The 133,973-nt window shown below is 44.0% G+C and overlaps 2 protein-coding genes across 10 annotated transcripts; one reads left to right on the forward strand and one right to left on the reverse strand.

The window, feature by feature from the left end:
• Nucleotides 1–15,321: 15,321 nt before the first annotated feature.
• On the reverse strand, nt 15,322–64,524 carry ACAD10 (acyl-CoA dehydrogenase family member 10). 6 transcript variants are annotated; one of them, XM_032603599.1, is made up of 21 exons: nt 64,424–64,524; nt 59,737–59,936; nt 55,688–55,779; nt 54,092–54,286; nt 49,670–49,828; nt 48,799–48,958; nt 47,149–47,290; nt 41,886–41,954; nt 40,215–40,396; nt 36,088–36,238; nt 34,856–35,001; nt 33,922–34,095; nt 25,639–26,039; nt 21,912–22,052; nt 21,279–21,416; nt 21,065–21,155; nt 19,999–20,157; nt 19,124–19,296; nt 17,225–17,368; nt 16,144–16,221; nt 15,322–15,541 (listed from the first exon to the last, which is right to left on the reverse strand). In XM_032603599.1, exons 2-21 carry the CDS (start codon nt 59,921–59,923, stop codon nt 15,401–15,403), a joined length of 3,123 nt encoding a protein of 1,040 aa, XP_032459490.1. In that variant the 5' UTR covers nt 59,924–59,936; nt 64,424–64,524; the 3' UTR covers nt 15,322–15,400. The 6 variants fall into 6 exon arrangements, with proteins under 6 accessions (XP_032459490.1, XP_032459487.1, XP_032459488.1 ...); XM_032603596.1 differs by having other exon boundaries at nt 55,688–55,836; XM_032603597.1 differs by lacking the exon at nt 64,424–64,524 and adding an exon at nt 60,526–60,782 and having other exon boundaries at nt 55,688–55,836.
• A 35-nt stretch (nt 64,525–64,559) lies between these two features.
• Nucleotides 64,560–102,112, forward strand: BRAP (BRCA1 associated protein). 4 transcript variants are annotated; one of them, XM_032602826.1, is made up of 13 exons: nt 64,560–64,880; nt 66,675–66,762; nt 66,906–67,067; nt 67,736–67,934; nt 69,096–69,285; nt 75,408–75,521; nt 77,177–77,325; nt 81,460–81,535; nt 81,996–82,134; nt 82,500–82,609; nt 91,506–91,595; nt 97,300–97,403; nt 99,686–102,110. In XM_032602826.1, the coding sequence occupies exons 3-13, from the start codon at nt 66,914–66,916 to the stop codon at nt 100,047–100,049; spliced, it is 1,689 nt and encodes a 562-aa protein (XP_032458717.1). In that variant the 5' UTR covers nt 64,560–64,880; nt 66,675–66,762; nt 66,906–66,913; the 3' UTR covers nt 100,050–102,110. The 4 variants fall into 4 exon arrangements, with proteins under 4 accessions (XP_032458717.1, XP_032458715.1, XP_032458714.1 ...); XM_032602823.1 differs by lacking the exon at nt 66,675–66,762 and adding an exon at nt 80,769–80,828 and having other exon boundaries at nt 64,622–64,880; nt 99,686–102,112; XM_032602824.1 differs by lacking the exon at nt 66,675–66,762 and having other exon boundaries at nt 64,609–64,880.
• The last annotated feature ends 31,861 nt before the right edge of the window (nt 102,113–133,973 follow it).

Consider the following 133,973-nt stretch of genomic DNA (forward strand, 5'->3'; position numbering starts at 1 on the left):
CAGAGGTAGGTAGGAGGAGTCTTTTCCCGTGGGTGTGGTTGTAGAGTGGCATTTTCATTGGATTTGGATCAGATCTGCCTTTGAATACTAGCTGTATCGTTTACTAATTAAGTGACCTCAACCATGTGATTTAATCTCATTTAGCTTCACTTCCTTCATCTATAAAACGGGTTAACAGGACACATCCCATAGCATTGTTAAGATAAAATGAAATAACGTATGTTACCTACAGCAGTGCTTAATAAATATTCATTATCTTCCTTTTCCTCAGATTTGGTTTGCTGCATTCGACCCGTACTAACAAAACATGAGCTTCTCTTCCAGGATAAAATAAATCTGAATTTAAAGCCTACTCCCACATGTACTTGCGGGGGTGCCTACTTAATGACAAGCTCCAGAAAGGATTTCATTCAAATCTATTTCCTGTCAAACAGTAATGACCTTATAAAAGAAGGGACTTTTGTGAGGTTTATAGAAGGCACAGGGGAAGAAGTTGTGGGTTCTGAGTATTAAAATATTCCACACGCCAAAGCAGAGTGAAAGTATAGGTAGAAGCACCAAGCAGCAAATCCGAAGGTCAGTCATGGGTAATTTACATGAAAGCATAAGTAAATCCACCTGAGTCATGGTGATGACCTCTAGGAGAAAACAGTGCCCTTTCCTAGTGATGGGCTGTTTAAATCAAAGGGAATTTTATCTTATTAATTACCTGATGATCCTGCTGGAAATTTGCTAAAGGGACACTCCTGGGGTTAAACTTAATCCCACTTCTATTTTCTACAGTCTTAGCTTGAGAATCAGTACTCACTTAAGGTGCTCAGATTTTAGCTCATACAAATGTTTACATTTATGCACCTACTAGGTGCTGTGTACATTTTTAGGCAAATGATTCCTGTCCTTAGGTCCTTCACAGTGTACAAGAGAAAACAGACATGTAAACAAACAAACAGAACAGACTATGTGGTAAACAAACAAAATAGAGTATATGATACTCAAAATAGAGTATTACTACAGGACTGCAAATGATGTAGTCATTTTACCCTAGGAGATTATAAAAACAGTATAGTGGTCACCTCTGAACTGGGCTGTTAAGGTTAAGAATTTATCAGGTAAAAATTTTCAGGGAAAGATATTCTAAAAAAGGAGCATACCATAAGCAAAATCATAGAGTCATGTTCAGGGAAAAAAGAAAAAGACACAATAGTTTGTTTTTAAGGTGGTGGGAAGAACAAAGTGACCACCAGTTTGGAAAGCAATATTTCCTTAACCCTTCTTCAGCTCCAAACAGGAACATTTGAACTTTCTAACCTTCTTTTAAGGTCTAGATGAGTCCCCTGGTGAACTATATGACCAAGAGAAATTAAAAGCATTAAAAATACTAGAATTTTCTTTCTTTATTAGGATTAGACATGACAATTATTTTCTGAGGGAATCCTGAGTGTGTCCCTAGGACACCATTTGTCTTCCTGGGAAGGACTCCTAAGTGTTTACTTACCCCAGCCCATTCCCATCACTGACCTAAATTAAAATTTGTTAAGTAGAATGTCATTTCCCCCTTAGCCTTCCTGTTTGTTATGAAAAGGTTCTCAGTTTTCTTTTCCCAGTATCTCCGTGTAATCTTTTGAAAGCATAAACATTTTCTGGGAAGTCTGCAGTGTTCATGATATTTTCAACCCTGAGGGAACAGGGAGGCCTGTTCCAAGACAGACACGTTCTTGCAGACAATGCAGTTCCTCAGCTTAGCTGGATAGTAATTCTTTTAGCTTGGCGCTAATTCCATGTCCACTCCCCTTTTTACCCCTTAGACCTTCCAAGGTTTCTCTATGATCACCACACCACATCCATGGATAAAAGAGAGTGCCTAGGTTCTCTGCAGCTCGGCCTCAGTGAGGGCTGTCATTCTCTCCAATCAATCTCTATGCCAAATTTTCTTAGGCTCTTTAAGATCTGCCCTCTTTTACATTTAATCTTTAGACTTTCTGTGCCAATGACTCGAACATCAGATCTTCAATCCAGTTAATCTTTGAGGTTATTAGAGCATTAATAGTGGCAGAGACAACAATAGCAACAGACAGCTCACACATACAGTACTTACCAGACGCTCTTCTCAGCACTTTACATAGATTAATTTATTTCATCCTCACAACGGCCTTTTGGGGTAGCTACCACTTTATCCTCATTTTACAAGTGAGGAAACTAAGGCACACAGAGTCTCGCAGTTTTGCCTGAGGTTACACAATGCTGTAACTGGTAGAGAAGAAAGACTGTTCTTTTCAGAGCTTGAGTTTGGAAGACAGTTTTCCCACAAGAGTTTTATTTACCTCTGTATCCTCAATTAAAAGCATACAAAGCAAGTGTTCCATCCATGTTGGAGTTAGTGCAGAGTGCCAGGCCATCAAGTGTACACAGAGGATTGTGTCATTTTGGTTTAAAAAAAAAAAGGAAAAAAAAAAAGACCAAGTGAATCAACAGCTCTGACTGTGAATACAGTATATTGGCAATATCTGGGGCCTATTTTATTATATGAGTCTTCATAGGACATTTAAAAATAAAAGTTTAAAAAATCTATTCTCTCTGACTTCTTCGGAAATATTTTTTTATTTAACTATTAGTAGGGATCTGACACTGAATAATGGCCCTCCTCCAGAAACAAAAACGGATTAACATTTGTCCTTTTTTCTTTTTCAATTAAAAGCCTGTGCTGCCAGAGTTGCTGGTCTTTGATGCTGAGGTATTACGATTGGGACAATAATTTCAAAGATGATAATAAAACTGTTATTGTGCTCTGATTTTAAAGTTAGTTCAAATGAAACAAAATTAGACATGGCCCCTAAGAGCAGCTTTTCACATATCCCATATAAACAGGCATTCCCAGGGGCTTCCCTGGTGGCGCAGTGGTTAAGAATCCCCCTGCCAATGCAGTGGACATGGGTTCGAGCCCTGGTCTGGGAAGATCCCACATGCCACGGAGCAACTAAGCCCGTGCACCACAACTACTGAGCCTGCGCTCTAGAGCCGGCATGCCACAACTACTGAGCCCGCGTGCAACAACTAATGAAGCCCACATGCCTAGAGCCCGTGCTCCGCAACAACAGAAGCCACCACAGTGAGAAGCCCGTACACCGCAATGAAGAGTAGCCCCCACTCGCAGCAACCAGAGAAAGCCCGCGCACAGCAATGAAGACCCAACACAGCCAAAAATAAATAAATAAATTTATTTTTTTTAAAAAAAAAGCAGGCATTCCCTTCCATGAGTAATAAACATTGTTGGTGGCATAAGACTTTCCTCATTCCGGGGTATGAGTTTTTAGCATCCCTGAAAATCATCTAATATGTGGCTATTTGATTTTGTCTAAAAGAAGAAAAATAGTATTAAAATGGAAAGAAACTGAAAATGGGAATCAAGTGCTAACCAGCCGTGTGATCTTAGGCAGGACCCTTACTTTCACTCACTCAAGTCACACAGGCTTGTGTGGCAACGTGCTTGGGTCCCCACTTGTGTGCACAGTTGTGTGTATCCGTTTAGCACACGTGTTGGTTCACAGGTTCATTTATTCTGGTTTGTTCATCTGTGGTGCTCACCATACCTCACCAGCAGCTTTCTCACCCCTGGTCCCCTAGTTTTGGGGGCCCCTCTTCCCCATGCCCATCCTACTGACTCTGCTTAAAGAAATCTTACCTACCAAGATTCAGCCCAAATTCCATCTTCTGGGGAAGTCTTCTGTAACCACACTAGCTTCCTTTAGCTGCTTTCACACACTTTTCAGTTCAAGGTCAACCAAACACTGCAGCCCAAGATTAAGTGCATGTGCTGAAATCCTAATATATTTGTGGCTCCACGTGGCTCAGTCTGCCCAAGGCATTAAGCACAATTTAACTCTCAACCTAGATTTCTCCCTGACAATCTGTGTTGGCTCTTTCTTCCACGTTTCTTTCAATCTGTTTTCTTGTTCTTATGTAAATCTTTGTTCTGATTTTTTGTTGTTGTTTAATCTCTTTTTCTCTAGGTCCAACTTTTTCTCCTATTCTCTCCATTGCCCCTTGTCTGTGGACTCAGTGCCAGGAATGGAACTGACAAAAGCAAAGTATCCTTAGATGGAAGAAGAATGAAGCTGGGAGAGGAACTAAGCAAGCAAAATGTAACGTCTTTTCAGGATGCTGCAGAGGGAAGAGATGTGAACACTTCGACATGAATAAACATTGTCCTCCCACTGTGCTGAGATCATTGGGAGAAGCACCGAATTGGGTAAGAAACAGCCATTCACTTCCTCTAAGAAGTTATACAAAGTCTTAGCCCTGAAATATTCCAAAGCATTTCATTGTTAGGGCACAACAGTGTGTTTTCAGGTCGAAAAAAATCTAGTTCCACCTGCTCTCTAAAAACAGTGGTAACTGAGGTGTCCTTTAGGGTCCCCGAACCGTGAGATTTTAAATATTTGGTTGTTTAGTCCCAGTGCTGGGACACTGACACTATCAAATGAAAGGTGTTTTTTGGTTTGTTTTTGCAAACAGTGTGTGGGGGTGGGGGGGTGTAATTCAAAGCAACATTTAAACGGAAAGACATTCTCTCTCAGAAGCAGGAGGAAAAAATGCGGTCCAGCAAGAGCTGCCCTCCTTATTTGCACATGCAAAGAAACTCGTGACAGGCTCACCACGCCCCACCTGCAGCCTGGCCCCCTAAGGCAGTGAGTAGGTACCCCGGAGATTCCCCGGCTTTGGAAACACACTCACATACTTTCTTCATGGCAGGACATGCCTCTCCTTGGCTAGCCGGGGCTTCTTTTTCTTCTTCCTCCTTTTCCAGGTGAGGCAGCCAGCACCTCGCAGGAAGCCCCTCAGAGATGGTAAAAATTCATGCTTCCGAGTGGAAAGAGCTCTTACAGTCTCGTAGTTTAGGTTTGAATTCACTGACTAGCTGTGTGATCTTAGGCAAGTCATGAAACCTCTTTGAACCTCCTTCTCCTCACCTCTAAAATGGCTAGAAAAAGTATCTGCCAGTTGTTTTAAGGGTTCAAAATAATACATGTGCAGTTCTTGGCACCTGGTAGGTACTAAATATCTAGGAGCTATTACTCCATCCAGGTGACAAAGTGAGGGGAGTCTAGCCATTCTCCTCACCCTCACTTCTCCAGATGGGGTCCCCAAACCAGCAGCATTAACTGTGAGCGCGTTAGGAAGGCAGACCTGCTGAGTCACGCTTGGCAGTGTAACCAGATCCCTGGGTTCATTCCTCTGCACGTCAGCCTGTGAGAGGCTGCAGCCTCAGCTGTGCCAGGCAGGCCCTGGTGGGGCCCCCGCAGGACTGTATCCCAACTGGAACACAGCCTCCTCTTTAGCCCCCTCCGGACTCCAGCCACGTGAAACACTGGCATGTACCGCAGGCTTCGTATTTAATCTTCGTGGGTCAGCTCATTTAATCTTCAAACGATCCTCGGAGGGAATGCTGTTTTCTCCATTTTCCAAATGAGAAAACCAACCCTACATGATGAAAAATCGCTTCCCTGTCGTCACCCAGCTCATCTGTCACAGAGGCAGGTTGAAACTCAGGGTCATTTGAATCCAGAAGTGTAGCTGACAAAGCCTCTCCTTGACTAGACTCTTGCTGGGCTCCTCTAAGCTCTCTTCCTGACTGGGCCTCAACCTCAGCCTATAAAAACAGCAGACTCTCAGCACGAATGATTTAGGGTCTCTGTGAGAGGCTAGGAGCCTAACTTCCTTAAGCGCCTTAAGTTAGATAACCCAGATAAGTTTCATGTGGAGCCCTCCACCTTCCCGCTTTTTGTACATTTAGCAGGAATTTCCACGTGTAAACCCCACCATTGCCCCTCCCTGCTCTCTCATTCTCCCTTTAAAATGCCCTCTGTACAAATGGAAGTTGAGGTCAGTTCATGCTGGGCCCTCTTTCCTACTGCAATAGCATATTACTGATTAATATTTGTCCTTAACACTTTAGTGTCTGTCTGTGTTTATCTGTGACACCTCTTTACCACTAGGTTATCTATCTAATGCTGATAAGATGGAGAATTCCCTTGTAGGGCGAGGCCGGATAGCCATTACGCATGCACTAAGTATGCCGCTAGGGCGTATGCACCTAATATGCTAATCAGGTTTTGAAGCAGTGGCCTATCCAAAGTCCGGCTTGCGAAATGCGATAACCATACGGACGAATCAGGGACTTACACGAGTCCTTAAGCCCTTATATAAGCAGACAGGCTCGAGCGTACGGGGTCTTCCTTCCATCCGCCCGAAACCAAGCTGTACTCCAATAAAGTGTGATGCGAGAAGAATCTAGCGTGTGGTGATTCGTCATTCTGCTGGTCAGAAGCAGCTCGCCGCAAGTGGTGCCGAAACCCGGGAACCTGCGCGCCCCGCATGGAGGACCGATTCAGAACTCGACACACGGAGTGAACCGCCGTTAAGTAGTCCAGTTTAGGTATGTTTTTGCTGCAATAGAGCCCGAGATTTTTATTTTCGCTTTCGTTCTCTTCGTAGCTGTCGCACTTTTTGTCTGCGTGTGGCTACGGTGCCATCAGCCCGACCGAGTGTGTCTCCCCTGGCCATTAGATAGGTCAGAGATCTTCCCGCTTTAGCAAGTTGTTCATATATAAGAGTGAACTATGGGGAATAGTTCATCCGCGGAACCAACCGTTGGATTCCATGAGCCCATCCAAGCGCTTCTGAACGATCGAGGACTTAAGATTTCACATAAAACTATTAGTAAACTGTTGCAGGATATTGATGGTGCCGCCCCATGGTTTGCGGTGTCTGGAAGCCTGACTGTTCCATCTTGGGAAAAACTGGGGAAGGACTTGGCTGATCGTCACAAAATGGGGGAGCTCTCTCGAGGCACGTTTCCGTTATGGAGAATGATACATTTGTGCTTAAGAGAAGGGAAATGCGAAGATATTGTACAGATGGGCCGTAAAGCTCTTAGCATACATCAAGATAGTGCGTCAGAAAGTGAAAATATAGGGACTACGGTAGATAGGCCTAAGAATCCTAGGAAAAAGAGAGAAAAACAAATAGAAAAATAGGATGCAACGCCAGGATTGTATCCACTTTTAGATGAATTTAAAGCGCTTTATTTGTCTCAAGATGAGTTGAATCCCAAGGAGGAGGCGGATCTGGAAGAAGCAGCTGCCGAATATGAAAGAGGACGATATGGCAGTTCCCCATGTGCTCGTCGGCCATTTTGTGCCTCTGCGGGTGCTCGTCCGCCATTTTGTGCTTCTGCTAAATCAAAAGCTTTAACATGTACTCAGACTTCCGCTTTTATTGCTAGCGCCCCTCCTGGCGCTGCGGTTCAGGAACCGCCAAAGTGTACATTCATACCCAGAGAAGTCTGGTCTCAGGTACCCACAGCTTTTCCGGTGTTTGAAGACCCAGCCACGCGTCAAAGATATTATGAGATGGTGGATCATAAAATACTTAAGGATCTTGCAGAGGCTGCCAGGGGATATGGGGTTACTGCTAATTATACCTTGATGCTATTGCAGCGCCTTACGCGAAATGCATTGACGCCCACAGATTGGCATGATATTGCTCGTGCTTGCCTGTCCATGGGGCAATATTTAGATTGGAAATCAATTGTGGCTGACTTGGCGTACAGCCAGGCGAGAGAGAATGCCGCCAATGGGCAACCTGCCTGGAATGCCGAGATGCTGCTAGGACAGGGCCAGTGGTTAAATAATCAGACGGTGTTTCCGGTAGAGGTTTATGGCCAAATAAACCAGATTGGCATGCAAGCGTGGCGTGCCCTCCCAAATAAAGGAGAAGTTACAGATACTGGAGCTGATCGCAGTATTATTACTGCCACCTACTGGCCAAAATCCTGGCCTTTACAGACCTCCTCTCAGACCTTACAGGGTTTAGGATACGCCAAAGCACCCCAAATTAGCTCTAAAACACTGACCTGGATTTTTGAAGATCAGAAAGGGAAGTTTCAACCCTTTGTGGTTGAAGGATTGCCACTTAATCTGTGGGGAAGGGATGTGCAAAGCCAGATGAAATTAAAACTTACTAATGATTATTCCGAGGCTGCACAGCAAATGATGCTCAGGTCTGGTTTTATACCAGGCAGAGGGATAGGAAAAAATTTACAAGGTACTGCTGCTCCTATAGAAGCTCAGGGAAACCCCTGTCGCAGGGGGCTGGGTTTTTCTCAGGGGTCACTGAGTTAATGATTCCTATTACATGGAAGACCACAATGCCCGTGTGGATCCCTCAGTGGCCGTTGTCTAAAGAAAAGTTGGAGGCAGCATCGCAATTAGTAGAGGAACAATTACAATTGGGACACCTAGAACCCTCTCAGTCACCCTGGAATACTTCTATTTTTGTTATTAAGAAAAAAATCAGGGAAATGGCGCTTGCTCCATGATCTAAGAGCAATAAATCAACAAATGCAGGTCATGGGACCCATACAACGCGGCCTACCGGCTTTGACAGCCATCCCACAGGGGTGGCCCATTATTGCCGTTGATATAAAAGATTGCTTTTTTTCCATTCCATTGAATAGCAAAGACAAAGAGAGGTTTGCCTTTACATTACCCTCAATTAATCCTGAAAGGCCTGATAAGAGGTATCAATGGGTCGTGCTTCCTCAGGGTATGGCCAATAGCCCCACCATGTGTCAACTTTATGTTGACACTGCCTTACAGCCAGTACGGGATAAGTTCCCGGATGTTAAAATTATTCATTACATGGATGATGTTTTGCTGTCAGCCCCTAGCATGACACTGCTTGAGCAGGTCTTGGGAGATTTATCTGTGAGTTTAGAGAATAGAGGTTTATATTTGGCCCCTGAAAAAATTCAAAAGGGAGATGCCATTAACTTTTTAGGAGCTGTTATAAACAAAACCAAAATAGTGCCTCAAAAAATTGAAATTAGAACCAGCCGTTTGGTAACTTTGAATGATTTTCAGAAATTGCTTGGGGATATTAATTGGCTTCGACCGTATTTGAGTCTGACTCGCTTTGAATTACAACCTTTGTTTGCTGTATTGGAAGGTAATCCTGATCTTAATTCCCCGCGTCAGATGACCCCCGAGGCCCAAACAGCTCTTCAGAAGGTGGAACAGGCTCTTATGAAAGCACAATTACAGCGTTATGACAGTACCTTGCCTATTTGGATGTGTGTTCTTCCAACCTTAGGATTTCCAACAGGTGTTCTTTGGCAAGATGGGCCCTTGCTTTGGATCCATACTAAGTCCCTGGGGATGAAGACGCTGTCTCACTATCCATCTATGGTTGCTGAGGTTGCCTTCTTGGGTATTAAACAATGTGTTTCCGCCTTTGCAATGTTGCCGGAAAAACTTGTAGTTCCCTATACTAAGGATCAAATAGAAATATTAACTGCTACCACCTCTGAGTGGTCTATACTTATTTATACCTTTTCTGGAACTATTGATAACCATTTGCCCAAGAGTGAAATTTTGAAATTCATTATCCAGCAACCTGTCATTTTTCCAAGGGTCACTGTAGAGCGACCACTAAGTGATGCCCTGACCATTTATACGGACGGATCAAAATCCGGAAAAGGGGCTTATATGGTTCAGGGTCAGCATCCTGTCGTTATAGACTATCGACCTGATGCTCCTCAAGTCGTGGAATGTCATGTGGTTTTGGAAGTTTTTCAACGATTTCAAGAACCCTTTAATTTGATCTCTGATTCATTGTATGTGGTTAATGCAGTGAAACATCTTGAAGTGACCCCCCATATTCGATCATCCAGCACAGTGGCATCCTTGTTGGCCGGGATAAGGTTTCAGATATTGCGCCGCCAACACCCCTTTTATGTTACCCATATACGGGCTCATTCCCTGTTGCCTGGTCCAATGGCAAAAGCCAATGAACAAGTTGATATGGCAACACGTGTTTTCTTATCCTTGGATCAAAAGCAGCAAGCACAAGAATTTCATGAGCTATATCATGTATCATCTGCAGTGTTGAGAAAGAAGTTTTTCATTACTAGAGCCGAGGCCAGACATATTGTTAAGTCTTGTTCCACTTGTGCCCAATTTTTGCCGGCCCAAAAGACTGGTGTAAATCCCAGAGGTTTGTCCCCAAACGAGCTGTGGCAGATGGATGTCACTCATGTTCCCTCCTTTGGGAAGCTCCAGTATGTTCATGTGTCTGTGGATACCTATTCCGGGGTGGTACATGCTACCCCTCTCTCTGGAGAACGGGTTCAACATGTTATTACTCATTGCCTTGAAGCCTGGGCAGCCTGGGGCAAGCCTGCTAAACTAAAGACAGATAACGGCCCAGCTTATAGTTCCAAGAGCTTTGTTCTCTTTTGTCAAAAAATGCAAATAGAACATGTTACGGGCCTGCCTTACAATCCACAAGGCCAAGGTATAATAGAGCGAACTAATCGCACACTTAAAGAATTGCTTTTAAAACAAAAAGGGGGAATAGCGGAGAATTGCACCCCGAAGCAGAAATTGTCGCTTGCCTTATTTACTATTAATTTTTTGAATTTACATGATGAGAAAGAAACTTCTGCTGAACGCCATATGATACGTGAACAAAAGGATTACGGCAGAGTGATGTGGAAAGATGTGTTGTCCAATCAATGGAAGGGCCCGGATCGCGTTGTCACGCGATCCAGGGGATCTCTTTGTGTTTTTCCACAGGATCAAGATCCGATTTGGGTCCCGACAAGGTTAACAAGAGTCGTGGAAGATAATCCCAAGAACGATGTGGAGCGCTCAAGGAGTGACACTGGGCTGGATACTGTTGATGAGCTTCCCCCTGCTCAAGGCGGAGATCAAGACGTTTTGGGGAATTAGCCGAACCTGGCCAGTCCCCATCCCCGTTCATTCTCAAAGTACCATTCTCCCAGTATTGTATTCCACTAGCTGTGAGATGAATACGGCTTGTGCTAGGCCACTAAGCACAGATTGGATGCTCTGAATAAGAGCAAGCAGATTGGAGAATTCCTAAAGGGAAATTGGTCCCGCGAGGCGGAGAAGATGATATTTAAGCAGAAGTTGAATATCCTGCAGCTGAATGCAACCAGAGTGGATCCAGTGACTCTTGGAGAATTTACCGCATGGCTAGCTAGAGCATTTTCCTTTTTTAAGGAATGGGTGGATGTGGGACTGTTCGCAGCCTGCTGTTTGTTTGGGATAGTGTTGTGTCTCTGGTTGGTCTGTCGTATTCGCATTCAAACCCGGCGAGATAGGATAATGCTCACTCAGGCGCTTGTGGCCATCAGTGAAGGCGAGTCCCCCGCAGCCTGGCTCTCCACCCTAAAAAACATATGCTCGCCCTTGCACAGAGGGGCCTTGCCGCCATTGCACCTCTATAGGGGATCGGCCCTAGGGGCTGCCTCTGCACGGAGAGGTCTCGTTACCATTGCACCTCCATGAGGAGCCCATGCCACGTGAAGACAGCCCTTGCACCCTGCAGTTCGATTGCGAGCATTGCACGCAGGAGGGTGTCTGCGAATGCAAGCGGAAACTACCGGTACACCGTGTACATACCCCGGTATGAGCACTGGTACAGGTCAATGTCCGCTGCAATGGTCGAAAAGAAAAAAGGGGGAGATGTAGGGCGCGGCCGGATAGCCATTACGCATGCACTAAGTATGCCGCTAGGGCGTATGCACCTAATATGCTAATCAGGTTTTGAAGCAGTGGCCTATCCAAAGTCCGGCTTGCGAAATGCGATAACCATACGGACGAATCAGGGACTTACACGAGTCCTTAAGCCCTTATATAAGCAGACAGGCTCGAGCGTACGGGGTCTTCCTTCCATCCGCCCGAAACCAAGCTGTACTCCAATAAAGTGTGATGCGAGAAGAATCTAGCGTGTGGTGATTCGTCATTCTGCTGGTCAGAAGCGGCTCGCCGCATTCCCTGAAATCATTTCTCCATTCAGCCAACTTGATTAAAAGAACTCTGCTCCCAGAGTACTTGTCCAATAGGTGATCACAGGTTTGGACCCCGGGTCCAAACCTCTGTCTTTCCTCCGTCTTTCTGCTCTGACGCTTACACACATTAGTGAGGTCGATGGAGGGGAGAAGGCTGTAGCCGCAGAACACCATGGAGGGCAGTATAAATACTGATCCAGATGTCCCAGAGATGCTCAACCAGTGCTTCGGCCCTGGACTTGCACCCAGTTTCCCTGTGACTGCAAAGAGGTGAGCTGCAGCACAGCCCTGGCATCCCCAACGCATCCCTGGGGAACTCTAAGTCCCGGGCGGTGACAGACAGGAGCCGTCTCTTAGATGACCACTGGGGACTCTAGGAGGGGAATGCTGGTGGAGAACACTGGAGCCTGTTCTTTCAACATCACCCCCAGTGATGTCCTGAAGGCACCCCACCCAGGCGAATTACCTGGAATCCAGTCTCTTTCTTACAGCCTCTCTGGGATTATTCTGGAATGATCTGACAATGTCTGAAATCAGGGCTTGGAGGAGCACAGGCAGCTGTGGATGGCAAGACCACAAGTCGCTACAGGGAGCATGAGGTGCGGGAGAATGGGGAGGGCTGGAGCCCTGAGGCCCGGGGACTGTCACGGGACCGCTGGGGAGGGCTCAGCCCTAAGGGAATCTAGCCCCTGATGTCAAGAGATGAGCAGAGGAATGTGTGTTCAATTGCTTTGGGATAGCAAATTACTGTGAGAAAAAACAATCACTAGTATGTTATGAGGACGTTTTGTTCCCATTCCCAAGGCAGGCTGATAGGAAGGCAGGCCCAGCCACATAGGGCTGGTGGCAAGATGTTAAGTGTGCCACAGATAAAACTGGTCAGGCATGCTCATCACCATGCCAGGCCTGTCTACGCCCAGCGTGCACCTATAACCACACGCTGACCCCACTCCAGAGGAGCACAGTGCTGGGCGTCACCACACTAGTTACTGCCTCGGCCCACCAGAAATGCCAACTGTCTGCTGAAGGTGGGGGAAAAGCCGGATAAGGACCAGGTTAGACTTCCTTTATCCTTTGGATTTTTTGCTCATATCTTGTTAAGGTCCTGCCCCTCATCTCCCTGCCTTTCCTTCTCTTTTTTTTTCTTTAATTTTAATTTTGCGGGTGGTTCTTTTGGAGCCCTCTGCAGCTTTAGGGAACTTTGAACCCGCTCTAGTCTTCCTTTATTCCTTCTTCATCCTGGTGAACTCTGGAGAGCGGAAGGAGCTTTTAGAAACTCAAATCAAAGCATATTGCGCTGCCACCTAAACTCACCGTTTTGTCACATTTAGAACCAACACCAAACTCCTCACCAAGGCCCCTGAGGCCTAATATGATCCACCACCTCCTACTCTCTCTGCTCTGTACCCAGACATACTGGGCTGCCCCACAGGGCCTCTGCATCTGCTGCTCCTTCTTCTGAAGCACCCTTGCCCATTCTCGTCGTGCAGGTCTGGCTCAAATGCCTCTTCTGGAACAAGTCCTCCCTCCTGAGCCCCCAGCTCCGCACCCCCAGCAGTGCCTATCACATCACCCACCACAGCACTCACCACAGCACCCACATCACTCATCAGTCACCCAGCACAGCACCCAGGTCACTCATCAGTCACCCAACACAGCACCCTCATCACTCATCAGTCACCCAGCACAGCACCCTCGTCACTCATCAGTCACCCAGCATAGCACCCACGTCACTCATCAGTCACCCACCACAGCACCCTCGTCACTCATCAGTCACCCAGCACAGCACCCAAGTCACTCACCACGGTCTCAGACACTCACCACCATCCCCCACTTGAGATGTGGGCCCCTTTATAATGGCAACTTGACCTGTATTTTTGCACATTCCCCAAGGCCGAGACCAGTGCCTGGCCCAGAATTCGGGTGCAGTTGACAGTGGGGAGTGGAATTATTTCACTGAATGGGAGACCCTGGATGAGGGGCTGCTGGAGGCCACATCTCTATGACTCGCATCCTTCAGGCAGTGTCCACTCTGCCGCCCCAGGGCCTCCCCACTTTGCAGCACAGTATCTGAGGGAGACGTGGGGTTGCTCCACTGCACGGCTTCTATTTTCATCCCTGCCGCTGCACTACTTAACAAGCAAGGTTGACAAAGCTGAGGGCCACGTGATACAGCAGGCCACCAGCCAAGCACATCCTTTTTCAAACCTCCTCCTTCCTAAGGCTTGAAACAAGAAGTCAGGATGCTAGAACCCTGCCTGAGTTTGCAAAAGGTTGTTTGCCAGTGTAGTTGGTGTGACAGCAATTCACTGGGGGGTCTGAATTTAATGGGCACTCTCTCCATTAAAGCAGTTCCCTCAAGGGGGTCAAGTCTGCAATGCAGCAGACGCTGGGACAACGGTCCCTGCCCATCTGGTCTGACCTGAAATGGGCAGCTGACGGCCACATCATCCCAAATCATGAGATTAGCAGTCCAGGTCCTAACAGCCAGTGGCTTATCTCTGACTGCCACCTGGGCTCATGGGACACCCATTCCTTGAAGAGCTCAGACCTCAAGTGAGTGAGTATGTCCACCTTTCTCTGCAGGGAGAGTACTGCCCTCTGAATTGTAATTGCATGTTGCCCACCACCTCCCCTCCCCGCAAACATTCTGACTATAGAGCAGAGGGAGGAGTGGGCCTCACACACCAGAAAGCCGTGGTCCTTTGCTGACCTTTACGTGTGTAGCTGTGAGGTGGCTGATTCGGGACCGACCGGGGTCACCGTGTCTGTGTCCCCCATGCATTTGGGTGGGCCGATGCACTGGGCAGGATCTTGTGTAAACTCAAGTATGAGGAGGCACCTGACGTACTGAGACAGGGGAGCTAAGGTGTGAGCCTTCATTCTCCATTCTCTTTGTATGATATAGAACATTTGTGATGTCTCTGAGGTATATTTTCTTGTTCTTTCATGTTTCCAAAGTCCCTTTCCAAAATAACACCTCAGTGTTCTGGACATTCAAAGGAAGAAAATCAGATGGCAGTGGCTTCATGACTGGGGTTTCATTCCTTTTTCCCAGGAGCACTCCCGCCCTGGGTCTGTCGGCTGCAGCCATCAGCTGGGAGCGGGGGTACGGAAGCACAGAGCAGTGAGCGAGCACAGGCACCGCCCCCCCCCCCCCCAAGCAGGACTCTTAACGTTCGCGCAGAGTCCCACAGCCCTTATGTGCCACAGCCAGAGAGAAGGGGGCCTGGCTGCCCAGCCGGGCGCCTGGACTGAAGACCAGCTCTCCACCCTCTGTCCTGAAACCCACTCAGCCCTCAGCTAATCCCCTCCCTCCTTGTCTGAAACAGGCAACTCCAGGCTTCTTACAGAAGTGACTTCTGTGGGCACCCACCGAGGCTGAGTTCACAATAAGGATGGAAGGACAGAGCTGCCGGGCAGGGTGCAAGAATCACACATACCAGGTCTTTCAAAGCACATCATTTAAAGTTTTGGGCACCACAGGCCTGACAGGGATGATCTGGCTCCTGCAGTCCCACAGGTCTAACTGCAGCGCTTCAGCTCCATCTTGGCCACTGCCGCCCTGTGCACCTCATCAGGGCCGTCAGCAGAGCGCAGGGCTCGAGCCCTGGTGAAGAACTGAGCCAGCGGGTAGTCGCTGCTCGGCCCTGCTGCTCCGAAGGCCTGGCAGACACAGAGCGGGAGGGGAGGAAGCCCTGGGTGAGCCCTCGTCTCTGAGAGCCCCAGGAACAAGTGCCTGCTCCTAAGATCTCAGAACGGCTCATAACAGCCTCTTTCCCAAGCTTGTCCCCTGACACCTGTGTGATAACAATGTTCTGGAAGACTTCAGGTGGGGCCGCACTTGCCATCCCAGGGATGCCAGACTCCCAGGTCTGCTCTGCTAGGTGACTTCTGCCATCGGGAAATCCCTCTGTTGGGGCCAGGGATTGAGATTTCGGAAGGAGGCATCCCTGCGTGGTTAGGAGGCTGGGCCTGCTGAAAGAAGGACCTAGGTTCCCCAAATCTGAGCTCAGCTCCTTTCAAGCTGAGTGACCCTGGACAAGTCACTTCACTTTCCTCTGCTTCTGTTTCCACATATTCAAAATGAAGGTAGGAATAGAACCCCTCATAGAGTTGTTCTGAGGAGGAAAAGGAAAGTCATATGTGGTGAGTGTGCGACAAAGGGCGGCCATTAGTTTACAGGAGGTTGGGCAGCTGAAGGAGAGGGAGTTTTGCATCTGTTGTAAATGATTCAGACGAATCAGTGATCCATCATCTGTGCTCACCTGAATAGCATGATCAGTCACTCGGTAGGCCATGGACGGGGCCACCATTTTAATCATGGCAATACCCAAAGCTGCAGCCTGCAAGGAAGACGAGGTGTGGTTAGGAGGGCAGACCCGAGGGCTGAACACTTGGAAGAACGGTCAGTTTCACAGGGAGGAGTAGAAACAATAGCTCAGAACAGAGAGCTGAGGTCCCGCTGGACCACAGGCCTTGCCTGGTGTGTGGTCCCTGCCCAGCACTGACGGGGGTGGAGGGGGCAGCGGGGTGACTAGGAAGGGCCTCGGGATGTTGTGCGGTGTGAGTGGCTGTCTGGTCAAGGAAAGACTCAGGGCGTCTTCCCAGGTGACGGGCAGCGTCGCCAGCACACACACACAGGGCAGGGTAGTGAGTGGCTTGTGCCTCATTCAGGGTTACGGCCAGCTCTGTTTCCAAAGGGTAAGTGGAACAAGGCCAGCCAGGACTCTGGGGAATTGAGCGGCAATGATCTGCCTTCAGTCTGGGATTTTAATCAAAGCCCCCGAGAGCCCTCATACCCGGCACTAGAGTGCCAAGAAATAGGGAACTTGAGCCTGGGTCAACCCACTGCTACCGAGGCCTCTCGGCTAAGGGGTGGAGGCCCCATGGAGAGGTAGAGAAGGCAGGGGTCAGCATGGCATTGTACCTGGCTGTTAGAGGCCCTCAAAAAGAGCCATTTAAAGAATAATGTCACACTTGAAAATAAAGCTTCTCCTCTGGCTAACTCCATGGCTTACTCTTAGTTTGCTGGATGCCCGGAAGTCCGGGTGGGGCCGTAGCTCAGGCTGGGGCCCTGGGGCCCTGTCAGGTCCACTGTCTTGAACCAGAAGGTCACTGGGTCAGTAAGACAGAAAGTTCAGTCCTCTTTTATTGTAACTTTTCCATTTTTGAAAAGCTGCCCAAGTAGTCCCAAGGAGAGTTGAAGCAAACTTATTTATGTCAAGGAGCCAAGTGCTTTCTCCATGGTTTGCTGAGTGGGGAGGGAAGAGTCAGCATCTAGAGATTCCCGGGCCCGCGTCCCTCACTGCGACCTCAGGACCTCTGTGAGGCCCCTCGGCCCCCTACCTTATTTCCCGCCACGTCCATGACATGGGCAGCTTTCAGCACCAGCAGCCGGGCCTGCTCGATCTCCACTCGGGACTGGGCAATGTCTGCCTGGACCATGCCCTGCTCTACCAGGGGCTTCCCGAAGGCCATGCGGGACTTCACCTGTGGACACAGGAGACAGGACGGGAGGCACGGGGCTGTGCCCTGCAGAGGAGGTGGGTGGAAGCACACAGGAGAGGGCTGGAGGGGAAGGGGGGCAGAAGCGGGACCGTGCAGTTCGGGTGCCACTTTGCCAGCTCTCCAGCCACTGGAAACTCCCAGGGAGAAGAGCCAGAAGTAGACAGCGTTCGTGGGCACCGTGGAGCTAGTCAACGTGGTGGCTGCACAAATTACCTCCAGGAACCCCTTTACTCCAGCCATTCCGCTCCTTCTGGGCAGGCTCGGCTGCCAGGCAGGGACAGTGCCTGATCTGAGCTGCCTCTGGCCCAGGGCTACTCTGGGAACTAGGCAGTGACTGTGGGCACCTCACACAGGCAGGGGAGGGCGCCCTCTGCTGACAGCAGGGCCTGCTTCATGTCCTGGGGTGCCCTCAGGAGCAAAGTCTGGGTGCCAGACCCCCCTCTAGGGCAACTGTTATTGCAGTGGGGATTCTACAGTCTTTGAAAGTTACAAGCAATCAGAAAAACTTATAAGGGACCTATCCCCCACCCCCCCTTTTTTTTTAACTAAAAACAGTTAATGACACAAATAATATTACTCATGGCAGAAAATGTATCCATTTTCAGACAAAAAAAAAAAGAAAAAACATAAACACCTGGTATTCCATTATCTAGTCACACTTAATATTTGGTGGATACCTTTTTGTATGCATAAACATACATATGCAGTTTTTACAAAAATATGGAGTCATACTCTATAATGCTTTGTAGCCTGCCTTTTTTTTTTTTTCATTAAGAGCATCTCTCTATATATCAAGAAATAGATTTCTACAGCATCATTTTGGAATTTCACTGCATGCCCATAACCAGGATTATCTGACCAGGCCCCAGTTGTTAGCCTTATAGGTTGTTTCCAATGTATTATAGTCATGGCTGTGGTGAACCTCCTAGTATTAAATCTAATTACTCTCTTGAGACCAAGTCCTATGAGTGGAATGGCCACGTCAATACTATGGTACCTTCTAAGACTTCTGACACGTACAGTCAAACTGCTCTGCAGGATGGGACTGGAGACTATACCTGAGCTCTTAAGAAAGGAGCATTTTCTTTAAAAAAAAAAAAAAAACCCAAAAAACCCAAAAAACTAGTCAGTCTCAACTAAAAAGGTTGAATCTCAGGTTTGCTCAGTAAGCTATGTGCACCGGACCATCTCTGTTCTTTGGACAGTGTTTTATGAGATACTTTGGAGGCTCAGGGGTTTGCTTCGTCTTTGTGAAATTGATATCACCAATCTGAATTACCACTGCCAGCAACAGCTTTCTTTTGTGTGGGCTTGCAACCTTTGAGGGGGTCAAAGAAGAATAAAGTTTTGTATGTGCTTGGGGAGGAGGATGGCGCAGGGCTGAACGCTGGAACACTAGGTTCTCCCTGGTATCTGATTTTTAAAGATGACCTGGTAGCAGGAATGGTCATCAGTAGACCATGACCCTGTGGACCTTGGAACCTTGCCCACTGCTGCTACAGAGCCTGGCCTTTTCCTTCTGGTCACCTCGACAGAGTGAGGCCCATTCTGCTCTGAATTTGAAACTTTAGCAAAGTAGCAGATGCAAAGCAAAGACAGGGACATAGCTTCTTGTAAAGAATATCACCTTGCTTCACCTGCTAAGTCTGCTCTCAGAAAACAGTTAGGATTTGAAGTTTGATAGGAAAACAGATGGGTCGTTCTGGTACAGAGACAGTCGCAAAGGGAAGTACTCACTCGGGCCTTCATGAGCGCCAGCGCTCTCTCGGAGAACCCGATCAGCCGCATGCAGTGATGGATCCTGCCAGGACCCAGTCGGCCCTGGGCGATCTCGAAGCCCCTGCCAGGGCCCAGGACCATGTTCTCCTTGGGCACGCACACCTGCTCAAACAGGACTTCGCCGTGGCCACCTGAAAGACCCAAAGGGTACCCCTGAGCCATCTGCCTAACTTGTTTTCCTCAGATGTGTTTATCTCATCTGCTGGCAATGAGTTTATCTCATCTCCTGCCCTTTTGTAGCCTTCTAACTGGAACATGGTTGAACATGTTGAACAGGGAGGGAAGGAAGGAGTCTATTAAAGATGGGAAATAAATCACTGATTTATAATATCAAATGAATAGTCTGGCATTCCTTTTATAAAACATGACTCTAACTTCAGCTGAATCTCCTTAGCGGTATGTGACTCTAATAATGTAGTGATCCTACAGAAACACCCAAGGCAGAACGTGAACATCATCAGCAGAGGGAAAGAGCCCCTGTGAGAGGACTTCCAGGCCTGGAGGTCAGCTGTCCACCCTGGGGTCTAGAAGAGAAGGTCTGGAGGGCACTTCCTGCCTCCTGCTCTGTCCTCTGTGGCCTCCTTACCTCACAGAATCCGGCTTATCTTCTAAGCATGGAAGAGAAAAAAAATAAAGGGATAAATGCCTGTCTGAAATTTGCCTGCATGGTTGATACTCATGGATGGAATTGAAATGCAGGAGCACATGGCCTTCCAAATGTCATCATACCCTTACAGGTGTTACTTCCTGCAGTGGAAGTGCTGCCCAAAGCCCTTTCCCCAGGCCCAGACCCAGACCCACACAGAGAGGCGAGCTGCTCCTGGGGGGCCAACCTGGTGCGTCCTCCAGCCCATATACTGTCAGAGGCCGGATGATTTTTATCCCCGGGGTATCCATGGGAACCAAGAGCATGGACTGCTGCTGGTGGTGTGGGGCATGTGGGTCTGTTTTTCCCATAAACACGCAGAGTTGGCAGCGAGGATCCAGGGTGCCTGCCAGAAAAAGAGAGAGACCCCATCATCTGACGTGAGGGCCATCAGATCTCCTTACACACGCAGTCCTGGCCCAGGGAAGCTGAAGCCAGTGAAGAGAGAGGGCCCTTTAAGACTTCACATGATCAGATGAGGACGTGCAGGCCCTTGACCAGCAGTAGGAGCAATTGGTTTCTGTCCCAGTGAGGAAGGAATCCAACATCCTAAAAGCAGTTTTTTTTTTTAAAGCACCAAGTCAAGTTGAAAATATAGTTTGGAGACAAGAAGCTGAAAACTGCTACTTTATTACTGGCAGCCTGTTCTGCTTTGTTCCCACAGGCAGTGGAAACATGATGGCTTTGGACACAGGCTTCAGAATCAGGCCAGCCTTGAACTCTGGGCTCCCTACTTGCTAGTGGGGGGCAAGTACTTTAGGCAAGTGACTCAAGTCACTTCTCCGTCCTAGTTTCCTTCTCTGTAACGTGGGGATAATAACACGGACCTTCCGGGGAGGGGTGCGGACTCAGCACGTATGGAGAGCCCTGCAGAGTTAACGCCTGGTGAACAACAGGATTATGACCAGCCCTTCTGCTGAGGCACACCTGACCTCACAGCACGGAGAAGCCACCAAGGAAGTGACCTCCTGCCTTTCCAAAGGGAGATGCCCACAGCAGAACCAAGAGAGAGGGGAGTGAAGCAGAGGTTCCTGGAACTGTCACGTGGGGTCAACTGGTAACCCACGTAGAACCTCTGGTTCTCCCAGGGTTTGCTGCCTTTTCTGAGAACAGACACAGAATCTCCTTTGCATCAAATGGAAATGAAGCTAGTCCCTCCCACAGTTTCTCAGACAACAGCCGGGCAGAGAAGACATGCTTATCAATGCAGACCCACATAAGTGTAATTGAAAAATGAATTTCAGGCCAAATACCTGAGATCCACCACTTGTGACCATTTATGACATAGAAGCCATCCTCCTCTTGGATGGAAGATTCAATGTTGGTGGCATCTGAGGAGGCAACCTGAGCGACAGCACATTCTGATTAGAGCTGGTCCTGCAGTCCCTGATGGCAGAGCGCAGATGGGCTCGGGCGAGGGTCTGGGCTGATGAGAAGGGGTACCTGTGGGTGACCCAAGCAAGGTACCTGGGGCTCAGTCATAGCAAAACAGGAGCGGGCCTTTCCCTCCAGCAACGGAATCAGCCAGCGGGCCTTCTGCTCCTCGGTGCCATGTCGCACCAGAAGCTCCATGTTCCCTGTGTCTGGAGCAGAACAGTTAAAGATCTGGAAAGGAGAAAAAGCAGAAGGGTGACTTCCACATCCATATTCAAAACTTCAAACACCCCAGAAGCATGGACCTGGGCTCCTTCCAAGTCACAGGCCCTCTGACACCCTCGTGAAAGTCCTTCCTCTCCCCAAGGAAATGCAAAGACCCACGACATTCTGAATATAGCAGCTCAGAGCCCCTGAAGCTCAACCACGGAGCTCCTTGGGGGAGAGAAAGGAGACTGGAGCTGGTGGGCTGGGGCCCATGGAAGCCAGCCAGGCCGTGCTCACCTGGGCCCTAACTTCCCGAGTAGATGCCCACCCCAAGCTGCTTTCTTGCTGTGGCTCCAGCCACCTGCCCACAGTGTCCTCCCCCATAAGAAGTCTGAGTTTGCATCAGTGCTCCTGGGTCCAGTACAGCTGCAGGGAACCCCATCGGCCCAGGAGGGTGGCTGAACTCGTGTGGAAGACGAGGATTTCCTCCCACACTGAGAAGGACATTAAAGAAGGTACCTCGGGAGCGTACAGAGATGTGCCCATGACCTCACACAAATGTGCGTACTCTTCATTGGTCAGCCCTGCTCCGTATTTTTTCTCGGGATCAGTCTCCACGGGTAGAAAAAGGTTCCAAAGTCCTTCAGCCTTGGCTTTCTCCTATCACAGGAAAAAGAAGTCAGGGATCCACAGATGGTGATTTCATTTTATTTTGTCCCGCGGAAAATAACGAGGCCAGTCCAAACCATCGGGCTGGATACAAACCCTGCAGATCTGTGGGAGGAGAATATGAGGGCGCCTGGAGACAGCCCAGTCCTAACAGTGACCGTGGCAATCAGTTCACCTCCCCGGTACCCGCATCCCAGGCGCCCTACATACACCACCTCCATCACTGTTAGCATCACTACTGTCGCCACGACTCAGCTTAGAACTCACTCCCTGAGCACAAGAGAGTGAAGGGTCCTTTAGTGAGCCTGCGGGGAGCCAGCCTAGGACAGTTGGCGGCAGCCTCAGCTGCTTTGATGAGGTGCCTAAGGACATCCCCTGATCCAGCTTCCTTTATGAGGCACAGCTTTGTTCCTGGGAAAGTAACTCTGGGTTTCTGAACGTAGCTCCCAACATGGAAACTAGGAAGTCTAGCTTGGGGGTCGGGAGCCCAGGCCCTGAGTCACACTGCTTGTTTCAGACCCTGCCCCACCACAGCTGCTGGGAGACCTTGGGCAAGATACTGGAGAGCTCCACGTGGCAGTTTCCTCATCCGTGAAACGGGATGTCACCACCCTCACTATCAGTCACGGCTACTGAGTGAGCAGTAGGAGTGGACGGTGACTAACTGATGGGAAAGAGGAACCGCATGGGAAGGTTATCAGGAGCTCAGATTAGAGGAGGCTCAGAAATGGACAGTAGCCCAGGCAGCACAGCTTAGGACAGACACTCTGCACTCCTGCTGTGCAATGAGTGAGGCCAGCCGTTTTCTCTCTTGAAAACACCGTTTACTCTTTCAGTTGCAGGAAGGGCCAGCCCGGCTGGCCTAGCTGGCTCAACATGCCCACTTCCTGGCCGGGGGGGTTGGGTTGGCACCTGGACTGACAGCTCTGCCAGACTGTGTCCAAAGGTGGGGAGGGAGGCCCCCAAATGAAACTGGGGTGCTGCTACGCAAAGAAAGGGGAAGAGTCTCTAGGCAGCCAACCAGTGCCCACAACACCCACCTCACTGGGTAGCTGGGGAGATGAAATGAGGTAACACACAGAATATAAAGTGCCGGACTCAGAAGCTGGGGGCTGTACTAACTATTAGTGATGATGGATAGTCTTCGCACTGGGAGGTGACCAGCTGGCTGACTTTTCCATTACATTGGGCCTGGGCTCTAGGACATGTACTTCTAGAATCAGCACATACACTCATTGCTGTGTTAAGCCAATTAGCTCAGAGTGCAGCAACCAAGGAGAAAAGAAGGACAGATTAACTGGAACAAATGAATCAGGAAGGGAAGGGCAAAGTAGGAAGGGAAGCAAGGGAGTTCTGAGAGGAGGAAGAATAAGGGAATAAATATAATCATCTCCTTGTGGGAGGGGAAAAACCCACAGATTTGAGCCCAGAAGATCTGGATTGAGTCCAGGTGCTATTATTTCTAGCTGTGTCCCTGGACAAATTCAATTCCTTATCTTTAAATTGAGGTTCTTAATGCTTACCTCACAGGATTTGTGAGGTGCCGTGTAAAAGTCAAATACTTCTCATTTATGGGTAGTAATGACACTTTGGATAAAAGCCACGAGACATAATTTCACCACACTCCCCAAAAATGTTAGCTGTCCTTATGATTCCCATTTAGGTATGACCACAAGTAGAATGTACCCTAATCTAGGTTTTTCCTATGCATTCATTTTAGAGACTAGAGATGTTTGCGACACGAGTGTCTGCTTTTCCGATGCTTCTGTGCACTCCATAGGTACATCATACAGGCGAGGATTAAGTGTGCAGGCCAGTAGGTGGGGGATAGGGCATTTCACGCAGTAACAATGGGAGCACAGATCTGTAAGCACCTTTCTAATGAAAAGTTGGCAATATTTATTGAAACTCAAAATGGCCTCATTCTTAGACCAGTATTTTTACTTCAAATAAATGATGCTGTAGAAACAGTAAATGGACACAGAAGCATGTAAGAGCATTCAATGTACCTTCCCTGCACAGGATCCAAACCGCTTCTTTTTTTTTTTTTAACACTTTTTTGATGTGGACCATTCTTAAAGTCTTTATTGAATTTGTTACAATATTGCTTCTGGTGTTTTCTTTATGTTTTGGTTTTTGGTCAGGAGGCATGTTGGATCCTAGCTCCCTGACCAGGGATTGAACTCACACCCCCTGCATTGGAAGGCAAAGTCTTAACCATTGGACCACCAGGGAATCCCCCAACACCTTCTTATTCTGGGGTGCTCTCTCACTGTATAAATTTCGGTGGCATCAAGGCACGAGCATGGGACCTACACCTGACTGGCTGAAAATTCCCACCTCAATCCTGGAGTCCTGAGGAAGCATCCAGCAGAGACCTCCCGGTTGCTGCCCTAGTGACAGCCTTGGCCACGCTCCCTGCAGCCAGCCTTCCCTTGGCTTCTACTGTCTCCTTCAGGTGGCTCTTCAGCCTCCCTGTCCATGCTAGCAGCTAGCTGCTAACTCTGCTGCTTAAGTGACCCAGAGTGACCTAGACTGAGATCCCCACAGTGTCCTTCAGCCAGGGGCGGGGTAGACAAATTATGGTGCACCTGCAATGTGGTCCTCTCGGGGGTCCATCTCCAGGAGCTGATGTGGGAAGGTGATACATCATCAAATAACATAAGCAAGTCGGAGATTCAAATGTATAAAACAATTTCATTACAATAGGAATAATAATAATATATATTAATATGTTATAGGAGAACAGAGCTGGGAGGCTAATAAACCAAATTGTTGACATTGATTAGCTCAGAGGGCAGAGAATTTTAGAGAAACCAAATTGTTGACATTGATTAGCTCAGAGGGCAGAGAATTTTAGAGAAACCAAATTGTTGACATTGATTAGCTCAGAGGGCAGGGAATTTTAGAGAACTCTTTCTATGTCATGAACTCTTTCTATGTCATGAACTCTTTCTACTCTTGCCATGTTTGAGCTCTGGTTACTTTGCGATAGGTTTGTAACTAGGAAAAAAGAGATAATGCTATTTCTTTTTAAAGTAGGTGATGGTTGCATCACAGGCAGAATATGTGCTCCTGAAGACCTCAAATAACTTAAGAACTAACGCAAGCCAAGACTAATCCTGAAAAAGAACAGCAGGTATTTCCGTTATCAGCAAAAGTGGTGTCACTGTGTGTCAAGAGCATAAACACAGTTTATACTGGCCCTTTAACTTTGATGTTAGGGACTCTTTAAAGAGAGCCTTATTTAATTGATGCAATTTATATCATTTGTTTCAAATTCACGAGATTCAGATATGCATAAAATGAACCCACCTGCCTCAGAGTTATAAACCACAGACACGGCATTCCTCTGCCTGGCTGAGTATGAGGCCGAGACGCGGTCACAGAGAAAGAGCAATGAAGTGAAACGGAGTGATCTAGAGCTGGCTCTTTCTAATGATGGTGGAAAGCAGAGATCATTCAACTCGGCCCCCCCATCTCTTCACTGACTGCGAGGGAACAGATGTGGCCGGCGTACGAGCTGAGGTTGGGCCTTGCTAACGAGGTCTCCCCACATCTCGAAACACGGCTTTACCTTGAGATCTTCGACCAGTGGGGAAGGGGTCCACTTCTCGGCTGAGGTCTGGTGATGCTGCAGCTCTGGCTCAGCGGGGTACACATGCCGCTCCATAAACTGCTTCAGCCGTTGATACAGCTCCCTGACTGGTGGGGAAAGGCCTTCTGGAGAGAAGACCAGAACTCCCTTTGAGACATGAGCTGGGGAAGAGTCTGTCGAGGTGACATAACTCCTCATGCCTGGGGTCCTCGGCAGGGACTGTGGCCTGGCCCGTGTGTGGTGGGACCTTGTTAACGGTTTGGTGGCTGGCATCTCCTTGAAAACCCGGAACCCTTCTTTGACTGCAAAATCCCACGCCAGGTTAGACGTAAATTCAGTCAGCTTTCCAGTTTGTTCCCCAGTAGCCGAGCTTGCATGCCCTAAGCAGAGGCAAAGAAAACCAGTGAGTACCCCCCAAATAACCCTTAATAGTGATGCTAACATGTGACAGTATTGTTCCATCAGCCGCTACTACCACTTGCTGAGCACTTGACCTGCACCAGACTCAGCGCTAAGTGCTTGACATGCATTATTATAGCTAATTGAATTCCTGGAGCTACACAACTGTTTTAATCCCCACTTTACAGACAAGGATTCAGGTTTTAAGGAGGAGACATGCCCAAGCTTACATCAGTGGGCTGGGAGCAGAAGTTGGACTCAGTTGGCCTGCTCCCTGCTCTTTATCTCTTCTTTTCCTAAAGAAGCGAAATTAAATTGGGAATTCCCCAAATCACTTCTGCTGTCACCTTGGGCTATAGGAAGCCATGAAATTCATAATAATAGTCACAGGGGACTGGATTCATGGCTAGTTCCTGGGCACCATTTTGTCTAGATCAACACTGTCATCAGCGTCACAGAAGTCACTCTACTCATGCTCTGTTTTTTTCTTTGCTTAATACACATATCAAGACTTTTTTAAGAAAAGATTTTTGAAAAAATTTAAATTAAGATGTAGCGTACATACATCCTCTTTAGAAAGTGTACAGTTCCGTGAGCTTAGCCAGGCAACCACTGCCACCATCAAGGTCAGTACACATATTCCCATCATCCCCAAACTTCCATGGGGTCTCTCTGTAGTCAGACCTTTCCCCTTGCCCCTGGGGAACAACACTGATCTATGTTCCTGTAGTTTGTCTTTTCCAGAACGTCACATAAATACATATGTCATATTCTTTTCAGTGTGGCTTCTTTCACTCAGTATATCTGGGATCCATCTATGTGTCTCCTTATACTGTGAACATTGCCTTTTCATAGTGGGATTTTTCAGTCAGCTCACCTGGATTGTTTTTAGCATTTCCATGTTCTAAAGAGACTGTTTTCCTCATTTGCTTTGTATCAATAAATGGATCTTTGCCGAGGCCTATTTTACTTCTGGCTCCTGCCAATGGTCAAGGGCTAGTCCTCAAAAGAACCATTCTCATGCAGCTTTGGTTTTAAAGATATTACGCTATTCCTTACAAATTGGGAACCAGATCCATCTGCTACACAGCAGAGAATGCAGCCCACTGGACTTCAGCAAGTCTTTGCTTGGCACCTTCTGGGTACTGGGTATGGACCCAGGCCCTGGGGGGCCAGTTGGGAATCAGGTAACCCCCTTCCCTGAGTCACAGACTTACAGCGAGGGCCACTGAGCATGAGTGGGCTAGGCTACATTTTCCCCTCCTAACTCAGACTCAGGTCTCATCGAAGGGAAAGATATCCCCTCCTTAACATTCATTGTTATTCATAATGATTTTTTTCTATTGTTTTGTTTCCATTTCATTTATTTCTGCTCTCATCTTTATGATTTCTTTCCTTCTACTAACTTTGGGTTTTGTTTGTTCTTCTTTCTCTAGTTCCTTTAGGTGTAAGGTTAGATTATTTGACATTTTTCTTGTTTCTTGAGGTAGGATTTTATTGCTATAAAATTCCCTCTTAGAACTGCTTTTGCTGCATCCCACAGGATTTGGATTGTCATCTTTTCATTGTCATTTGTCTCTAGGTATTTTTTTATTTCCCCTTTGATTTCTTCAGTGATCTCTTGGTTATTTAGTAACATACTGTTCAGCCTCCATGTGTTTGTGTTTTCTATGTTTTTCCCCCTGTAATTGATTTTTAATCTCATAGCATTGTAGTCAGAAAAGGTGCTTGATATGATTTCAATTTTCTTAAATTTACCGAGGCTTGATTTGTGACCCAAGATGTGATCTATCCTGGAGAATGTTCCGTGTGCACTTGAGAAGAAAGTGTATTCTGCCACTTTTAGGTGGAATGTTCTATAAATATCAATTAAATCTATCTGGTCTTTGTGTCATTTAAAGCTTGTGTTTCCTTATTAATTTTCTGTCTGGATGATCTGTCCACTGGTGTAAGTGAGGTGTTAAAGTCCCCCACTATTATTGTGTTACTGTCGATTTCCTCTTTTATAGCTGTTAGCATTTGCCTTATGTATTAAGGTGCTCCTATGTTGGGTGCATATGTATTTATAATTGTTATATCTCCTTGGATTGATCCCTTGATCATTATGTAGTGTCCTTCCTTGTCTCTTGTAACATTCTTTATTTTAAAGTCTATTTTGTCTGATATGAGTATTGCTACTCCAGCTTTCTTTTCATTTCCATTTGCATGGAATATCTTTTTCCATTCCCTCACTTTCAGTCTGTATGTGTCCCTAGGTCTGAAGTGGGTCTCTTATAGACAGCATATATATTCGTCTTATTTTTGTATTCATTCAGTGAGCCTGTGTCTTTTAGTTGGAGCATTTAATCCATTCACATTTAAGGTAATTATCGATATGTATGTACCTATTACCATTCTCTTAATTGTTTTGGGTTTGTTTTTGTAGGTCCTTTTCTTCTCTTATGTTTCCCACTTAGAGAAGTTCCTTTAGCATTTGTTGTAGAGCTGGTTTGGTGGTGCTGAATTCTCTTAGCTTTTGTTTGTCTGTAAAGCTTTTGATTTCTCCATCGAATCTGAATGAGATCCTTGCCAGCTAGAGTAACCTTGGTTGTAGGTTCTTCCCTTTCATCACTTTAAATATATTGTGTCACTCCCTTCTGGCTTGTAGTTTCTGCTGAGAAATCAATGGTTAACCTAATGGGAGTTCCCTTGTATGTTATTTGTCATTTTTCTCTTGTTGCTTTTAATAATTTTTCTTTGTCTTTAATTTTTGTCAATTTGATTACTATGTGTCTTGGCGTGTTTCTCCTTGGGTTTATCCTGCCTGGGACTCTCTGTGCTTCCTGGACTTGGTGGCTATTTCCTTTCCCATGTTAGAAAGGTTTTGACTATAATCTCCTCAAATATTTTCTAGGGTCCTTTCTCTCTCTCTTCTCCTTCTGGGACCCCTATAATGTGAATGTTGGTGTTTAATGTTGTTCCAGAGGTCTCTTAGGCTGCCTTCATTTCTTTGCATTCTTTTTTCTTTATTCTGTTCCATGACAGTGAATTCCACCATTCCATCTTCCAGGTCACTTATCTGTTCTTCTGCCTCAGTTATTCTGCTATTGATCCCTTCTAGCGTATTGTTCATTTCAGTTATTATATTGTTCATCTCTGTTTGTTTGTTCTTTAATTCTTCTGGGTCTTTGTTGAACATTTCTCACATCTTCTTGCTCTTTGCCTCCATTCTTTTTCCAAGGTCCTGTATCATCTTCACTATCATTATTCTGAATTCTTTTTCTGGAAGGTTGCCTATCTCCACTTCATTTAGTTGTTTTTCTGGGGTTTTGTCTTATTCCTTCACCTGGTACATAGTCCTCTGCCTTTTCACTTTGTCTATTTTTCTGTGAATGTGGTTTTCGTTCCACAGGCTGCAGAATTATAGTTCTTCTTGCTTCTGCTGTCTGCCCTCTGGTGGATGAGGCTATCTAAGAGGCTTGTGCCAGCTTCCTGATAGGAGAGAGTGGTGGTGGGTAGAGCTGGGTGTTGCTCTAGTGGGCAGAGCTCAGTAAAACTTTAATCCTGTTGTCTGCTGATGGGTGGGGCTGAGTTCCTTCCCTGTTGGTTGTTTGGCCTGAGGTGACCCAGCACTGGCGCCTACAGGCACCTTGGTGGGGCTAAGGGCAGACTCGGGGAGGGCTCAGCCAAGGAGTATTTCCCAGAACTTCTGCTGCCAGTGTCCTTGTCCCCATGGTGAGCCACAGCCGCCCCCTGCCTCTGCAGGAGACCCTCCAACCCTAGCAGGTAGGTCTGGTTCAGTCTCCTGTGGGGTCACTGCTCCTTCCCCCTGGGTCCTGATGTGCACACTACTTTGTGTGTGCCCTCCAAGAGTGGAGTCTCTGTTTCCCTCAGTCCTGTCGAAGTCCTGCAATCAAATCCCGCTAGCCTTCAAAGTCTGACTCTCTAGGAATTCCTCCTTCCGTTGCCAGACCCCCAGGTTGGGAAGCCTGACGTGGGGCTCAGAAGCTTCACTCCAGTGGGTGGACTTCTGTGGTATAAGTGTTCTCCAGTTTGTGAGTCACCCACACAGCAGTTATGGGATTTGAATTTTTTGTGATTGCGCCCCTCCTACCATCTCACTTCAGCTTCTCCTTTGTCTTTGGATGTGGGGTATCTTTTTTGGTGAGTTCCAATGTCTTCCTATCGATGATTGTTCAGCAGTTAGTTGTGATTCCAGTGCTCTCACAAGAGGGAGTGAGCGCGTGTCCTTCTTCTCCACCACCTTGAACCAATCCTCGATTTTTTTTTCTAACAGAGGGTACAAAGTGTTTTCTTAATTTTCATTTCCTTAGTAGGATCTTGCTCTCAGAGTACTGCTTTGTCTCTTTGAAGGTCACTTGTATGAGCTTGGGTTGATTTAAAACTATCACTTCCGATATATTTTCCCAAATGTAATCCCAGCAGAAAAGACCATATCCATGACTGACGTCTTCCTAAACTGCAGCCACCAGCACTTTTTCCTTTCTAGAATTTCAGCAGCCATCTACAAGAAACCTAAACTTCAGTAACCACTTCTTAATGAAGCAAAGTGATACTTGGGGTCAGCTGGTACAGACAGTAAATCAGCCCCCAGGCTCTGGTCACTGTTGTCCCTCTGCCAACCTAAGGATGAGCCCAAATCTCCTGTGATGACATCACAGAGAGAATGCCTTTGAAACACATTGTTCTTCTCCAAAACCCCCTTTCCCAGGGTGATACCAAGTATCTCAACTGTTTAAAAAAAAAGACTTTAACAGCTAATTAAGAAGACAAATGCACAGGAATAATACTTGTGTTCAGAGAGTTGAGTTTTTTGTTTCCCTAATCAAATGATTTTATCCTATTCTTTAAAAAAACTGACTTCACTGTTTTTATGTAAGAAAACTAAGGCACTTCCTCAGAATGTCTGCTGGCTTTCCAGGTAGGAGGGAAGGGAGAGCACAATCAAGATCAGAGGAACAGAGGCCTGAAAGGACAGCACATCTGTTTTTCCATGTGGTGGCAAACACTGGCGTGTTTTGCCTCTGAGGCCAAGACAAGCTTGAGGCCAAGCCAGCGGCTCACAGGATCTTGGAAACTGTCAAAGGGCTTCCTGACAGGCAACTTGAGGACAACCTGGCGAAGTTTATTGATGTAGAGATTCTAGAATGAATAATTCTGTTTTAAAAACTGAGATATAATTGACATAATGGGCAAAATCTAACCAGCTATCCCCAGTCACTGGAGCAGAACCCAGTGAGAACTTGGCTGCCCACTAGAAAATGCCCACAGGCAATCAGGCCTACACATCACTGTTTGGACTTAGCAGCCATTCTGTTTAATTAAATGTTTCTGGTTACCTTTCACTGTAAAACCATAATAAAAATTGGGAAATACTGGCTTAGAGCTGAGACTCTCCAAAAGAAGAGAAAATACCATTTCCAGGGATTACTGCTTGAGATCACGGAGGGTTAAACTAGAAATTCTCTGGATGCTGATTCTTCTCTGGAAAAATCACAACCTTCTATTGCCACTAACACCTGGCACAGTACCTGGCCTAGGAGAGGCTCTTGTGAGTGAATGGATGATCAATTCCCCTATTGCAACTGCCTTTCTCAGAAGATTCTGGCACCCTGGCTGAGAGCGACATGCTGCCAGAAAGCCTCGGGTATTGATGACCACAAGCTAAGATGTCCCCATAGTACTAGCAAACCCACTGCTGGGCTTCTTTCTACGTGCCTTTTAAGTTTTCATCTTGGAAAATTTCAAAGACAAACAAAACTAGACAGAAGAATATAATGAACCTACAGGTTTCTACCACTCAGCTTCAACAATCGTCAAAGCACGGCCAATCCTATTTCACCCTCTGCCCTCCCCACCCCCACTGCCCTGGATTTTGCTAAAGTAAATCCCAAACACCACATCATTTTATTTATAAACATTTCATTTATGTCTAAAGACGAAGACTTAAAAACACCCACAACAATACCATTATCACACTTAAACAACAGTTAACTATGATGCCTTAATATCATCAACTCTCCAGTCAGAATTCATTTTTCACTGACTGTCTCAAATATTTTTTTTCAGAAAATTTCTTTTTTCAAACAGGGATCTGAATAAGGTCCAAATTACTATTTTTGGCTAATGTATCTTTTAAGTTCCGTTCAATCTATAGGTTCCCTTTTCAACATCTGTTCCCCTTTTTTATCTGCTGAAGAAACTAAATTGTTTGCTCTGTGAAGTTTCCCAGAATCTGGATTTTTGTGAATGGCTCTGCCTCAACGGTGCTGTTGAATGTGCTCCGCTGAACCCTCTGTTCTCTGTAAGTTGGTGGTTGGCACTCGAGGCTTGGTCAGATCCAGGTTTGACTTTTGAGGGCAGCATCAGGAGGTATGTAATGTCTGGCTGCCTCTCTCGATTTCAGCACCATTAATGCTTATTTTCCAGATGCATTCATGTAGTCGGGGTGGCAAATTGGTGACATGCTAATTCTATCATTGGGTCCAGGATGCTTCTCTAAAGAGAAACTTTCTCTCATCAATCATTTGGTTAGCCTGATACGTAATTTGTATAGGAAAGGCAGGATAAATGTTTGACTCTCTTCCCTTTATTTACCAATTTTCAGAGTAATGGGTTGCTTTCCTGCCAACCTCCAAAGTCACCAGTGAGACACTGTGTCTTTGTTTTAGTATCATTCTTTACTCATGGATTTAAATATATTTGATGTGTTTCATCCATTTCAGCTATCATCATACTGGTGCTCAAAGTTTCCTGTCATTAGCAAGTGGGAGCCTATTCAGGTTGACTCCTGAGACCTTTAGATATGACCCTCTTAATCTTCAACAACCTCCTTGCTCTCTGGTACGGCAAGATGTTCCAGGTTCATCTTGTGGATATTCTGCCCTAGACCTGAAATCAGCCACTTTCTCCAAGGAGTCTTGGTTCCTTTTGGTGAGAATGGAATTTATAGATTATAATGTGGGTAATTAGGGGTACTTAATGCTATTGGCTTAGTCACTACTTCTAGGTCTTTTGGGTAGATTCTAACTGCTTGCTTTCTACTTGCCTTCCTTCTACATAGGAAACAAACTTTAATCTGTCTTTCTACTTTCTTAAATAACTTAGGGTATAGATTATTTCCATTTCTACCCTGTAGAATTTAGAATTAAAACTAGTAACATTGTGCCATCCTCGCATATATATATGAACACTCCATAGGTAACATATGTATATATCAAACCATCAGTTCTAAGTAGCCATACTTAACTTTTCTTCTCAAAAGTTCAAACTTAAAAGATGCAGTCTAGAAAACACTGGTTAAATAAAGTATTTTACCATATGTATATATATATATATATATATATATATATATATATATATATATATATATATTTTTTTTTTTTTTTTTTTTTTTTTTTTTTTTTTTTTGCGGTACACGGGCCTCTCACCGCTGTGGCCTCTCCCGTTGCGGAGCACAGGCTCCGGACGCACAGGCTCAGCGGCCATGGCTCACGGGCCCAGCCGCTCCGTGGCACGTGGGATCTTCCCAGACCGGGGCACGAACCCGCGTCCCCCACATCGGCAGGCAGACTCCCAACCACTGCGCCACCAGGGAAGCCCGGAAAATAATTTTATATTCTTCTATATGGTTGAATTCTTATCATGTATGTTTTTACTCTAAAAATTTTTGTGCCTTATTTTAATAACTTAAAAAATTTTAAATATTGATATTTAAAAAAATATATATATATATGATATACACTTAATGACAAATGGTTGAATTAACTGAATCTTGTAGTTCAGTTACGAGAGGGTTTCAGGGATAGAAGCCCCTTGGCTGTGACTCACAGCCCGAGGCCAGCTCTCCCAGGCCCCCATTACCTGTGAGTGAGCGCTTGTAGACTCCCTGCAGGATTGTAGCAATGCGGAAAAAGGAGAAAGCCATGTAGAAGTTCCAGTTCTCAGTGGGCTGGATCCCCATGTGAAGACAGTACATCCTGAAATACTCCTCTGCAGTAGGGATTCCCAGCTCAGACAGATCACTGTCACTCAAACCTGAAGCGACAGACAGACCCAGGACTAGGCAAAAACCCCATGCTCTCCTGTGGCTCCAAGTATTTGAATTCTGAAAATCACTTCGTCCCTTGGAAATCAGTTTCACAACTAGTTCAAAGGGTTATAGCTCATCATTTCAAGATGCCTGGAATCCAGGCATGAAGCTGTTATTCACAATTTGGCTCTTAAAAGTTTCAGACTAAATTGGCAGTAAAGGAAGGAATGAGGGGCCTCTAATTCCATCTGGGCCACAGTTCAGGGTGGATGCATATTATTTTCTACCAGTCATTTGTTTAAAAAAATGGTATTCAAAGAAGATCTCGCCAAATTATGAAAAAGATAACTGCAACAAATAAAAAATCTTACCTATTTCCTTCATTTGTAACATTTTGATGGTTTAGAAGCATGTAATATGTTCTGTTCCAAGAATTTATCCTAGGAGTATAACTTATATACAGGCAAAGATATTACTATACAGATATTCACTGCCTTTTTTTGTGGAAGCACAGGGAAGGTAATACTTTAAAAAAAACAAACACTGGAAACAAATATCCAAATAGGAATCAAACCAAATGCCTTATTAAGTTAATTCTATAACAATGAAATCCTATACTGTCATTAAAAATGATGCTGTAGAAGAAATACTCAATACCTGAATTTCATGAAGCAGCCCAATCACCAACTGTTTCAGCAGAGTTTGCCCCAAAGCTTTGAGAAGAGCGCTGGCTCCATCCCTCACTCCCCCAGCGGCAGTTCCTACCTGGTTGAACAGGAAAGCTGGATGGCAGGTAGTGAGCCAGGCAGCTGTGGGCCACATCGGCAAGGGGGTCGCCTAAGGTAGAGAGTTCCCAGTCAAGGACGGCAAGCACCTCGGCCGTTTCCGGATGGAACAGCACGTTATCCAGCCTGCAGGAGCCACAGAAGGGATGGAGACAGCGCTAAGAACACTGACCGCTAGGGTGTATTCTGTGCTGGGCGTCTTCTGCTGACCCCTTCAGAAGCACTCCCCACCCCTCCCATGTGCCCGGGAGCCTGCATGGGCTGCATCCACCAGCTCCCTTGCCCTTTGGCTCAGCTGGGAGCAGCCAACGGGACACCAGCACACAATGGGAAGGGGGCCTGCACATTAATTCCCCACCCCCCTCTCAGCAGATAGCTGAGGGACAGCTGTATTCCTCTCCTGAGGGCCACAGCTTTGGTCAGGTGGCCCTCGCCACATAGAGACCATGTCTGGGTTCTGGTAATTACTCCTTCCCGAGATGGTTTCAAAACAGGTCTGCAATTTTTTGACACTCCTACCACAAAAGAAAGAGTCTAATCCTTCACCCCTGGAAGCAGCTCACTTCTAACAATTATAATACAGGTGGAAGTGGTGCTGAGTGACTCCTGAGACAGGGACAGAAAAGGTGATCAGCTCCCCCCTGGCCCTCTCCCCTCAGAACACACACCGTGAGCCACTAGGTAGGAAGTCCAGCTGGAAGCTGCCATACTGGAAAGACCAGGTGGGAAACCACAGAGACACAGGCAGAGGCTCAGGGAGCCCAGCTCTCCTCTGCCCTGGTGCAGGTGTGAGCGAGCCTTCAGGTGATTCCAGTCCCCCGCCTGAGACCCACGTCAGTGGCTCAAGCAAGCCATCCTGTCCCAGACTGCAGACTCATGAGTAAGATCATTGCTGTCGCTGTTGACAGCCACGCAGCTTTGGAGTTGTCGTTACAGCTGAAGCCCGTGCTTGTACCTTCAGACCCGGCGGGTGGTACTAACTTCTGCTGTTGCACGGGCCAGGCACCCCATCACAGAGAATAATCTGGCCCCAAACGTCAATAGTGCCAAAGCTGAGAAACCCTGCCTTAAAGGCCTTGCAGAGGGAGAGCCCATGTAGTGGATAATTGTCAACTGTAAACTGGGGCAAGACCAGCTGCTTAATTTCCCCTTCAAATACCCTTCCCATCACTTTCCACAGCTAAGTATCAGCCCTCCTCACGCCCAGTCGACCTGAAGTCCCCATGCACCACTGTGGTCTGCTGCTGCCTGGGAAGGTGGAGGGGCAGCCACTCGATGAGCCTCTCCATTGGCGGGATGGTGCTGGTTTCCGAGGCTCGATACTGCTTGATCCATGTTTGTACCTGGCGTGCAACATAGTCCCCTGAGGGAAAGAGGATTAGAACATGGTGTGCCATCTCAGCAACCTCCAGAGGATTCGAAAATCAACCAGTGCGATGAAACCCTTTGTAACGTCTGAGGCGTCTACTTCCCATGACTAGAGAATTTCCCACGTGATGTTCCTGCCCCCTCAACCTGGAAGCCACTGCTGTTTTATCTTGGCTGGATCTGTGTGATCTGGGCATTGTTCCCAGCCACATAGCCTCCAAGCCTGATCCCTGGCCCTCTCAGATCCTATGAGCTTCCTAACAGCCTTTAATAAATCCCTTCTTGGCTAAAGGACAGTAATTGGCTAAGAGCATAGGCTCTGGGGTGGACGGCTGGTCTGGGTTTGGTTTCCAGCTCTGTCATTCTCTGTGTGATCTCAGGCAGGTTACTTTACCTTTCTATGCCTTTGTTTCCTCATTGATGAGATGGCCCTCATAGAGTTGCTGGGAGGACAAAATATGTAAAGCCCTTGCAAATGTTCCTGGCACATAGTAAGTACTACATGAGTATTTGCTATTATTCAGCTGTTTGCTACCAGAGTTACCACAGTTGAGGAACTTGCAAGTTATATCTGGGACCACAAACTGGAGGGAGTTCTGGAGTTGCTGGCTCACAGTTAAGCTTTTCAACGAATTTAACCTCTCTAAGCCTCCATTGCTTCATCAGCACAATGAGTGTACTGCCACCTATATTCCCTAGGACCACTGTGAAGGCCAAATGCAGTCCATATATAATATGCCAAACACAGAAGGCTGCTCGATGAATAATGACCGTTATTACTGTCACTGTTATTAGTTGTCAATTATTGTCACTATTAAAACAATTTATAATTAATAACACATCACACCACTAGCTCTAAGTCAAGCCCTCACCCCTCATCTGAGAGAAAAATGTTCCCCAGAAGCTTGAAGACAAGGATAGAGAGATTGGGCTCCTTCTGTGGAGTCCAATGCACACTCAGAGCACCCAGACACCTGTCCTTCGGAGGATCCAGCAGGGCTGGATGAGAGGTGAGATCAAAATCCACAGGAATTTAACCCCAACCAAATCAAGCCTTTAGAACTAACTTCCAGTTTTCAGAATTATAGGAAGTAGAAGACAGCAGTAAATGAAATCATCAGGTAACAATCAAAACAAATCTATAATATACTTGCCTGGTCCCTTAAAAAATTCATTAAAAAAAAAACAACAACAGTGAGAGGACTGTTCTAGATTCTTTGATCGGATCCCGATTTGGAAAACCAACCAAAAAAACTCACTTATAAAAGATGTAAGGGGGGTAATGAGGAAATCTGAATATGGACTGGGTTTTATATATTCTGGGAAAATGGTAAATTTCCTTGGATGTGTTAATGGTGCTGGGAGATGTCCTTACTATTAGGAAACGTAGGAAATGCGTACTGAAGCTGTTAGGAGTCAAGCGCCAGGATCTCTACAACCTTGTTAGTTGTGCAGATAGAAACAGAAAGAGCTATATAGAGGAATATGGCAAAAGTTAACCATTGTTAAAATCAGTCGTGGGCATATAGTTATTCACTGTACTATTTCACATTTCTAGAGTTTGAAAATTATCATAATAAAATGAATACAAAGGCCACCAGGAACTGAGCCTTTGCGGAAGGAGCCCCTATATGGATTTAGGATGTGCCCCTGCCCCCTACGCATACACACCACCCCAGTGCTGTACCCACTCCCTTCTCGTGGGAAGCAGATGCAGCTGTCCCTGCGGCTCTGGCTCTGTTGGCCACTGGTCCCGAGCAGGCCTGCCAAGGCATTAACGCCCTTCCTCCCCAAAGCAGCCTGCCCTCTGGGATGAGAAAAGAGAATTATGGTTCCCTGCAGGTCCTTGATGGAAAGGTTCTTTGTGATAACTAGACTGGACCTAAAGGATCTGGTCAAAAGTCCCTTTTGATCAGAAATCATGTTGGTGTGCTGTTTCTTTTCCTTACAAATTTAAATGTGTTCTCTTCAATAAATCATATATTCACATGGCTCGAAATTAAAGTGACAAAAAGGAGTGCAATAAAGATTTTCTCCCATCCCCCTGCTCAGCCACTCAGCCGTTATTCCCCAAAGGCAACCCATGTGACCAATTTCTTAGGCATCCTTTTGGAGATATCTTCACGTGTGCAAATAAACATTTAAATTTATTCAAATATACCAATTTTACACAAATGGTGTACTATCTATATATAGCCAATGCCCCACGCAGCAGCTGGGTTCCTGACATAACTTGAGAAGAAAAGGAAGATCTGATGCCCGGGTAAACTGGATCAGTGAATGTGAAATTTGAGGAAGCTGCTTTATGCGATAAAGCTCCAAATACAGCCTGTGGCCCAGGAGGCTGACCCTGAATCATATAAAATCACACCAGATTTCTGCTTTGTCTCTTTGTCAAACTAATAGGCCAGTGGAAAGTGCATCAAAACAGTCTACTTTAAAAATAAAAGGCAAAGGATCCACTCAGCACATGGGAGAGGCCTCCTTAGGCTGCTCTCTCTCCACCGCAGGATGGGATGTCACATTGCCTGTTGCTTCATGTGACAGAGGCTTTATCTCCATAAAGACTAGGACAGGTGCCATCTCCTTTGCTTTTCACATCAGCACTGTGAGGGGGGCAGGGCAGGGGTTTTTTTTGATTTTCTATTTTTTACTGAACCTTTACTGTTGAGAAAACTATAACAAAGTAATGGGACTTGCCAAAGGTCACCCCACAAATCAGCACCTGACTTCTGGTCTAGGGCTCTTTCCACTTTGAAACAATGGCTCAATATAGGCAACATCTATGGTCTTTGCCTGCTGACCCTTTTACTGGTAACTAGGGCTCCCAGATAAAATAGAGGATGCTCAGTTAAACTGGAATTTTGGATAAACAACAAACAAATTTTTACTGTAAATGTTTTCCAATGAGACCACCAAGATGGAAGGGAACCCCTCTAAGCTGGTAACTCTGGTCAACAGGTTAGTGTATGATATGGCTCAGGCTGCGTATGGAAGGGGTGAAGAACTCCCTCAATTGGGGCTGCGAAGTCAGCAAGCCTGCTCTGTGGTAGCAAAGTTTCTCAAATGGTTAGTTTTGAGACCTCAGATCATGTGCCTATGGAATGACAGAATTTTAGGTAACTTGGTAGAAATGTGTCAGGAAGTTGATGTACTTTGGACACATACTGCAGCCTTTGATATGGTCCTAGACAAAACAGGCACATTTTGGTTAAAAGCAGAGAAAGAAAAAAATACAGCTTATTTGAGAGATTCTTTTTGACCATGGTCAACAATGCACACTGGTTGAGAGTCAGATAGTGTTGAATGCTGCAGGGCAGAAAAAGTGAAACTCTTTGGCTCATGCTAAAGTTTCTGCATGCAAAAGCATGAAGACAATGGTGATGGTGGTTATAAAAGTGTGTGCATTTGTCAACATTCGTAAAATGCTACATTTCAATACAACTGACTTCCAGTAAAAAAGAAAAGGGAAAACCTGACAATACCAAGTGCTTCCAAGGATGAGGACCAACTGGAACTCTCAGACATTTTTTTAAAAAAAGAAAGAAGAAAACAGAAACAAATTATACAAACAAATACCTTGGCATAATGGCATTTTAAAAATATATCCCTAAATCTTTCCTCTAAATATTGAAAAGAATATTTAGAGGAAATGGTGAAAAATGGAGAAGAAAATACGTATCTTAAGTACTTTTGGCCAGTATCGAAAAAAAACAAGATTTAAATGATACAGTGAGATAAAAGTTTCAGGGAAGAGAGATTCTGTAGTCCATGAAGGGATTTATCTCAGGACAAAGCATCTAGGTAAGTGACACTTATACTAAAATGAAAGTGGATTTCCAAGTAGGAAGCTAACAAGCCCACCTCACATTTACCAGTGGTGCCTTAAAACCTTCGTACCATGGAAATCATGAAAGCAGAGGCACCAGTGAGGAAACAGCAGCACAGAAGACAAGCGGCCCCGTGCTCACCGTGTTTCCCATAGTCTTCTAGGCCTGCGGCCTTGAGGTCCACACTGTGAATCTTGCACAAGACTCTGTTCATGGCAGTGTAGATGGCCCGCCTCTGGCTGGGCTCCAAGCCTGGCAGAGAGGGGTCTTTGTAGATGAGGCCTGGGCAGTACTCCATCAGATAGAAGGGAGTGCCGATGACCCTAGCAGGGGCACAGACAGGGTGTTTCAGTGGCCCATGATGTGGCAGGCACTGCTCTGTCCTGTGTGTAAGCTTTGAGTGCTGGGTGGGAGTTTGGATCCAGAGTACTGGAAACTTCCTTTTTCCTTTGCACACAAGCACAGGGGTTAGAAGTACTCCCTCCAATCCACACACACACACATCCCTGTCTACACTTCTTGCCAGCATGCCTCTCTTCTCTTTGGTCCACTTGTAGAAGCCATCGGAATGGGATTAAGTGTGATAATACAGGAAAGCAGCATGTGGAGAGGGGGATTTGGAGTCAGAGAACCAGGCTTAAGTGCCACCTCTGCCCTTCCTAGCAGTGTGATCCTGAGAAACATATTAAAGCTCTCTGAGCTTTGTTTTTTTTCAGTCTATAATGCTTCAAAGGATAGTTATAAGAATTAAGGGAGCAAATACATAGGGAATGCCTGGCATATGTTTCTGGCTTCACTGAGGGTTGGATAAGTATCCCTTCTTGTTATTGATGTTATTTTCATCATTATCCAGTGGTATGAATGGCATATACAACACCCCAAAGTATTAAGGTGACACACCAAAATGTCATTAATCCATCTTTTGTCACTACTAGAAATCAGTTTAGTACTCTGAAAAGTTGTTTTGAAAATTCTATTGTAACTATTCATCCTGACTTGAACATGGCCTAGATATTAAATTATATTATTAAATTATTTTTAATTATCTTAAATGTAATATTGCTGTGGTTATGAAAGAAAATGTCTTTATTCTTAGAAGATGTATGCTGCCTGAAACTTACTTCAAAAGTTTCAGTGAATAATAATTTATATACATACATATAAGATATACTTATTAACTTACAAAATAATTATATAATTATTTAATAAAACTTATTAAACTATGTTATAAAACATTTTTAGAAAAATGTTATATATAATTAACTATTTCTATAAAATTATTTTATCTATATAGTACACCTATTCACATATATACACATACACATATATACATATACATAGAAAGCAAATGTGGCAAAATGTTAACAAATGTTTTCATCTAGATGAAGTGTAAATGGGTGCTCATCGTACTATTTTTTCTTCTTTCAACTTCTGTGTATGTTTCGAAATTTTCATAATTAAAAAATCGGGAAAAAAGAGACAGACTCAGAAAGCAATATTATAAAGCAATTCAAAAACAGTTTAGAAAGCCCACAATAAAAAAATTAATTAAAACAAGCAACATGAAACTAGATGGACATATATTTTTTTAATGTTAGAAAAGATGTTTCCTACCAATTCTCACGAAAGCAGGCATTTATCTTTCAGGATAACTTAAAGATCTGTGAACTTCTAGGGGAGGTAACTATAAAATCTCTTTTCTCTTCTACCCAAATTTTACTTGTCTTTACTCTAGCAAACTGGAATGTGAGTTAGTATAAGGACTTTTCTGTAGCTTGAATACACAATAGTAAAAATAAATCTGAACATTACCTTGAGTCCTCACAGAGGTCAAGAACTTTGGGGACAGGGACTCCAGCATTCGCAAGGGCTTTCATTATCCTGCCAGAACAAAGAAAAATGAGAGACACTGCTGAATGAGATGACTGGATTTTCTTGAAATTATTATTATTTTTTGTTTTTGTTTTTGTTTTTTTTTTGTGATACGCGGGCCTCTCACTGTTGTGGCCTCTCCCGTTGCGGAGCACAGGCTCCGGATGCGCAGGCTCAGCGGCCATGGCTCACGGGCCCAGCCGCTCCGCGGTATGTGGGATCTTCCCGGACCGGGGCACGAACCCGTGTCCCCTGCATCGGCAGGTGGACTCTCAACCACTGCGCCACCAGGGAAGCCCTGAAATTATTTTTTGATTTAAAAATTTTACATGCAGAAATTAAAATGGAACGCTAAAACTTAAAAATTTCAATTGACCCAAGAAGGCAAAAAGGCAAGGAGAACAAAAGACAAATGGGACAAAGATCAAACAGCAATTATAGACCTGACTCAAACATACTGATAATTACACTAAATTTAATAGAGTAAACATTCCAATTAAAAGACAGAAGTTGTCCTACTGGGTTCAAAAGCAAGACTTAATATACTGTCTATAAGGGACATGATTTAAATATAAAAACATAGATAAAAATAAATAAATAAAATAAAGTATGAAAGGATGGAAAGGGAAGTTCCATACAATTGGTAAGCATAAGAAAGCTGGTATAGCTATATCAATATTAGAAAAAGAGACCTTAAGGCAAAGAGGACTACCAGAGATAAAAAGGGACATTTCAAAATAATACAAGAGTTAATTCACCAGGAAGATATTACAATCATAAATGTGTATGTGCCTTAAACAACAAGGTCCTACTATATAGCACAGGGAACTGTATTCAATATCCTGTGATAAACCATTATGGAAAAGAATATGAAAAAGAATATATATATAAAAAAATACAGCATAAAAAAGAATATATATATTTATAACTGAGTCACTTTGCTGTATAGCAGAAATTAAAACACAACATTAAATCAACTATACTTCAAATTACAAAAGTAAATAAAAGATGTGTACGTGCCTAATAAAAGAGCTTCAAAAATACCTAAAGTAAAAATTATCAGAATGAAAGATAGAAACGGACAAACTCACAATCATAGCTGAGACTGTAAAATGCCTTTATCAGTAACTGACTTGATCAAAACTACACTAACTAGAAAAAGTCAGTAAGACACAGATCTGAACAACACTACCAGCCAGCTTGACCTGATGGACATTTCTATAACACTCACACAGACACTGCAGGATACACATTCTTTTAGAGTGCACACAGTATATTCACCAAGATATATCACGTACTCGTCCATAAAATAAGTCCTAATAAATTTCCAAGTATCAAAATCTTTTTTAAAAAATAAATTTATTTATTTATTATTTTTGGCTGCATTGGGTCTTCATTGCTGCGTGCGGTTTCTCTAGTTGCGGCGAGTGGGGGCTACTCTTCGTCACGGTGTGCGGGCTTCTCATTGCGGTGGCTTCTCTTGTTGCAGAGCTCGGGCTCTGGGTGCACGGGCTCAGTAGTGTGGCTCACGGGCTCTAGGAGTGCAGGCTCAGTTGTTGTGGTGCATGGGCTTAGCTGCTCCGTGGCATGTGGGATCGTCCCAGACCAGGGCTTAAACCCGTGTCTCCTGCATTAGGCAGGTGGATTCTTAACCACTGCACCACCAGGGAAGCCCCAAGTATCAAAATCTTACAGAGTATTTCTAAGACCTCAATAGAATTAAACAAGAACTTGTTACTATATGATAGCTAGAAAAAGCCCAAATATTTGGAAGTTAAATAACACACTTCCATGTAAGCCATGGGTCAAAGAAGAAATCACAAGGGACATTAGAAAATATTTCAAACCGTAATAATAATAATAAAAACACATGTCAAAATTTGTGGGATGCATATGCGCTTACAAAGTAACATAACTTTGAAAGCTCATATTAGAAAAGGAAGATGTTAAATCAATGGCATAAGGTTACACCTAAGAAGGTAAAAATACACCCACAGTAAGAAGATGGAAAGAAATAAAGCTCAGAGCAGAACTAAATGAAATAGAAAATAAACAACAGAAAAATTAACAAAACTAAACATTTGTTCTTTTAAATTATCAACACAATGATAAATCCCTAGGTAGACTGATGAAAGAAAGAGAGAGAAAATACTATCAATCCACAGCAGGAATGGTAAAGATGGGAAATCACTACAGATCCTACATACATTAAAAGGACAGTAAGGGAGGACTTCCCTGGTGGTGCAGTGGTTAAGAATCCGCCTGTCAATGCAGGGGGCATGGGTTCAAGCCCTGGTCCGGGAAGATCCCACATGCCGCAGAGCAACTAAGCCCGTGCACCACAACTACTGAGCCTCTGCTCTAGAGCCCGAGAGCCACAACTATTGAGCCTGTGTGCCACAACTACTGAAGCCTGCACACCCAGAGCCCATGCTCTGCAACAAGAGAAGCCACTGCAATAAGAAGCATGCGCACCGCAACAAAGAGTATCCCCCGCTCACCGCAACTAGAGAAAGCCCACGTACAACGAAGACCCAACACAGCCAGAAATAAATTAAAAAAAAACAGACAGTAAGGGAATATTTTGAACAATAAATTCAACTGTTAACATGAAATGGACATATATAACTTTATATATTTTATAATATAATTTTATATATTTTAATAAATGTACAAATTCCTTGCAAATTACAATTTACCAAAACTAAGGCAAGACGAAATAAAATACCTGAATAACCCAATATCTATTACATCAAACCCATAATCCAAAAACTTTTCCTAAAAAACCTCCAGGCCCGATGTGTTTACTGATAAATTCTATGAAACATTAAGGAAGGAATCTTTTTAAATAGAAAAATAATGAGTCAGTCTTATCACCAATAACTGGCTCCTGCTTTGGGCTGCCTTTTGTCCTTTCCCCTTTTCATGTTCTGATAGTAATAGCTAGACATTCCTTTGGGAAACAGCTCTCCTCCACTGTAGATTCACATGGTTTGGGTGAGAGTGACTCAATCCTGATTCCAGGGTTGAGCACAAGACCCAGATTTGGCCAATCTGAATAATGCATCCTCCTGACCACAGAGATTGGTTCAGGAAAAAAGCTGTGACCCACACCAGGCCAACAAGTCAATCTCAGGAGATATGCTGGAACGTTCACTGTAGTTATCAAGGAGAGAAGTGTTGAGAGATGGACAGAGAGAATGAATGGGTCCTGGTGACATTATTTGGGCCCCTGGATCCAGCCACACCTGAAAGGTTTAGATAATGAAGCCAATACATTTTACCACTTCTCCTCCTTTCTTTTTTTTGAATGCTTAAGTCAGGCTAGGTGGGTTTCTGTCACTTACAACTTGTACTAACAAACTACCCAAACATGACCAGGGTAAACATTTTGGTGTGTTCCTTTCCAATATTTTTGTTTCAATGTACAAGTCTTTACAAAAAACATAGTTAAGACATATATAGTTTGTATCTGTTTTTGCTACATTAAAATTTTATTTTCTGCAGAGTCCCCTGGTGGTCCAGTGGTTAAGACTCGGCACTTTCACTGCCATGGCCTGGGTTCAGTCCCTGGTTGGAGAACTAAGATCCCCCAAGGCACAGTGGGCGGCCAAAAAGGAAAAAAGTTTTATTCTACACATTTTAATTTTATTATAGGCATCCTTTTATTGGCTGCAATAATAGCATAATCATTAAGACTGGGGTATGGGATCCTACCAGCCCTGGGTGTGAAGCCAGACTCCATCACTCACATACTAGACGTGTGTCACCAGGCATGCTGCTTAACTTCTTTAAGCTTCACTGTCCTCATCTATAAAATGGAGATCGTAATAGGACCAGATCAGGGAGTCATGAGAACGATTTGAATTAACAATATATTCAAAGCACTTATTTAGTGCCCGACACATACTAAACACTCAGTAAATGTTAGCTGTTACTATTATTGTTATTGTTCCAACAAGCAGAAATACCAAGGTTTGCACAATCATTACTCAGTTATTGTACCTGTAGGTTTCCAATTTTTTTTATTATAAACTACACTGCAGTGAGCATATTAATGCATAAAGCTTTTCTCCCTATTTAGAATTATTTTTTTAAAGAGAGATCCCCTATTGGAATTATTAGGTATAAAAGTATGACTACCCTGAGGTTTTTATAAATTATGTTATACTGTTTTCCCAGTTTTCCAAATTTGATTTGGCATTTTATAAGCAGATACCGTACACATTTCATCTTCAAATGCACATTTTATTCCTTTACTAAAACAGAAATTCTGTGCATTCTTGGATTTTTCGATGTCCTTCTAACACTCCAGAATTCCTCAGTACGCTAGGAAGTTGGTGAGAGTTCACAAGCAGGAGGCACAGAGACAGTGGGAGTTTTGCACTTCAGGGTTTCTCTTCTACAAGCACACACTCACTATCACACGGGCACATTTATGAATGCTCACAAATAGCTACAGGTTTCTTCCTGTAGGCTTCATAAACGAACCCTGAAGGCTTCATAAATGTCAGTCATCAGTCCCTGTAACACTTAGAGAAGTCAGATTCAAGGAACCAAAAAGTCAGAGGGGAGACAGTAAATGGTGAGAAAGAAGAGGCCAGGAGCCGCAATCACATTTTCCTTCTACTCTCTGCAACTTTCCTTCTGCAGAACATGATAGGCTGGAAGGAAGGCAGAAGAGGAAGAGAAAGCCGTTCAGGAGAGGAAGCCCCACTCTGGAGTCCAGTCATCGCATTGCCACTCACTGTCCAAGAGTCTGGAGCTAGTGTTTTTCAACCTACTATGTTTAAATTTTCCTATTCACAAAGCAAAAGATTTTATTTTGGATGGGTTGTAATACATTTATCATTTTAAACATTTTATTATGAAAAATATCAAACATACATAAAAGTAGAGGGATTCATATAAGGAACCCCAGGTTTCAATAACTATCAACTCACAACCATGCCTCCTTGGGCTATGACCGCACTTAACAGAGGCTCAAAAAAAGTCTAGCCTCCTAGAGGTTTAGGAAGAGAAAAGAGAAAACAAGCTCCTGAATAAAATTAGGTGACATGTTCTTCTCAGAAATAATTTTGGAGAGTCACACTTGTAATTTTAAATGTCTCAAGGCACTTTAATGGAGTGCTGATTGGCCAGCTCAGGGGCTGGGCTGCGGAGGCTGGGGATGGCAAGCACGCCCCCAGCTCTGAGAATTTACCTGAACTCCCTCTCTACTGCATGCGCCGACGGGAGCAGTGTCCCTGGCGGTTTCTTCCTCAGAACCAGCTGATGTTTAGCCAGCCTGATGTAGTAGATGGGATTTGACTGCCCGTGATCAAACTGAAGGAGTTCCAATGGGCCTGCAAGTTTGAAAGCAAGGAAAACTCAAACCAGCTCTGGAGGACAAATGTGGACAGACATTCTTTCTTTCTAATGAGTACTGCATATGGATGCGGAGCGCCCTGATTTGGAATGATCTGTAAGGAAAGCAGCTCCTCCCGGGGTACCAGACGTGACTGCGTCCCAGGCATACCCCCCACCTCCAGCTCGAGTCCAGAACATCACACTATGGTGTGGCAAAGGCCACTGGATTTACACCATGACAATTTTTACTTTGTGCAGGTGTCCAATTTTGTCCTTCTTGCCAACTCCTGCTCCGTAAAGAAAAGTCTTTTAGTTCTGTTTGTAAAACACAAGCACAGTCATGGAAACCCATCTTGCTAAATGGAATGCTTTAAGCCGAGGATGAAAAGTGCCCTCACTTGAAAAGTGTGCCCCTCACCCCATACTTGGCCACACCACGCCTGACAATGACGTGACAGCTGAAAGGAGCTATGCAGAGGCCTGCAGCTCGAGCCAAAGCTGCTTTCAGGAGATGCGTTTCCCACCCCAGCAGGCTAAACTCTGAGGCTCCCTTGCAGAAACAGCCTAATTAACCCTAGTCTTCACAATGAGATGAACTCTACACACAGATTCGCAGGAAATGGGAGTTTGCCTGACTTAGCTGGTCTCATCAGAAAGGGTCCCTCAGCTTTGCAGAGGCTCTAAGAACAATCCCATCACTGGAAAAAAATCCTTATGAGAAGCTGCATACAAAGAGTACTTTCAAATGGTACAGATGAACCGGTTTGCAGGGCAGAAATAGAGACACAGATGTAGAGAACAAACGTATGGACACCAAGGGGGGAAAGTGGCGGGGGTGGTGGGGGTGGTGGGATGAATTGGGAGATTGGGATGGACATATATACACAAATATGTATAAAATGGATGACTAATAAGAACCTGATGTATAAAAAAATAAATTAAATTAAAAAAAAGTACTTTCAAGGATCAAACTTTATCACCAGGTAGAAATTTCTTCAAAAGTTCATGCAACTATACTTTAATAAAATAAATTTAAAAAGAAAAAGGTCATGAGGCACCTGTTTTTCTGAGGGTGGAATGTGAAGAAGGAGCTAGAGGTTCCTTTGAAGAGATAGAGACGGCTTGTCACATTGTAAATTCGTGCAACTTTTAAGTCACCTTCACAAAACAGGCTGTCATCTCAAAACTATTAGAAACACTCAAACACCCCTGGGCACATACTGCAAGTTCCTGTCCTCCGGGACAGCCCTTTGCAGGCGGCTGCTGCCACACCACACTCTCACATGGAACAAGGGCCAAGTACACTTTGGGGATCCGTAAAAAAGGAAGTCAGTGCTTTTTCCCAAGTAAAACAGAGCAGCACCCGGGTCCACTGGGCTCACTGAGCCCACTGGCTATTTGCTTCACCACATGGCGTCTTTGTCTCCAGCATATTCCACTAAGGACTGAAAGTGAGAACCAGACTGAAAGCCTAGCCTTTACCAAAATGCAGAAGCTTAACTACCTGTGGCTTGGGTCCCCAGTAAGCCTTTGAGGTGCTTCTCCAAGGAGTCCTTGGGAATTTCCATCGTCTTTCTCAAAGGGCGAGTGTTTGGAACAGCCATTCTCAACGGAAAACCCAGAAGAGTTTCCAGTTCCTTTACTGCAGTCTCTGGGTCATGAACCTGGTTTCACAGAGAATACTGAACATGGACACCCAGTCAACCCTGCCCCACCCTCCTGCCTGTTCTCTGAGAGGGTACTTTCTTAGAGGGAAATATAGAAGAAGTCAGTTCTCTGAGCAAGGACTTTGCAGCCAGGGGAGTCAGCTCATGAGAAAGCCTCAGAATGAGTTTCCTCCTCCCATTTAATTCCTAACCACATTAAACTTTCTTATCTGCTGGGAAGAGTGCCGGTTAAAAGTGAATGATACTCCCTTGTGCCAGGAGGGCAGAATATTGTGTGTAGTGTCCACTCTGTCCCTACGGGCCCGTCAGCTAATAACGAAAACCCAAACGCAGAAAGCTGGACAGAGACCCCGGCCACCAACGTGGCTTCTCCTGCTTCAAAGCATTGGGATGGCCCGTGTGTCTGGTAGCTGCTGGGTCCCCACCCAGAGCAGCATCACCAGGCCAGCAGAGCTGTCACCCGAAATGTCTTAAGCCTGCCATTCACCTCCCTGTGTAACTCTTTTCTCATTCTGCCTTCTTACTTCCTATTGAAAATACAAGTGGCTAGTCACCTAGATTTCATAATCAATAAAAAATAAAAAGACTATGGCAGCATGGGTGAAAACCACCAGAGGCAACTGCCACTATGAGTGTAAGAGGACTGCGTAGAGATGCTTACACTAGTGCCTGGGGCACAACAGGGGTTCAAAAAACAGTGACCTTTACCTTAATGGTGTGAATACCAAGGCTGGCAGCTGCTTTTAGATTCGGTCCAAGATCATCCAGAAAGATGGACTCAGAAGGCTGCCGGCCTAGCCGCTCCAAGCACAGCTTGTACATCCTGGCGTCTGGCTTGCAGACACCTTCCAGGCAGGATTCCACAACCTGAGAGGGAGGGACAGGAAGGAGAGATGAATGTCCCTAAAAGTGGTGTTCCCACGTACACCCAGTATATTTTCTGAAAAGCAGAGCAGAAGGAAGGCAGTGGAGATTTGTTATAACAAGTAACTTAAGAGTGTCATGATATAAAATGATGTTGCTTTTTTAAGAGGAGTGATTTGGAAATACTGGGTTACAACCTAAGGGAAGACTCAGAAAACCAAAGTTCTGGTTCAGACACAGTGAGTGACCTTGCGCAAACAGCGAAGGCACTATGGGCTTCAGGTTCATCGTCAGGAAACTGGGAACACTAACAGCCATCTTACCTATCTTTTTTTTTTTTTTTTTTTCTTTGCAGTACGTGGGCCTCTTACTGTTGTGGCCTCTCCCGTTGCGGAGCATAGGCTCCGGACGCGCAGGCTCAGCGGCCATGGCTCACGGGCCCAGCCGCTCCGTGGCACGTGGGATCCTCCCGGACCGGGGCACAAACCCGCATCCCCTGCATCGGCAGGCGGACTCTCAACCACTGCACCACCAGGGAAGCCCCATCTTACCTATCTTAACGGTAGCTGGGAAACTTAGTGAACTTCAGTGTACTCCGAAATGACATAGCACTTTGCTAATGTTAGGTATTGTGAATGCACAGAAAAGCTGCACGTTTCAGTTTTAGGGAAAGTATTTCACCGTTTTCTCAGAAAGAAGGCACTGTTTACTGTTATAAAAGAAACATGACTTTAATGTCCATATTTCAGAAGTTAAAAAACAAACAGCTGTACTCAGCCTAGACAGATAAATCCCACAGGAGGGCTAACACCAAAGAGATCGTCAGTGGCAAAGACATGGTTCCCTTTCATGCAAAGAGCCTCCTGTATCCTGACAGCCTTGCTTCAACCTGTATCTGATCCAGAACTGGTGGGGTGCTGCTGAGGGTTCAGGAGAACCCTGAAACAGCTGTCTCAGTGTCAGGCTACCTCTGACCCAGCAACCCCAAGTCCTCTGACACTGTCCCCATGGCTTGATCTCCTGTGAGCAGGCCTAAAATGTCCATAGAGGCCTGTAACCAATACCCTCTGGTCTGCCCAAAGAATAGAACTAACTCCCTCAGTCACTCCTGAATTGACCCTCGCTCTCCAAGACCAAGGACAAACCTGAGGGCCCCTCCCTCTCCTCCAAACTCCCATTGTTCAAGGTTAGAGAAGAACTGCCTTTTCAGACAAATAAATGTTCTGAATAAGTTACTGACTCTTCCTGGTCTCCTAAGGACCTGAATGAGCTAAAAGAAGACAAAGAAGCTCCTTCTAAAGAAAATGTCAACAGTGGGTAGCAGAGAAGCCAGGTGTTTCAGACACCAATAAAGGCATCATGCGACAGGAAAGCAGCACAGCTGTACCAGCCGAGACAAGAGGAGAGGGGGAGCAAACCCTGGGGGTCAGGGCCAAGTCTGCCAAGCAGACACCTCCTCTCATAGGTGAGTACATTTGCAGAAGTGAAAAAATTCCTGAGATTTAAACTGGATAAGGTCCCTGGACTTCTTGTGTTCTATTTTGCCAGATGAAAAATTTCTGGGGTTGTGTTTCACAACAATGTGAATATACCTAAAATTACTGTCCTGTATAATTAAAAATGTCTAGGATGGTAAATCTTCTTTTTTTCATTGTACTACATTAGCATTTTTTATTTACTTTTTTTAAAAAATAAATTTATTTATTTATTTATTTTTGGCTGTGTTGGGTCTTCGTTGCTGCACATGGGCGTTCTCTAGTTGCGGTGAGCAGGGGCTACTCTTCATTGTGGCGCACGGGCTTCTCACTGCAGTGGCTTCTCTTGTTGTGGAGCACGGGCTCTAGGTACGCAGGCTTCAGTAGTTGTGGTGCGCAGGCTCAGTAGTGTGGCTCACGGGCTCTAGAGCGCAGGCTCAGTAGTTGTGGCACACGGGCTTAGTTGCTCCGTGGCATGTGGGATCTGCCTGGACCAGAGCTCAAACCTGTGTGCCCCGCACTGGCAGGCAGATTCTTAACCACTGCGCCACCAGGGAAACCCCTAGGATGGTAAATCTTACATCATGTGTTCTTTACAAAAAGAAATAATAATAATGTAAAAGTTTTTACTTAAAGAACAAAGTAGATGGGGACTTCCCTGGTGGTCCAGTGGTTAAGAATCTGCCTCTCAATGCAGGGGACATGGGTTTGATTCCTGGTCGGGGAACTAAGATCCCACATGCCACGGGGCAACTAAGCCTGTGCGCCACAACTAGAGAGCCCGCGTGTGGCAGCTACTGAGCCCGTGCTCTCTGGAGTCCACGTGCCACAACTAGAGAGAAGCCCGTGTGCCACAATTAAGACCCAACACAGCCAAAAATAAAACACAAAAAAAGACATTACCCATTGCTTACACCTGGACACAAGCAAAATTTCAGATATAAAACATCCATACTAAAAAAAAACAAAACAAAACCAAAAACAAAGTAGATGAACAAAATTCAAAAGCCACATACACGTCAGAAGAAACAGATTTCTGTGACATTGAAAAGTTCAGGAACAGCCTCCAGGGATGATGGGGATCACAGGAATGGTTCCATTAGCTTTACTTCTACCAAAATAATTTTTTTCCTTATAGCTTTAGAGAACAAAAATGTAAACCCTTGCTCTTGAGGAAACAGATTTTCAAAACTCCAGGTTTCCTGCAGACATAGAATATGAAAATGGATCTGAAGAGCACACGCCAGAGAGCCTGTGAAGCCTGAATAAACAAGTCCATTGTTTTAAAGAAGCTCACAAGTCCCTACATAGTTGAAGGGCCCAATACGAGCCTGGCCAACTGATTTTGTCCAGATGAAGATATATCCCCATAGCCACACTGGAGGGAAGGAATTTCTGAAAATAATTACAACGTATTGCATACTTACCTATCTGCCAGGCACTCTGTAAAGTGCTTTGCATGCATTATACTCTGGGATCCACACAGCTACCCTCAACAAAGAAAATTCCTACTGCTGAACTACAGGTGAAGAAACCGAGGTTCAGAGAATCAAAGCTACTGCTGCTTATAGCAAGCTGCAAGACAGGATTCAAATCCGGCTGAGGTCCCTGAGCACCAGAAGGGGAGGATGCTTGGAGGAGGGCTGTGCTGTGGACAAGCGGGGAAACCAACAATTAAAGTGGGCAAGGAGCCAGGCAGCTGTGCAGAGGGAAAAGAACTCTATCTCTGACTGGCTTTGTACAGGAGGAATGAGGAGGTGGGAGGTGAAAAGAGCATTAGGTTGGGTCGTTCATTTCCCATATTTGTGCTCTGAATTTTCTGCCTGTCAATCCAACTAGATTTTACGTTCTAAAATAGCACTATCCAATAGGACTTTCTACAATGATGGAAATGCTATACTGTCCTGTCCGACACAGTAGCCACTAGCCACATGTAGCAACTGACAACCTGAAATATGGCAAATGCATGTTCCAGAGGGCAGGGCTTGTGTCCGTCACACTGAACACAGTATCCCCTCATGCCTAGCCAGTGCCCGGCACACAGTCACTGCTTAATGAGAACGTGTTTTCCAACTGAATGAAGTTTAGGCAAGTCAATAATTCAGTAATTCATATCTGTCCCAGGAAAACGATGTACTTTCTCTTAGGGAAATGGGGAGTCTTTCACAGAAGTAACCTCCTGGCACAGAAGACCATCTCCTGACTCAGAATCTTCTCAGGTACTTTCATAGTCTAGCCCTTCATGTGCTGTCCCATACGGTAGCCACTAGCCATATGTGATTATTTACATTTAAGTTGAAATGAAATAGAATTCCTCAGGGCCACTAGCCACATTTCAAGTGTTTAACAGCCGTATGTGACTAGTAGCAACCATACTGGACATTTCCCTTACTGCAGTGGGTTTGTTTGCACAGCACTGGTCTAAGGATTAATGCCATAGAAATAGAGGGCAATGGGGTTGGTCTTTGAAGAGAAAAGGTCAAAGGGCCCGTTAAGAGGTGAGGGCTGACGAAAGTGCATGTGTTATCTGATGACTAAGGTTCAACTCCAGAATGAAAGGGAGTCTTGAAAGCTGAGGTTTCAATCAGTTATCAAAGCCCATAAATGACTGACCTTGCTGAGAGCTCAGTGATATTTTACAAGTCTTGCTTCCCACCTGTTATATTTAGTCCTAACTGAGTCAAGTGTGTGAATAAAAACCCATTTACTCCAGACCTACTGAGAGGCAGCACTAATCCTGCATCCTGCAGCAAGGACACAGACTTGATTCGGATTATTCCGGATCACTTACCACATCAAACTGTTTCCGGTCCAGGGGCAGAAAGCTCTTCCCATTGGGAAGATAAAAATTATTGCTCAAGACTGCAGTCTGAAGGCCTTTAGCCCGAATCTGAGTTATGGCCTCAGTCATCACTGGGAACGGCTTTGCCACTCGCTCACTGGTCAGCAGAGAGAAAAAGGAGTTCAGGGGCACGGAGGTCTTTGACTAAGAATGGGGGAGGGGAGAGGAGAACCAGCCATCATTAAGAGTAAGAACAGCTTGTCACCGACACAGAAAAACACATATTCCTGGCTTCCTACCACTACCTGGTGTAGGACCCCGGGCCTTTGGCTTGCTGCCAAAAGGAATTCCCTCCCTCAGCCCTTGTGCAGAACTTTGTATATAAGGTTGTAAAAAGTGGCTTAGAATTAGAGTTACAGTGGTTAGGGAATGGAGCTATTTATATCAGTATTCCAGTTAAATGAGTTCTTTATTTCACTCACTCATTGTCAATTTTAAAAAGATTCAGAAGACCCTAAGAGGTACATTAAATTCTATAAGTGTATTAAGCAGATGTAACTTAATTTTTAATGATCCAGAGACATTTGATGATTCTGCATTGCCTCAACTTCACCATTACGAACTGAGTGTCAGTTTCTGATCAATTTTTGTGTTTTTAAATTCAACCTCTGTGGGTTTTGAAAACTCTTATTTTATCATGTTTCAAAATCTGCAAGGCCAAGTCTGCTATTCTGATACACACGCACATTTTACAACAGCTTTATTGAAATACAATTCACATACCACCCAAGTGACCCATTTAAACTGTAAAATTCAACGCTTTTTAATATCTTCACAAAGTTGTGCAACTATCAACACAATCCGTTTTAGAACATTTTCGTCACCCTGAAAAGAAATCCCATACCCATTAGCAGTCGTTACCCATTCCCCCCCCACACCCCAATACTCCCAGTCCTAGAAAATAACTCTATTTTCTGTTTCTATAGATTTCCCTGTTCTAGATATTTCAAATAAGTGGAATCATACAATATGTGGTCTTTTGGGTTGGCTTCTTTCTGTCACTTAGCAGAATGTTTTCTATACATATATTTAAATATTTATTCATTTATTTAAAATTGAGGTAAAAACACATAACATCAAATTTACTATTTTAACCACTTTGGGTGATATTAAGTACATTGACTGTTATGTAACCAAAACCACCATCTATCCACAGAACTTTATTATATCTTAAATTATATTGTAGCAGGGTTATTGTGAACGTACATGAGTTAATACAAATAAAGAGCTTAGAATGCAGAGCCTTTCCAGAGAAAGGCTCAATGTTATTACTGCATTAAACAAGCTTTCTGATCAAAGCCATTATACAACTCCAGCTTCAGATGAGCAGTAACTGATGGAGAGGCTTAGTACGTAATATTTTTACTTTTTCATTCGTGTAGTTAAAATTGAGCACCTGGGGATGGAAGAAATAGCTTAAAATCTTATAACAGGTTATTAGGTTTTCCCTTCTTTATTTTTAGTTTAACCAACTTAATGGATAAGTGTTGCATCCACTATTCTAGGCAAAAAGGATATGGAAATTCAAGTATGTTTATCACTCACAATTTCAGAGCAAAGTCTCCCAAATTCTTGTAGGAAATCATCTGTTGTTATCTCTGCTCTCATAAATTTCATCCAGGGCCCATTTACGCCACCTGAGATCAAGGCCTTCAATATAGTTCCGGAAGGGATATGATTCTGTACCTCCCATTCTACCGGAAGTAAAACATATGGTAAGTGAAACAGTAATATATGGACAAACAGCTGGGGTTTGGGGAGCAGGGGAAGTACCATACAAGTTCCTGTGGCATCACTGTGGTGCCTAGTGGGTTCCATTGGGAATTCAGACAAATTCAGGAAATGGAAAATCTCAGCTTGGACCTCCAAAGGAACAGCAATAATAATCTGTGTAACTGAGGGGACACTGGTGCCAAGCGTCAGGTCCGTACCACCACCTTGAGATGACTCTGGACACTGCAGTACGAATTTTCTTCCCTGGTCTCTCATTGGCTGGTTCATATGTATTAGGTCACTCACACAGTCCTGGCACATGGTAAGGAAGTGCATTAGGGAATAAAGCAGATTCTGACAGCACTCCAAGACAAGGCCTTCATTTTGTAAACCGTAGTAATCCTTCAGAGCAGTGTAGCTGGCACACTGAAACATTCACCTGTGGGGGCGCTGTCTTTGAGAAATAAAGAACAAAATTCTGTCCATAAAGAGCTAAGGCAGTGGATGGATTATTATTGTGTATACTGGGAACACTGGGATAGGGGTTACTTTTTCTTGTACAAGGGTGTTTTCTCTTTGTATAATATACCTGCTATGGTGCAAAAATGTATACAGCATTCATAATTATATCTAAGATATATCAATAATATACATTAGCACATATCTTTTGTTTAATGCAGTACCTGTGCATTGAAAATATTTCAGCCAATGTAGAAAGGTATAAAAAAGAAAGTTAAATGACAAAGCAATCCCATTCTTCAGAAATCACCAATATGACCAATTCAGTATGTCTTTTGAGAACAACAGGACTTTTAAAACTGAATCCAAATAATAATAATAATACATCTTTAATTTTAGAACTAAAGTTAGAGCATTTTTTAGGATCTTAGAGCTGGCAAGCATGCAAGGAAAGGGGCACTCTCGTATGCTGTTGATGGGGGTGTAAACAAATACAACCTCTATGGAGTGCAACATTTTAAATACACATTTACATTTGATGTAGTAATTCTGCTTCCAGGAATTTCTCCCACAGATATATTTATAAAAGTAAGCAAAGATTATGTACACAGCTGTTGTGCAGAACTGCTCACAATAAAAACTAGAAACTTACATGCATGTTACTAAAGGGCTTGTTAAATCAACCATGGTACATCCATATGATGGAATACCTCATAGATGTTAAAATGTATAAACTAGGCCAAGGGTTGGCAAATTATGGCCTGGGGGCCAAATCTGTCTCCCATCTGTTTTTGTAAATAAAGTTTTATTGGAGCACAACCACACCTACTTGTTTACTAGTGTCTATGGCTGTTGCTGGCTCCAATAGTAAAGTCATACAGAGACTGTGTGGCTCGTGAAGCCCATCTAGTGCCCTTGACAGAAATAGTTTGCTAATCCCTTAACTAGACCTATGCCTACTGATGTGGAAAATTTGGCAAGATATTCTACTGGGTCAGAAAAAAGGAAAGGTACATAACAGTGTGTACAGTATGACCCAATCTATGTAGACACAGTTTACACACACACACACACACACACACACACACACACACTCACTCATGTATATATAGGCAATTTTTGGAAGGATAAACAAACTTTTCACAATGATAACCAATGAAGCCTAGGACTGGCCAGAGAGGGGTGGAGGTGACAGTAAGAAATTTGTCTATTTTTTTAGGTGCACTTTTATTTAGTTATTTATTTTTTATTGGGGTAAGTTGTTTTACAATGTTGTGTTAGTTTCTACTATACAGCAAAGTGAAGGAAGAGTTCCCAGTTTTTACTATACAGCAAAGTGAAGGAGAGTTCCCTGTGCTATACAGCATATCTTTGTATTTTTAAAAATATCCTTTCAGCACCAACTATTTAATAATGAGGTTGGCATAACTGAGTTTCTGTATAGAAAAAATTTAATTAAATCCATTTCTCACCATTACAAAAATGAATTCCCAACAGACTAAATACCCAAATCAGAAAAAAAAAACCCTCTAAAAGTTAGAAAACAATATGCAACGTCTTTATGAACGTGAAGAAAGAAACGACTTCCTTAGCCTAGTCTCATAACATGCAAGCCATAAAGAAAAACACAGATGATTTTGATGACATCAAAAGTGAAAATTTTGGCATGGCAAAAACATTATAAATATAAAATAAAAACACAAGTCAATAATAACAACAACCACAAGACTTACTAAGTGCTCCAAAGATTCCAGGCACTGCTGAATAACATACCATTTAAAAGTATGAGCAGGATTTGAAAAGGCAGAGGAGGCAGGGAAGGGTAGCTCTGATCAGAGAGAACAGAACTTGCAAAGGCACAGGAGTATAAATACATTTGACAAGTTTAAAGAGCATCAGGTAGTCCAAGGTAGCTGAAATGTGGGCATACATAGGAAATGGTGTGACAAGAGGACATGAGAGCTGGTTGTGAGAGGCCCTGGAACCAGGTAAAGCTTCTGGTTTTAACCTAAGTGAAAAAATGCAGGCACTCAAGGATTTGAAGCAAGAGAGGGAAGGGATAAGATGTGTGTTTCAGAAGGGCAGCTCCAGGCATTGTGTGCAAAACCCAGAAGGCCAGAGGTAGAGTTAGGAGTTAGGAGGCTGATGTGCCAGTGCAGGCGGGAGAATTTAGGAATCTAATTTGTGTAGAGGCAGTGGCAGTGGGAAGGAGTGAATAGGTTCTCAAGATGTTCTGGAGAAAGCTGACAAAATTCCTGCCAAGTAATCTTTATGTTCTCTGTAAAAGGAGACTTGGCTGTCTTCCAAGTATGAAGGTTTGGTCTGGGGAAGTATGATGGCTCTGGGCGGAGTTTGGAACAGCCCTGTAATGAATGCAAGAGGAATATGAGTGGAGGAATAGAGAGGCTGAGGGCTCAACTGCAGCTGGAGCTAAAAAAAAAAAAAGGAGCTCACCTAACCAGTTAGCAGAGCTGGATAATTTTGCAACCAGGGGCACAGAAAACCTGAAGTTGGGTTGATTTAGCATAGAAAACTGCCCAGTCAGCAACCACAGTAAGTGAAAAGAACAGGGACAGCTGTTTGGTCCTTTTTCCTTCCTGCTGGTTGGGAATGGGATGTGATGGCAGAAAGTGAGGCAGCCAAGCCTGACCCACATGGTGAAAGTAGAAATGAAGTGCACTCATAGCACAGCAACACAATGAAAAGAGCCCAGGGCGCTGCCATCACAGAGCAACACACTGGCCCAGACACATACCTGGACTTTCATGTGCAAAAGAAATTAACTTCAGTCTTGGTGCAGTCACTGTTTTGTTAGGTTTTCTAACACTTCACGCCAAACAAATCACACTTAAGTCAGTTGAACTGAGCGGGTAAAAAGGTAATACCAGGAGGGGCTGAAAAAGGAAGGATCAGAGCCTAGAGGCTTGATCTTGTAGTAGCAAAAGCAGGTTTAGAAGGGAGGTTGGTGGAAAAGGAAAGGCTATGATCAAAGCGGGGACGGGGTGGGGGTGGCGGGGCGGGCAGAGAGGATGTCAGGATTCAGAAGTAGTTCTCAGGGAAAGGTAGTTAAATTCCACCAATAACATTAACAACAATAGCAGCTCATCGTTTATTGAGAATTTCAGATGAGCCAAGCACTCACCCTGCTAATCAAGTGCCCTCCATGAATAATCTCACTTAACCCTCCTCCAACCCCAAAGAGGTAGGTACTATCATCAGCCGTAATTTAATGATGAGGAAACTAAGACTCAGAGCAGTTAAATAATTTGCCCAAGATACTCAGCCACTAACTGTTGCTTGGAATTTGATGAAGAGCAAGTATAGCTCCCACTGGGACACACTGCCATCTCCCCTCACCACCCTCCTTTCCCCCACCCCTACCCACCACAGTCTCCAAAGGTGAAGTAGAATGAAGAGCTCACCTGCAGCCACTCTCCCTGGAGAAGGAATGAGAACTCCGCCCATGTCAAAAATCACTGCTCTGTAGGTGCCGCCTCCAGAATGTGTCCATCGCCAGGCTCCCTGGTGCCTGCCCTGGCCATGTTTCCCGAAGACCACCCTCCAAGCCCGCTGAAGCTGCGCAGACTGCAAAAGCCACCTTAGGCACATGTTGGGGCCGAGGCTGCGGAGAAGGCACAGGACATAGTTTGCCGTCACTGCCTCCAAGCAGACCTCCACCCTGGTGCTCAGGGTGGCACCTGCACACCTCCTCTGACCTCCAACCAGCGCTTCAGACACCGCCCGAGAGGAACGCAGGATCTCCGCCCTCCCTGACCACTCCTTGCCTAAGTTCCTTGGCTCAGGAAAGGGCTCCACCGTTCTCCCAGCCGCCCAAGCTGGAAAACTGGATTCACCCCGACTTCCCTCAGTCCTCCAGCCAGACACCTCTGCTCCGGGTGCTGTGCGCGGCCCATCCTTCCTCCCGAAGCTCTCCATCTACCTCTCTCCACTCTCACTGCGTGATCTCAACCATGGACCTTTGCAACGGCCCCTTAACTGGTCCCCCTGCCTCTTCTCAAACCTCATTCTTTCTTCACACTTCAACCAGTTATCATTCAAGATTGCAAATTTGATCATATCCTAACCCCATTTAAAACCTCCAGTGGCCCCCCACTGTCCTCAAGATAAACTCTCAGTTCCTTAACCTGCCTGAAAAGGCCCTCTGAGTTCTGCCTCTCCCCTTTCAGCCGCAGCTCTCCCTCGTATTTCACCTTAACCTGGGTGATCGGGACACTCAGGTCCACGGCAGCTTCCTCAAACACGTGATGCTTTCCTCCTGCTTCCAGGCCTTCGGGTATGGTGTTTCCTTGGCCTGAATGCTCCCTTCCATCTGTTACGTGGCTAACTGCAAATTGTCCTTTAGGCTGTAGTTTACCTGTCACTTCCTTCATGAAACCTCTTCTGGCTACCAGAAGAGACCAATGAGCAGGATGCCCTGTACCCACCTCCTCCTAGCGCTCGCGATGCCACCACACCATCACCCCTCCTACAGAGCAGGGCGATGTCCTTCTGATTGTTCTCCATTGCCTCTTTTCTAAACTTACTTTCCAAAAGATCGGGAAAAAAACCAAAATACACATAACAGGTACACGTGTATATAGATATTTAAACATGTATAGACATAAATCAAATGTGGCAAAATGTTAGTAATTAATCAGTCTTGGTGAAGGGTACACGATGAAGGGTATATGAGAGATCACTGTACTATGCTTCAACTTTTCTGTAAGTCTGAAATAAAAACCTGGGAAAAAAACAAAATAATTAAACCAAATTCTATTTGCAGTCAGTTCCACTTGAAAATCTTAAAGCTTCTCATGCGATGTCTATGGTTAAAAAGCTTACTAAGAAGAAAGTTAGAGCAAAACAGGTTGGTAAGACAGCCTGCCTGTTCATGGGAGTCACTTCAGTGCCACCATAAGGACTAAATAAACTCTGTAAGATCCTAAAGAAAGGATTCATTTTTAAAAATTATTTATTTATTTATTTGGCTGCGCTGCATGTGGGATCTTCGTTGTGACATGCAGAAATTTTAGCGCCGGCATGCGGGATCTAGTTCCCTGACCAGGGATCCAACACGGCCCCCTGTATTGGGAGCGCCAAGTCTTAACCACTGGACCACCAGGGAAGTCCCTAAAGAAAGGATTCTTTTTCTTTTTTTCTTAGAAGTATTCGTGACGCCATTCTTTATTAAGGTATCAAATAACTGTATCTGGCCAGACAGCCACCTAAAGAAAGGATTTTTAAGAAGCAAATGTTCAAGATAATATAATGTGCTTCTTACGTAATTGGAAATTTGCTGGATTGGGGCATGAATGCTGAAATGAAAAATGTAAAGACTGATTTGCATTTTGGGTTTTACCTATGCCATGGCCAAAGTTAGTGGAGGAAGGAGAAATTTATTTATAGGCTCCTGAAAGTGTCAACACATTCTCTGTGAGGGCTTAACAGAGATGAAATCTGTCTCTGGACCTAAAGGGCTGACTTTCATCCTCATTGAGGACACTGTCCTCCTCATAATTCTGCTAATGGATAAGTGGGCAACGCTCCCACGACTACCTTGCTTCTTCCTTCCAACTAGAGATGATAGTTCTGTTCTAGCCACTTCCCAATGCTCTCTTTGGAGCAGGTTATCGCTGTGATTTCTCATACCTCCTGGTACCTCCGTGGTACATGCCCACTGACTGGAATGTCTTCACCTGTTTATCTGATGGTAAATTTACACTCTTTTTTACATCACAGCCTCAGCTTTACCTCCTCTAGAGAGGCTAGTCTTTCTTTTTCCTGGAAGATTCTGAAACTACTTTTTTTTTTTCACTCTCATTGTTTCTTCTCCATACCTTCACTAGGGCACTTACCCCATCACACAGTTCCTGTTTTCAACTCTATGTGCTCCTCTACTTATCAGCTCCTTAAGGAAAGGCCTATCTTACTTCATCTTTGTATATCCATCCCCTAGGACCTAGCATGGTGTCTAGACACATAACACATGCTCAGTAGAAACATGAGTTGGAAGGATGAATAAACTGGATGATTCAGAAAATAGGGGGTAACCTCGCTTGGTGGCACAGTGGTTAAGAATCCGCCTGCCAATGCAGGGGACACGGGTTCAGCCCTGGTCCGGGAAGATCCCACACGGCACAGAGCAACTAAGCCTGTGTGCCACAACTACTTAGCCTGCACTCTAGAGCCCGAGAGCCACAACTACTGAGTCCACGTACCACAACTACTGAAGCCCACGTGCCTAGAGCCCATGCTCCGCAAGAAGAGAAGTCACTGCAATGAGAAGCCCGTGCCCCACAAAGAAGAGTAGCCCCCGCTCGCCGCAACTAGAGAAAGCCCGTGCGCAGCAAGGAAGACCCAATGCAGCCAAAAATAAATAAATAAAATTTAAAGATTGAAAAAAAAAAGAAAATAGGGGAACATAGGGGGCAGGCATAGTGATTGGCAGCCACAAAGAAGTGTAACAAGCCCAATTTTCCCATCTCTAGAGAATAATTCTAGTTCTCTGCAACTGGCATTTTCCTCCTCTACCGTAAAGAATATGTCTTCTCTCTGTCTCTCAGAATGAGATCAGTATGACGATGCAGATTTGCTACCTAAATTATGCTTTCATAAATATGCACACGTAGTGTATGTTTCCACATATTAAAGAGATAGTTTAGTAGAGATTGAGTGTTGGCTCTGCAATCAGATTGCCTGGGTTCAAAGTCTAGCTCTGCCACTTGCTAAGTGTGAGATCCTGAGCAAGTGGCTCTCTCTGAGCCTCAGGTTCCTCTTCCGTTAAAATGGAACAATTATACTACCTGTCTCATGAAGTTGCTGTTACGATTACATAAGATAATGTATGTAAAGCACTCAAGCTAGTACCTGGCACACCATTAAATGTTATCTACTACTGTAATATACTATTAAAAAGTTCACATAAGGGACTTCCCTGGAGGTCCAGTGGTTAAGACTCCACACTTCCACTGTAGGGGGCACGGGTTTGATCCCTGGTTGGGGAACTATGATCCCACATGCCAAGTGGCGTGGCCAAAGAAATTTTTAAATAATAATAATTTTTAAAAACTTCATGAGGTCTCATATATTATATGCATATAGCAGGTGCAAATGGCATATGCAGTTTCACAAAAATCAGACGGTCAGTGGGGGCAATTTTGGCTCCAACGGGACGTTTGGGAAGGTCTGGAGACATTTTTGGTAGTCACCCCTTGGGACATGCTACTGGTATCTAGTGGGTCAGGGCAGGGATACTGCTAAATATCCTATAATGCATAGGACATACACACACCCCAAAGAAATATCGAGTCCAATAATGTTAATAGTGCAGAGGTTGAGAAACACTGATATAAATAGTGTATACTGAAACTAATTCATAGGGTGCAGTCACAAGCTATAAATATCATTTGGTCACATTATATGCATATACAGTCCACACACCTACACGTCAACGACGTGCTGTAACACACCTTACATGTAATGGTAGCATATACCTAGAACAGCGTTCTGTCACATATGTGCCATATATGTATTGACTGTGGCTCTCCCTGTCTACATGCTAAAGGCAGTCTGAGGTACTGGAAAGAATGCTGTCTCTCAGAAAAACTGGTGTAAATAGAGCCACAGGCTCTACTCATTTCATCATCACAGCTGTATAGGGATATTATCCCAATTTTACGCAAAATCTAACTCAAGGTCACAAAACAGGTGAACAGGGTCTACTCAATAATAACAGGAACTGCGTGTTCATCTCATTCACCCCCAGATGTATCTCCAGCTCTGGGCGCTTAACCAGTCCACCGCCCTACCTTAAGAGAATCAGAAACCCTGCAATCGAATCCCGACTCCCGATGGGTCCTCAGAGAAGCGTATTCACCTCTCTGAGCCTCAGCGCACCTGTCTGTAAAGGGTGGCTGACACAAAGCAACCCTGCCTACAGCTAGAGCGAGAGATCAAACAGGACAAAAAGAGGCTAGAGCTCTCTGCAGGGCGCGGGTTCCACGGACCATTCGGAGACCTCGCGGAGCCAAAGACCCCTCGCCGTCAGATGGGCTGGGATGAGGGCGAGGTCTCTCAGATAAGCTAACTCGGGTCTGGTCGCACACCCACCGATTCCCCTACTCGGGGCCCAGCTTCCGGTATCCCAGTGACGTGCCACCTCCACGAACTCTTTGAGATTCCGTCTCTCAGGGCGCAGGAGCACCTCCCCGCAGACACGCCAGTCACGTGCCTGCCTCCGCACCCAATCAGAGGGCGCGCTGATTCGAGCATGCGTAACCTCGCGGGTCAGGGACGGCGGCCGGGAGGCGGAAGCGGAGGGTGTTGTGGCTCCGAGGGTGGCACGCGGACCCGCTGCTGTTGAGGCGGTTGCGGCGGAGCTGAGGCGCGGCGGCGGCGCTGCCCGCCCCAGGCCGCTCGGCCTCAAGGCTCGTCTCCCAGCCTCGCCTGAGCCCGCTGGGGCTCGCGCCGACCAGCGCCTGCCCTATGAGTGTGTCACTGGTTGTCATCCGCCTGGAGCTCGCAGAACACTCGCCGGTCCCCGCCGGCTTCGGCTTCAGCGCCGCTGGTGAGTCCGCGGCCTTGCCGCCTCCCCCGTAGCCCGCGCCTGGGCCCCGGGGGCTCGTCCTCCAAGAGTCCGGGTCCGAGGAAGGGCCGCGACGAGGGCTTTCGCCTCAAGAGGAAGCCGAGAGGTGGTTGGGATCCCTCTCATTTCCTCCATCCTTAAGAGGTCTTCCCAGATGTCACCTCTGGGAAGCCTTTCCCGGTCCCTCCTTCCTGGTGCCTCCTCATCGGGACTCTGTTTATATTTGGCGCGTCGCCCTCTCCGCCCTGGGTTGGGGCCGAGTTGTGCGAGTTGGTTTCCTCTACGTTTTGTGAAGGCAAAGACGGAATCCCCAGCTCGCTGACGGCCCCTGGTTTAATTAAATCGTTCCTCTTTGAAAGACTATTTAAGCGCCCTGTAGCAAGAGTTATACTTGTAATTAAAACGTGTACACTTCTGGTGTCCGAGCACTGTGCTAAACACTTCGTGTGCACTGTTTCTAATTATCTTCATATAACTCTATTAGTTAGATGGGTGTATGACCCTTTTACAGAACTGCGAAGCTGAAGCCCAGGGATTAAGTGACTTGCCCACGATCATCTGTCAGTGGCAAAATGGGTATTCTACCTCGGAGAGCTGGACTTGAGAGTATGAGCTCTTCATTCCCAGCCACACAGCCACCTCAGTGGGGAATGCAGGTGTGGCTCTGCTCTTTGGACCTCCAACAATTACCTAACAACAACATTCGTTCAAGAAATAGTTTTTGAATGTTCACTCTCTGTTGGAGCTTTAGTTGTGTGCGGAAAGAGATGTGGTCCTTGCTTTAATGGCACCAGCAGTTCAGTTCATGGAGACAGATGAAGTAAATGATTACAAAATAAATGTAGGGACTTCCCTGGTGGCGCAGTGGTTAAAAGAATCCGCCTGCCAGTGCAGGGGACACGGGTTCGTAGCCCTGGTCGTTAAAGATCCCACATGCCGCGGAACAGCTAAGCCCGTGCGCCACAACTACTGAGCCTGTGCTCTAGAGCCTGTGCGCCTCAGCAAGAGAAGCCACCGCGATGAGACGCCCGCAGCCCCCCCTCGCCACAACTACAGAAAGCCTGCACGCAGCAACAAAGACCCAGCGCAGCCAAAAATTAATTAATTAATTAATTAATTTAAAAAATAATAAATGTAGAATTACAGCTGTGACAAATGTGGTGAATGAAAAGAAAAAAGAGTTTGGAAAGCTATTACAAGAGTATGTGTTTGGTTTGGGGAAGGGGCCTGGGGCTGGTAGGGATGGTGTCATTGGAAACTTCCCTGAGTATGTGAGTTTTGAAGCTGCAAATTAAAGATTGAATGTGATTTAATAGGCTACTGAGTTCTGAAAGTCAACTAAATTGACATAGACCACATATACACTCCTGCATGGGTCAGTCATTGATTCATTAATTTATTCAACAGATCTTTAAAGAGCTTCCAATGTGTGGTAGGCACTGTAAGTGCAAGGGATACAGTGACGGGCAAAACAGGCCTGATCTCTGTTCTGATAGAGCCTATATTAAGGATATTCCAGTCGAGTTTCCAAATTCCTTTTCCATTTTTGTGTGTTTTAGTGATTTAAGACAATGATCATGGATTTCCAGGGCATGATAGCATAAGGGTGTTTAAGACGACTACCCCCAAAAGTTTTTTAAAGTTTTGTTTATTAGTGGACTTGATGCCTTCATTTGGGGCTCAACACACAGTTTCACTCTACAAGTGTTACTAAAATGTTGGTTCATCTGAGCATAATCACTCTCAAAGCTTTTATCTCGTTCATTTGCTTTAAAGCGCATGGTTTTCACTAGAGCAGTCCTGCATTGCTGAGTTTATTGCACCGGGCATTAATTGACTGTCAGGCACTGCAGGAGCCCCAGAGGTGAGTGAGATGGCCACTGCAAAGGCATCTTACAGTCTTGGGGGAGGGCAGCAGAGAGAAAAGGAAAACCTATGGATGGATACATTGAGAGTAGAAAGGAGCTTGTTTTATTATCAGGTATTAATCATTCATGTGTTCTTTAGTTGGGGAAATGTCTGATGAGGAGATCAAAAAGAAGACACTAGCTTCAGCTGTAGCCTGTTTAGAAGGGAAATCACCAGGGGAGAAAGCAGCGATCATACATCAGCATCTTGGCCATCGAGAAATGACAGATATGATCATTGAGACCATGAAGGCCAACCCAGGTATGCTTCCTAAAACCCGAGAAGACTATCTTTTGTAACCTAAACCCACAGTTGCCTGTTTTATACGCAGTGTTCAATGAAACCTACTTTTATCTTTTACGCCTTTGTGCCTTACATGAGGTCATTAGGCTGCATTTCAGCTTCTCTAAATATTTCTCCTAAATCAATCCTAACAAGCTAGGTTGACAGCTCTGCTCAGTGAGGAGAGCTACTTACCACATAGGTCAGGGGCAGATCATGTTGAAATCGGGTAAACGTGTTGTGACTCTCCCTGCTCTGCCAGCTCATTCCATCCAGGGGAATGGAAGTGTATTGCATCTCCAGAGTGGAGAACCGGTAGGTTTGGTTTTCGAACTTCACAGCCCTGAATATTTATCCCACTTAGGAGTGCACGATGGAAGACACCTGCCTTATTATGGTACTTCTAAATGTAAAGGCCACTGTTGAGTCTCTGAGGGTGTTAATGACATTTGGGGCGGGGGGGCGGGTGAAGAGCACTTCCTAGCTGAGTTGCCGCTACAGTTCTGCTGTTCTGTGAATGTAGTTCTTAGTGCAGTACATTACAATTTCTCTTCCAAAGTTTATTCTTCTACTCAAAGTTTTCATCTGATTAGAGTCCTTCAGCATATTTCCTATCAGTTTATAATCCAATTTTTGGTTTGTGAAAGATGAGCTGAAAGCTACAATGGAAGACAGGAAGTCTTCAGAAGCATCCCCCACTGCACAGAGAAGTAAAGATCAAAGTAAAGAAGGCGTAAACACTGCTCCTGATTCTCCATCCAAACAACTTCCAGACCAGATTTCGTTCTTCAGTGGAAACCCCTCCGTTGAAATAGTTCACGGTATTATGCATCTATACAAGACAAAGTAAGAAAATCCTTTTCTCTTTTGAGTTTGTCTGTTTTTTTGCCACAGGGCAGAGAAAAATCTCTTGCCCTGAAGGGAAGTGGGTATTTTAAGCTTCAAAGGGATAGTACTTTCATATACTGTGTGTTAAAGAATTCTTAGATGTTTTATATATGGTTAAATCTCATACATTGGGTCAAAGCTTCTTAGGAAAGAATTGTGTAGATTCACTTGAGAAAATACCTAGGAAAATATTCCCTAAGAAGGTAGGCATGCAGGTGATTGGGAAATTGAAAGGAAGGAAGATAAAAAAGAAAAGAAAAGAAAAATTCTAGATGATCCATAACATCATTGTAGACTCATGTTCCCACCAAGTCTTTACTAAAGAAGCTGCTAAGAAGTCACATAATGGGTTGCAATTTCATCACGTCATTTTACCCCTTTCTGTGGTCCAATCAAGGCTTGCTGGAGGCCAAAGGAAAGGAAGGGTTTTGCTAGTCTACAAGCTGGGCCACCAGCTCCTTGGATAATTGGTAGCTGATCTCTTTAAAGGCTGTCCTTGTCCTAACTTGTCTGCTAGGTTCCCAATGGGAAGCAGAATACTCGGGGAGCCATTTTGGATCACAGCTATTGAAGTGAGTTTGCAGCATTTCAAAAGCAAATTGCATCGTGGGAGGTTTTTCTTTCCCCTCAATTCCAGCTATTCCAACCCAGCAACACTTTCTGTAATCTTCAGAGTCACATTCTTATGGTTCAGAATTTTCCTTCCTATATTTTGAGCTCTTTCTTTGAGACCCTTTGAGAGAAGACTGTAGTTTGAGTTGTGCTTCTACATTATCTAAGGATAGTTCTTACTAGAAAACTAATGAGAGCAAAACACAAACTGCAGATTTGCCTGATGGAGATTTATAACCATAACAAGCCTTTAACTGAAGATTAAAAATATCAGTGCTGGGTATAATGTAGAACATTTCAAAGCTTACCTTAAATTCCACTGCAGGTATGTTTAAGGGATTCTGCATTTACCCATGTAGTGTGTATTTTCAGGTAAAATAACAAGCTGTTTAACTTGATTTATAAAGCATTACACTTTTTTTCTTGGACATAAAAGTTGTGTACTTAGTGTTGTTTGCACTAACTATACCTCATCTATTCAAGACAGTCTAATTATTGTCTTATTAGTAAGATGACCTCCTTAAAAGAAGATGTGAGGCGCAGTGCCATGCTGTGTATTCTCACAGTCCCTGCTACAATGACCAGTCATGACCTTATGAAGTTTGTCGCCCCATTTAATGAAGTAATTGAACAAATGAAAATCATCAGAGACTCTACTCCAAATCAGTATATGGTGCTGATAAAGTTTAGTGCACAGGTAAAAGTTAAGATATTAAAAGTCTCTTTGCCACAGAAACTGTGATTTTGAAACTGTTTGATACTAGCCGTGTGTGATTTACTGCATTTTGCACTTCAGAGTCTTGATATGTTCTAGAGTATTGTTGTAATTCTAGAAATATTTCTAAATTCATCAGCAGACACGCTGTTCTAATTCATACCTGCTCTTTTTTATAAACCGGATTGAGTATGAAATCTAGGGTTGTGTGTGTTTGTTTATCCAGTAGTAACCATTCCAGTAGAACAAGAGTTCCCAAACTTTCTGAAGTTAATCCTGTATTATTATTTGCCTTTATAAAACTGCCCCTGCTTGTATCATCCTCTTTTTAGTAGATATTCTTTGGAACATTTTAGAAAATAAAATCAATTTTAAAAAAAATTTTGGTGACAGGAGGGGTTTTGTGACACTCCTTGCATCGTTAAAGGTGCTTTAGAGGTCTTTTTTTTTTTTAATGTATTTTATCTAGTTATTTATTTTTGGCGCATAAAGTGTAAGGTCTTCGTAGCTGCACACATGCTTTCTCTAGTTGCAGCAAACTGGGGCTACTCTCCTTTGCGGTGCGCGGACTTCTCGTTGCAGTGGCTTCTCTTGTTGTGGAGCATGGGCTCTAGGTGCGCAGGCTTCATTAGTTGTGGCACGTGGGCTCAGTAGTTGTGGCTCACGGGCTCTAGAGTGCAGGCTCAGTAGTTGTGGCTCGTGGGCTTAGTTGCTCCTCGGCATGTGGGATCTTCCTGGACCAGGGCTTGAATCTGTGTCCCCTGCATTGGCAGGTGGATTCTTAACCACTGCACCACCAGGGAAGTTGCAAAAGATGCTTTAGAGTTCTAATTGGAAATCACTGCGATAGAGAGACAAACACTGAAAGAATGGTGATATTTTCAGCTTTTAAAAGTATTTGCACGTTATAACAGAGTTTTTGACTTAGGAAGGTTTTGCCATCCAGTCCGTTTCACTTGTTGCATTAAGCATCATTTTGCATGCGCCTCAGTTCTAAAGATGTTAGAAAGATATTCTCTTGGTTTTTATTCTTAGGAGTATTCATGTTTCTATGTGAATATAAAAATGAGGTAAGCTTTAGGTGTTATCCAGGTTATTAAAGGGCTGGCTACCTTATCCATAGGTTTCATTCAATTTGGTTTTTTTTTTTTTTTTATAATAGTGTTTATTTTTACTTGTTGACAGTTTGCTTCATTTGTTTATTTATGGCTGTGTTGGGTCTTTGTTTCTGTGCTTTCTCTAGTTGTGGCAAGCGGGGGCCACTCTTCATCGCAGTGCGCGGGCCTCTCACTATCGCGGCCTCTCTCGTTGCGGAGCACAGGCTCCAGACACGCAGGCTCAGTAAATGTGGCTCACGGGCCCAGCCGCTCCGCGGCATGTGGCATCTTCCCAGACCGGGGCACGAACCCGTGTCCCCTTCATCGGCAGGCGGACTCTCAACCACTGTGCCACCAGGGAAGCCCTCATTAGGTTTTGAAATGCAGCTCTGTCCAAGTTACTTCTTTCTCACCTCATTGATAAACAGTCTTCCTGAATTTGCCCCAGATAGACAGTTACAACTTGCAGATTGGCAAAGAAATGAGTGTGCCTTTAGGGTCACTTGCCATTGCCTCTGACCAATCACCAAGATTTGTGGGTAATAGGAAGCCCATGACACAAGGCCCACTTGTCATCTCCTCATTTCAAAAACGCAGAGTTGACAGCAGTAGCAGCCATTCATTGGCCGTGGGAACAGAATTAAGAGAAATAAGAGTTCGGGGCTTCCCTGGCGGTCCAGTAGTTAAGCCTCCGCACTTCCACTACAGGGGGTGCAGGTTCAATCCCTGGTTAGGGAACTAAGATCCTGCATGCCACATGGACACACACACAAAAAAGAGAAATGAGTTGGATTATATTTGTACCTGTTCAGCAGGCCACCAAGAAAGAACGCTTAGTGTGGAATTCCGTGTACAAGAGGGTACACAGTTGTTATCTTTAACCTTTACAAGCACCACACATTTGAGAGAGACATTTAAAACGTGTTTCAATGGTTCTGTAAGCTTAGAGTTCACAAGTTGACATTGAGAACTGAAAAGCACCTCACAGCTGCTTTCACTGACTGTCAGAAGACCTTCCAAGGTTGCTGAAGAACTTTCCAAATAATGGGCAAGTGGTATTTTAAATCTTTTTGAATCTAATAATAAGGGTATTGATGATAACATGCAACCTTTATTGACCGCTTATTCTGTACCATTCACTCTGCTAAGTGCTTGATGTGCATTAGCTGATGTAATCCTCACTACAGCCCTACTGTTGTTATCCTAGTTTTACAAGTGAGGAAACTGACTACGGAGAGAGGTTAGTGATTTTGCCAGGGTTATACAGCTAGAAATAAGTGACTGAGCTGGGATTTGAGCCCTCACTTTTAATCCCTAGGGTGTAGTCCTCTTCCAGCAGGAGTGGGATGAAAGTGTGGGGAAGGGAAGATATTCACTTTTTGCCAAAAAAATTGTGTAATGGCAGTATTTTACTTATAGCTTCTATCGAGCAAGCAAGGGTGATAAGTAACACAGGGAAAGTCACAGAAAGAGACTGGGGAAAAATGTTTAAGAACATATTAGACTTTTTTTTAGTCTGAAGTGTATTAAGCCCACAGCACTAACTTGTCTAGTAAACCCACAAACTTCCCTGTAGCACATGCTGCCCTTCACAGTCTGCAGTTAGTGCTGTGGAAATTTTCTGCTACTGTTAATGGATTTTCTTTGTACTACTGCATTGTCTCTCCATCTCTGTCTTTGGACCAAGTGCAGGTTGCTTAAGTTGACACATGTTTTCTGAGACTGTGATACAGCTTTCTGAGCGCTCTGTGAGGATAGAACCCTTGACCTTGGTATCGTGAGTTGTATTGTTTATCTGTAATGCTAGATCTTAGGGTCTAAGGCTCATCCTATCAGGGATTTTCTAAGGCCTAAAATTACCCTCCTGGTATAAGACTTGAAGTTGTTGAATTAATATTGGGCCCTAATGAGAATAGACTCAATATCACCAACTCCTGAGTAACTTACTAGATGTCAAGCCTGTGCTAAGTGCTTTTCATGCATTAGCTCCTCGAGTCCTCTCAGTTATGCCATAAGGTAGGTATCATTATTTTCATATTTTAAAATTGAGGAAACAGACATGAGTGAGACACTTGCCCAAGGCTACATAGCTAGTAAGTGTCCAAGTTATGATTCAAACACAGGCAGCCTGACTCCATGGCCTGGGCACATAACTATATTCTTACTCCTTTCTTTTTCTCATCATAGAATTTTATTAAGAACTAATAGGCCTTCTCTATGTCTTTTATCATTTCTTGAATTTCTGTTGGCCTCATCTTTCTTTATTGCTGGAGGTGTTAGATGTGCCTACAGAGTTGTACTGTGCCCCTTAGGAAATTTAGTCTTTGGGTAAGGAATTTGTAATTCAGGATACAGGGAAATAGAAGGGGATTCAGTTTTGTAGTTCCTTGGGACAAAAAAGAACAGATAACCTCTCAATGGAGTATGTTGACTCATTTTCACTTAATATGCTTGGGCCAGCCAAGGAGATAGCTCTTTTGAAAAGTAAAAATGTGTTCTCAGAAGTAAAAATGTGATCACTGTGACAGTAAAGGAACCGTGATCATAATAGGTTTTTCTTTTTCTGAGTTTATGGTGAGAAAAGAACAGTAAAATCAAAGGACTAGAAAAAAACCAAAAGCTGGGTTTCTTGAAATTTGGGGCTCTAGGGCTTCCCTGCTGGTGCGGTGGTTAAGAATCTGCCTGCCAGTGCAGGGGACATGGGTTCAAACCCTGGTCCGGGAAGATCCCACATGCCGCGGAGCAACTAAGCCCGGCACTGCAACTACTGAAGCCCGCACACCTAGAGCCTATGCTCCGCAACAAGAGAAGCCACTGCAGTGAGAAGCCCATGCACTGCAACAAAGAGCAGCCCCCGCTTGCCACAATTAGAGAAAGCCTGTGCTCGGCAACGAAGACCCAACACAGCCAAAAATAAATAAGTAACTAAATAAATTTGGGGCTCTGTACAGTGCAGGCAGGCATTTTAAACAAGAGTTGTTTCTTCTGTGGGTTTTTTTGGCAGTTAGCTTCAGGCTTTTGTGCATTTCGGTGCTGAGTTGAAGCAGGAACCACATGGATTTTGTTCCCTGCTCTTGTCCTTTGCATAGCACAGTGCCCAGCATGTGCTTGGTACTCAGTAAATATTCCAGCCAGTGAAGCGACATTTCCAATACCAAGATTTTAAAGAAGATAACAATGTGTTCAAAAAGTATACTTCTTTGGTATAGATAATTCCCCCAAGAAAGAAATAATTTATCTCATGTTGAGTAGATTTTGTCACATCCCCAGTATCACAAACCTTGTCCCTTCCTCTGAGGAGGCTTGGGCACTTAGGGAGCATCTACAGAGCTGGAGGTCTTTGGCTGGGTCTGCTGTTCTCAGCAGCCATATCTGCAGCAGTTCCTGGTGGTGCCGGAGGCCCTGAAGAGCCAGCCGTGGCCCTCATTTCCCTCGGTGTATGAGTCCAGTTGCTCACTGTGCTGCTTACTCATCCAAAAGCCTTTCAAGACATATCTACTGCTCTTGAAAAATGGGAGAAGCCATTTGGGGCTGCTACTTCTTAGCGTTAAAGAGACTTATTGTCCAAGAACTGGCTTTTAACATTTTGAAGTTCAAATACACAGGTTGTTTCCTGAAGGAAAGCCTCCCCACCCCACCCCCAAAAAAGTGCCTGCAAAATCTGTGTTCAGAATTGGTCATCCTTCCTTAGTGGCTTAGCTTACTTGGTCAGATTAAGAAAGCATAGGTAATTAAGAATCCACACTTGAATTACATCATCAGAGTGCAGTGAAAAGCTGCTGAAAAGCTTAAAAGTGGCTGTAAGGTTCAGACCCTATGAGGGTAGACGGCCAGGACGGGTTTCGCCTGGTACAGCTTGAATCTCGTCCTTGAGGTTGATAGTGCGGCATTTCCTTTCGCAGAACACCCTTCCTCTCTTCAGGCAGCTTGTCTACACTGGTGAGGCCAAAGCACACAACTTCCTATCTTTGGGCTAATGCCTGTGTGAGAGTGAAACCCAGATAAGCCTTGGCCTCTCAGCTGCCTCTAAAACTTAATGAGTTTTAAAAGCTGGACTTTTCTCTTTGTTACTTTCTACTAAGGCTAGACTGGAAGATTTGATTTACTTGTGTCCATATTCACAAATGCACATGTGCCTTTGCAGCTTTACCTACTGGGGACTGTTTCCCCTGATTTTATCTGTCTTCCACTCCAAGGGAACAAGTTGTTAGTATTTTAAAGGCTGGTTCATCTTGGACCTCTTGACCTTGGACAGAAGTTTTGCTTTTGGTGTTACACACTAGTTGCTTAAAACCTCCTGATAGGATTCTTATCTATCATGTATTATTATTATTATTGTTGGGTTTATTGAAAAGAAGGAATTGGCTTTTCACTCCATACCAGTTCCACTGGTCCTCTATTTTTCCTCACATACGTGCTGACATTTGTTTTAAAAAGCTCTTCTGTAGGGAATTCCCTGGCAGTCCAGTGGTTAAGACTCAGTGCTTTCACTGCCAGGGGCCCGGGTTCAATCCCTGGGTGGGGAACTAAGATCCCGCAGGCCATGTGGTGTGACTAGGGAAAAAAAAAAACTCTTCTGTAACAATCATTGCTTATGACTTGGTTCCAAATAGGCTTGACTTCAGTGGCTGTGAAAGTGCTGACTAGAGGCAAAAAAAAAAGAAGAAAGAAAAAAAATGATATCACGGGAAACGTTGACCATTGTTGGTTGAATATGTATTAAAATTGTAGTAGCTGTCAGTTTATTGCACTTCAGTAGCTTCTGCTAGTTCCAGTAAGACTATCACGTATCAGGAAAAATTGTAGGGATATAGGATATTGACCTGCAGGGTTCAGTTAGCCTGTGAACCTGCTGCCATAGATGTTACTTTTGGCAGTTGCTTTCTCTCCTAAGTATAACTTTTAAAAGCTGAAGAACAGAATAACTGAAGCCATGCATCTTGAATAGAAAGCACGTTTTCAGGATCTCTCTCTTAACTTTTTCCTTTTCCCCACTGGTTCACCTAGGCCGATGCAGATAGTTTTTACATGGCATGCAATGGCCGCCAGTTCAACTCAATAGAAGATGATGTTTGCCAGCTGGTCTATGTGGAGAGGGCTGAAGTACTGAAATCTGAAGATGTAAGTGTGAATAATTCTTATATTTGATATAAACATATCAGAATGGTATAAAGTTGAAAGTTAAGATATCTGCGGAAATGTCCAGAATAGACCAGTCCATAGAGACAGAAAATAGATTAGTTGCCAGAGGCTGGGGGAGAGAGAAGTGAGGAGTGACTGCTAACAAGAACAAAGTTTCTTTTGGGGGTGATAGAAATGTTCTAGAATTAGGTGGTGGTGTGATGGGTGCACAGCCTTGTGAATATACTAAAAACCACTTTAAAATGGCAAAGTTTACATATATGAATTTTATCTCAAGTTTTAAAAATTGTCCAAAGTATTTTTTTTAAAAAAGGGTATTATCTGTGTTGTTGAAAATGAGTATGTATCTATTCCAGATGGATGAAACGTTGCCTAGAGCCTAAAAGAAATGTTTTTGTTTGAAATGTTAACCCTTAATCCTTGTCCTGATTTTTGATTCTGTTTTGATAGCAATTTATGATTCCCCTGATCTCCCACCCTCCATGGGAAGCTTTCCTATAATACGTGCTGTTTGAATCATTTTATAAAGTAGTAGATCTAGCTCGGTTATGCTTTTAATATTTCCTTTCTTTTAAAGTAGCCCTAAAGGTCTTTTTACCTTTTTTACCCAGCTTGATAGGAATAAGTTCTGATTAGATTGTTCTGTCATTAGATTAGGTAAAATAAAAATTGGCAAAGGATAAAATCAGTCTTCCCTTTTGCCAGGTGCTGGGCAAGGCCTCAGTTTTAGAAATTCCTTTCTCTAAATGAACACGGCTTCTTGAGAGATTTCCTGTAAATATCTTCTCTTCAGGGACCGTAGATTAATGTGACTTTTCTCAGTGTGTCCTCATTTGTACGCCTTACCTTTGCCTCAATAGTCCCACAGTTGGCAGGGCTTGGGTCAGACACCGCTGTGTTAGAGGTGCCTTTCTTGACCACCTAGATTGTTATGCCCCCTATTTCACACCCTGTTCTTTCATAGCATTTATAACCATAGGTAATTATACTTTTTAAAATTTTGAATTTCGTATGTCTCTCTACTAGAATCTAAGCTGTGTGAGGACAGGGACAGACTTTGTTTTCTGGGACTTACTGAATCTGTTTTTGCTCACCATTGCCCCACACCTAGAACAGTGTCTGGCACACATAGCAGGGAATTAATAAGTATGTGCTAAATGAATAAATAAATAAAATCACTGTTGTTGATACTGTTATCACTTAGTGGAAAGTGTCAAGTTTTAACTTAACTTTGTAGAAAAATCATTCAGATACACTCCTGTTCTCCTGCTTTTATTCCTTTGTGTTCTAGTATAGTCATGGCCATTCAGAGTTAGAGCAAGGAGTCTGGTAACAGAAGATTCTGGCAGCAGTCTCCCTTCCTAGAATGTCAGCTCTGTGAGGGCAGGCATCCTTGTCTGCTTCGTTCGCCACTGTATCCATAGTGCCTAGCACAGTGCTGGGACTGTAGGAGGTGCTTAATTAATATTTGTTGCATGGATGAAAATCTTACCAATTTATTTTCACAAAGCAATAATACTGAGAACATCCTGCGAGGAGTCAAAAAGTAACAGGAAAACTGTTGCTTTAAAAGAAAAAAAAAAAATTAGAACCGTGGATGACAAGTGAGGCTTATTCGAGGTGTTTCCCTGTAGGGGGCCAGCCTCCCTGTGATGGACCTAACGGAGCTCCCCAAGTGCACAGTGTGTCTGGAGCGCATGGACGAGTCCGTGAACGGCATTCTCACCACCTTATGTAACCACAGCTTCCACAGCCAGTGTCTGCAGCGCTGGGATGACACAACGTGAGTGCAGGAGGTTACCCCCCTACCCTGTCAAAGCTCATTATTACCCTTTCCCAGAATTAAGAACAGCCGCCCCCCCAAAATGAATCACTCCAAGTATTTGACTTTATAAACCTGGGTACCACGATGGTGAAGAGGTCACATAGAAGGGCCTTCCGTGTTTCTTCTTTGCTTTCCTCAGTTCACGTGAGGATCAGCATTCCTAGACCAAGTCCCTTTTAGTGTGCCAGTTCTGAATGCTTACGGAATGTCCCAAAGCAGCATGAATTGTTCTTTCCTTCGAAGAGCCAGAAAATGAGGGGGTGGGGGAAGTTTAGCTTTGAGGCTCTCATGCTAAAATGACATCCAGGTCTAAAATCTTGTTTATCACCTGCACTTTATGTCTACTCTTTACTTTGGCTTTCTTATCAAAGGGTGCTAGGCTACAGCAATCTGACATTTTGGATTTATCATGTTGTTGATGGCTTGGTGGCCAGTAGTAACAGTAGTCACTAAGTATGAGGCACACACACACCTATGTTCTCCTGTTTCCCAGTGCAACAGAGGCCCTATTTGTAGGGTGGCATTGTGCAGACAAAGAACTGAGGTGTAACCTGTACCTTTTTTTTTTTTTTCAGTCAGAGGTTGCTGCTCCCTTTGCAAACTGCATTGTGGGTCTTAGCTAGAAAGGCCTTGTGGCCTTCAGACGCTGGCCTCGTGGGTTTCCCAGTACAGAGAGGAAGGTGCAGAATCAAATAATCACACAAATAAATGTGAAATTACAGCCATTGCAAGTGTTACAAAGGAGCAGCGTTGCAGCATTGTGACTTGAGAATAGGGCCCTGACACAGTCAGGGCTGTCTGAGAGGCAGCCTCTCAGGGAGGATGAACAGGAGTTAGCCAGCTGAACAGTGGAACCGGCGAGAAGGCAGCGTAGGGGAGGGGGTCTGCATGGGAAGGGGGAAATCACGTTCCAAAGCCCAGGAATAAGGAGGGGCGAAAGTCCACAGGAGTCTCTGTTCTCTGCCCCGACATGGTCAGCTTTACAGAGCAGGACCCTGTCTGGCTGTTCTCTGCTGTGCCGCTCGCACTTAGCAGGAGATGTGGTGCATAGGAGGAGCTCAGTAAATATCTTTGAGCAAATAAATAGACCCTGGCTTTTCCGTGGCGTGTTTACCTGGAGAAGAATCTTGCCCCAGTTCTGTAGAGTCCTTGGTCAATTCTGGGGTATCATTTGAGGGTTCTTCAGAGAATTGTCCAGGTTTAAATTTGCCTTGAATAAAGCCACGCTGAGATGTTTGTGTTCCATAAAGGGTCTGTCTGTATCTTGTGTCCATCTGCTACACCATTTAAGTTCTGGATGCTTCTTTGTTTCCTGCCACTCCAATTTTACTTTCCGTACAAGTTAATTTTTGTAAAACCATAGCATTTTCAAGTTGGAAGTTTCCTCAGGGACCATCTTGTCCAACCTCCTCATTTTATAGAAGAGGAGACAGAGGCCCAGAGGTGAAAATTAGCATGCTCAAAGTGTCATGACAGAGAACGAATGCCAGAACTGGGTCCAGAATTCAACCCACCAGGCAGCTGCCCTCAAAACCATGCAGTGCCTTCAGCAAGTGGGTTTTGAGCCTCCCTATGTGCAACTACAGTGCTGTGTGCTGAGGGGGAGAGAAACAAACACAGACCCTCCTCGGGAACATTGATCTGCTAAGGTAGAGCCACACATACATGTATGCTTACAATTCGAGGTAGATATGAGAGAGAGCCAGCTGCCCCGCTGGGGTGGTCTGGAAGGGTTGCTTACAGAAGGCGGTATTGGTACCGGGTCACGAAGGGTGGTTTTTTGTCAGGGAAGGACATTCTGAGAGGATTTCCCCAAATATCTCCTCAGGAAAATAAGATTACAACTCAAAATTATTTTTGAAAGGAAGGCAGGAAGAATTGAATGAACTGTTATTTTTTAATAGATGAGATGGTATATCATAGAGGGCTAATTGTATAGTACAGATAAGTTTATTTTTATAATTTTCCCCCCTTTTTCCTTTTTATTCTCAGGATCATACATTTCGGAAAGATCATTTTGGCACAGTGTAGAAAATTAGATTTCAGAATTCGTTTGCTGTTTCTTATCCCACCACTACCACAGCTGCCACAAAGACTGAAGTGATGACACAGAGCTAGTTCCTACGTTTGACAAGACTGCTTGTGGAGTCCTAGCTGCCACTTCTTTTTTTTAAAATAAATTTATTTATTATTTATTTTTGGCCACATTGGGTCTTCGTTGCTGTGCACGGGCTTTCTCTAGTTGTGGCGAGTGGGGGCTACTCTTTGTTGTGGTGCGTGGGCTTCTCATTGCAGTGGCTTCTCTTGTTGCGGAGCACGGGCTCTAGGCACGTGGGCTTCAGTGGTTATGGCACACGGGCTTCAGTAGTTGTGGCTTGTGGGCTCTAGAGCACAGGCTCAGTAGTTGTGGTGCACGGGCTTAGTTGCTCTGTGGCATGTGGGATCTTCCCTGGCCAGGGCTCAAACCCGTGTCCCCAGCATTGGCAGGTGGATTCTTAACCACTGGGCCACCCGGGAAGTCCCTAGCTGCCACTTTTGTTACTTCTTCAAGTTTGTCCTGTCTTCTCTTTTGGTACTAAAGAAAGAGACAGACTAAATCCTTTAGCTTTCTCTTGGGAAACATAGTCCTTATCTGTGATAAGAACTTAGTGTTCTTCCTGCTTATTTCCATTTCTTGGTTTTATCTATTCAGTAGGGTAACAAACTGATACTAGTTATATCTTGAGCATTCTTTCTTCTTGGTGCCAGTTCACTTAGCCTCAACTATCACCTACTTTCTATCATTTTTGCCCATTGGACACAAATATTCGTGACTGGAACTTAGCATTACTTTGTCTTGAGTATAAGGGTTAATGGATTTTTTCAATTTTTTTCATTTTTATTGAAGTATAATTGACAATCAAAAATTGTATATATTTAAGGTGTACAACTAGATGACCCGATATACATCAACACTGTAAAATGCTCACCACAGCCAAGCAAGTCAGCATATCTTTTTCCAGATGAAATTCATTGTATGATAAAATGTTGTATGTGTTTCATGAAGGACATTAACTATTTTTTTTAGTGAAGTTTACTACAGAATTTAGTTTCAACTCTTAGGAGCAACCTTGAGAGGACAGGGTACATTTTGGATGATTTAAAACTTTGAGAAGTGGGGATAAGCTAGATTGAAGTAAAAATACATTGTGGGTAGCCAGACATGAAACAAAATTAACAACTCGTCTCAAGTCTCTAATTCTAACCTATAAATATTTAGTTCTTTGATTACCTAAGCTTTAGACAGAAGAGTGGAGAAAGATATGAGGCAGATCAAGATTTTTCCCTTATCCTCAGCTTTATCAATATTTTGTGGGACTTCCCTGGTGGCGCATTGGTTAAGAATACGCCTGCCGTTGCAGGGGACACGAGTTCAAGCCCTGGTCTGGGAAGATCCCACATGCCGTGGAGCAGCTAAGCCCGTGAGCCATAACTACTGAGCCTGCGTGCCCCAACTACTGAAGCCCACATGCCTAGAGCCCATGCTCCGCAACAAGAGAAGCCACTGCAATGAGAAGCCCGTGCACTGTAACAAAGAGTAGACCCCGGGCTTCCCTGGTGGTGCAGTGGTTGAGAGTCTGCCTGACGATGCAGGGGACACGGGTTCGTGCCCCGGTCTGGGAAGATACCACATGCCACGGAGCGGCTGGGCCCGTGAGCCATGGCTGCTGAGCCTGCGCATCCGGAGCCTGTGCTCCGCAACAGGGGAGGCCACAGCAGTGAGAGGCCTGCGTACCACAAAAAAATAAACAAACAAAAAAAAGAGTAGCCCCCACTTGTAGCAACTAGAGAAAGCCCTCATGCAGCAACGAAGACCCAATGCAGCCAAAAATAAATTATAATTAATTTTTTAAAAATTGTGGGTTTTTTTCCATTTCATTTGAGAATAGCTTGAAAGCATTTGTCTTTTGAATGATGTCCTTAATTACGATAAACTTAAAACTATTATATAAGAGAGGGAGGATATACAATTACATTTTTGACTTTTGGGTTCTGTGACAGCTGTCTTTTATATTTAATCTGTATTATTATTTTTTTTGGTGTCCTTTATAGGTGCCCTGTTTGCCGATATTGTCAGACACCAGAGCCAGTAGAAGAAAATAAGTGTTTCGAGTGTGGCGTTCAGGAAGTAAGTAACGAGTGGTGGGGAAGAGTAACGCACGCGGCTTTAATCGTCTGGGGTTTTCTTCTACCCAGTGTGGCGTAAATTCTTTTCAATTCTTTTGAGACTGATTTTTTTTTTTCTTTTTGTCCAGGGTCAGGCAAAAAATAAAAATACACAAACTATTTTACTCCTACACAAAATACTTTATGGTTTCATTCTTTGTCCTTTGAAAACGCCTAGACTTTTGTTGATAATTGTGATTATTTTTTCTTACTATTTACATAGAGTTCCATAGAATCCAGAGCGAAAAACTAATTGACCCCTAAAAGCATCCTTGCTTGTTGGGTTTTAAACATATTTATTCAGAACTCCTGTAGAAACAACTCTAAACCTCATCCTGTGTCAGGCTCTCCTCTTTCCACCCCAGTGGACCAGGTCATGTGTTTTTATGTAACTAATTAAGATCTTACCTCCTTCTTGGCAGAACCTGTGGATTTGTTTAATATGTGGCCACATAGGATGTGGACGGTATGTGAGTCGACATGCCTATAAGCACTTTGAGGAGACCCAGCACACATATGCCATGCAGCTCACCAACCATCGAGTCTGGGACTATGCTGGAGGTGAACACCACTCCCATTTTCTAATTTGGATTCATTCTTTCTGAAAACATCTCCGTCAGAACCTCTCCCCTTGCTCTCACAGCTTGAAGTCTTCCTGACAGCTGTGGCAAACTCCAATTCTTATGGTGCCCCACAGGGCACTATTTCCTGTGAATGGCCTGCACTGCAGAGGATAAAGAGAGTTAATACTTACACTCTGCCCTCTCTTTTTTTTTTAATTCAAATGATTTAACCCAGTTTTAAAGAAATATTGCAAGGCATTTAATTTGGATCTGTAAAAACATAATTTTGCCAAAGTTAAAGGCTTATGGAGACCCTTTTCATTCTGAAGAAACATGCCTTGGTTGACTAATTCTTTTCTTTAGATAATTATGTCCATCGACTGGTCGCAAGTAAAACAGATGGAAAGATAGTACAGTATGAATGTGAGGGTGATACTTGCCAGGAGGAGAAAATAGATGCCTTACAGTTAGAGGTAAGATATTTTATTAATAATTACTGAATACGTATATCTACTGCTTTTTACTACTCTAACTTGAAAGGTTGTTTGGGCTTTTAATTTTGCCATATGCCCTGCATGTTAGCTTTTGTTTTAAAGATCTGTATTGCTCTGAAGGATTATAAAAATATTTTTATTCCATCTGATTTTCTTCTTTGAAAATCTGATAAGTTTCACTGAGCCTTATTACCTTTAGTGTCATGTTCCTGGTTGTCTCAAGTTCAGTATTAGTGTTGTCCTCTATAGCTGTGATAAAGGTGGAAATTAAGAATCTTCCTGGGCTTTCCTGGTGGTGCAGTGGTTGAGAGTCCGCCTGCCGATGCAGAGGACACGGGTTCGTGCCCCGGTTCGGGAAGATCCCACATGCCGCGGAGCGGCTGGGCCCGTGAGCCATGGCCGCTGAGCCTACGCATCTGGAGCCTGTGCTCCGCAACGGGAGAGGCCACAACAGTGAGAGGCCCACGTACAGCAAAAGAAAAAAAAATGTTTAAGAATCTTCCTGTTGGGGGGGATTCCCTGGTGGTCCAGTGGTTAGGACTCCACGCTTCCACTGCAGGGGGCACGGGTTCGATCCCTCGTCGGGGAATTGAGATCCCACATGCTGCACGGTGTGGCCAAAAAATAAAAAATAAAATAAAATATATCCTTGAAAAAAAAAGTTATAAAAAAAAAAATCCTTCCTGTTGGCATCACAGTAGCAGTTGGAAATTGAGCAAACTTGGTCAGGATAAGTTAACCCCAATAGCATCTTTCCATGCTGAGAAGCTTTTTCCCATATATTGGGCTGGCTTTTATAATTGGACCCTTATATAGATAAAGCCATTTTTAGGGTTTTCATATAATTGAGGAAGCAATAAAATTACCACAGTCGTATTTTTCTCATAGCAGTAAACCCCATCTACTATAAAATTGATGTGTAAATTTTATATTAAGGAAGGAAAAGTTTAACATGACTCCTATTTTATAAATTTCAAAATGATTACTTTAAAAACAAATACATTAACCTTGGGAGGAGGTGGACATTTGAAAACTTGCTTATCTCTAGACTCTTAAGGTCAGTGGGATGGCCTAAAATAGAGCTAATGTTACCATTAATAAATTGTATTGATGTGAAAAAAATTCAAATCTTTTTTTAAAAATATTTATTTATTTATATTTTTGGCTGCATCAGGTCTCAGTTGTGGCATGCAGGATCTTTCATCGCGGCGGGAGGGCTTCTCTCCAGTTGTGGTGCTTGGGCTCCAGAGTGCGCAGGCTCAGTAGTTGCAGCACTTGTGGGCTTAGTTGCCCCGCGGCATGTGGGATCTTAGTTCCCTGACCAGGGATCGAACCCGCATCCCCTGCATTGGGAGGCGGACTCTTAACCACTGGACCACCAGGGAAGTCCCCCCCAAAAATTCAAATTTTTAATGTTAAGTTTGTAGTAACTCTTCCAAATTAAGTATGTTCATTCAGTGAATACTTATTGAGGGTTGCCATCTGTTAGCCACTCTTCCATGTGCTGCTGGGAGCTCAGCATTAAATAGACTCCCTGCCTTCATGGAACATACATTCTAGTGACACACACACATACAGTCTTCCAATTGTCCTTTCTTTCTGTTGCTCTTTCATTCCTTCTCTGGCCTGCAAACATGATTAGATCTCTTCCAGTCTCCTGGAATGGTCTTTCCAGAATGCAGATGTGATCTTGCCACTCCTTGGCTCTTATTTCTCAATATCATACCCCAGAGCCTTCCATAGGCCCCATCTCTCCATACCCTACACCCCAGCCTCATTGGTCTCACTTCATCTCTGAAGCAATTCTAAACATCCACAGCTCACATCTTGTTAGTTCTCTGGAATCTGTCTCCTCCTCCTGTCTGTCAAGAGTCCTCTCACATCTCACCTTCTCTCAGAAGTCCTACCGGATCCTGTCCTTTCTCTGTAGTTACACAGCACTGTTCATTCATTCATGCATTGAGGCAGCAAACATTTCTTGACATCCAGAATGTGCCAGGCACTGGGGGTACAGAAATGAAGATATAATCCTTGCTTTCAAAGAGTTCAGTCCAGTCACGGAGAGAGGCAGGCAAACCGGTGATTAAGTGCTAATGTCATAAGTGCTGGTAATGATAGGCACAGTGTCGTGGGAGCCGAGAGAGGCAATTAACCCAGGGCTGGGAGTGACAGGGACAGCTTCCTGTAGGGGGCAGACGGATGAGCTGATTTGAGTTACACTTTGATTTAAAACCATGTAGAGAACTCCCAGCGGCTTGGGGTCTATTCCCTCCGCCATCACGGAACTGCCCCGGAGCCCGAGGGGAGGGTGGCCTCACTGAGGCTGCCGGCTCTGGAGGGGCCCCGGCGGCCGAAGCCGCAACAGTCGTGTGGACGGCGGGCCGTTGTTTCAACAAGTAACTTAAAGACAAAATGGAAAAACAAGGAGGTTTGTGCCTGAGATCATGTTGATGTGAAACCGGGGATGGGCACCTTGTGCCAGCCGTGTGGATGAAAAGCTCTTGGTGCTGCAGCCAGGAGTCAGTGCTGTGCCTCTGAGGTGGGAGAGCCAACTTCAGGACACTGGTCAACAAGAGACCTCCCAGCTCCACATAATATCAAACGGCGAAAATCTCCCAGAGATCTCCATCTCAACGCCAGCACCCAGCTTCACTCAACGACCACCAAGCTACAGTGCTGGACACCTTATGCCAAACAACTACCAAACAGTAACACAACCCCACCCATTAGCAGAGAGGCTGCCTAAAATCATAATAAGTCCACAGACACCCCAAAACACACCACCAGATGTGGACCTGCCCACCAGAAGGACAAGATCCAGCCTCATCCACCAGAACACAGGCAATAGTCCCCTCCACCAGGAAGCCTACACAACCCACTGAACCAACCTTAGCCACTGGGGACAGACACCAAAAACAATGGGAACTACGAACTGCAGCCTGCAAAAAGGAGACCCCAAACACAGTAGGATAAGCAAAATGAGAAGACAGAGAAATACACAGCAGATGAAGGAGCAAGGTGAAAACCCACCAGACCAAACAACTGAAGAGGAAATAGGCAGTCTACCTGAAAAAGAATTCAGAATAATGATAGTAAAAATGATCCAAAATCTTGGAATAGAATAGACAAAATGCAAGAAACATTTAACAAGGACCTAGAAGAACTAAAGATGAAACAAACAGTGATGAACAACACAATAAATGAAATTAAAAATACTCTAGATGGGATCAATAGCAGAATAACTGAGGCAGAAGAACGGATAAGTGACCTGGAAGATAAAATAGTGGAAATAACTACTGCAGAGCAGAATAAAGAGAAAAGAATGAAAAGAACTGAGGACAGCCTCAGAGACCTCTGGGACAACATTAAACGCACCAACATTCGAATTATAGGAGTTCCAGAAGAAGAAGAGAAAAAGAAAGGGACTGAGAAAATATTTGAAGAGATTATAGTTGAAAACTTCCCTAATATGGGAAAGGAAATAGTTAATCAAGTCCAGGAAGCACAGAGAGTCCCATATAGGATAAATCCAAGGAGAAATACGCCAAGACACATATTAATCAAACTGTCAAAAATTAAATACAAAGAAAACATATGAAAAGCAGCAAGGAAGGGCTTCCCTGGTGGCGCAGTGGTTGAGAGTCCGCCTGCCGATGCAGGGGACAGGGGTTTGTGCCCCGGCACAGGAAGATCCCACATGCCACAGAGCAGCTGGGCCCGTGAGCCATGGCTGCTGAGCCTGTGCGTCCGGAGCCTGTGCTCCACAACAGGAGAGGGCACAACAGTGAGACGCCACTGTAGCGCCAAAAAAACAAAAAACAAAAAAACAAAAAAAACAGCAAGGGAAAAACAGCAAATAACACACAAGGGAATCCCCGTAAGGTTAACAGCTGATCTTTCAGCAGAAACTCTGCAAGCCAGAAGGGACTGGCAGGACATATTTAAAGTGATGAAGGAGAAAAACCTGCAACCAAGATTACTGTACCCAGCAAGGATCTCATTCAGATTTGATGGAGAAATTAAAACCTTTACAGACAAGCAAAAGCTGAGAGAGTTCAGCACCACCAAACTAGCTTTACAACAAATGCTAAAGGAACTTCTCTAGGCAAGAAACACAAGAGAAGGAAAAGACCTACAATAACAAACCCAAAACAATTTAGAAAATGGGAATAGGAACATACATATCGAAAATTACCTTAAATGTAAATGGACTAAATGCTCCCACCAAAAGACACAGATTGGCTGAATGGATACAAAAACAAGACCCATATATATGCTGTCTACAAGAGACCCACTTCAGACCTAGAGACACATACAGACTGAAAGTGAGGGGATGGAAAAAGATATTTCATGCAAATGGAAACCAAAAGAAAGCTGGAGTAGCAATTCTCATATCAGACAAAATAGACTTTAAAATAAAGACTATTAGAAGAGACAAAGAAGGACACTACATAATGATCAAGGGATCAATCCAAGAAGAAGATATAACAATAGTAAATATTTATGCACCCAACATAGGAGCACCACAGTACATAAGGCAAATACTAACAGCCATAAAAGGGGAAATCGACAGTAACACATTCATAGTAGGGAACTTTAACACCCCACTTTCACCAATGGACAGATCATCCAAAATGAAAATAAAAAAGAAAACACAAGCTTTAAGTGATGCATTAAACAAGACGGACTTAATTGATATTTATAGGACACTCCATCCAAAAACAACAGAATACACATTTTTCTCAAGTGCTCATGGAACATTCTCCAGGATAGATCATATCTTGGGTCACAAATCAAGCCTTGGTAAATTTAAGAAAATTGAAGTTGTATCAAGTACCTTTTCCGACCACAATGCTATGAGACTAGATATCAATTACAGGAAAAGATCTGTAAAAAATACAAACATATGGAGGCTAAACAATACACTACTTAATAACGAAGTGATAACTGAAGAAATCAAAGAGGAAATTAAAAAATACCTAGAAACAAATGACAATGGAGACACGATGACCCAAAACCTATGGGGTGCAGCAAAAGCAGTTCTAAGAGGGAAGTTTATAGCAATACAAGCCCACCTTAAGAAACAGGAAACATCTCGAATAAACAACCTAACCTTGCACCTAAAGCAATTAGAGAAAGAAGAACAAAAAAAACCCAAAGTTAGCAGAAGGAAAGAAATCATAAAAATCAGATCAGAAATAAATGAAAAAGAAATGAAGGCAATGATAGCAAAGATCAATAAAACTAAAAGCTGGTTCTTTGAGAAGATAAACAAAATTGATAAACCATTAGCCAGACTCATCAAGAAAAAAAGGGAGAAGACTCAAATCAATAGAATTAGAAATGAAAAAGGAGAAGTAACAACTGACACTGCAGAAATACAAAAGATCGTGAGAGATTACTACAAGCAACTCTATGCTAATAAAATGGACAACCTGGAAGAAATGGACAAATTCTTAGAAATGCACAACCTGCCAAGACTGAATCAGGAAGAAATAGAAAATATGAACAGGCCAATCAGAAGCACTGAAATTGAAACTGTGGTTAAAAATCTTCCAACAGGGGCTTCCCTGGTGGCGCAGTGGTTGAGAGTCCGCCTGCCGAGGCAGGGGACACGGGTTCGTGCCCCGGTCCGGGAAGATCCCACATGCCGTGGAGCGGCTGGGCCCGTGAGCCATGGCCGCTGGGCCTGCGCGTCCAGAGCCTGTGCCCCGCAGCGGGAGAGGCCGCAACAGTGAGAGGCCCGCGTACCGCAAAAAAAAAAAAAAAAAAATCTTCCAACAAACAAAAGCCCAGGACCAGATGGCTTCACAGGCGAATTCTATCAAACATTTAGAGAACACCTATCCTTCTCAAACTCTTCCAAAATATAGCAGAGGGGGAGGAACACTTCCAAATTCATTCTACGAGGCCACCATCACCTTGATACCAAAACCAGACAAGGATGTCACGAAGAAAGAAAACTACAGGCCAATATCACTGATGAACATAGATGCAAAAATCCTCAACAAAATACTAGCAAACAGAATCCAACAGCACATTAAAAGGATCATACACCATGATCAAGTGGGGTTTATTCCAGGAATGCAAGGATTCTTCAGTATCCTCAATCAATGTGATAAACCATATTAACAAGTTGAAGGAGAAAAACCATGTGATCATCTCAATAGATGCAGAGAAAGCTTTCGACAAAATTCAACACCCATTTATGATAAAAACCCTGCAGAAAGTAGGCATAGAGGGAACTTTTCTCAACATAATAAAGGCCATATATGACAAACCCACAGCCAACATCATCCTCAATGGTGGAAAAATTGAAACCATTTCCACTAAGATCAGGAACAAGACAAGGTTGCCCACTCTCACCACTCTTATTCAACATAGTTTTGGAAGTTTTAGCCACAGCAGTCAGAAGAAAAGGAAATAAAAGGAATCCAAATCGGAAAAGAAGAAGTAAAGCTGTCACTGTTTGCAGATGACATGATACTATACATACAGAATCCTAAAGATGCTACCAGAAAACTAGTAGAGCTTATCAATGAATTTGGTAAAGTAGCAGAATACAAAATTAATGCACAGAAATCTCTTGCATTCCTATAAACTAATGATGAAAAATCTGAAAGTGAAATCAAGAAAACACTCCCATTTACCACTGCAGCAAAAAGAATAAAATATCTAGGAATAAACCTACCTAAGGAGAAAAAAGATCTGTATGCAGAAAATTATAAGACACTGATGAAAGAAATTAAAGATGAAACAAATAGATGGAGAGATATACCATGTTCTTGGATTGGAAGAATCAACATTGTGAAAATGACTCTACTACCCAAAGCAATCTACAGATTCAGTGCAATCCCTATGAAACCACCACTGGCATTTTTCACAGAACTAGAACAAAAAATTTCACAATTTGTATAGAAACACAAAAGACCCCGAATAGCCAAAGCAATCTTGAGAACAAAAAACAGAGCTGGAGGAATCAGGCTCCCTGACTTCAGACTATACTACAAAGCTACAGTAATCAAGACAGTATGGTACTGGCACAAAAACAGAAAGATAGATCAATGGAACAGGATAGAAATCCCAGAGATAAACCCACACACATATGGTCACCTTATCTTTGATAGAGGAGGCAGGAATGTACAGTGGAGAAAGGACAGCCTCTTCAATAAGTGGTGCTGGGAAAACTGGACAGGTACATGTAAAAGTATGAGATTAGGTCACTCCCTAACACCATACACCAAAATAAGCTCAAAATGGATTAAAGACTTAAATGTAAGGCCAGAAACTGTCAAACTCTTAGAGGAAAACATAGGCAGAATACTCTGTGACATAAATCACAGCAAGATCCTTTTTGACCCATCTCCTAGAGAAATGGAAATAAAAACAAAAATAAACAAATGGGACCTAATGAAACTTCAAAGCTTTTGCACAGCAAAGGAAACCATAAACAAGACCAAAAGACAGCCCTCAGAATGGGAGAATATATTTGCAAATGAAGCAACTGACAAAGGATTAATTTCCAGAATTTACAAGCAGCTCATGCAGCTCAATAACAAAAAAACAAACAACCCAATCCAAAAATAGGCAGAAGACCTAAATAGACATTTCTCCAAAGAAGATATACAGACTGCCAACAAACACATGAAAGAATGCTCAACATCATTAATCATTAGAGAAATTCAAATCAAAACTACAATGAGCTATCACCGCACACCGATCAGAACAGCCATCATGAAAAAAATCTACAAACAATAAATGCTGGAGAGGGTGTGGAGAAAAGGGAACACTCTTGCACTGCTGGTGGGAATGTGAATTGGTACAGCCACTATGGAGAACAGTATGGAGGTTCCTTAAAAAACTACAAATAGAACTACCGTATAACCCAGCAATCCCACTACTGGGCATATACCCTGAGAAAACCGTAATTCAAAAAGAGTCATGTACCAAAATGTTCGTTGCAGCTCTATTTACAATAGCCCAGAGATGGAAACAACCTAAGTGTCCATCATCGGATGAATGGATAAAGAAGGTGTGGCACATATATACAAGGGAATATTACTCAGCCATAAGAAGAAACGAAATTGAGCTATTTGTAATGAGGTGGATGGACCTACAGTCTGTCATACAGAGTGAAATAAGTCAGAAAGAGAAAGACAAATACCATATGCTAACACATATATATGGAATTTAAGAAAAAAAATGTCATAAAGAACCTAGGGGTAAGACAGGAGTAAAGACACAGACCTACTAGAGAACGGACTTGAGGATATGGGGAGGGGGAAGGGTGAGCTGTGACAAAGCGAGAGAGAGGCATGGACATATATACACTACCAAACGTAAGGTAGATAGCTAGTGAGAAGCAGCCGCATAGCACAGGGATATCAGCTTGGTGCTTTGTGACCGCCTGGAGGGGTAGGATAGGGAGGGTGGGAGGGAGGGAGATACAAGAGGGAAGAGAGATGGGAACATATGTATATGTATAACTGATTCACTTTGTTACAAAGCAGAAACTAACACACCATTGTAAAGCAATTATACCCCAATAAAGATGTAAAAAAAAAAAAAGAAAGAAATGAAGGGAAAAAAAAAACCATGTAGTTCTTCTTGAAGTCAGCTTAAACAGAAATCTAAGGGTTTTTTAAATTGTACATTTCTCTGTTTGTCCCTATAGATTGTAAGCCCCCAGAGGACCAAAGTGTAATTGTCATCTCTGTGTTCCCCTAGTTTATTGAGTAGAGTGGAACCAAGGTGTAATATACATTCTGTATGTTCCTCTTAGTCTTCTGCAGGTCATTAAAAGTCAGGTTTTAATTGAATTTCAGAGACTGACAACTGTGACTTATGTTTTGGTGTTCATTCTCTGTTTTTGTAGTATTCATATTTACTAACAAGCCAGCTGGAGTCTCAGCGAATCTACTGGGAAAACAAGATAGTTCGGATAGAGAAGGACACAGCAGAGGAAGTAAGTTTCTGGTCTGGTGACTGCTGAAATGCCACATGCCACGATAGCCTGATGTTGGGGGGAGAAGGAAGAGTACAGGGAAAAAGGGGTCTCAGAGTCTTCCTTCTCAGTCTCATCTATAGGTAGAGAACTGGTTTGCCTCTAAAAAGAAACCTTTGTTACATGTCAGTTAAATCTCAACAAAGCTGGGGGCTCGTAAGGGGTAGGAAAAAGAAAAGATTTGGAATCAGTTGGCTCACCCCAGTAACCTAACTCTACATCAAGTTTCCAGGGAGAAGTAGTAAACACCTGACTTGTCATTATGCTAGAGACTTAGCCCCAGAAGGTCGTATCAGGGAACAAGAAATTGTAGACCACAATGAGAATGAAGTTAGTCGAAAAGAGGAAAAGGAAGAGACAGAAATACGCTATTGCAAATGTAATCAACTAAGCATAATTTAAAAGAAGGGAAGCAGAGATATATTCTCACCTAGGATTAGTAAATCAAGAAGATTTTATTGTGTGCTGAGCCCTATACACAATTTTATTTTGTGCTGAGCCCTATACTAAGTTAAGGAAGAAATAAAATACTTGCTACATACCTGAAACAAAAGAAACCTTGGACTTAAAGGCTTGGTATTTTGGGGTTGGGATGTTGTTTGTTAACTTCAATCAGGTTTTCTAGTGCCTTGTGCAATTCCATTTAAAAAATAGAAGTATGTGCATGAGGGTTTGTACTTTCAGTCAGCCAGTTGGTTTGTCATCTTGGGAACAGCTGCTTTGGGGAGCTGAATATGGGCTCCTGAGGCAACAAGATGGTGCTTTGAAACTGAAGGGAATAAAATTAGGCAGAGATGCTGAAGTGGTCACCATGGCACCTTATTAGTCTAGGGCAGTAGTCTTGAAAATTTAACAAAATAATGCTTTAAAGAAAAGGCCATTCACTACTCGGATGGATAGAAGAGAAAAGTGATGTGATTTTGGTGGAAACCCGGCCCAGAGTGGCCCAGAGCTCCACCTGCTTGGTTTGGCCTTTGGCTCCAGCATGTACAAGGAACCCTGAGGGTTCCAGACCAGGGACTTTGAAAACCAGTGAGCACCTAAGTGTTCGTGTATAACTAGGGCTCTGGGAACCATTATCAGGACCTAGAGACAGTGTTCATAATTCAGTGATTCTCTTAGTGTTGAGTAAAGGCTTTTAAATGTTTTTAAATGATTGACTTAAATGATTATTTTTAAAGTGATTATTTTAATAACTTTGCGAATCCTCACCAGCAACTGGGCCCTCAGATGGGGGGACTGCAGAGCCGGGTTTGGGGTCACCTCAGTGGTAGCTGGTGTTATCGTGGAGCTTAGCAGGCAGGGCCAAGCTTTCACTTTATGCCAGGCCCATGGGCCCAAGTTTCTGAGTATGCCTACAAATGAGGAGAAATCAGGTTTTTTCATTAAGGCTTAACACCAGCTTTAAAATGATCTTTGGTGAAAAGTTCATGATGAAATTCTTACAGGAACCTTCTAAGCAATGGAAGTGCCTTTCCAGAGGGGCTTCAGGTCACTTGACATACTGTTCTGAATAGGGCTTGATTGGAGTCCACATGGGAAGGAGGTGTGTCTGATGGCACTCACAAGGCAGAGCAGAGGTCGCTGCCACTTGGTGTCAGGTTTGGGGCTCCCAGGGAGGAGCACTGGCAACGCCATGCAGCCTCACTGATGGGTTTTTCTACGGGCTGTACCAGCGTGAGCACCTCAAGTGCTTTGTGCAGACCCTTGAGAGCTAAGCTCAGGATTCTCTCTGCCCTTTACGACTCTTTAGGATTAACTGCATTCCCTAACACATGCCCATGGAAAGCAAGTCAAGGGGCAGGGAAGCTAAAAATGTGAAACTTGTGTCTACTTTTAGGTAGGGATAAGGTAGAGGCAAGGGCAGCCCTAAATAAAAAGCTCGAAAAGGGTATTTTGTCTTCTAGTAAAAAATGTCACTTATCCGTAAGTTAATTGGTGATGCAAGCCTTTTGTTCCCGCTGCTGTCCTCCTTTTGACCAGTCCTCTGTCCGTTGGCACCTTCAGCAGTAGAGCACATGCAGGGAGAAACAGTAACCGTGCATTTCACTGGCAGAGATTCTTGGTCATGGGCCTCATATAAAGGTAATGTTGGGGAGGAGAGGAACTGCAGATTGAAATTCACTGCGGACTTCAATTATAATACTATTCCAGTCCCACGATGCCTTAGGTAGTACAATTGCTGTAGTATGTGAGCAGAGTCTGTTCTGGAAAATGAAGCTCATACCCACTTGAAGGTTCATAGTTTTAGTGGGGCCATGTATAAGAGCATAGAGTAGGCCATCAGTACAGGTGCATTCCCCTAAAGATACCTCTTTTCTTTTTAAACCTCTAGCTCCATATAGAAATTGCTCTTTCTGCAGGTGTGGATTGTGAACTGAGTTTGGTGGCTACTGGCATTTTTATTAGCATAGGGTAGATGTCAGAGTGTATCACATTTAATATTGTTTTGTGAAACTTTTGTATCAGGGTGTGTGTGTGTGTGTGTGTGTATGTGTGTATATGTGTGTGTGTACTAAGTGTTTCTTACTGAGGGCTAATGGTCAGAATTGCTTTTAAAACCACTAATTTAGGACTTCCCTGGTGGCGCAGTAGTTAAGAACCCGCCTGCCAATGCAGGGAACACGGGTTCAAGCCCTGGTCCGAGAAGATCCCACATACTGCGGAGCAACTAAGCTTGTGCACCACAACTGCTGAGCCTGCGCTCTAGAGCTTGCGAGCCACAACTACTGAGCCTGTGTGCCACAACTACTGAAGCCTACGTGCCTAGAGCCCATGCTTCACAATGAGAGAAGCCACCGCAATGAGAAGCCCGCGCACCGCAACGAAGAGTAGCCCCCGCTCGCCACAACTAGAGAAAGCCCGCACGCAGCAATGAAGACCCAGTGCAGCCAAAAATAAATTTTAAAAAAACAAACACAAATTTAAGCCATTGTAACATTTGTCTCTAGCAATATCAGAAACCTTTTTGAGGTTACTAGATATTTTTCATCTTGATTTAAATGTGTTTAGCTTATTGTCTTTAGTGACCAAAACAGACAGGTTGGTTCCTTTTGATGGTCATTTCTGTCCTTTCCAATTTCCCTAAACTGACAGGAGTCAGTTTAAGAAAAAATGTCAGAAGGATCTAGTGGTCTTATTTTAAGACAATATTGAGGAGAAAATTAATACCAAATAGAATGATAGCAATTTGAAAGCTATTTTTATTTTTATGACATAGAGGAACTTTTAGAAATCTCTCTTTAATTGCATGTTCTTCCAACTTAATGACGTTGGCTCTAAAGTTAATTTCTACAAAACAGTTAATTTCTTATTTAAAAAAAGAGGGAGCAGTGCTGTTAGAGACCTGCTAGGCGAGCCGTAGCAAATGTTTAAAAAGAAAGCGTTAAGGGCTTCCCTGGTGGCGCAGTGGTTGAGAGTCCGCCTGCCAATGCAGGGGACGCGGGTTCGTGCCCCGGTCTGGGAAGATCCCACATGCCACGGAGCAGCTGGGCCTGTGAGCCATGGCCGCTGAGCCTGCGCGTCCAGAGCCTGTGCTCCGCAATGGGAGAGGCCACAACAGTGAGAGGCCCACATACCTCAAAAAAAAGAAAAAGAAAGCGTTAAAAGTAGTGGCCCTTTTTCTGGCGTGACAGATGTTGCATGCATCACAGATCTCTGCTAAGAGTTTAAATCTTGCCAAGAGGTCAGTTTTCCTTTGCTATAGAGCTTTGGCCTCCCATATAGTGCAGAGAGAGTTTTAGAACTTGGCTTTGGACCCAGACTTGGGGGTCCAATCTTGGACCCATGTCACTCGAGCTGGGTGACCTTGGAGTGTATTGCCTCACCTTTCTCTAAGCCTCAGTTTCTGTAAAAAGTTTACATACCTAAGTCATAGGCTTGTTATAAACAATAAATGAGATACTACCTATAAAACACCTAGCCAGGACCTGGGCCATAGGATTTAAATTCTCAGTCACTTCTGTGCCTATTATTATTATTACCTCACGATCCACCTGTCTTCCGGTGTCCTTAGACAAGTGGAGTTGAGGTGTTTCCCAAGTCTGTAGATCTTAACACCTGTGTGAATCCAGTGTCTACATAACTAGACTTCCACAGACTCCTTGCTAGGATTGCTGCCATCTGACACATAATACACCAGAATTTTTAATTTCTCTTAAGTTTTTAAGACAATGTAATTTGAATTCTCTCTGTAAATTGCCTTTATATAAACTCAAAATAAGAACTGCTTATGTTCCATATGGCTTCACAGTACATGAGAAAATTAATAGTGAAATTGGATGGAAAAAAGCACCAAACAGAATCACCTGTTACAAGTAACTTCAGATTATTTGGATAATACAATTGTCACTTAAAAGCATGGATTTGAACTGCACAGGTCCACTTATATGTGGATTGTTTTCAGTGGATACCTGCTACAGTACTGCAGGATCCGCCAATGGTTGAATCCACAGATGCAGAACCATGGATGCGGAGGGCCGACAATAAAGTTATACTCAGATTCTCGACTTCAAGGAGGGTCGAGACCACACATTGTTCAAGGGTCAAGTGTAACTTTTAGAATATGATCTCAAGAGTTAAAAAACTGGTCAGTTAAGAATTGGAGATTCTGCCCTCCTACACTGTTGATGGGAATGTAAATTGGTGCAGTCACTATGGAAGACAGTATGGAGGTTCCTTAAAAAACTAAAAACAGAACTGCCATATGATCCTGCAATCCCACTCCTGGGCATATATTCAGAAAAGATGAAAACTAATTTGAAAAGAAAAATGCACCCCAGTGTCCATAGCAGCACTGTTTACAATAGCTAAGGCATGGAAGAAACCTAAATGTCCATCCACAGATAAATGGGTAAAGAAGATGTGGTATATATATGCAATGGAATATTACTCAGCCATAAAAAAGAATGAAATAATGCCATTTGCAGCAACATGGATGGACCTAGAGATTATCAAACTAAATGAAGTAAAGACAGAAAGACAAATATTACATGATATCACTTATATCCAAATCTAAAAAATAATACAAATGAATCTATTTACAAAACAGAAACAGACTCACAGACATAGAAAACAAATTTATGTTTACCAAAGGGGAAAGGAAGGGCAGTATGAGATTAACAGATACTACTATATATGAAATAGAAAGCAACAAGGATTTACTGTATAACACAGGGAACAATATTTACTGTATAACACAGGGAACAATACTCAATGTCTTGTAATAACCTATAATGGAAATAATCTGAAATATATATATATGAATCACTTTGCTGTAAACCTGAAACTAACACAATATTACACAATATCATCAGCTACACTTCAATTTAAAAACAAAGATTGGGAGGTTCTGGTCTGGCCTCTGATAAATCATCTCATGCTCTACAGCCTGAAGCTCTTTCTTTACCTTCTGGCAGTTTCACTCAACATTCAGTAGCTCTTGACCCTCTTGATCCTGGTTTAGAGAAATGGTAAGAAAAAAAAGGATTTCTGAAAATTTTTATTCCTATTGCAGAAATTCTTTCAGATAATGGTCTCACCTTTTCCAAATTTGGTTTGTCAAAGTTAAAGACAGGTAATTGGGAAAAAAAATGGTGATGTTAGCCCCAAAGGCCACACAGCTTTGTCTTTGTGAAGTGAAACTGATCTCTGTTTGCTCTTTCAGATTAACAACATGAAGACCAAATTTAAAGAAACAATTGAGAAATGTGATAATTTGGAGCACAGACTAAATGATCTCCTGAAAGAAAAGCAGTCTGTGGAAAGAAAGTAGGTATAACTGGCCTGTTGTTTTAATTAGCTTTTTTATTCTAACAGGTTCCATAAACAGATAATCTCCTTTATACCCATGGACACACTCTCATTGTCAAGTGTGTATCACCAGGTTTTCAGGGCTCTCCCCATATATGGAGCAAACCTACTGTGACTTCCTGTTTACTAAAAAATTCAGTGTTTCACGCCAGATGGATGCCATGTGGAATGCAGGACGCTCTCCTGATGTCTGTGCTCATGCTACATGCAAGTATCTTCCATTTTGGCCTGTAGAAAGCAACTTCCTTGTGCCCAGAGCATCTCTGAGCCATGGTGGCTGAGAAATGGCAGTTAGGAAAGAGATTTACGTTTAAGCTGAAGATGGCATGTGTTCTGGCCTTGGTCGGGAATTACAGGCCAAAGATGTTGAACATGGAGCAAAAAATTCATCAACAACATGGCAAGAACAGACTCTACTAGTGTTATTTGGGAAGATAATTGCTACTGATTGAAACTGCCTTTCTAGTTTAAGTTATACTCACAAAAATAATTGGATTTTTTTACTCCAGACAAATGGATAAAAAATAAATTTAAGGGGGATAATTATCCCTTAAGTTTTTTTTTTTTAATCTTGGGATAAATTTAGTTTTACAAAAAGGTTGCAAAGATAGTGCAAAGGATTCCCGTATACCTTTCACCTGTTCTCCCTCATTGCAAATAGGTGGGTATTTTTAGTCATTTGTGTGGGGGGATTGGGGGGTAAAATCCATGTAACGTAGATTCTGCCGTTCTAAGTATGCAGCTCACAGTGTTGTGCAGCTGTGACCACTGTATGGTTCCAGAATTTTTTATCACCCCAAAAGAAACTCTTCAGCAAAGGTGTTTGTTTGTTTTTGTTTGTTTGTTTGTTTTTGGGTGTTTTTTTTGCGTTGTGCGGGCCTCTCACTGTTGTGGCCTCTCCCGTTGCGGAGCACAGGCTCCGGACGCGCAGGCTCAGCGGCCATGGCCCACAGGCCCAGCCGCTCCGCGGCATGTGGGATCTTCCTGGACCAGGGCACGAACCCGCGTCCCCTGCATCGGCAGGCGAACTCTCAACCACTGCACCACCAGGGAAGCCCCCTGCAAAGGTGTTTTTTAACTGCTGTGAAAACAACACTACATTAATAGAAATACAAATCAAAAATTCTCCTATACTTTCAGCACCCTAACAAATTGAACTGTTCCAAAGAATTTAAAAATTAAAACTGGAAGTTTTCTTTCACCCCCAAATCCGGCTATCTAGAGGTAACCATTATTAATGGTACCAGTGAATCTTTGTTGTTCTCGGTCTTTTGCAGTATCTGTGTAAACCTCTCATATACATCTTTTTTCTACAAAACTTGAATAATATTAGGTATTCTATTTGGTAAAATATTCTGTTTTGGAGTTTTTTTGTTTTTTGGGTTTTTTTGTACTGGCGTATCTAGATCTATTCTGATCTTTGTAACATCATATGAGGGTCCCATAATAATTTTAACCAGTTCCCCTTGAAGGACATGTAAGTTGTTTCAAGTCTCACACTACTATGAACAATGTTGCAATAAGCATCTTTCTGCATTTGTCATTTAGTGCAGTCCTGAGTATATTTACTTTATAGGATAAATTCCTGGAAGTAGAATAGCTATGTGAAAGGGCAGGTGGAATTTTGATTTTCATAGATGGTGTCAAGTTGACTTCCAAGGAGTTTGTGCCAGTTCACACTGTAGTACCAGCGTGTGGGAGTACCCCCTTTTCCCACATCTGAGTTCTTTGGCATTCTGATACATAAAAATGGTATCTCAAGTGGTGTTTTGTCATTCTTTACTTGTGAGTAAGATTGAGCATCAGTAAGGCACTCCCTATTCTTGCAAACTCTTCTCCAGCAAATGCAGTTGAGATCAGAGTACTTGACTCTTTAAGAATGTCACTTTTCTTCATAACTTCTTTATCACAGCTATCATCTCTTAAGCCACCCATGTAAACAAAACAGAGAAGCAGTAGAGATTTTACCATGAATCACAGAATAGTTTCTGCTATTGAAAATTCTCTGATCCTTTAAAAAAACAAAAAATGTCCTGAGGCTACACTTGAGTTAACTAGAGCAAAATTCTTGTTTTAGGTAGCTGTTGCAATGGCAGCAAACCAGTCCCCCTGGCCATGGGAGGGCGGGGTCTGCCCTAAATGGCTTCTGAGGTCATGGCTCCTCTGTTCAATCCCAGAGCAGAAAGGGGACTGTGTCAGCAAATGAAAAACGTGCTTTGTCTTCCTTTGTTTTGTAAAAGGTGCACTCAGCTAAACACGAAAGTGGCCAAACTCACCACAGAGCTCAAAGAGGAGCAGGAAATGAACAAGTGTTTGCGAGCCAACCAAGTCCTCCTGCAGAACAAGCTGAAGGAAGAGGAGAGGGTGTTAAAGGAGACCTGCGACCAGAAGGACCTACAGATCACTGAGATCCAGGAGCAGCTGCGGGACGTCATGTTCTACCTGGAGACGCAGCAGAAGATCAACCACCTGCCCGCTGAGACCCGGCAGGAAATCCAGGAGGGACAGATCAACATTGCCATGGCCTCGGCCTCAAGCCCCCCGTCTTCGGGGGGCAGCGGGAAGCTGTCCTCCAGGAAGGGCCGCAGCAAGAGGGGCAAGTGACCTTCAGAAAAACACATGTCCTTGAGACTGTTCTCCCTGGCACAGCAAGGGTGTGCTGGGGCCTTCAGCTGAATGTGAGGGTGGACCCTGAATAAGTATAAGTGAAGATCAAGACGCAGTTGTTCGGATCTTTCATTTGCTACCGTGTGGTGTAACGAACGTTAGAGGGCTGACAGCTAGTAGAGCTGAGGGAAACGGGCAGTGTTTTCAAAGGTGGCTGCTTTTTTCAACCGTAATAGTTCACTGACCTCAGACGTTCTAATGACCATTTTGCCTTCCTACTTGATAGATGCCCCAACTCTGCTGTGCATTTTTCTGTTGTATTTATTGAGTTGGTGTATTAGACGTTCAGTTCTGGAATCACTTTAAGAGGTAGAATTTTTTTGTGTCCCTTCAAAGGTAACTATCCTTAAAGCACCAAACCTGCCTGAGGTCATCACAGCAGCTTGAGAGAGAGGTTCTCCGTGGCCACTGAGGATTTATGAAAATTCCCTAGCATTAGCATTGGCGTCCCTCCCTGCCTCCAGGGAATTGAATAATTGGTCAAATGTTACATGAAAAGAGGCTGGGTCTGTAAACCTGGCACTGGCTTGTCACCAGCAGCCATCTCCTCTTGCTCCAGGCCTAGCCAGGAAAAACAAACAGCCCCGAGCAGACTGAGTGGACCCAGTGTAGGAAAAATGGTGATGTCCCCACTTTGTTTATTTTTGATGCCTCCACAGCTCATTATGTACCTCAGAGAAGGAGGCTAAATGTTTGCTCTGAGACTCAAATCTCAGAATGGATTTCCTAGCATCCAGCAAGAATAAGCAGGCAGATTTATCATCCATGTGAAAAGGCAGAGTGAGGCCTCTGACTGGCTGACTGTATTTTGCTGGGATCAGTATTTTCTGAGTGTTTACAAAAGATTGGGCTGCGTGTTCAAGTTGCAGCTAAAGGGAGCTTGGGCAGATTTTCAATTATGCCTTCAAGGCATATCCAAAAGGCTGCGGCTAAATCCAAAAATTAGAATTTTAACAGAGGCCCCTTTAAAACAGTCATGTAATGCTTGTGTGGGCCAACAGAGGGGCCGTGTACTTTTTCTAGAAACAGAAATGTCCAAAAAAAAAATCGTAATGTGTGGAAATTAAGCAAAATTAAAGTAAGACCCGTGTTGGAATTTCGCTTCCAAAAGAGGTAGCTGGGTAGGTTAACAAGACATAGTGTTAACAAATTAACACTATGGGTTTTCTTTCCTGTGTTTATAATTAGCCAAGGTTTTCAAATTATCACACTTCAGAATTGGTTCTTAGCCTACGATTAGGCCGCATCCTCTTTGACCTAAACATTTTGCACGTTATTTGTTCGCACACCAACTGTCTCGCTAATCACCATCCACTTCTGTGGGATGTGCCGCAGCATTTCCCAAAGAACCTTCCCTGTAACTTTGCAACATGAATGCACTCAGACATTCTCAAATTTTTCTTAGGGCAAACCAACTCCATAAGTCCCCCTTGCACTTATATATACAGATATCCTAAAGCAAGAGTGGGAATGGGAAGCTAACTTCTCTTTCCTATAGAGATTCTATTTTATTTAAGATCTATTTTTACACTAGTTAGAATCCTGCTTTTTTTGGCCAAGTACTCGTCTTGCATGTCTGACCTTGCAGAAGCTGGGGTGGATCGCAGCATACTAATTAAGAGAATTAGAAGTAGTTGACAAAGCTTGCTTGCCCATTTCTCTGCGATCACCTCCACCAAGCAGCCTACCACCAGCTGGGAGAACAGAGATTTTCAGTATAGATGGGATAAATGCTCTGAAAGGCTGTGCCCGGAGGAATGAGCAAATAGGCAAATGTTTCCAAACTACTTGAAGGTTTAAAAAAATGTTCCAGAAAAACTTGTCAAGCTATGTAAAGAAAATGTTTTATTAAACTGGTCAACGAGTCATGTTTGAATTTGACAAAATTACATAAGGTAGAAGCTGTTAGTGTTTCCTACAGGATGGAAATGAACCACTTAATGTATCCATACTACCTTGAACAATGAAATTGCATTAAAATAACCAAACTTTGAAATGATTCTGCCCCGTGTGAAATCTGTGTCTATCTGGTTGACATTTGCTTGGAGCTTGTACCTGAATAAGAAAAAGTAGCTGAACCAGGTACAGAATAGGGAAAATCCTCTGAATTTGGAAGCTTGGGTTAGGAGAAGACCCAGGCACACAATTCTTTTGCAAACTAAAAGCAGTCAATTTCTACACCTGAGACTTTTTTCCAGGCCCTACACCGAGCTGAGGTTGTTTTATTTTTGGAAACTGTCATAAATGTGACTTGTTAAGGATCCACCATGTAAGAAAAAGCACTGAAGCAACTCCCCGCTCCTGCTTGCGCAGTGAAGTTGTCCTCATCAGAAGGGCTGAGAAAGTGATTCAAACAGTCAGCCAGTAGAATATGGAGAACTTGGCAAATCACAAATGAACAACCTTCTGTCATCACTTGGAAACCCCTCTCCTAGTGCAGTCGGGATACACAAGCTACAAATATACTATCCATAAGATTTGGCTGCTCTGCACGATGCCACGTTGCTTGGGCTGGTGGCAGATTTTAGTTTGTTGTGATAAAGTCCATGGGCTTATCTAAAAATGGAAAGTCACTTTTAAAACATTTGAGGAAAGCTATTTTGTTTTCTCCAAGATAAAGCTGATTTATGCCGTGGTCATTCTGCTGTGTTACTTGTTGGCAAGAGAAGGGAAAATTTTCAGGAATTTCTTAAGACCCAGCTCCTGCTCTTCAGTGGTGCTGGGGGACATCTCAACTACCCAGAGACCTGGCCAACACCTGAAGCAAGTTTAGGAAGGCACCAAGTGTTCTCTGGCAGGCCTCTGCTGCTGGCCAGTCTTCATTCTTGCTCGTGAAAATTCCTGAAACGGGAGTCCTAGAATTCTGTGCAGTGGCTACACCAACAGATGTGGCTTTTAAAGTTAAAATTTTTAAATGACAGAGTGAAGTCGTAATAGGGAGAAAAGCCTTTCCCTTTAGGAACCCTGAGTTTTACCCCAGAGCCAAAGCCGAGTGTCTCCTCTGTGATGTGAAGTTGATTTCCTCCCCGCAAATGCAGTACTGCGGTCAGCCTGCGGCATGCAAAAAACATTCTTTGCATTTGTGCATTAGGAGACTTCAGGGAAGTTATATAAGACTTATTTTTTACTTTTTTTGTGGGGGACGGGGAGTGTGGCCTCTTTATCCTGATCAATGTCATAATCAACTCCTTTACATCCTCTTTGTATTTTTTAAAGTCAGTGGTAACCATTTACCACTTGATGGTAACCCTTCTTCTTGCATCCCTGAAACTCACGTGCCCTCCCCGGAATGCTGTCATTTACGATAGCAGTTTCTATCCCACATGAATTTTGAAAGCTGTACTTCCAGAGGCCAAAACTATTTTAGCATCATTTTAGCTAGTATGCTCTTCATGAACATTGAGTGTTCTCTCACTGTGATTCTGAAAGCTTACAAGAGCCCGAAAGGGGCTCTGCAGTTGGTTTTTTAATCTGGATTTTGAATTCTTACTGCATTAAAGAAGCCCAGGAAGAGATGAACAGTCCGTTGTCTTATACAGGATGACTGTGGTCTTTGGGGCCTAATATTGAACTGCTTCGGGTCAGAAACTTCTCACTGGAATCAGCTGCAAAATGTAGTTTTGGTACTTGGCACGGAGCTGCGCTGGTGCGGATAACGTTTGTTACTCCAAGGCTAATTACCAAGCACACGACGTGAACTAAAGAAGCTTTGCTTCTTTTCAGACCCTGTTCTAAATCCCCTGACCCAAAACTCCTTTCAGATCCAGCCTCTCGAAGTAAATGCAGAGAAGTTTGTCCAGTAGGGAGTGGGAGGAGGGGTCCATCCAAGAGTGCAATCACCTGCAAGGTCTTGGACCATGAAGGTGTACGACACCCAGAATGAATCTACCCTAGTACAACACTACTGACGGTGCGATTCTTTCCAAAAGATGAAAGTGAGCCTATGGCACACTAAGCATAAATGGCTGAATAGGAAAAACAGTTCTGACTTGGCCTCTCTGGAGATGTCTTTTGCCATCTTCTGCCTGGAAGAAGCAGCAAGTCCCAGACCAAACTTCCTTGTTCAGTTGTTTCCTCACTTAAAAAGAGCGGGCTTCCCTGGTGGCGCAGTGGTTGAGAGTCCGCCTGCCGATGCAGGGGACACGGGTTCATGCCCCAGTCCGGGAAGATCCCACGTGCCGCGGAGCGGCTAAGCCCGTGAGCCACGGCCGCTGAGCCTGCGCGTCCAGAGCCTGTGCTTCGCAACGGGAGAGGCCACAACAGTGAGAGGCCCGGGTACCGCAAAAAAAAAAAAAAAAAAAAAAGGAGCAACTGAGATCTCTCCAGCTATATTGATTTTTGATTCTAAATTCTCAGTCCCTTGGTTATAGCCCGATGGGCCAAAAATTCAGACTTTCGCTAGAGGGCTGGGAGAAGGCGAGTGCCATTGAAAGAAGGTGGTGTTTCCATCACTTGAGATACGTGCTTGTATCACTTTACATCATTACCATCGTGCGTCACACAAAAAGGCTGCGGCGCTAACTGAAAAAGAGAGAACGCAAACTAATTTCTGGGCAGAAGAACAAATCACGGAGAAAGACCTATAACTGAAGAAGAAATGGAAAATTTCAGAAGGAATCAGGAGAGTTGCTCGCTTGGAAACACTCCAGTGGAGAGTGAATTGTGACTTATTACACACAGCCAGCGGGTCCTCCAGCAGCATTTTCCAGGAACTATCTTTTGTGAAGGACCTAGCCCTCATCGTAGCTATGCCCACTCACACATTCTGATGAGTTTATGCTCACTATGGAAACTGTGAGCCCAAAACCGTTTGCCAAAGGGACTGCAACAGAAGAGCCACGTCACAACTCCCCCCTCCCTGCTCCACCTGTCCTTGGGGAAACAAATGAAAAGCCTCCTTTCAAAACGCACACCTCAGGAAAACAGCCTTCGTTTCATTTGTTTCCAGGCTGCACAAAATCAACACTGACTGGCTTTGATCCCAAACAGGGCCAACTGCGGACGCCGAGATTCTGCAGCCTCCGGCGCCCTCCCCCCAGCACATTCAACTTCAATTACGTGGGAACAGGCCCAGGCTGGGGGCTGCCGCCAGATTCTCCTGGCCCGGTTGAGGAGGCCCCGTGCTGTGGCCCAGAATCTTTCCTAAAAGTCTATACAGGACCTCTTGGTTGCTGCCAATGCTGCACTTTCTCTTTGGCGAGATTCCTGGCTCTGCTTGGCCACAGTCAGGCTAAAGCTCTCTCCTGTTCCTTTTTTTTCCTGTATGCCGGGATCGCCTCTCCCTGGGGCCCCACTGCCCCTCACAGTTGTAAATAAGGATGTTCTGCTGCTTTTCAGAACCAAAATAATCCCAGAAACATAAGCCCCACTAAGCAGCGTCTGTCTTCTCCGTTAGCCCGCAGGAAAGGGCTGCCTTTTTGGTGAACTCTTAAAAACACTTTTCTCTCACCTTCTGAGAGAACATTCTTGTGGGAAGGGAGGTAACTGATGCCAGAGAACACTGATTGGATTATTGTTTGCTTGTGTGAACCCAAGTAGACTAGAAAAAACCTAAAAAACATCCCCTTGAGAGACCTCTTTTCCAGCCCTGGTTACCTCAAGTACACAGTCCAGAGGGGCAGACCCCAGATCTCTGTTTTCTTTGGTAGGACCCAGAGCTGATAGAGTCACCTTGCTCTTGCCAAGAATTAGAAGCGGAAGCAAGTCCTGTCTTTGTTGAGGCGTTTGATTCCAAGGCAAGCTGGCATTTGTTGAATTCCCAACCACGTACCAAACTGCAGTTACTGCGTTGAGTGTGCTTTCCTTGTACTCAACACTAGTCTGTAAGGTAGGTAGAGTTATCCCATTTTACAAATCAGGAAACCAAGGCTCAGTGGGGGATATTTCAGCATTGACTTGAGGTCACATAGCTGAAACATGTGAAAAGGGTAGCGCCCCATCTCAGTATTGTCTGACCCCAAAATCTGGTCTCCTCACCACTCTGCTCTGCTGCTCCCCTAACATTGGAACTTGGGAACAAAGGACACAGCCCCCAGTTTTGTGATCGCTTTGGGAAAAGAGCAGAGTACTGAGTTGAGATTACTTTTGTGTGAGGACAGCAGTTCTGCACACCCACCCTCTGCAAGCCTTCCCCTCTCCTCATGGAACTTTCTGACTTCTCCCTGGCTCTCTCCCACTTTAGCAGGGCCTGAGCCAGAGCTAATAAAGAAGGACGAAGAAAACAATGCCACTGCTTCCCCTGTTACACCTGAGGGCTGGCTCTGGGAAATTGCCTGTAGTGGCCCTTCACCCTGGGGGACTCGGGGTCCAGGCCATACCAAGTAAGTAAGCTGACATCTCAGTTCTTTTATATGGAGCTTCATGGGAGCCAAGGTGCTTCCCCAGCTGGAAAAGTTGCTTCTGGAACAAAACTATCTAGACCCTAAAGAGTCCTTTCTTTGAGCGTGTAGACTCAGTAACTGCCCCCAAAGGCACAGTCAAACAGGCATAAACAGGCTAACTGGAAACTTTAAATTCTGGAGGGATCAGCTTAATTTGTGGCTTCAATTTATTACAGAATAAATAGGGGAAAGAGAAAGCCTAGAACAAGATTTTTATAAACTACTGAGGGATATTATAAAGCAGTGTTAATTTGGCAGGTATAGCCTGGTATATGTGTCTGTGCACAAATATTTCCAAGAGTTTTTTCTGTTTTGTTTTAATTGAAGTATAGTTGATTTACAATGTTGTGTTAATTTCTGGTGTACAGCAAAGTGATTCAGTTATACACATATATACATTTTTAAAATATTCTTTTCCATTATGTTTTTTAAAATAAATTTATTTATTTTATTTATTTATTTTTGGCTGTGTTGGGTCTTCATTGCTGCGTGAGGGCTTTCTCTTGTTGTGGCGAGCGGGGGCTACTCTTCATCGTGATGCGTGGGCTTCTTATTGTGGTGGCTTCTCATTGCAGAGCAGGGGCTCTAGGCGCGTGGGCTTCAGTAGTTGCAGCACGTGGGCTCAGTAGTTGTGGTTCGCAGGCTCTAGAGCACAGGCTCAGTAGTTGTGGTGCATGGGCTTAGTTGCTCCACAGCATGTGGGATCTTCCTGGACCAGGGATTGAACCCATGTCCCCTGCATTGGCAGGCAGATTCTTAACCACTGCGTCACCAAGCGAGTCCCTCCATTATGGTTTATCTCAGGATATTGAATATAGTTCCATGTGCTATACAATAGGACCTTGTTTATCCATTCTATATTCTTATATTCTATAAGAGCTTTATTTCTTCTTTTATATTATCACAAGTCAAATTTAGTTTATTTACTTATTTATTTATTTTGGCTGTACCGGGTCTTAGTTGTGGCACGTGAGATCTTTGTTGCAGGTTGCAGGATTTTTAGTTGTGGCATGCAAGATCTTTAGTTGTGGCACATGGGCTCCATAGTTGTGGCACATGGGCTCCTTAGTTGTGGCATGTGAACTCTTAGTTGCAGCATGTATGTGGGATCTAGTTCCCTGACCAGGGATCAAACCCGCGCCCCCTGCATTGGGAGTGCAGAGTCTTACCCACTGGACCACCAGGGAAGTCCCCAAAACTTAATTTATGATAGAGATTCAGTACCAATTTTTGTTATGTACCTCATATCTCCACTTATTTCTACTTATCCTATTTACAATTACATATTCTAACTGCTGTACAACAATAGTAGGAGCTTTCTCTTCTAAAACACATGAGTATTGGACTTCCCTGGTGGCGCAGTGGTTAAGAATCCGCCTGCCAATGCAGGGGACACAGGTTCGAGACCTGGTCTAGGAAGATCCCACATGCCACGGAGCAACTAAGCCCGTGCACCACAACTACTGAGCCTGTGCTCTAGAGCCCAAGAGCCACAACTACTGAGCCTGCGTGCCGCAACTACTGAAGCTTGCATGCCTAGAGCCCAAGCTCCGCAACAAGAGAAGCCACCGCAATGAGAAGCCTGCGCACTGCAACGAAAAGTAGCCTCGCTTGCCGCAACTAGAGAGAGCCCACGTGCAGCAACGAAGACCGAATGCAGCCAAAAATAAATAAAATAAAAAATTTATTAAAATACATGAGTATATTGTTTGTATGTTTATTTTTTAATGAGATGTAATTAACATATAACAGAATGCAGCCTTTAAGCATTCAGTTGGATGAGTTTTGACAATTGTATACATCTGTGTAACTGCCACCCAAATCAACATGTAGAACATTTCCATCTACCCCCAAATAGGATGTTTTACTTTTAAAGCAGAAAAATAGAAAGAGGAAAATTAAAAGTACCCTTATCTCAACACAGGAAGTCATTGTTTCTTCCAAGGTTTTCTATACATATTCTTTTTTTATGGTTTATTTGTTCTTTCAGTAATTAGAGGGCCTACTAAGTGCCCGATACTGTCTAGGTTCTGAGGATATGATGGTGAATACAACAGTCCCAGGCATTGCCACCCTAAAAACAAACAAAGTTGGGTAAAGTTTCAGATAACAGTAAGTGCTAGGATGGGAGTTCCCTGGTGGTCTAGTGGTTTGGACTCCACGCTTTCACTGGGAAGGGCCCGGGTTCAATCCCTGGGTGGGGAACTAAGATCCCACAAGCTGTGCAGAGTGGCCAAAACAAAACAAAACAGTAAGTGCTAGGAGAAAAAATGAAAGCGTATAATGAGATAGGAGGGAAGGGCCGTTTTAGGTTGGATCACTGGAGAATGCCTCATGATTTACTGTGTGCCAAAAATGCTTGATTCAGACCTCTGGCCTCCAGAACCGTGAGAGAATCAACTTCTGTTGTTTCAAGCCCCCTCAGTCTGTGATCCTTCATGAAACTAACCCCCTGCTCTGTGCTTCTGTTTCCTCCAGCAGCTACACCTTCCCCCGGCCAGCCCCTATGTGTGCCGTCAACCGACTTTAACTGCCGCCTCCTCAGGAAGGCCCTCCCTGGTCTCCTGGGCCGGCCTGGCAGCCCCAGGCCTTAATTTCTCCCTCACATCAGCAATCAGGCCTCCTCCTCAGTCACACCAGCCCCCCGAAGTAGGGGATTCTCAGGGCTCAATCCTGGCCTTCCTATTCTTTCTCCTCTCTCTCTAGGTGAGCTCACCAACTCCGGTGATGTGAAAGACTACCTTGATGCAGTCAAATCCCCAAATTTCTACCTTCAGCCTAGACCCTGCTCTGAGCTCAGAACTCACAGATCCACCTGCTTGCTTTATATCTCTATTGGGATGTTGCATCTGTTATCTCAAACTTCACGTGTTTGAAAGGAATTCATTCTCCTCCACAAATCTCCCCCCGACTCCCACATCTGGTCTTTGACTCAGAATAAGAACCATCCCCAGGAATTTCCTGGCGGTCCAGTGGTTAGGACTCCACACTCTCTGCCAAGGGCCCGGGTTTGATCCCTGATCCAGAACAAAGATCCCACAAGCCATGAGGTGTGGCCCAAACAAGCAAACAAAAAACCATCTTCATCCATCCAGGCGTCGCCATTGATTCCTCCCTTCTCTTTCCCCCTCACTAACCGTCCAGATGGACCTGGCCCTCAGATGTCTCTTCTTTTTTTTTTGGCTGTGCTGCACAGCCTATGGGATCCCAGTTCCCCGACCAGGGATCGAACTCGGGCCCTCGGCAATGAAAGCACGGAGTCCTAACCACTGGACCACCAGGTAAGTCCCTATGGAACCTCTTCTGTCTTCTCCACCCCTGTGGCCACCACTTGATCCAAGCCACCATCTTCTCTCACTGGGATAATTGCAGTGGCTTCCTTTCTGGTCTTTCCGCTGTTATTTTGCTCCCTTCCAAATCATTCTCTACACAGCATCACTTCTCTGCTTATGACAGTTTGAAAACCAATCCATGGTTTTCCTGGATCTTAGAGTAAAATCCGAAGTCTTACCCGAGCCTGAAAGGCCTTGTGTGATCTGGCCCTGACCTGCCTTTCCCATCTCACCTTCTACCACACTCCCTCTCCTTTCTGTCGTCCTAGCTACTGTGAGACGTATGTGGTGTATTCCTTTGCTGGGGCCACAGCAACAAAGTGCCACAAAATGAATGGCTTAGACAACAGAAATGTATTGGCTCACAGTCTGGAAGCGAAAGTCTGAGATCAAGGTGTCTACAGGGTCGGTTCCTTCTGCAGGCTGTGAGGGAAGGCTCGCTTCCAGGATCCCCTCCTACCTTGGTGTTGCTGCCAGTCTTGGGCGTTCATGGCTGATAGAAGCATCATCCTGCTCTTGCCCTACCCCCATCTTCTGGGTGCTTCTCTGTTTGCAAATTTCCCTTTTTAAGGACACTAGTCATGGGACTTTCCTGGTGGCACAGTGGTTAAGAATCCACCTACCGATGCAGGGGACATGGGTTCAATCCCTGGTCCAGGAAGATCCCACATGTCGTGGAGCAACTAAGCACGTGTGCCACAACTACTGAAGCCTGCGCACCTAGAGCCCGTGCTCCTCAATAAGAGAAACGACTGCAAGGAGAAGCCCGCACACCGCCATGAAGAGTTGCCCCCACTCACTGCAAGTAGAGAAAGCCCATGTGCAGCAACAAAGACCCAATGCAGCCGAGGAAAAAATAAGACACTAGTCATAAATCGGTTTAGGACCCACCCTAATGAGCTGATTTTAACTTGACCACCTCAGGCTTCCCTGGTGGCACAGTGGTTAAGAATCCACCTGCCAATGCAGGGGACATGGGTTCGAACCCTGCTTCAGGAAGATCCCACATGCTGCAGAGCAACTAAGCCCGTGAGCCACAACTACTGAGCCTGCGCTCCAGAGCCCACGAGCCACAACTCCTGAAGCCCACACGCCTAGAGCACGTGCTCCGCAACAAGGGAAGCCACCGCAATGAGAAGCCTGCGCACTGCAATGAAGAGTAGCCCTCGTTCACCACAACTAGAGAAGGCCTGTGCGCAGCAACAAAGACCCAACGCAGCCAATAAATAAAATAATTAATTAATTTTTTAAAAAAAAACTTAAAAAAAAATAATAACTTGATCACCTCTATAGAAACCTTATGTCAAACCAAGCTACATTTTGAGGTACTGGGGGGTTAGAATTTCAACATATGAGTTTGAAAGGGAAACACTTCAACCCATAGCGCGTGGTTTTGACTTGCCCAGCATTTTCCCACCTCTGCATGTGCTGTTCTCACTGTGCAGAAGGCCCTCCCCACACCTTTGAAGGACTGGGGCCATCCCTTCCTGTACCCCTCCTCGGAGAGGCCATCCCCGACCCTTGCCTCCCGCTGGATAACGAGTGCTCCCGAGCTACCCTGGGCCCAGCCATTTGCTTTATTCTTTGTCTCGACTCTGTTTCCTTCATAACATGTAAGACAACCTGCCACAGTTTTATTTCTCTGTCTGTATATACATTTTTCCTGTCTCTTTCCAGTGACTGGAAACTCCCTGAAGCCAGGCTTCATGCTCTCTCCTCACTATGTCCCTAGTTTTCTGGAGAAAATGACTGAATAAAAGTAAAGTTTACCTCATCACACCACAGAGCTAGAATCAGAACCCAGATCTCTCACCTCTAAATTTCCATGGCTTCCCACATTCCCTGCCTAAGAAAGTCCCTTTCCAATTGAGCATTACTATGAAGTGAGCCTCCAAAGAAGCTGTTTTGCATAATCATTACAAATAAGTTATTAAGCATCTGTGCTACCTGGGTTCAAATCCCAGCTTCTCCCCTTACCAGCTGTGTGAGCTTGGTCCAATTCCTTACCCTCTCTGTGCTTCATTTCCATCTCTGTAAAAGGCAGGTAATAATACACACCTGTTAGGGCCAGTATGAAGACTGAGTTAGTCTGTAAAGTCCCTAGCGTGAGTTCAGTAAATGTCAGAAGAAACAGGCGATCTCTTGAATCAATGTTAACATTCAGGAAATAATATTATCTCCTTGAATATTCAGCTAGTGCTCTCTAAGTGCAAGGTGCTCTGGGGGACACAGACGAGCAGCACAGGGTCCCTGCCTTCAAGGAGCTCACTGTGGATGAGCAGAGATCTGGCAAGTAGGCCACCGAGCCTGAACAGGCGGTGTGGTGCAGAGCTTATGTGCGTGGGCCTGGAGTTAGCCTGTCTGGGTTCAAGTCCTAGCTCAGCTACTGTCTAGCTGTGTGATCTAGGGGAAGTTACTTGACATCTCTGAACAGTGATTTCATCCCCTGCAAAATGGATAATAGTGTCTGCCCCTTACATGACTTTTGGGAGGATTAAAGGAAGTAGGTCTTAGCTCAGTGGGCACTTTTTTAATTCTTCTTTGGCTGCGTTGGGTCTTCGTTGCTGCACGCAAGCTTTCTCTAGTTGCGGTGAGCGGGGGCTACTCTTCGTTTCAGTGCACGGGCTTCTCATTGCGGTGGCTTCTCTTGTTGCAGAGCACGGGCCCTAGAGCATGTGGGCTTCACTAGTTGCAGTGCGTGGGCTCAGTAGTTGTGGCTCATGGGCTGTAGAGTACAGGCTCAGTAGTTGTGGCACACAGGCTTAGTTGCTCCTCGGCATGTGGGATCTTCCTGGACCAGGGATCAAACCCGTGTTCCCTGCATTGGCAGGCAGATTCTTAACCACTGCACCACCAGGGAAGTTCTCAGTGGGCACTTTCTGTGGTCTCTGTGTTAGAGCTTTGCCCACCCCTATTCTCCTCCAGGCTGTGTTAGGGGCCCCTATCCTGCTCCCTGGTGGCCTGGCTAGACAGCATGCATTTTGCAGGTGGGGACCATTTTCCTTCATCTGCACAAGGCCTGGCCCAGAGAAGCCCCTCAACGAAGGACTGTTGGGAGCAATAAATGAAGGAATGAATGAACAAAGGCCAGGCAGAGTAAACCCAAGCAGACTTCGCACAGCTGAAGGCAGGCACCGGGCATGTTCACCCATATGATGCTGGCACCTAGCTCCTCCCCAGGAAGGTACAGTGCTTTAAGAATCCAGGACGGGCAATGAGAAGAATGCACAAAAATGCCATGGGATTCAGAAGAGGGCAGAATGACTGTGACTGGGCATGCCAGGATAGTCTCTAGGGACAAGGCTGCAGTTGAGATGGACCTTGGAAGGACAGAGCCGGCTGGCCCGCTATGTGCCCTCTGTCTTTGGAGCCCTAAGGCAAGTGTGCAAAGTATTGCCTCAAGCAAATTCTGCCTGAGTTAGAGGATAGTGAGGATGCCTCCAGCTGCAAGTAATAGAATCCCAACTCAAAATGATTCATACAATAAGGGGATTGATTATTTCACAAAACAAGAATGCAGTTAGGTCAAGTTCTGGATTGGTTAAATGAGCAGCTCAACAACCTCACCAAAGACCTGGTACAGAAGCCCTCCCAGAGACTTTCCCCCACATTCCATGAGGGTGATCATGAATCACCTCCCAAGACTGGGGATGGGACTCACCAGCCCAGAAACTCAGAGAGGGTGAATATCTGGACAGCTGTGCTGCTCTCTCAGCAAAGAGGTGAATCATGATTGGTCATAGTTGATCATGTCAATCCTATTCCCCTGTGCAAGAGATGGGTCAGAGATGGTCAGGTGACTTTATTTTGTCCAATGAGATGGAGAAGGAAGTCTGCTGGGGATTTCTGGAAAAGGTTTTACCCCCTGAAATGAAAAACACGAAAATGAGAAAGCTGTTTTTGCTCCTGGCCCCTTCCTTCTTTCCTTCCTTCTCAGAATGCCTCTAGGCATTGTGAGGATATGATGCTTGGTGTCACAGCAGCTACTTTGTGATCCAGAGGGACAATGCTGCTGACAATGCTAAGGATGGCAGAGCAGAAAGAGAAAAAGAACCTGGGCCCCTGGCATGCAGGGAGAGCCAAGCTTGGAATTACTTATCTCCAGACAACTAATATATGCAATAAATAAACCTTTATCATTTAAGTCCCATCAGTAGGGTGTTCTATTACTTACACCCTAAAGCATTTCTATATTTTTTTCTTTCTTTTTCTTTTTTTTTTTTGATGTGTACCATTTTTAAAGTCTTTATTGAATTTGTTATAATATTGCTTCTGTTTTATGTTTTGGTTTATTTGGCCACGAGACATGTGGGATCTTAGCTCTCTGACCAGGGATTGAACCCGCACCCCCTGCATTGGAAGGCAAAGTCCCAACCACTGGACCGCCAGGGAAGTCCTAAAGCATTTCTAATTGATAGGGTCTCCAACTCTCTATCTAACCTTACTGCTCTCTACATACCACACATTCCTTCTTTGCTGGTAACAAATACATTTGGGGCTGCTGGTGACCATCTTTTCTCCCATGTGGGAAGAGACCACCCGAGAATAAAACCAATGCAGAAAAATGCAGAGGAGAGAGATAGAAAGGGGCCAATCCCTCATGTCATTGTCTGAGCTTCTGGATCCAGCTATGCCTGAAGTCAGACCTACTCCTGGACTTTGCAGTTACATAAGCCAATACATTCCATTCCCTTATTTATTTATTCTCTTAATCCAGGTTCTCTTGATTTTCTGTTACTGAAAGAGTCTTGATTAATATACTGTGCCCCAAAGTGCCATTTCAGGGCCTTCCCTCACATCACAGATCATCATAAAGTATTTGTATAGGAGATGAACTCACTACTTTCCCTCCTCATTCCTGCTTCCCAGACTTTTGAATGCTACCTCTATCGGTATCATCAGTATCACTCCCTCAAGAGAAGGGCAGGAGAGGTGAAAGGAGGAGACGCCTGGCACTTCAGGGCAGTGGGAAGGCACCGTTGCTGGGTTTCCATAGCGTGCAGAGCATTACACCATGAATCCTTACAAAGGTAAAAGCTGTATTAGTCAAGAGTCATTCAGGTACAGGTGTCAGAAATCCAACCCCAACCGATAGAAGCAGAAAAGAGAATTGCTTAGCTCTTACCAAGGCCAACTTCAGGGGTGGAGCTGGCCTTCAGGACCGTTGTCCCACATCTACCATCTCACTCACTGCCCAGAGCTCTCTGACTGCTGGAGAGCTTCCTCCAGGTGGAGGGGGATGGGAGCCGCAGGGCCCTAGAGAGCCCCAGGTGCTGCCCACACGAGCTGGGGGGCTCCTTCTCTCTCCAGCCTCTGTGGAATATCCCAGGACTTCATTCTCTTTAGCCCGGTCTGGGCCACACACCCCTATCTGGGATGATCACTCTAGCTCTGACTGGCTAGGCCTATGCCATGTCCCAGAGCACTGTGGCCTATAGGGCCGCGTAACCACCTTGTGTGGGGAAGGGGAGTCCCCAGAGGAAGGATGGACGGGAGCTGTTATGCAAACAAGGGGGTCAGGAATGTCCACTGGGCAAGGTGACACAGCTGACATCCACCGTAAAGCCATCCCTCTACAAACTGGAACTTAAGAAATCTTAATGCATTTCACTAACAGTTGTTGGATTCAGCAAATATTTTTTTGCACTCTATTAAATGCCACGAGCTATGTGTTGGGAGCCTGGAGCAATAAAGATGATCAAACAAAAAAGCCCCTACTCTAAAGACTTCAAGTGATCAGATCAAGTGATCAAACAAGTGATCAGATAATGTAAACCAGCTACTGTGATTCAGTGTCATAAAATGCTAGGCTCTGGGAACAGGAGAAAGGGTGTGCTTCATTCTACCTGATTTGGGGGTTAAGGGAAGCTACGAAAGAGAAGTGCAATTTGAGCTAAGCCTTGAGGAAGTGCCTCGTGGATCCTGAGAGTGGCAGGGGATGCCCAGCTGCCTAGAGCAGCGGTGTCACCTGTTTGAGTGACATGTAGGGTGATGGGCCCTCAAAGATGTCCACGGCCTAACCCTCTGAACCTGTGTGAATTACCTTATTTGCTAAGTACTGTTATCAATTCCATTTTATAGATGAGGAAACTGAGACAGAAAGAAAAGTGAGGACTTCCCTGGTGGTCCAGTGGTTAAGGCTCCATGCTTCCAATGCAGGAGGCACGGGTTTGATCCCTGGTCGGGGAACTAAGATCCCACATGCCGCATGGTGTGACCAAAAAAAAAAAGAAAAGAAAAAGAAAAGTGAGATAACTTGCCCATGATCACCCAGCTAGCAAAGAGTAGAACTGGCGTTCAACCCAGGCAACCTAGACTTGGGAGTGAAGTGATGCTGGCCAGCAGGAAGGGTAATGCCTGTGCTCTTGGACATGTAGGTCTGAAGGTTCTGCAGGACTTCTAGTTGGACATGAATAGCAGGCAACTGATGGGATGGGTCCAGAGCTCAGAGCAGGAAAGATTGGGGGATTCATCATTGTACATGTGTGGCCAAGGCTATAGGTGTAAGAAAGAATGCCTGGAAGAGAGTGTAGATGTAAGACGACATGAAGACTTAAGACAGAGCCTGGAGAACAATGGCAGTTGGGCAGGAGTGAAAGAAACAGAAAAAGAGCATCCTGAGAGGTCAGAGGAGGGCCAGTTGGGAAGATGTCCAGAAACCACTCTTATCAGGGGAACAGGAAATGGTGGTTAGTGGCTTAGTATGTAGACAAGAGGCCAAGCAGGATAGGGACAGAAGGAAGGCCACTGCACTGGGTGTTGGGTCACTGATGGCCACTGCTGGAGCACTTTGAGTGGACTGGTGGGGCTGGAAGCCTGGTTATCCAGGACTGAGGAGGGCACAAAACGTTGGGAAATGGAGCAGCCTGTGTAGACTAGAAGTTTGGCAGCAAAAGGAAGGAGAGCGATCTGTAGAAGCTCAGGGGAGATGCTATTGTTCTGTTGTATTTGTAGGTTGGAGGAGACTTGGACATGTTTACAGGGAGCAGTAAAAGATGTTGTTTTCACTTTCTCGTTCTTCTAAGCACAGTTTTCCTTTGGGAAACTGTCTTTCCCCCAGTCCTTGATCTATAGCCTGCCTCTACTCTGGAAGTAGTCATGTGACTCAGGTCTGGCCAATTGGGACATTGACTCCCCAGCTACAGTGATAGGTTCATGAAACAACATGGGACAGTTCTGCCCAAAGAGCATTGGCCCCAGGACTTATTAAAAAATATTTATTGACTTATTTGGCTGCGCCGCATCTCAGTTGCAGCACACAGGATCTTCGTTGCCTCGTGCAGGATCTTTTAGTTGTGGCATGCAGGCTCTTAGTTGCAGCATGTGGGCTCTAGTTCCATGACCAGGGATCAAACCCGGGTCCCCTGCATTGGGAGCGCCCACTGGACCAACAGGGAAGTCCCGGCCCCAGGACTTTTTTTTTTTTAATTTAATTTTATTTATTTTTTTATACAGCAGGCTCTTATTAGTTATCTATTTTATACATATTCGTGTATATATGTCAATCCCAATCTCCTAATTCATCCCACCACCACCACCCCCCGCCACTTTCCCCCCTTGGTGTCCATACATTTGTTCTCTACGTGTGTGTCTCTATTTCTGTCCTGCAAACGGGTTCATCTGTACCATTTTTCTAGGTTCTACGTATATGCGTTAATATGCGATATTTATTTTTCTCTTTCTGACTTACTTCACTCTGTATGACAGTCTCTAGATCCATCCATGTCTCTACAAATGACCCAATTTCGTTCCTTTTTATGGCTGAGTAATATTCCATTGTATATATATGTACCACATCTTCTTTATCCATTTGTCTGTCAATGGGCATTTAGGTTGCTTCCATGACCTAGCTATTGTAAATAGTGCTGCAATGAACAATGGGGTGCATGTGTATTTTTGAATTGTGGTTTTCTCTGGGTATATGCCCAGTAGTGGGATTGCCGGGTCATATGGTAATTCTATTTTTAGTTTTTTAAGGAACTTCCATGCTGTTCTCCATAGTGGCTGTATAAATTTACATTCCCACCAACAGTGCAAGAGGGTGCCCTTTTCTTCACACCCTCTCCAGCATTTGTTGTTTGTAGATTTTCTGATGGTGCCCATGCTAACTGGTGTGAGGTGATACCTCACTGTAGTTTTGATTTGCATTTCTCTAATAATTAGTGATGTTGAGCAGCTTTTCATGTGCCTCTTGGCCATCTGTATGTCTTCTTTGGAGAAATGTCTATTTAGGTCTTCTGCCCATTTTTGGATTGGGTTGTTTGTTTTTTTAATATTGAGCTGCATGAGCTGTTTATATATTTTCGAGATTTGTCTGAGGGTTGTCTTTTCGTCTAGTTTGTAGTTTCCTTTGCTTTGCAAAAGCTTTTAAGTTTCATTAGGCCCCATTTGTCTATTTTTGGTTTTATTTCCATTACTCTAGGAGGTGGATCAAAAAAGATCTTGCTGTGATTTATGTCAAAGGGTATTCTTCCTATGTTTTCCCCTAAGAGTTTTATAGTGTATGGTCTTACATTTAAGGTCTCAAATCCATTTTGAGTTTATTTTTGTGTATGGTGTTAGGGAGTGTTCTAATTTCATTCTTTTACCTGTAGCTGTCCAGTTTTCCCAGCACCACTTATTGAAGAGGCTGTCTTTTCTCCATTGTATATTCTTGCCTCCTTTATCAAAGATAAGGTGACCATAGGTGTGTGGGTTTATCTCTGGGCTTTCTATCCTGTTCCATTGATCTATATTTCTGTTTTTGTGCCAGTACCATATTGTCTTGATTACTGTAGCTTTGTAGTATAGTCTGAAGTCAGGGAGTCTGATTCCACTAGCTCCGTTTTTTTCCCTCAAGACTGCTTTGGCTATTTGTGGTCTTTTGTGTCTCCATATAAATTTTAAGATTTTTTGTTCTAGTTCTGTAAAAAATGCTACTGGTAATTTGATAGGGATTGCATTGAATCTGTAGATTGCTTTGGGTAGTACTGTCATTTTCACAATATTGATTCTTCCAATCCAAGAACATGGTATATCTCTCCATCTGTTTGTGTCATCTTTGATTTCTTTCATCAGTGTCTTATAGTTTTCTGAGTACAGGTCTTTTACCTCCTTAGGTAGGTTTATTCCTAGGTATTTTATTCTTTTTGTTGCAATGGTGAATGGGATTGTTTCCTTAATTTCTCTTTCTGATGTTTCATTGTTAGTATATAGGAATGCAAGAGATTTCTGTGCATTAATTTTGTATCCTGCAACTTTACCAAATTCATTGATCAGCTCTAGTAGTTTTCTGGTGGCATCTTTAGGATTCTCTATGTATAGTATCATGTCATCTGCAAACAATGACAGTTTTACTTCCTCTTTTCCAATCTGTATTCCTTTTATTTCTTTTTCTTCTCTGATTGCCATTGCTAGGACTTCCAAAACTATGTTGAATAATAGTGGCGAGAGTGGACATCCTTGTCTTGCTCCTGATCTTAGAGGAAATGCTTTCAGTTTTTCACCATCGAGAATGATGTTGGCTGTGGCTTTGTCGTATATGGTCTTTATTATGTTGAGGTAGGTTCCCTCTATGCCCACTTTCTGGAGAGTTTTTATCATAAATCGGTGTTGAATGTTGTCAAAAGATTTTTCTGCATCTATTGAGATGATCATATGGTTTTTATTCTTCAATTTGTTAATATGGTGTATCACATTGGTTGATTTGCACATATTGAAGAATCTTTGCATCCCTGGGACAAATCCCACTTGATCGTGGTGTATGATCCTTTTAATGTGTTGTTGGATCGTTTGCTTAGTATTTTGTTGAGGATTGTTGCATCTATATTCGTCAGTGATATTGGTCTGTAATTTTCTTTTTTTGTAGTATCCTTGTCTGGTTTTGGTATCAGAGTGATGGTGCCGGCCCCAGGACTTTTGCTGGAATCTTGTCTTCTGGGATTGCCAAGCTGGTCAGAATGGAAGCCTGGATCTTTAAGGGGCCATCTTTGCTACCACGGAAGGAGGACCTACCTGGGAATGAAGTCAACAAAGACGATAACAGAGCTGAGAAATGGAGAGGAACTTAAGTCCCAATGACATCATTTGAGTCCCCAAGTCTAAAACATTCCTCAACCAGTTTGTGCTAGGTTTTTGTGCCACTTACAACAGAGAGTCCTGGCTTAAATTCGGGAAGAGGGGTATGAGTTGTACTGGTTAGGGGTGACACCTGTTCTCAAGCTCACATGTTTGTTGGCCTCATTTCCTCACTGGCTGTCGCAGGCGGCTTTGGCTCCTTGCCATGTGGGTATGTCCACAAGTTGTCTGAGTGCCCTCATGACACGGCAGCTGGCTTTCCCCTGAGTGAGTTTTCTGAGGAAGAGACAACCCAAGATGGAAGCCACAGTCTTTTTAATAACCTAATCTAGGAAGTAACATACCATCACTTCCATCATATCCAATTTGTTTGAAGCTAGTCACTAAGTCCAGCCCAGTCACAAGAGGAGTAGAATTAAGCTCCACTTCTTAAAGGGAGGCATATCGGAGAATCTGTGGGCATATTTTTTAAACCACCACACCACCGGTCAAGCTTTCCCCTAACATATCATTCATGAGATTTGGGTCACATGGTTATACTTGAATCAGTCACTGGTAAGGGGAATAGATTATTCTAAGATTAGTCACTTCTGGGGCTGGGGACAGCTTCCTGGAAGCGTAGAGCTGTGTGGGGGAAGGGAGATGCCTGAATGAAATCTGGGAGAAAGAAAAGAATAGATGCTGGTGAGGAACCAACAGTGAGTGTTGCAGGCAGTCTGCTGGGAGTGAGTAACTGTGATAGGGAAGATGTTTCAAAGAAAGAGGAGCTAAATTTAATACTTAATTAAGTCCCAGATTCTTTAGTAGTATATATTTACCAGAAGGAGAATAAGATGAATGGAGTTTCCTTTCTGACTTGGAACTCTGTTTTGTCCCCTCTGCCCTAGAAATTTTGTAATTTGTGTTCTCTACGAAGACACACAATCCTTTTTATCACTGGGTCGTTGCAAAAATGCTAACTATTTCATAATGGAAGTCAAGGTTATGCAAATTAAAGGATCTAACATGAAGCAAAGACAGGGTTTTTTTCTTTTAATTGAAGTGAAATTCACATAACATAAAATTAACCATTTTAAAGTGAACAGTTCAGAGGCATTTAGTACATATACAATGTTGTGCAACTACCACCTCTGTCTAGTTCCAAACCATTTTCATCACCTCAAGAGGAAACCCCGTACCCACTAGCTGTCACTCCCCAACCTCCCCTTCCCCCAGCCCCTGACAACCACCAATCTGCTTTCTGCCTCTATGGATCTGCCTATTGTGTATATTTCCTAGAAATGGAATCATATAATATGTGGCCTCTTTTATTTTTTTTTGGCCGTGCTGAGTGGCTTGTGGGATCTTAGTTCCCCGAACAGGGATCGAACCCAGGCCCTCAGCAGTTAAAGCTAGGAGTCCTAACCACTGGACCGCAAGGGAATTCCCAATACGTGGCCTCTTGTGTCTCGATTCTTTCACAGAGCATACTGTTTTTTTCTTTTAAAGGAAGGTATTTTATCTATCTATCTATCTATCTATCTATCTATTTATTTATGGCTGTGTTGGGTCTTTGTTGCTGTGCGTGGGCTTTCTCTAATTGTGTTGAGCAGGGGCTACTCTTCGTTGCGGTGCACAGGCTTCTCATTGCAGTGGCTTCTCTTGAATTGTGGCTCAAGGGTTCTAGAGCACAGACTCAGCAGTTGTGGCGCACGGGCTTAGTTGCTCCACAGCATGTGGGATCTTCCTGGACCAGGGCTCAAACCTGTGTCCCCTGTGTTGGCAGGCGGATTCTTAACCACTGAGCCACCAAGGAGGCCCTGCATAATGTTTTTGAGGTTCATTCATGGTGGTATGTTTCAGAACTTCATTCTTTTTTATGATAGAATAATATTCCATAGTATGGAATATTACATTTTGTTTATCCATTAACCCAGTTATGAACATTTGAGATGTTTCCACATTTTGGTTACTGTGAATAGTGCTGTTATGAACATGCGTGTACATATATTACTTTGAATACCTGCTTTCAATGTTGGGGGTTTATACCTAGGAATGAAATTGTTGGGTCATATGGTACTTCTATGTTTAACTTTTTGAGGAACTGCCTAACTGTCTTCTAAAACATCTCCACCATTTGACATTCCCACCAGCAATGTACAAGGGTCCCAATTTCTCTACATCCTTGCCAACACTTGTTATTTTCCATTGTTTTCAATGTGGCCACCCTAGTGAGTGCAAAGTGACAAGACAGATTTTAGAGGTGCCCATCAATTTCCTAAATATTTATTTCAACAGGGTCAAAATCTTGCATTTGATTTTTCTAAAAAGAAAAAAATATGCAAGGAAAAAAAAACTAGGCTTCTACCTTTCATCCATTCCAATAAGGCTTGGATTTTGAACAATTTGAGGTTGGAAATACCCTCATAAATGCCCTTATGAGGTTAAATTCACTGAGATGTGCTTAAAAACAAAAACCAACAAAAGAAGAACAGTGGAAACCTATACTGACAACTTTGAACCCGGCTCCTAAATAACTATCAGAATAGTGGAAAGAATTGTGATATACTTGTTACAACTGAACAAAGCAGAAAAGAAAAGAAAAAATCCAGAAGCCAACCTGTTACATATATTTGTATTAATTTGACCATGATCAGAAGAATTTAATGGAAATGGACTCAAATATTTATCTAAAGCATATATTTTTCTGCCTATCTATATAAATATGGATATATACAAATATAGATGCAGATACAGATATAGCTATATCTGGGTCCATTTCCATTAATCCCTGTGTGTTGTCTGTATTTATACAGATAGATATAGATAAATGAATATATCTTTTTTACCTTGTCAATCATTTTCCTGGTTCTCTAGGAGTACATTCAAAAAGCACAACCCACAAACACACACACAGAACTTCATTTAAAATCCATTAATTTAAGTATTCATTAACTCAGTAAAATATTTGTCGAGGGGACTTCCCTGGTGGCACAGTGGTTAAGAATCCGCCTGCCCATGCAGGGGACATGGGTTCAATCCCTGGTCTAGGTAGATCCCACATGCCGCAGAGCAGGTAAGCCTGTGCGCCACAACTACTGAGCCTGCATTCTAGAGCCTGCGACCCACAGCTACTGAGTCCACGTGCCACAACTACTGAAGCCCGCGTGCCTAGAGCCTGTGCTCCGCAACAAGAGAAGCCACTGCAATAAGCAGCCCGCACTCCGCAACGAAGAGTGCCTACCGCTCGCCGCAACTAGAAAAAACCCCGCATGCAGCCACGAAGACCCAACGCAGCCAAAAATAAATAAATAAAATAAATTTATTTTTTAAAAAATTGTTGAGCATCTATTAAGTGTCAGGCAGTGTTCCAGGCAATACAAGCAGTAAAGTTCCTGCTTTCTAGTGGGAGGCAACAAATGATAAAGAAAAGACCTAATATATATTTAGTAGTGATAAGTGGTATGAAGAAAAATGTAGCAGGTTAAGCGGGTACAGAGTGATGAGGTGGGTGCAATTGTATATAATAGGGTGCTCAGGGAAGACTTCTCCAGTAAGAAGAACCCAAAATGAGGTCAAAGATCTGAATCTTTGACCATGATTCAGGTCAAAGATCTGAATCATGACCATAGGGCATGGCCATATGTATACCCGAGGGAAGGATATTCCAGCCAGAGGGAGCGGCGCATGCACAGGCCCTGAGGTGGGAGTGGCCTTGGCAGGTTGGAAGACACTCAAGGAGGCCAGTGTGTCTGGGCTTGGGTGAGCAAGAGGAAGAGTGGAAGGAGTGGAAGGTCGAGGAGGTAGTGAATGTTCAGATATTTAAGACCTTGGAAGTCAAGGTGAGGCATGCAGCATTTACTGTGACATGGGAGCCATCTGAAGATTTTTAGCAGGGGAGCCAGGCGCCATGGCTTGTGCTTTTAAAGGATTGCTCTGGACATTATTTGGAAAAGAGACTTAATGGGGGGAGGAGTGGAAGCAAGGAAACACATCAGGAGATCCCAGCAACCATAAGGTTGAGAGATAATGGTGGCTTGGACTAGGGTGTGAGTGATGGAGGTGGGAGAAATGGCAGATCCTGGGCATGTGTGAAGGTGGAGCCAGCAGGATCTGCTGAGGCACTGGGGGTGGGGAGTGAGCAAAAGAGGGGCCAAGGACAGTCCATTGGTGGTGGTGGTGGTGGTGCACCTGAGCGGCTGAAGAGTGGTGGTAGAGCTACCTGAGGTGGGGGAACCGGGACGTGCAGAGTTGAGCTCTGGAGACATGCTGAGTATGAGAAGTCTGTGAGAAATCTCAATGGGAGATGTCAAGGAAGCAGCCTGGAGTTCATGAGGGGTCGGGGCTGGAAGAAACAACACGGGAATGTTCGGGGACTTTGTGGTACTTGAGGCCTTAAGTGTGATTGGATGAGAAATCATCTAGGGTGTGTGGAGGGGCTGACCTGAGGGTGTGTCCATGCTGAGAGGTCAGGGAGGTGAGGAGGGACTAGTGAAGGAGCCACCAGTGGGGGAATGGGGAGAACCATGGGAGAGTCAAGGCCAGGGAGCCAGGTGACCGAAGTGTCTCCAGAATGAGGAATGATCCATAAACTAAAAAAAAAATTTCATCCATGTTGTGGCCTGTGTCAGAAAAGCCTTCCTTTCTAAGGCTGAATGTTATTCCATTGCATGGGTAGACCATGTTGTGTCTATCCATTCATCCACTGATGGACATTTGGGTTGTTATTGCTACTTTTTTCACTTAAAAAAAAATCAGTACTTGGGCTGTGGGATGGATTACAAAAGGGCACAAGGAAACTTTAGAGGGTGATGAATATGTTCATATCTGGATTGTGGCAATGTTTTATAGATGTATATATGTCAGAGGTCATCAAATGAAACACTTTAAATATATGCAGTCTGTTGTACGTCAGTTATACCTCAATAAAGCTGTAAGGAAAGGCAGTATTTAATTAATTCAAATAGTGCCAAAAGGTACCCAGTAAATGACAGGTCTCCTTTTTTCTAATCTCCAATCCTCCTTCCCAGGGAGCAACCAGTGTTCGCAGTTTGTTGCCTTCCAAAGGTAGCCTAGGCACACGTGACCTTATGTTTATGTTATTTCCTGCCCTACCTTTTTGAAAACCTTAACGTTAGCAGCCCACACTCACTGTTTTGTACCTTGTTTTTTCCTCTTGATAACATCCTAGAGACCTTTCCTTATTTATGTAGACACAGCTGCTGCATTATTTGCCACGTGTGCATCCTATTTGGCTGTTTGGGTGTCTTACACTGTGTCTAACTGGTCCCCTGCTGATGGGCACTGAGGTAGTTCCTGGTTTTGGTTATTGCAGTGCTGCAGGGAATATCTTGGTGCAAATGTCTCTCTGTCCATGGGTACAGAGGAGTTCAGATCTGAAACTCAGCATCCCATAACCTTTCTGCGACTGAGTTTTCTCCTCTGAAATACAGGGAAATAGTGGGTTGTGATATATACACAATGGAATTTTATTCAGCCTTAAAAAGGAATGAAATTCTGACACATGCTACAACATGGAAGAACCTTGAAGACATCATGCTAAGTGAAAGAAGCATGAAGGTCACATACTGTATGATTCCACTTATATGAGGTCCCTAAAGTAGTCAAATTCATAGAGACAGAAAGTAGAATGGTGGGTGTTAGGAGCTTAGGGGAGGGGGAAATGGGTACCAGGTGTCAGTTTGGGATGATGAAAAAGTCCTGGAAACAGATAGTATTGACGGTTGCACAACAACGTGAATGTACTTAATGTCACCGAACTGGACACTTAAATATGGTTAAAATGGTCATTTTTGGGGACTTCCCTGGCAGACCAGTGGTTAAGACTCTACGCTTCCACTGCAGGGGGCGCGGGTTTGATCCCTGGTCCAGGAAGATCCCACATGCCGCGGAGCAACTAAGTCCATGCGCCACAACTACTGAGCCCACGTGCCACAACTACTGAAGTCCGCGTACCTAGAGCCCGTGCTCCGCAACAAGAGAAGCCACTGCAGTGAGAAGCCGGCGCGCAGTGATGAAGAGTAGCCCCCGCTCGCCGCAACTAGAGAAAGCCCGCGTGCAGTAGCGAAGACCCATTGCAGCGAAAAATAAACAAATAAATCAACAAAAATAAATAAATGACATCATCTATCTGAAGTACTTAGAAGAGAGCTTGGCAGAGCATATCAATATAGATCAAAAGATCAACACTTGTTATTTGTTGGATGAATTCCTAGTGAACGATGGTTGTGTTATTCTGTGCTCCCTTATCCTTTGCAATGAAAAAGGCGGGTTCCAATTTCTGTATATTTTTGGTCATTCTACTCCAGCATTAGTGCAGAATAGATAAAGGGGGTAGAGGTGGTAGTGGGGAGCACCCAGTGGAAGCGAATGAGGGTGTCACTATTACAAAGAACAACCGACAATATGTGAACCTCCTTGCACAATGCTCAGGTCAGCCTATTCAAAAGCAGTCCACAGAGGCTGCTCCCCAAGCTGGAGCAGCTCTCGAACACCAGGCTTTGGATGGGGGTTGAGATTTTTGAACCCGCCTTCTCAGTCCTGGCTATGTAGGGCTTTCCCAACAGGTCAGTTTCACCTGAGTCACTCCTGTCTGCCTGCAGAACATGGAACAGAACACTCAGCGCTCTGAATGCCAGGATACCCAAAGCCTCCTTAGGCCTGAGGTGGGTAAGATCAGAAGGGCTTGGCCCTGAGGGAGACATGCAGGTAAAGGCTGCTCCACGCCCCCGTCATCTCTCCCTTCCCCACAGCCTCTCCCGTGTTACTCTCTCCCCGGGCCGTGTAGGATACAGAGGCGTAAGCTCAGCCTAACTCTTAGTTTTCGTTTGGAAGGAGATGGAGATGAGTGTGAAAGAGTCCATAACTCAATTACTAGAGGTCAATCTAGAAAAAAATCACTCTCAAACCTTGGTATAACTCCAAAGGGTTACATACTATATGATTTACAGTATGTATGTATGAAATGACAGGCTTGTAGACATGGGGAACAGACTAGTAGCTGCCAGGGGTAAGGGGACCATGGGTGAGATAAAAGGAGGTGTGGCTAAAAAGGGCAGCATTAGGCATCATTGTGGTGATGGTAAAGTTCTGTATCTCGACTGTATCAATGCCAACATCCTAGTTGTGATTTCGTACTATAGTTTTACAAGATGTTACCATTGGGGAAAATGAGCAAAGGTACATGAGATCTCTGTATTCTTTCTTACAACTGCATGTGAATTTACAATTGCCTCAAAATAAAAAAAGCAAAGAAACAAAACAAACAAAGAAAACCTTGGCATAATATAGCCCGAGTTAAAATGTAGTCTATCCACACTTTGGGGAATGATTCAGCCTCAAAAGAGAAGGAAATTCTGACAACTGCTACAACACAGATGAACCTTGAAGACATTATAGTAACTGAAAGAAACCAGACACAAAAGGACAAATACCGTAGGATTCCATCTATATGCGGTATTAAAGCAGTCGAAGTCAGAGACGGAAAGTAGACTGCTGGTTACCAAGGGCCGGGGGAGGGGGAACTGGGGAGTTAGTGTTTAATGGGCAGAGAGTTCAGTTCGGGATGATGAAAAAGTCCTGGAGGTAAATGGCAGTGATGGTTGCACAATAATGTGAATGTACTTGATGCCACTGAACTGTACACTTAAAAATGCTTAAAATGGTAAATTTTATGCTATGTATATTTTAGCACAATAAAAAGAAATAGCCCAAATGTCAGGAAGTAGATTAGTGGTCGCTAGGGGCTGGGGAAAGGAGGTAATGGGGAGAGATTGCTAATGGGTATTGGATTTCTTTGGGGGACAATGAGATGTTCTAAAATTATACTCTGGTGATAGTTGCACAACTCTATATATGCTAAAAACCAGTGAACTGTACACATTTATTTATTTATCTGTATGATTCCACTTTTTTTTTAATTGGAGTATAGTTGCTTTACAATGTTGTGTTAGTTTCTGCTGTACAGCAGAGTGAATCAGCCATACGTATACATATAGCCCCTCTTTTATGGATTTCCTTCCCATTTAGGTCACCACAGAGCACCGAGTTCTCTGTGCTATACAGTCTGTTCTCATTAGTTATCTATTTTATACATAGGAGTGTATATATGTCAATCCCAATCTCCCAATAAATCCCACCCCCTCCTCCCTCTTGGTATCCATGTTTGTTCTCTACTTCTGTGTCTGTCTCTATTTCTGCTTTGTAAATAAGTTCATCTATACCACTTTTCTAGATTCCACATACATATGTTAATATACGATATTTGTTTTTCTCTTTCTGACTTACTTCACTCTGTTTAACAGTCTCTAGGTCCACCTACGACTCTGCAAATGGCGCAATTTCATTTTTTTATAGCTGAGTAATATTCCATTGTAGATATGTACCACATCATCTTTATCCATTCCTCTGTTGACGGACATTTAGGTTGCTTCCATGTCCTGGCTATTGTAAATAGTGCTGCAATGAACATTGAGGTGCATGTATCTTTTGAATTATGGTTTTCTCTGGGTATACACCCAGGAGTGGGATTGCTGGGTTATATGGTAGTTCTATTTTTCTTTCTTTAAGGAACCTCCATACTGTTCTCCATAGTGACTGTACCAATTTGCATTCCCACCAACAGTGCAAGAGGGTTCCCTTTTCTCCACATCCTCTCCAGCATTTATTGTTTGTAGATTTTTTGATGATGGCCTTTTGGACCGATGTGAGGTGATACCTCATGTAGTTTTGATTTGCATTTCTCACTTCTCTTTTTTAAATTGAAGTACAGTTGATAGACATGTGGCCAAGTTGTCCTTACCATCTGCAACTGACATAGAGCCAACTGCCAGACATGTCAACGAGACCATCCTAGACCATCCAACCCCAGTCAAGCCAGCCCAGAATGGAAGAATTATTCAGTCAACCCACACAATTTTAAGAAATTTTTAAAAGTTAATTGTTTTAAGCCACTATGTTGGGGGTGGTTTGTTACACAGGGAATGCTGATACACAAATACTCAGAATGTTCTTTAAAAGGCTTGTGTAACTTAAAAAAAAAAATCATGTGTCTAGATCATTAGAAATTGCAGTAATAGGATTTCTGAGTCATTTCCAGGATACTAGAAGCCTGTCAATTGCTTACTGCTGCATGAAGACTTGTCCTGTATTGACCCTCTGAGGACAGAAATGAGCCACATGTGCAATGGAAGAGAACCCTGATCAAAGGAGAGTGAAACCAACTCTCATAGGGACTCAGCTGCGACCTTCTTCAGGCCTGCAGAAGGCTGGTGACTTAGAATAGTTCCCCAAAATGCCCCTCGTGGTTTCTTGGCTCCAATGCCTACAAGACCGCATCACAAGTTATTAACTGTAAGAGAAGGAAGCTTTATCCAGTGGGTGAATGCAAACTGGGCAAATCACATATGATGGAGACATGTGCGTAAGGAAGGCTAGCTGTTCAACTGTCCCCATCACTGCCTTGGGTCATTAGGGGGTGACCTTGATGTTGGCCCCATCATTGTGGCCCATGGCTGGTAGCCATCAGCAGGTCTGAATAGGAAGCATATGCCATTTCAAGCTCAAAGAAGCAAATGTGTATAAACTGAGAATTAGTCTCTGTCAAATCAAATCAGCTGAAGTTTATTAAGTGCTTACCACATACAGATGGACTCTGTTTGGGTGGTGGGAGTGAAGGGTTCTACCTGTTTCTGCAGCTCCTATATTTGACCAATATGGCATTTCAGCAGAAAACAATATAAATGTGGCAGAAAGGGATGCAGGGGTGAAAAGTTCCTGAAACAAGCCTTTCTTTTCCATTTCTATGTGACCTAGGATTGACTGCTTAGAGTTTGAGAATGGCAGTTTGTGGCTGAATAAAACAAAATTAAAGTGGTAGAGATAGTAATTGATCTTACTTTGGGAAATGAGAAAGGGCAGTACCCAAGGTTAGCAGCGAGTGACCTTGGATAGCTCATGCCACTTTTCTGTTCTGGTGTTGCCATCCCTATAATGGGGTCAGTGCCAAAGGAAACAATGCAAATAAAAGGGCTTTGTGGGAGTTCCCTGGTGGTCCAGTGGTTAGGACTCAGCGCTTTCACTGCTATGGCCCTGGGTTCAATCCCATAGGCCTCCCTCAAGCCACGAGGCATGGCAAAAAAAAAAAAAAAAAAAAAAAAGTGCTTTGTAAACCACAAGGTGCTATACAAATATTAGTTATTCCTACTGATGTCCTAACATGTTTTTTTTTTTTGGAAAAGGTAATATACAAGGTATAAAAGGCATGGTAAAAAAGTTTTCAAACAGTGTAAGGGGTCCCTAGTCCCCTAGTGTCAATTTTTTGTGCCTCATTTAGAGATATTCTAGATGTATGCATATATACACATTAAAAATAAAACCCACACACACAAACATACACACACACGCTCACACATACTTCCCTTTTGTTTAACACAAGTACGTGTATACCATACAAAATATTCTACACATTTATGTTTTGTTGTTTTGTTTCATTTTTTAATTTTCTGCTTTTTGGCTTACCAACAGGTCTTTCTTCTCCTCAGCTTTTTTGAGGTACAATTGACAAATAAAATTGTATATATTTAAAGTGTACAACATGATGGTTTGATATTTGTAGACTTTCCAAAGTGATTACTGCAATCCAGTGAATTAACACATCTGTCCCCTCACATAGTTACCCTTTTTCTTTTTTTTAACAACAGGTTTTAAAGATCCTTTCAGATCAGTGTAAAGATCTACGTCTTTCTCACTGAACAGCTGAGAATATTCCATATTCCATTGTATTTGGGACACCCTACAAGGCATTTATCTGTCTGCCGCTGATGGAGTTTCTATTCTTTGTTCCAAACAACACTGCAGTGATTATCCTTGTACATTCATCTTTTCACCCTTATTGGGCCAAGGGGAAGGTGCAGTGTCACTTTTGATAGGCACTGCCAGCTTGTCTCTTGCAGATGGTGACTTTTACAATAGTCAGTTATTTCTCTAATCAGGAAACAGGCAGTAATCTGTGGTGCCAGCTCCCTAGAAGATTGCATTTGATGAAACCAAGGAGATTAGTTTATTTTCCCAGAGAGCCAGCTTGGGCCATCACTATTTCAAATAGCAAAGTGGTTTAGAGTCCAGATGTTGGAGACAGACTGCCTGGCCTCAAATCCCAGCTCTGTCATTTAATGAGTCTAAGTTTAGGCAAGGTGACTTACACTCTCTGTGCCTCAGTCTCCCCATGTATCAAATGGACATTTGACATTTAGGGCTGACATTTAGGGCTGGAAAATTCTCTGGTGGGGGCTGTCTTGTGCATTGTAGGGTGTTTAGTAGCATCCCTGGTCATTACCCACAGGATGCCAGTAGCATTTCCCCTTCAATTGTGACATCCAAAAATGTCTCTCAAGATTGCTAATGTCCTTTAGGGCGAGGCAAAATTCTCCCCTCCTGACAAGAGTCAATGGATTGTTGTGAGGATTAAATGAGTTATTATGCAGAAAGAACATAGAACAGAGCTGGCACACGGTACCTGCTATAGAAGGAACTACAATTATTTTCATCATTAACATTCTCAAGTCCTGGCTTACCTTATAGAAAAGAAATAGTTTTGATAATATGGGAGCTTAAGTAAGACAGTGGGTATTGTTAAGTCTGTATGTGTTCCACTTCCAAATAAGAATCTAAGTCCCTCTTCTAAGATCATAGGTCAGCAATGTCAGTATTAATTATAGTCTGATCCCTCTGGGGTTCCACTGTAGGGCTCACAGTATCCTGTAGCAAACTAACAAGATCACATGCTAAAGGCCAGCTCAGCTGTCACCGGTGCTGCACGCATCCATTTTAAATCCCATCCTGCATTCTCCAAATGGTGCATACCTCACATCTTTGGCTTTCCATAAACCTGTGGACCCTGAAATAACAGGCTGCCCAGGAAATTCACCTCCCAAAAAGAGGGTGAATGAAAACAGAAAGGGAGAACCAGGAAAAACAAATGGCCGAGTTTCTTTAAATTTCTGGCTCTGCACAGCACAAGCATTTCCAGTGAAAAATAAAGAATTCTTTCTTTTGTGTCTATTTCAGCCGGCATCCAGCTTTTGCCTTGTGAATAATGTCACTGCATCATTATTCTGTCCCACAAGGTAAAACAAAACGAGCAACTTAACAACCAGAAGTGTGCTTGTGTGGAGGAAATGGCTCATTTAAAAGCTTTTCAAACAATGTTGCTGTGTTCCCTATTTTGTCACACCCTCCTCAGTTTTTTCAAACCTATGGGAACGTCGTTACTTTGCACACAAGGTGTGTAAATAATGCCCTCCTGGTAGCATCATACCACACTCTTTCTTCCTTCCTTCCTTCCTTTCTTTTTTTTTCTTTCCTTCCTTCCTTCCTTTCTTTCTTTTTTTTTTCTTTCTTTCCTTCCTTCCTTCCTTCCTTTTTTCTTTCTTTCTCTTTTTTTTTTTTATTGCCTTTAGTCTTTTGGGATTCCTGGAGTGCCTACAAATAGATTAGCCTCTAAGAATTCTGAGTAACCATGGCTAGAAAAAAAAACACTGGTTTAATTAGCGATGGTCCTATTTTTGAAATTACATCTGCTCTTTTTTCTTTTTTCAAGTCTGTGCAAAAACTTGAAGAGGATGGGTTTTGGGGGGGTGCACGTTAGTTTTGATTTGAATTAATTTTCATGCTTTTGAAAGAGAAATCAAGAGTATTGAGTGAATAATGTATCATCATACATTAAGCATGTTCAAATGAAGAGAGCTGAAAAGAAATGATTGCACAAAAATGAATTGCTGGGAATACTGGATCACCTGATGTGTGCTGCTGTACTGAGTGGTCATAAATCACTCTTCCCATTTCTGTTTTGCATGGCTACATCACTTTTTCATCTCCAAATCCTCAGACTTGATTACTCATTGCTATGATGAAAATTAAAGGGCCGTGTGGCTCATTGAAGGGTCACTGAAAATCAGAAAGCAAGTATAGAATCCACAGGACTGGATTCCCAAGTTTGAAAGTCTTTCTCTATATGGTTTCTCACTTGATACTTCTTTCAGTTCTGAAATAGTGGTTGAAATGGCCACAGCTATTTTTGAAGTATTTAAGCAATACTTTTCTATATCTGAACTCTTTCAGAACAATGTTCTTCACTGTCTTCAATGACAACTCCCCAATGACACTTGTTGGTTTTGTTTAAATGGCTACCTGAAAATCATCTGGGGTGGGGGAAGCATTCAAAAATTCAACTTCTATTGGATACAGTGTTAGTTCCTGACTTCAGCATTTGTCTTTAAAGAATTCTGAATGCACACAGAAATCATAGGAAATGCACTTTTTTGGGGGTTGTGTGTATTAGTTATCTATCTATTTATTTATTTATTTATGGCTGTGTTGGGTCTTCGTTTCTGTGCGAGGGCTTTCTCTAGTTGCGGCGAGCGGGGGCCACTCTTCATCGCGGTGCGCGGGCCTCTCACTGTCGCGGCCTCTCTTGCTGCGGAGCACAGGCCCCAGATGCGCAGGCTCAGTACTTGTGGCTTACGGGCCCAGTTACTCCGTGGCATGTGGGATCTTCCCAGACCAGGGCTCGAACCCGTGTCCCCTGCACTGGCAGGCAGATTCTCAACCCCTGCACCACCGGGGAAGCCCATGTTATCTATTGCTGCATAACAAATTATTGCAAAACTTAATGACTTAAACAACAAGAGTTAGGAGTCTGGTACAGTTTAGCTGAGTGTCTCAGGCACGGGGTTTCTAAGAAAGCCTAATAAGGTACATTGACCAGGGCTAGAGTCATATCAAGGCTTGATTGGAGGATGATCCTCTTCCAAGCTCACTCACATGGCTTGTTGGTGTCCATCAGGTTCTCACTGTGGTTGGAGACATCAGTTCCTTGCCATGTAGGCCTCTCCATAGGGCAGCTCACAACATGGCAGCTAGCCTTCTTCAAAGCAAGTGAGAATGTGCAATCCAATACAAAAGGCACAGTTTTTGTAACCTAATTTTGGAGTGAAAACCCATAATTTTTTCCAACTTTTTGTTAGAAGGAAGCCACTAGGTCTTGCTCATATTCAAGTGGAGGGGATTTCACAGGGTCTGAACACCAGGACAAC

Source organism: Phocoena sinus, chromosome 14, assembly GCF_008692025.1.
Source record: "Phocoena sinus isolate mPhoSin1 chromosome 14, mPhoSin1.pri, whole genome shotgun sequence".
Lineage (NCBI taxonomy): Eukaryota > Metazoa > Chordata > Mammalia > Artiodactyla > Phocoenidae > Phocoena > Phocoena sinus.

Excerpts from the sequence above, each read along its gene's own strand:
- ACAD10 (XM_032603596.1), bottom strand. The coding sequence starts at position 59,923 with ATGTGCCTAAGGTGGCTTTTGCAGTCTGCGCAGCTTCAGCGGGCTTGG. Across the intron at positions 35,002-36,087 it reads GTGGTGCATGGGGACTTCAG|GCTGGATAACGTGCTGTTCC; the intron begins GTCGACTGGGCG and ends TGGCTCCTGCAG. Across the intron at positions 20,158-21,064 it reads TCACAAGTGGTGGATCTCAG|GCACCCTGGATCCTCGCTGC; the intron begins GTATTTGGCCTG and ends TTTTTCTGGCAG.
- BRAP (XM_032602823.1), top strand. The coding sequence starts at position 64,799 with ATGAGTGTGTCACTGGTTGTCATCCGCCTGGAGCTCGCAGAACACTCG. Across the intron at positions 81,536-81,995 it reads TCGAGTGTGGCGTTCAGGAA|AACCTGTGGATTTGTTTAAT; the intron begins GTAAGTAACGAG and ends CCTTCTTGGCAG. Across the intron at positions 82,610-91,505 it reads TAGATGCCTTACAGTTAGAG|TATTCATATTTACTAACAAG; the intron begins GTAAGATATTTT and ends CTGTTTTTGTAG.